At 37.9% G+C, this 144,179-nt stretch overlaps 3 protein-coding genes across 3 annotated transcripts; 2 read left to right on the top strand and 1 right to left on the bottom strand.

Annotated features, from left to right (window-relative positions):
• The first annotated feature begins 47,182 nt into the window (after window positions 1-47,182).
• LOC149840399 (ADP-ribosylation factor GTPase-activating protein AGD3-like) lies at window positions 47,183-76,864 on the top strand. Its single transcript, XM_090005062.1, has 21 exons — window positions 47,183-47,593; window positions 52,359-52,435; window positions 53,009-53,109; window positions 56,722-56,792; window positions 58,783-58,845; window positions 60,334-60,378; window positions 61,604-61,669; window positions 61,777-61,824; window positions 62,008-62,103; window positions 62,197-62,238; window positions 63,516-63,731; window positions 63,903-64,034; window positions 64,128-64,358; window positions 64,527-64,613; window positions 64,716-65,057; window positions 66,482-66,627; window positions 66,754-66,850; window positions 67,630-68,204; window positions 68,341-68,457; window positions 68,514-68,637; window positions 75,476-76,864. The coding sequence occupies exons 1-21, from the start codon at window positions 47,546-47,548 to the stop codon at window positions 76,712-76,714; spliced, it is 3,963 nt and encodes a 1,320-aa protein (XP_089861188.1). The 5' UTR covers window positions 47,183-47,545; the 3' UTR covers window positions 76,715-76,864.
• A 4,282-nt stretch (window positions 76,865-81,146) lies between these two features.
• Window positions 81,147-82,201, top strand: LOC149840398 (light-regulated protein, chloroplastic-like). Its single transcript, XM_090003147.1, has 3 exons — window positions 81,147-81,567; window positions 81,724-81,885; window positions 81,974-82,201. The coding sequence occupies exons 1-3, from the start codon at window positions 81,407-81,409 to the stop codon at window positions 82,050-82,052; spliced, it is 402 nt and encodes a 133-aa protein (XP_089859273.1). The 5' UTR covers window positions 81,147-81,406; the 3' UTR covers window positions 82,053-82,201.
• A 9,275-nt stretch (window positions 82,202-91,476) lies between these two features.
• Window positions 91,477-98,678, bottom strand: LOC149840397 (uncharacterized). The gene is made up of 2 exons (XM_090003146.1): window positions 95,031-98,678; window positions 91,477-91,703 (listed from the first exon to the last, which is right to left on the bottom strand). The coding sequence occupies exon 1, from the start codon at window positions 98,609-98,611 to the stop codon at window positions 95,450-95,452; it is 3,162 nt and encodes a 1,053-aa protein (XP_089859272.1). The 5' UTR covers window positions 98,612-98,678; the 3' UTR covers window positions 91,477-91,703; window positions 95,031-95,449.
• Between the last annotated feature and the right edge of the window lie 45,501 nt (window positions 98,679-144,179).

Below are 144,179 nucleotides of genomic sequence, written 5' to 3'. Positions count from 1 at the left end.
CTTTCAACTGTGGTTGGGCTGCATTGGGCCATAGACAGGCCGATAGTTTGTGGCAGCCCACACTGGGCATGATGATAGGGTAGCATACCTTATCAGTCACCGATTGTTGGTGAGGAGCTAGGATCATTTGATCCCAGATGTTGTGCCAACAAGGGTGCAGCGACAACTGCCCTTCGGCTTAACACAGCAGACCCAGTTTATCGTGTTCAGCCAACGTTTTGCCATCTGAACAGAGGCCATCAACAGAATTTCACAAACACACTTGCGTGTGCAACATACAATTCACATACTCATGCGCATATCATTTATGGATTCATAAACGCAAACTTGTGCGCATTGCTAGCCTTGGATTCACAATTTCACACACACACACACGCACACACACACACACACACACACACACACACACACACACACACACACACACACACACATATATATATATATATATATTTTTTGAATTCATAAGCATACTCTTGTATGCCTAGGTGCAGTCAGTATTTTTGTGTGGGTCATCCACTAACCCATAACCGCATGCATGTTCTCAAACTACAGATACCTAACAAAATTGTATACACAATAGATTGCATACATACCAGACTTGCAAAACTAATAGATGTCGTACATAACAGATTTTCATAACTAACAGATTTCATACATACCAGACTTTGCATACTCAACCTATATGGCGTTCACCTATTTATAAGCACATTCTCATGTGCAATGACTTTTATATAGTCATACCCTGGGACAACCTTGCCACTCCAATGCACTGTCATGTGTATGCACGGGTTTCCCAAACACACCCACCCTTGTGTGTCATACATGGTAAATTCCCACAAGCAAAAAATTAGGCATAATGTTGTCTAATTCTTTGTGGTTGGCACCAAATAAACTGAGTATATGCTAGTTGAAACAACCTTGTATACCTGTTTCATTTGAAATTTCTAGTATTCCACTGTCCTATAAATCGTGCAACTGCCTTATGCGCTTAAGTACATACTGGATATCAGTCACACATGTATATGAGAAAAATGACTTGCTGGAAAAAGTAAATTTTCCTGCAATATGTGGGCGATGTATTGCGAGTGATCAGGATTACGAAATTCATAAATCATTTTTTTTTATCTTCTATTGTGTGTGCAGATTTCGTGATCTACCCTATGCATTTAAATGGAGTGTCAACTATAGATCAACTTGACCATTGCTCTATATGCTAAAATAGAATTTGTGTCATGTGTGCAGGTTGAGTGATCAGGTCTATGCTCTATCCGATTACACAACACATACATACATCATTTCTATGCTGGGAATAATATTTGACAGTCTAAACATGTTGTGGGTGCAAATCCGGTCTGTTGATCTATACACTTAAATGCTTGGTCATATTATGCAGCCACTATGTAAATTCTAGAATAATCTTTTCAACGGTAAACATGGGGCAGATCGAGTGCTCAGATCTCTGCACTCATATACTTGATTCTGCCCGACCACATACAAATAAACGAGTTATGTGGTGGCATCCATGACCGACTTACATACATTTTTTTTTTATTTTGCATCTAATATCTTGATCTATGTTACACGTACCTTCCATGGCATCATGTGCAGAAAAAGAATATCGTGTTGGGACTATTCTAAACGATTGTATGCTCTTACATACAATCAAAAGGTGTTGCAGCATACTTGTGCTATAGGGCAACGAGCACATGCATATAGATATCATACACCTTACCTCGATATGCCTTGACAAAGACTGATATTGCTTTCCTCAATACTTCCTTTAATTTTGGTTAGAGTCTCTCGAAGTGTGAGAAAATTAATGGAGATTTTGGAGGGTCTTTGAGATGGGTTAGAGAAGAGAGAGAGAGAGAGAGAGAGAGAGAGAGAGCAAAATCGTGTTTCACGATTCTTACCAATGAGAGACCCCTTGTTATCATTGCAAAATTTTACTTTTGCAAATCAAACTGACCTTTGAAAAAGATTTTGAAAATAACTCGCCTCTGTTTTAAAATGCGAGATAATTTCGAAGAATGGGACTCTCCTGTCGCTACGAGGTTCAACCATTTCTGGCACCTTTACCAGGGATAATTGAACCAACGATCAATTCAGTGCATTGCTTTGCTTTGCTTTACTCAACTTGTCTAAATTGTGCTCTATTTTTAAATGCACAAAGAATCAGGCAAGTGCTATGAATTTCAGAAAATACAGACTTGAAAACATGATGTATGCTTCAAAACAACTGAAATACTTAGAGAATTCTTGAAAAAGATAACACTTTGAAAATCGTGAGCCATGTTTGAGAGAATATTTCTAAAGAAAAAGAAGATTGATTTATGAAGAAATCTTGAAGTTTTGAAGAGAATTGATTTCTAATAAAACTCAAAATGACTTAGAGAAAGTTGATTTCTCTAAATTTGAACTTTGAAAATGAGAATATAACTTGGAAAATCATGAATTGAGATTGAGAAATACTTAAAAGATCTTTGAAAAAACAAAGGGATTTTGAGAAAATCGATTTTGAGGATAATCAGGGCCAATTTGAGAAAATCGATTTTAGGATATAGAAAATACATCAAAAGGATGGGTGTGTGGCGCTGTGAAATATGTTCATGATGCAATCTAAACCTAGATGATGCATGAATGCAATCTGTCAAAGTTATTTCTTGAAGATTTTTTAGAAAATTCTTTGAAAAAAAGATTTTATGTGCCTTATAGAACTTCAATAAAATAAATTTGCCTCATATCCCTTACTATGGTCACAGATATGGATTAAATGTATTTTATTTTATTCTAAAAGGATAAAAATATTTATAAAGCTTTGAAATATGCAATGGTTTTTAAACATAGCCTAAGAGTGTAGGTTGATTGTGGCTTAAAAGAATATGGTAAATCTGAATTTCGTTCATATTCTGACTATGGCCATAAATACAAACTCGATCGAGTTTACCAACTCCCTAGAAGCTAGTGCACGTGCCATTAGTGTAGATCATGGTGGAATTGAAATATGTAAATGAATGACAAACATAATAGTTATATATCAAAGTTTAAACTATATGCAATGCAAACCCTAATTTTAAGCAGGAATTTAAATTCTTATTCTAAATTTATTTACAATTTACATCACTAATTGAATTTAAATAAAGGAAATTAAAAGAAAATACAACCTTGAACATCCCTGCAAAACCAAAAAGCTTGTTAGTAAAGACATGTTGGCTTTTCTAGATTTATCCAGTAATATCCGGAAATTACTGAATTTACCTAGATATAAGTCTTTTTCTATGTTTCAATGAGATAAATATAATAAAATCTAATATAAAATTGAATAAATAGTAACGATAAATAACTTTGAAATTCGGAATTTGGGAGAAATTGACAAAAATACCCCTGAAAACAATATTCTAACCTTAAAATCAGGGTTCTTTCAGAAAATATTTTAGTAAAACTATGGATTTAGGGTTTAAAAAGACTCAAATCAAAGCCAAATCGACTATGCAATGTCGTAGCATGATTATAAATATGAAAAAACCCTAAAAACATGAACTTTTATAAGGAAAATTAAAAATAACACAAAAAATATGATTTTAGCAGTGTTTTGGGATCATGCGGCACTCTGTTTTGCAATATAATCAATTCAAGCATCAAATGAATTCCAAAATTGATAAAAATTGACACCTTCACTTTTGATAACTCTAAAATTAAATTAGAATCATAAAAATTTAATTTTGATATTATTTTAATTCAAAATGTGCATAAAACCCCTAAAATATGTTGTTTTTGCCCATGGCACATACATGTCATAGTGTCAGACCTGAATCAGGGGTCAATTCACCATGAAAATTCATAAAATTTTACATAAAACTAATGGACAAAAAAAATCTCCTTTTTACAGATCGGAAAAATCATCTTCGGTTAGGGAGATATCATTCCGGCAAACTGTACTTGAATTTAACAAATATAAAATCTATCAAAATAGATACTTCAGGTTTTAAATACAGGAAAAATAACAAATAACATCATAAAATTCTAACATTTTGTCAGTGAATATAAGATAGGCAGATAAAGAGTTTTTTTTTTACAGATCATCAATCGAATGTCTAGTTAGGGAGATACGATCAACAGACATTGACTTAGGGTTTGAATAAAGCATAACGAACTCTCAGAAGTTGGTCCTACTTTCTAACAGAGGAAAAATAGCAGGCAGTGACAAAAAATTAAGAGAAAACTAAAGTAAATAATATATTCTAATACAAAACTACTTCAATTTATAGATTATGAATCGGATCTTGGATGACAAAAATATCACATATGCAACTTTTACCTGAATATCAATAGCGAATTTAGGTAACAAGAATCATGGTTCGAATTTATATTTTTTTGACAAGGTTTTCAAACTCAAAAACCTCTGATTTTTTTTACGGAAACTTACTGACAAATTCGTGGATCACCCATAAAAGAATCAGATTTTTTTACCAAAGATTTAAAGACGAATAAAAACATACAAAAATCTAATAAAACACTAAAAAACTGACTTAAACATGGAAACTAATAAAAAATGCATAAACAGCATAATGAAATTTATTTTATGTTGGAATATATAAAACAAACATTAATATAACAAGAAAATAAAAAAGATATAGGGAATCCATGGCTGAAATTGATTTTTCTTTTGAAAATATGGATTTAGCCCATTTAACGGGTAAATCTCATATTTCATTGGTTAAGAACGTAGAAAATGTACCTCTAAACGATTCTAATGGATTATAATCCTGGAAAACCTCCTCAAACTGAGTACGATCATCTTCTTAAGTGAATTTTGGGGTTCTTTGATGAAATCTATGGTTAAATCCATGAACACAAGGGGCGCCCATGGTGAAATCATGATAAAATCATAAAAAACAATTAATAAAACATGAAATAAGGTGTAGGATTGATAGCTTGAATGGCTGCAGCTGCAAAGAAGAAGGAGAGGGTGCTGGGAGGAGAGAGAAGCTCCAAGAAAACAATAGAGAGAGGAATGGGGGTCGACCCCCCTATGGACCTCTATTTATAAAATTTTCAAGTTCTAATTAGGAAGAATCCTAATTTTTTTAGAACTCTAAAAAGACAGGTCAAATGGGGAGGGCGATTTCTATGAAGGATTACCAAGATACCCCTAACCCTAACTAACCTAATTAACATCTAATTAAATCCTAATTAACCTAGAAGATATCCAATTATGGCGCCACCTAGTGTGGGCCCACATTGGGTTTTAAAATTCTAATTTTAAAACTTTAAAAACCACTAGTTAAAACTAAAATAAAAAATAGATTTTTGAAATTGATTTTGACTCTACTAAAACTATAATCTAACTAGGACACTCAATAACCCTAGTCTAACCCTAACTTCTGCAAATGTGGCGCCACCCCGAGTGGGCCCCACTTGAATTTTCAAAAACGATTTTAAAACTTGAAAATGAGAGGTTTTTAAAAAGAGATTCAAAGATAAACTTGGAATTGAAAGTTTTGAAAATGGCACAGAGTTCAGATTAGGTCAGAACTCTTCCAGATATGGCACCAACTGAGTGGGCCCTACATCGAAGTTTTGAAAATTTTGAAATAAAGACTAAAAATGGCTTTGAAAATGGGTTAAAATCGACAGATGGAATTCAAAGGTTTTGAAAATAGAGTTCTGAGCGAATTAAAACTCTAGACCAGAGTCCTGAACCAATTAGGACTCTGAGATTTTAGATTTCTGAAAGCTAAATGATGAAGTTTTAGAAATATTTTATCAGAACTGGTAAAATAAGTCAGAAAATACAGTCAGGGTTAGAGTCCTAATTCAATCAGAACTCTGAAACAGAGTCCTGAATCAACTGAAACTCTGCAAAATGACCTAATTCTTTTGAAAAACAAGTTAAAAACGTGAAGATGGAGGTAAAATAAGATTCAAAATAGATTTCTGATCAGATTAGGGCTCTTAGACAGAGTCCTAATCAGACTGAAACTCTGGATTTTGAGTCTTTTCTAAAAAACAGCTGAAAGATTTTGCAAAACCAGTGAAAATAGCAACAAACAGTAAAATCAAGATAGAGTTCTAATCCAACTGGGACTCTGGGAGCAGAGTCCTAATTTGCCTAGGTCTCACAGAATTCTGGATTTTCTGGGAAAACATATAAGAGGATTTTGGAAAATATGTGAAAATGAGGTAAATATTGAAGTCACGTTAGAGTCCTGGTTCAATCAGGACTCTGAGAAAGAGTCATGATTCGATTAGAACTTTGAGAATTTTAGTTTTTTGCAAAGCAAATGATGAGATTTTTAAAAGGAACTTTTGAAAACCAGTGAAAATGAAGTGAGAAAATGAACTTAGGATATTGTCCTAATTTGATCAGGACTCTGGGATAGAGTCCTGATTCGATCAGGACTCTAAAATAGAATCCCAGAATTTTGGAACCCTGTGATAGAAGTGTAATAATTTTAAATTTTGGAAAGATAAATGAAGAGATTTTTGAAAAGATTCTCTCAAAATTGAAATCAGGGTCAGAGTCCTGATCCAAATGGACTCTTCGAACAGAGTCCTGGTTCAACTAAAACTCTCACTTTTTTACTCCTTTTCGAAAGATTTGGTTAAAAACAAGTAGAATAGCGATGAAAGATGGAGTTCTAATCAGACTGAAACTCTGAAAAAAAGGGTTCTAATCCGGCTAGAACTCTGGAAAAAGAGTCCTGATCGGACTGGGATTCTGAGATTTTGGCCAAAACTGACAAGAATAAGCAAGGGATATGACTACATCTGATTTCTAATCAAAATGAAGTTTTGAAAAGAGTTTACAAAGATGAAAAGACAGAGTCCTGATCCAACTAGGACTTTGTAATTTTTGAGAAATTTTATAAATGAAAGAATTCAGAAGTGACACCACCTAAATGGGTCTCATCTAAGAATTTAAATTGATTGAAGTTGGGTTTAAAATAAATCCAGATTATTTTTCTGAAGAAAATGTCTTTAAATTAAGAAATGCAAAGCTCTGGCGGTTGGCAAATGGCAAAATGTCGATTAAAAACTTTGGTATTTGAACTTACTTTTAAAAGTTGAGTTTTAAAATTGAATTTGGATTAAAAGATCTTAAAAACAGGAGTACTGGATCTCGATAATTAGATGCAATGACATGCAATGCCATAAAATGCAATGAGATGATATGTCAAATGCATGCAATGATATGCAATGACATATGAAATATAAACACTGGATGAGGTTAAAAAATTGGAGTGTTTATAGATGCCCCACTTTGCTACTAAGTCGGTTGAAAGCCGAGCTTAGTGGCAAAGAAAAACACACTGAATTTGAACTATAAAAATGCCTCAACTAGAAGAATCTGACTGGGTATGAAAAAAACTTAGCTTCAATGGCGATGATAGATATGACATGGAAAATGAAGAAGAAGATTCACCTCATTGAAATGAGGCTCAGGCTTAGCCCTTAACCTAAATTGGATGAAAAATACCTCATAGAAGAACGAGGTTCAGGCTTGACCCTAAATCTGAAAGGGACGATACCTCATAGAAAAACAAGGTTCAGGCTTAACCCTTAACCTGAAAGGGGCGATACTTTGTGGAAAAATGAGGCTCAGACTTAACCCTTAACCTGGAAGGGGAAGATACCTCATGAAAAAATGAGGCTTAAACTTAACCCTTAACCTGAAAGGGACGATACCTCATGGAAAAATGAGGCTCATGTTTAACCCTTAACCTGAAAGGGACGATACCTCATGGAAAATGAGGCTCAGGCTTAACCCTTAACCTGAAAGGGGACGATACCTTATGGAAAAATGAGGTTCAGGCTTAACCCTTAACCTGGATGGGACGAAAAATACCTCATGGAAGAATGAGGTTCAGGCTTGACCCTTAACCTAAAAGGGACGATACCTCGTGGAAAAATGAGGTTCAAGCTTAACCCTTAACTTGAAAGGGGCGATACCTCATGGAAAAATGAGGCTCAGGCTTAACCCTTAACCTGAAAAGAGATGATACCTCATGGAAGAATAAGGCTCAGGCTTAACCCTTAACCTGAAAGGGGACGATACCTCATAGAAAATTGAGGCTCAAGCTTAACCCTTAACCTGAAAGGGAACAATAAACGAAATCCTCAAATGAAGAAATCATGATGGGACCTTCAAATTTTGCACAATAAATCTGAGAGAGGTTTGCAAAAGAAAGAAAGGGGGTTCCCTAAAGCTTGAAAAGGGATTGATCTTGGGCATCTCATTGTTGAGACTGAATGGCTTTTAAGACAGATAACTTTTCGCAAAAACAATTTAGGTTTAACCCTTACCCTAAACGGGAACTGTCTATGGTGGGACAATGGGGTACACAGGATAGTGTGCGAATCTGAGAGCCCAAGAGCTCAGATCAAAACAAGAAGAGACGGATCTCGAACAACTTCCGTCATCCGATCCTGAAAAGGGATAGAAACAACGCCATGATATATCAAAACAGACACAAGCTCTCATTTTATATTAGGATAACTTGAAAAGATTGTCAATACGATAAAATTTGTAGTTTATTCAAGATAGTTGAAAATAAGCATATTTGTTTAAAAGATATTCCCTCTTCTACCTAGAGTATTACCTCCAACTGGTATAACTTCGTAGAATCTAGAATCAAAGTCAAATAATTGTTGTTGAGTTTCTTCAAGGAAGCTACCCATTTCCTTGATATGAAAAGAAAGAAATTTATTCTCAATATCATAAAAACAATTAATGAAAATATATTGATAAAAGAATTTCACATAAATAAAGATGATTCATGATAGTTTTGGCAGTTTGATATCTGGGTTTTACCCATGATGATCTTTTTGCACTCTTTTGAGACATGGAGGATGAGTTTTCCTTGGGGTTTGGCAAGAATTTCATCACATCAGCCTTCAACTTAACCGTGTTCTAATTTTCCCTGGAAGGACACATCACAAACTCTTTCAACTCGGAGATGTGTCACATCTTCTTTAGTCCCAAGAATTATATTAAGGATGTTGTCTCTTTTAATTAAAGTAGCTTGATAATATTTTGTGCTCTTTGAGACATAAAAAGTGAGTTTCTTGGGATTGAGCAAGGATCTCATCACATCAGTCTTCAACTTAGCTGTATTCTGATTTTCTTAGGAATCACACGCCGCATGCTCCTTCAACATGGAGATATTTTGCATCCTTTTTTATTCTCAGGAAGTGAATTGATAAAATGGTCTCTTTGGTTGAAAATCTCTTTATCATAACAGTGATTAAATATCTTTTAGGGATTGTCGAGAGGTTCATCGCATCCGCCTTCAACTTGACGATGATTTGAACTTTTTCTGGAAGGATCTGACACAAACTTTTTCATCTTGGAGATGTTTCGAATCTTCTTTGTCCCCGGGGTCTAACTCGTCCATCAACCTTCAACTTGAAAATGATTAAGGGATCCCTTTTGCAGATAGTTGATTATAGCTTGATTGATTTAAAGAGATGTTGAGATTGAGTGAATTCTTTTTATATCGCCTAGGATAATTTCACTGCCTTATTACCAAAAGAATGATCTTTAAAAATGTGTCATAACTATGATCAATACCGATTCACTTATGGCTTTTCAACATCGTTGAATTTTTCATTTGCCGGTCATATCAATGATTTTTCTTCATCCTTTTGGTTGATCAACAAAAAAAAACTTGAATTTTCTTCTTTCTTTGTAAGAGCTTTCTCCTTTTGGAAGGAATACTCAAGGTAATATAAGGTAAACTTTTATGCAATAAAGATTTTGAGATCAACAACTGTCTTTCATGAAAAATTGGCAAAACATTCTTAGAATCCTTGGTGAAAGAAATCGCTTAAGGTTTAAAAGACACATCCTTGGGTAAATTGAGTCCTGAAAAAACTTAGTTAAAAGATCGACTCAAAAGTTGGGTTTTGTTTTGACTTACCAGGTCGAAAGCAGGATTTTTGTTTTGACTTACCAGCTCGAAAGGAGGATTTTTGTTTTAACTTACCAGCTCAAAAGCAGGATTTTTGTTTGACCGACCAACTCGAAAGCAGGTATTTGTTGACCGACCAGCTCGAAAGCAGGTATTTGTTGACCGACCAGCTCAAAAGCAGGTATTTGTTGACCGACCAGTTCGAAAGCATGATTTGTTGACCGACCAGCTCGAAAGCAGGATTTGTTTGACCTGCCAGCTCGAAAGCAGGATTTGTTGACCGACCAGCTCGGAAGCAGGATTTGTTTGACCGACCAGCTTGAAAGCAAGATTTTGGTTGACCGACCAGCTTGAAAGCAGGATTTGTTGACCGACCAGCTCGAAAGCAGGATTTGTTGACCGACCAACTCGAAAGCAGGATTTGTTTGACCGACCAGCTCGAAAGCAGGATTTTGGTTGACCGACCAGCTCGAAAGCAGGATTTGTTGAAAGATTGAATTTGATGGTTGAAAATGATTGATATTGATGAAGTTGTGACCCGAAGGCTGGAAAATGACTGATATTGGTAGGATTGTAACCCGAAGGCTTAAAAATGATTAGTTGACCCAGAGGTCTGTTTATAGAAATTTGACATTAAGTATGAGATTGAACTATTATAGAGAATTGTGTTACTTCTATGAATGGTCTCAGGATTTATCCCTTATCCTGAATGGGAAGTGAATTAAAGATTGAGGAGAATTGACAAAAAGAGGAGTAGAAATTGATAGAAGATTGAAAGAAATGGAGAAAATTGAGGAAAGATTGATGAAAGTTCTGAATTTCAATAGACCATCATAACTAATTGTATGTGGTCTGATTTTTAGGATTAACCCCTTATGCTGAACAAGGAATCTCAAGTTTATCCCTTAACCTAAAGGGGAAATCTCAGGTTTATCCCTTAACCTGAAGGGAAAATCTTAGTTTATCCCTTAACCTGAAGGGAAAACTGAATTTGATGCAAATGGATGTGAATGCATGCAAATGCAAATGAATGCAAAATGATGTAAATGGTTGCACTTGCGTGCAAAGTAAGAGATTTGTTTGATCCTGCCTACATACAGGATGTTTTGAAGACAATTTTCAAAATAATTTTTCAGTGTAATAGGGAAAAGAAATTTTGGATAAAAGAAGATAATTGGTGTTTGAAGAACGCTCTCTGAAGGTGACAAAGCAACTAACTTTTGATTGATTCAGGATGGACTCTAAAGAGGGTCATTCCTCATGAAAGGACATTTTGTGAAGGAGAACAAAAGGTGGCATCAAGCTTATGAAGAAAATTGATAATTTTATTGATTGCATTGAAGGAAAAATGACAAATCAAGGAAAGATAAACATGATTACATCATCCTTCTAAAATAAAAGCAAGATGAGAAATGGGAAAATGCTAGCATTGTCAGCTTTTTGAATGATTGTGGAAAAAAAAGCTTAGTCAAGATCATTGGTCCTCCTTTTCATCTTCAATGAGGAGATTCTTATCAATACAGTATTGAACGATATTCTTGAAGACAAAACAATGCTCGATATCATGCCCCATTGTCTGATGAAACTTGCAGAACTGGTCTTTAAACCTTCCCATGGTCACAGGAGGATTTGTCATCTTAGGAAGTTTAAACATGTCCTTGGTTATCATATACTCAAGAACTTGCTCAAGTGGTTGTTCTAAGGGAGTAAACTCGCGGTCATATCCCCAACTGTCAAGCTTTGGTCTCCCTTAGGGTTTTAATTCTAATTGGATGCTCACAAGAGGATTGTCATTTTGCTTGTTGATTCTGTCCTTTTGACCTGTGTGGTCATCTCTGTCGAGATTTAGGTTCCCTAATCCGCCAATGTGGTTCTTTCTGCCACCCCTTTTGCTTTTGCCATTGTTGTTGCCGGTGGTATTCACAGAGAAGGTGACGCATGACTTCTTCTTGGTATCAGAGTTGCTCTTTAAGAGTGTGAGGCTCTCATATACTCCATTTTCTATCCCCATTTTGAGTCATTCAGCACATTCTATCAATTTGATAAAAGATCGTGTCGGGGAAGTAAAGATCAAGCCTCTCAAAGGTTGGAGAAATTATTCAGGATGACCGACAATGCATGCCCTTCCGATATCAGATCCTTTATTTGATTGCAAGTGGATCACCATCTGTGGATAAAGTCTCTGGCCTTTTCAATGTCCTGCTTCGGATTGTAGAGGTGATTCGGAGTTGGTAGCACCTCTGTGTTGAACAAAAACTGCTCAATAAAAAGATTAACCACCTTGTCGAGTTCCTTCAACTCAATGGGATTGATGTGCTTTGAATACCATTTTGCAGCAATGCCCTCCAGACTGCGAGGAAAACATCTAAACAAAGCGTGATTGTCTGTCTTGAATCTATTACATTCCACGAAGAACATGACCATGTGAGCCTTGGGATTGCCAGTCCCATCAAATTTGAAAAATTTGCGAGGGTGATCCTCTAGGTTGTCATCCCCTTCCAAACCATCGTAGAAAACTCACTCGTGAAGACCTTCTTTCCTTTATCATAAGCTTGCAGATCTTTGACTATTTTGAGCACGTCTTTGAGTTGTGACTGGTCGGGGTCGTTAACAGACTGATACTTGGAATTAATGGTTGACCCCTGCCCTTGAGTCATCTTCTGAAAAGCTGGCTGAGTATCACACTCTTCATCGGTGTCACCCTCTCACTCGGCTTCATCGTAAGTATCTTCATGTTGAATGCGCTTCTTGGATATTTTCACCTACTTCTTGACTGTTCGGCCCTTAGCCTTTTTCTTGTTTTTTCCTGAACTGGCTCCTGTTTGTTTAGTCATCATCTTACTCGTCATTTTCTGAAACAATGAGTATATTTGTGGATCAACATCATCATGGGCATGTTGGTTTTGGTTCCTAGCAAATCGCGGAGAATTCATCTATTGCTCGTTGCTACTGCTAGGGTAGTGAGGCGACGTTGTTTTCTTCCTGGATCTGGTCTGAATTACTCCACAACACCAAAATTCTTTATACAATAAAGGGATGATCAAAGTAATTGAAAAAATTCTTGAAGGCAATGACTTGGAGACAATGGATGAAGAATTTGAAATTAGGTTGACAATTTGAAAAAAATATCCCATCACCAGGGTTTGGAATTGCAATGACTGCGTTGTTATTTCGTGAGAGGAAACAAACAACCAGGGTATGCCTTATTACTTAGGCAAGATCGTCAACCATGAAAGAAAATGCCATTTTTGAAGGAAATAGATACCTCTTGGCAACAACAATCTGCAAAAAGGCTTGGAAAGAGAGCAAAAGGAAAGGTGGATAGACAATTTCCACTACAATGATCAAGGAATGTATGAAGAGAATAAGGTGAAGAATTTTGCAAATAGACAAAAGGATTGAAAATCCAGGGAAAATAGGAGAAAAATATATGATTTTTTTTTGAAAAATTACAGGCAGGATCAAAATAAGACTGGAAATTTGAGATCTAGGGGAAAGGTAAGAAAAGGGAAATCATCTGGACTTTTTGAGGAAAAATATGAGATTTTTGAAAATTATCCAGGGTTTTAAAAAATAAGAAGAGGATTCATGAAAACTGATGAAAATAGAGGATTTTGAAAATCGTTCGGTATTTTTGAAAAAAAATAGGGAAAATATGAGAAAATAATGAAAATAAAATAAAGTACATTCAATCACATCCTGCATAAACAAGTATGCACACACAACATCCCCTAAATGCTGACTCTAGATGCACAATTTTTGAAATAGTTGTAGGACCCTAATCCTGACTCTAAGGCTCAGATCATCTTTGTCCAATCATGTTATGCCTATACTCAAGCCAAGGCTTGATGTACGTGGCATAAAAGAATTTCTCTGGTTTTAGGCTTGTGTTTTCCAACATCCTTGAGCGTTTGTCGATATACTTTGAACTATGGCCCTTGGTATGTGGCAGAGGGTTTAACCCAAATAGGTGGTCCAGTTGTGAGGCTTTCTCCTGAACTATGGTTCTAAAAGAAAGCCCAGCAACATGAAGGCCGGGTAAAGATAGGTGGGGTTGTTTTTTAAAATATGATCACATGCAAGAAAATGAAAGGCTCTAATGACCTAAAGAAGTAGAATTTTGAAAACTTTAAGAAGCAAACATTGTTTTCAATTAGACCCTAGATTGAGGAGAATTGTATTTGACCTAAGTCTAAGTGAGCATGAATAATGCCTCCTCAATCAGTCTTACCAAACCATGCCTAAGTCTACATGATATCCATGTCAACTGGGTTTGAGTCTAGGCTCCTAGGTTCACATGATATCATGAAATAAAAGTTGACAGTAGTAGAACACGATTTTGATAACTTGAACAAAGCAGAGCATTAGATTGATCAGGCAAAGACAGGTCCCATCACGGTAGCCAAACCTGTTATCACTGCAAAATTTTACTTTTGCAAGTCAAACTGACATTTGAAAAAGATTTTGAAAATAACTCGCCTCTATTTTAAAATGCGGGATAATTCAGAATAATGGGACTCGCCTATCAGTACGAGGTTCAACCGTTCCTGACACCTTTACCAGGGGTAATTGAACCAAGGATCAATCCAGTGCTTTGCTTTGCTCAACTTGTCTAAATCGTGTTCTATTTCCTAAATGCACAAAAAATCAGGCATGTGCTATGAATTTCAGAAAATGCAGACTTGAAAACATGATGTATGCTTCAGAACAAGTGGAATACTTAAAGAATTCTTGGAAAAGATAACACTTTGAAAATCGTGAGCCATGTTTGAGAGAATATTTTTGAAGAAAAAGAAGATTGATTTCTGAAGAAATTTTGAAGTTTTGAAGAGAATTGATTTCTGATAAAACTCAAAATGACTTAGAGAAAGTTGATTTCTCTAAATTTGAACTTTGAAATTGAGAATATAACTTGGAAAATCATGAATTGGGATTGAGAAATACTTAAAAGATCTTTGAAAAACCAAAGGGGTTTTGAGAAAATTGATTTTGAGGATAATTAGGGCCAATTTGAGAAAATCGATTTTAGGAGATAGAATTTAGAAAATACATCAAAAGGATGGGCGTGTGGCCCTGTGAAATATGTTCATGGTGAAATCTAAACCTAGATGATGCATGAATGCAATTTGTCAAAGATATTTCCTGAAGACTTCTGAGAAAATGTTTGAAAAAGAAATTTTATGTGCCTTATAGAACTTCAATGAAATAAATTTGCCTCATATCCCTGACTATGGCCACAGATATGGATTAAATATATTTCATTTTATTCTAAAAGGATAAAAATATTTATAAAGCTTTGAAATATGCAATGATTTTTAAAGATAGCCTAAGAGTGTAGGTTGATTGTGGCTTACAAGAATATGGCAAATCTGGATTTCGTTCGTATTCTGACTATGGCCATAAATACAAACTCAATCGAGTTTAGCAACTCCCTAGAAGCTAGTGCACATGCCATTCGTGTAGACCATGGTGGAATTGAAATATATGCATGAATGATAAACATAACAGTTATATATCAAAGTTTAAACTATATGCAATGCAAACCCTAGATCTAAGTAGAAATTTAAATTCTTATTTCAAATTTATTTACAATTTACATCACTAATTGAATTTAAATAAATAAAATTAAAAGAAAATACAGCCTTGAACATCCCTGCAAAACTAGAAAGCTTGTTAGTGAAGATATGTTGGCTTTTCTAGATTTATCCAATAATATCCGGAAATTACTGGATTTACCTAGATATAAGCCTTTTTCTATATTTTTCTGAGATAAAGATAATAAAATATGATATAAAATTGAAGAAATAATAAAGATAAATAACTTTGAAATTCGGAATTTAGGGAAAATTGACAAAAATACCCCTGAAAACAAGAGTATGGCCTTAAAATCAGGTTTTTTTAAGAAAATATTTTGGTAAAACTTTGGATTTAGGGTTTAAAAAGACCCAAATCAAAGCCAAATCGACTATGCAATGTCCTATCATGATTCTAAATATGAAAAAACCCTAAACACATGAACTTTTATGAAGAAAATTAAAAATAACACAAAAAAATGATTTTAGCAGTGTTTCGGGATCCTACGGGCACCCTGTTTTGCAATATAATCAATTCAAGCATCAAATGAATTCTAAAATTGATAAAAATTGCCACCTTCACTTTTGATAACTCTAAAATTAAATTAAAATCATAAAAATTCAATTTTGACATTATTTCAATTTGAAATTTGCATAAAACCCCTAAAATGTGCTATTTTTGCCTGTGGGCACGTACCTGTCACAGTGTTGGACCCAAATCAGGGGCCAATTTATATTGAAAATTCATAAACATTTACAGAGAACTAATAGACAAGAAAACAAAGATTCTCCTTTTTACAGATCATAAAAATCATCTTTGGTTAGGGAGATATCATTTCGGCAATCTATACTTGAATTTAACAAATATAAAATCTATTAAAATAGAAACTTCCGGTTTCAAATACAAGAAAATTAACAAATTACATCAGACAATTCTAAAATTTTGGCAGTGAATATAAGATAGGGAGATAAAGAGTTTTTTTTTTACATATCATCAATAAGATGTCTAGTTAGGGAGATACGATCAACGAAAGTTGACTTAGGGTTTGAATAAAGCATAACGAACTCTGAGAAGTTGGTCCTACTTTCTGACAGAGGAAAAATAGCAGACAATGACAAAAAATATGAGAAAATTACAGTAAATAATATATTCTAATACAAAGTCACTTCAATTTACGGATCATGAATCAAATCTTGGATGACAAAAATATCACATCTGCAACTTATACCTGAATATCAATAGCGATTTTAGGTAACAGGAATCACGATTCGAATTTGTATTTTTTGGACAGGGTTCCCAAACTAAAAAACCTCTGACTTTTTTTACAGGGACTTATTGACAAATTTGTGGATCACTCATAAAAAAATCAGAATTTTTACCGAAGATTTAAAGATGAATCAAAACATACAAAAATCTAATAAAACACTAAAAAAACTGACTTAAACATGGAAACTAATAAAAAATGCATAAACAGCATAATGAAATTTAATTTTATGCTGGAATATATAAAACAAACATTAATATAACAAGAAAATAAAAAAAAATACAGGGAATCCATGGCTGAAATTGATTTTCCCTTTGAAAATATGGATTTAGCCCATTTAACGGGTAAATCTCATATTTCATTGGTTAAAAATGTACAAAATGTAACTCTAAGCGATTCTAACGGATTAGAATTCTGAAAAACCTCCTCAAGCTGAGTTAGAAAATCTTATTGAGTCGATTTTGGGGTTCTTTGATGAAATCCATGGTTAAATTCATGAACAAAAGGGGCACCCATGGTGAAATCATGATAAAATCATAAAAACAATTAATAAAACATGAAATAATGTGTAGGATTGATACCTTGGATGGCTACAACTGCAAGGAGGAAGGAGAGGGTGCTAGGAGGAGAGAGAATCTACAAGAAAACAATAGAGAGAGGAATGGGGGTCGACCCCCCTATGGACCTCTATAAAATTTTCAAGTTCTAATTAGGAAGAATCCTAATTTTTTTAGAACTCTTAAAGGACAAGTCAAATGGGGGGGGGGGAGAGAGATTTCTATGAAGGATTACCAAGATACCCCTAACCCTAACTAACCTAATTAACATCTAATCAAATCCAAATTAACCTAGAAGACATCCAATTATGGCGCCACCTAGTGTGGGCCCACAATGGGTTTTAAAATTCTAATTTTAAAACTTTAAAAACCACTAGTTAAAACTAAAATAAAAATTAGATTTTGACTCTTCTAAAACTCTAATCTAACTAGGACACTGACTAACTCTAGTTTAACCCTGACTTCTGCAAATGTGGCGCTACCCCGACTGGCCCCACTTGAATTTTCAAAAACGATTTTAAAACTTGAAAATGAGAGGTTTTTCAAAATAGATTCACAGATAAACTTGGAATTGAAAGTTTTGAAAATAGCACAGAGTTCTGATTAGGTCAGAAATCCTCCAAATATGGCACCAACTGAGTGGGCCCTACATCGAAGTTTTGAAAAAATTGAAATAAAGACTGAAAATGGCTTTGAAAAGTGGTTAAAATCGACAGATGGAATTCAAAGGTTTTGAAAATAGAGTTCTGAGCGAACTGAAACTCTGGATCAGAGTCCTGAACCAATTAGGACTCTGAGATTTTAGATTTTTGAAAGCCAAATGATGAAGTTTTAGAAAGATTTGACCAGAACTGGTAAAATAAGTCAGAAAATACAGTCAGGGTTAGAGTCCTAATTCAATCAGAACTCTGAAACAGAGTCCTGAATCAACTGAAACTCTGCAAAATGACCTAATTCTTTTGAAAAACAAGTTAAAAACGTGAAGATGGAGGTAAAATAAGATTCAAAATAGATTTCTGATCAGATTAGGGCTCTTAGACAGAGTCCTGATCAGACTGAAACTCTGGATTTTGAGTCTTTTCTAAAAAACAGCTGAAAGATTTTGCAAAACCAGTGAAAATAGCAACAAACAGTAAAATCAAGATAGAGTTCTAATCCAACTGGGACTCTGGGAGCAGAGTCCTAATTTGCCTAGGTCTCACAGAATTCTGGATTTTCTGGGAAAACATATAAGAGGATTTTGGAAAATATGTGAAAATGAGGTAAATATTGAAGTCAGGTTAGAGTCCTGGTTCAATCAGGACTCTAAGGAAGAGTTCTAATTCGATTAGAACTTTGAGAATTTTAGTTTTTTGCAAAGCAAATGATGAGATTTTTAAAAAGAACTTTTGAAAACCAGTGAAAATGAAGTGAGAAAATGAACTCATGATAGAGTCCTAATTTGATCAAGACTTTGGGATAGAGTCTTGATTCGATCAGGACTCTGGAATAGAATCCCAGAATTTTGGAACCCTGTGATAAAAGTGTAATAATTTTAAAATTTGGAAAGATAAATGAAGAGATTTTTGGAAAGATTCTCTCAAAATTGAAATCAGGGTGAGAGTCCTGATCCAATTGGGACTCTTTGAACAGAGTCCTGGTTCAACTAAAACTCTCAGTTTTTGACTCCTTTTCGAAAGATTTGGTTAAAAACAAGTAGAATAGCGATAAAAGATAGAGTTCTAATCTGACTGAAACTCTGAAAAAAATGGTTCTAATCCGGCTAGAACTCTGGAAAAAGAGTTTTGATCAGACTAGGATTCTGAGATTTTGGCCAAAAATGACAAGAATGGGCAAGGGATATGACTACATCTGGTTTATAATCAAAATGGAGTTTTGAAAAAGGTTTAAAAAGATGAAAAGACAGAATTCTGATCCAACTAGGACTTTGTTATTTTTGAGAAATTTTATAAATGAAAGAATCCAAAAGTGACACCACCTAAATGGGTCTCATCTGAGAATTGAAATCGATTGAAGTTGAGTTTAAAATGAATCTAGATTATTTTTCTGAAGGAAATGTCTTTGAAATAATAAATGCAAAGCCCTGGGGTTGACAAATGGCAAAATGTCGATTCAAAACCCAGGTATTTGAAATTGCTTTTGAAAGATGAGTTTTAAAATCGAATCTGGATTAAAAGATCTTGAAAACAGAAGTATTGGATCTCGATAATGAGATGCGATGACATGCAATACCATGAAATGCAATAAGATGATATGCCAAATGCATGCAATGATATGCAATGACATATGAAATATAAACACTGGATGAGGTTGAAAATTTGGGGTGTCTACCCCTCCCCCCCCCCCCCCCCCCCTATTTTATCTCTTTTGGTTAGGTAAATTTCAAAAGGATTTGAAATCTAAAACCATGCATCTTTCCAACACATTTTCTTTATTTGGATAACTTTTAATCCAATGTACCATTTTTACCCTTCTTCCTTCCCGCACATTTGTTTTCTTTCAAACTATTTTCTTTCTTTTTGTTGTGCCCTTCCTATACTTGTGGTGTAAGCCTTTCAAAAGGAAAAACCGTGGGAGAGATTTTTGCTAACTCCCAATTCTTTGTGTTTCCCTCCAACCATGTGGTCATCCCTCAATTTAGGGAGGATGGGAGAAAAAACAACATTTTAACTTCCTAGAAAAAGCATGTGGTAACTTCTCATGCTACCACTTTTTTTTTTGGAGTAGGTAAAACATATGGGTTTGGTTTTAACATTTTTTTTTTGTAAAAGGTATTACAACACAAAATATAAAAATCTGTGTGCAATGGGAGGTTTTGAACCAAGGTCTATCCCCAAAGAGGCAACGAACCTCTACATTATGTTCTGTTTCGTTGTAAATTGTGTATCTTTTAATTCATTTATACGCGTCTAAGCTTCTATGCATTTTTGTAAAAAAAGGAAAACACGTTTTTCTCAAAACGTGCATGTGAGCATGGTAGGATTCGAACCTGCATCAAATCTCCAAGAGGTAACGAGCCTCTCCACCACGCCATAATCCATTTTGTTGCTCATTTTGTCTGGTTTAATTTAGATAACTCTTGTTCAGGTTTTTCCCTTAACGGCTTCACCTTTTCCAAGTGGATTCTCTTGACTTTTCTTACACACCTACAAAAATGCGTTAATGGTTCTTTGGATCTATTGGGATCCAATTGCAATCAGGTTGGGTTTCAGATCCCCCTGGAATCTGAATCCAATCGCCAAATCTGAATCAAATTACTAGATCTATGTAATCTAGTTTGGATCCAGTATCAATTCATCAATTCATTCCAAAGACCTTATATTATCACATTCCTTTTGCAAACATTTTTACCTTTATTGATCTGGAAAATTATCAAAAATTCTGGATTTTACAGATTTCATTTGAGTTCATTTTAAACTTTAATGGACATGGTTTAGTTCCATTAACTAGTCCAATAAGGTCATACAATTTTAGGCTGAAAAAATTTTATGATTTCCATAACAAATAATTATCGGTCGTTAATTTGGTAGTCAAAAAATGATGAAGCCTGGATTGAAAATTTGGTTGAGGCAAAACCATATTGAGATTACCTGAGACTTCAAATTGGCTTCCAAGCTGTCGAGTATTGTTGGTGGATGACAATGAGCTTACCATTGGTAATAAAATTGTTATGGCTTTGATACCATAAAACAAACCACACTCACAAGATAATATGAACTGCGCTCACACGATAAACCAAACAAGCTCACACATGCAAAAATGATTTTAATGTGGTTCAGTAAATACCTACATCCACGATGGTCCCTCTATTAAAAAACATTGAATAGGGACTCGCCTCTTATTGCCTTTATATAGATTACAATGAGAGCCCAATACGTTTGAAGGATCTAGAGTATCCTTGGAATTAGGAGTACTCATCTTTGTTGGAGTCCTTCCCTCTCTATCATGATACTCTGGATTAGGCTGACTCTAGCAATGGTTGGTTTGAGGACTCTTCTCATAACCGGTTTCTCCTTTCTCTCACATTCCTCATTAGACTCTTCTGGAGTCATTTCTTTCAGTTGGACATTAACAAGAGAGTCCATTTGGAAAGAAGGTGGGATGATCGATCCTTCCATAGTCGTATCTCTAACAGTCATTAAAAAAATGTGATTGCTAGTGAAGACAAAGATATCGACTTCTAATTCAATCTAACAAAGCCAAGAATCAAGGAAGGCAATATTTTTTTGTGCTTAAGGGGAGAAAGAAATGGGCTTCAAATTATTGATAGGTAAACTTCCAACTTGAGAGAAGAAACAATATATGCTAACACCAAGCTCAAAGCACACTTTTATATGGAATAAACTTTTTTTTCGGAGAGAGGGGACAATGGAAAACCACCTCACTCACTTGTGAGCTCATATATTGGTGCAAAAACTCCAAGTCCTCCTTGCCCACCACTTAGCATACGTAGCTTTGGCCTCATGGCAAAGGCGTGAGTGGTGCGCAGGCACCACCCATTGATTTTAAACTTTGTGACATTCGTTTAGCTTGGTGATGTTCACAAGTTGCCCCTACCAGATGTCTGGAGCAATCGTGGACTGTTGATTGAGATTATAAGGTCATGAAATTTTTTATCTTTCTACTCTTGTTGAAAGTACTTGGGGATGTTTGATATCCATGTTGTAGATACGAGGAAGCTTCTCAAACTTGAGAACCAAGGATCTTTGACTGGAAATCCCTAAAAAAATACTGAAACAATAGAGAATTACGTGGTTCGGCTTGCTCCAACCTACATCCACGAGAAAGGCAACTTTTTCTTTTTCATCCATTATCACATGAAGGTTTCCATTTATATACAATACAGGATAATCTCGACTGAGTATTATTGCCATTATCCATACCATCATCAAAATCTTCAGTATGGATGCATACAGATTGTTTGGCATGATTTCTGGGATCATAAGATCCATAATTCAAGGAGATTTGTTGACTATTATCATTTTTATCCTTATCATCTTCACGATGATCTGGTCCCGACTGAAGAGGTTGGATATTACGCCCCCACAAATTAGGCGGTGGGGGCCATAAGCCTAATTTGACTCAAAATGGAGCAAAGAGTTGCTTAGTAAGAGGCTTAGTCAAAACATTTGCCACTTGGAGAGAAGGAATAAATTTAGTGACAAGTTATTGTTGGGCGACTTTTTCACGGACGAAATGATAATTGATCTCTATGTGTTTTGTCTGATGGTGGAAAACATGGTTGATAGTCATGTGTAAAGCAAACAAATTGTCGCAGAACAGAATGGGAGCATGCTTCATGTAAAGGCTGAGATCCTTGAGAAGAAATCCAATCCAAGTAAGTTCAGCGATAATGGAAGCCATGGCTCGATACTCGGCTTCAAAATTGGAGCAGGCAACGGTGGGTTGCTTCTTGGAGCTCCAAGAAATGCAATTGCTCCCAAGATAAATACAATAGCTAGAAGTGGATCATCAGGTCATTTGACAACCACCTCAATCTGCATCCAAAAATCCATATAGATCCAAGGACGATTTGGAAAGCAGCTGAAGCCCAAAATGAATGGTGCCTTTGAGATAGCGCAGAATGCGTTTCACCAACTGAAAATGATATGTGGTAGGCGTATGCATGTATTGGCAAACATAATTGACACTGTAAGATAGGTCTGGCCTGGTGAAGGTAAGGAACTGGAGGCTTCCAACAATACTTTGATAAAAATGAACATCTTCAAAAGGAGTGTCAGTAGCTGGAGGTTGTGGGTGCCCCACCATAGGTGTAGAAATTGGCTTGCAATCTGACATTTTTGCCCTGGCAAGTATGGCATAAGAATATCTTGATTGGTCCAAGAAAAGACCCTCAGCAAATCTGAAAACTTGTATGCCCAAAAAATGATGCAATTCACCTAAGTCTTTCATGAGAAATTCGTGACTTATACAGTCAATAACCTTGCTGAGGAAAGAAGAATTACTGCCAGTAATGACAATATCATCAACATATAATAAAAGAAAGATGCGGCCATGGTCATTTTGACAAATAAAGAGCGAGGAATCAGCTGCACTACAATAAAAACCCATATTGAAGAGGGTTGAACTAAATTTGTCGAACCAGGCTCTTGAAGATTGTCGTAGACCATAGAGAGCCTTTTTTAACTTACAAATTGTGTTGGGTTGAGAATGATCCGTAAAGCTCAGAGGTTGTTTTTTAAAGATTGGTTCATCAAGAGACCCATGAAGAAAAGCATTTTTGATATCCAATTGTCGGATTGGCCAGTTGTGAGCTAAGGCAATGGAAAGGATGACTCAAATAGTGGTAGGCTTAATGACAGGGGAAAAGGTTTCTAAGAAATCAATTCCAGGGAGTTGAGTGAAACCTCTGGCAACAAGTTTGGCCTTAAGGCGGTCAAGGGTTCCATCTGTCTTACGTTTAGTCTTGAAAACCCATTTACAACCTACTATATTCATGTTAGGTTCTTTCTCAACTAACGTCCAAGTGTTAGTTGAGGTCAAGGCTTGCATTTCTTCAAGCATGGCTTGATGCCATCTAGGGTCTTTTAGGGCCTCTTTATAAGACTTGGGTTCTTGAGAAACGGCAAGTTCGGCTAGAAAATACTTAGGATTGGGCTTAAAAATTCTATCTTTTGACTGTATGGTCATAGAATGAAAATTAAGGGGAGCAGGCTGGTCGGTATTAGGAGGAGTGGGTTGAATATCAATGGTAGTAGTTTCATGGTCTCTTGAGATAGAATCAATCTCATTGAAGGAGCCATCATGAATAAATTCATCAACAGGAGCTGAAACATCCAAATATTGAGGTGTGGAGGCAGCTTGGCAATCATAGGAAGCTGTTTGGGGAGTGTTAGTGTGATGTCCCAAAATCTGAGTACCATTAGAATCTGAAAACCAAGGCTCCAAATTCATGAGTTGAGTCTTAGATCCGCAGCTGTTAAAAGGGAAACAATATTCCTCAAATAAAACATGTTGACACATGTAAATCCATCCAGTGGGAACATGGAGGCACTGATAGCCTTTGTAGTGCTCGCTATACCCAAGAAATATGCATGGCAGAGATCTTGGCTCAAGCTTATGAGCAGTGTAGTCTTGTTGGTGAGGAAAACATCTGCTCCCAAAAGTTCGTAAGTAATTATAGTTTGGTCGTTTCCCGAAAAGCTTTTTGTAGGGCGAAATCATGCTGAGAACGCGTGTTGGAACACGGTTCAAAATCCAAACAGCAGTAGAGAAGCTTTCAACCCAGTATTTTAAAGGAACATTAGCCCCAATCATCATAGACAAAGCAAGTTCAACTATAGATCTGTGGCGTCGCTCTACTCGCCCATTTTGTTCAGGAGTTTTTGGGCAAGAGAAACTATGATGTATCCCATTTGTTTTAAGATATTGTTCAAAGGCTTTGCTAGTAAATTCACCTCCATCGTCTAATTGAAATTTTTTTATATTGTTCTCAAATCGATTTTTCACAAGTTGATGAAAATGTTGGAAACAAGTGAAAAAAATCAGATTTCGTCTTTAAAGGAAAAATCCATATATACTGACTGCAATCATTGACAATGAGAGCATAATAGCGATAACCTTAGAAAGAAGCCTCCGGGGCAGGTCCCCACAAATCACGGTGCAACTTTTCAAACGAGCTATTACAAATAGAATCAGAAGGAGAGAAAGGAAGGTGAGTAGACTTTGCCATAGCACAAGCAAAGCAAAGAGTATTTTTGCAGGAATTATTGGTTCTAGATCTAATAAAAATCAAATTATTTTTACTAAGAAAATCCACTGTATCCATGCTGATGTGTCCCAGACGCTGGTGTCAGGTATCTCGATTTACCACCTATTTCTGACTTGAGAAATGAGCTTGTTGGAGGACCGGTTCCAGCACATAGAGATCTTTCTGCCTACGCCCTGTCGTCATCATAGATTTTTTTCTCATGTCCTTTATCACAAACCGATTCTCATAAAATTCAAAAAATAAGTCAGAATCAGAAGTTAATTGGCTAACGGATAGAAGATTTTTCATCTCGGGGACCACAAGAACATTGCGAAGTTTAAGATTTTTGTTTCCAACATTAGTATCAAGACTTCCAACATGAGTAATTTTTAGCCTCTTACCATCTCCAACCATAATTTTTTGGGGTCCATTATAAGGAGTAAGTCTAGTTAACATACCTGAATCGGCAGTAATATGGAATGTTGCCCCAGTATCAGGAAACCAGGTTGAATCCGGATTATCAGAGATTGAAAGTGCCACCAAAGCTTGAGGAGCGTCATTTGCCTGGTAAGTGTGATTAAAACGATAAAAGCACTTCAATCTCGTGTGATTCGGCTTGAAACATATTTGACAAAGAGCTCCTTTCTCCTTGCCATAATTTTTGTTGTTTTGACGAGCGTTGGAAGTCCCGACATTATTGTTGGTTTGGTTTTGTTGGCCAGGGGACTGATTCTGACTGACCTGAGTAAAGCCACGCCCCTTGGATGAAAATTGTTGATTTTGAGGTCCCTTCACTTGTTGTTGTAACATCGACCTTGTTGTTGAGTAGAAAATGCCACGGTTGGATTGACGGACTCAGGTGACTGTAGATTTTTTAAGGTTTCTTGACTCTGAAGGAGTGCCACCACTTGCTTGTAAGAGGGAATGGGAGGTTTCATCATGGATGCGACAAATGCCTCATACGAAGATCCAAGACCATTAAGGAGAGAAAAAACCATATTCTTGTCATTGAAGGGTTTGCCTATAGCTGCTAACTCATTGAATACACCTTTGAAGCTAGCGATGTATTCAGAGAGAGACTGAGTGCCTTTCTTGATAGACTGAAGCTTATGTAAAAGGAAGCACTCTCATTCTCGAGAGTCAAGGGTGAACGCCTCTTCAAGAGTGGTCCAAACTTGCGTTGCAGTTTGAAGGCCAACTACGAACCCAAGAACTTCCTCTGAAAGGGTCCCAGGGATCCAAGCGCGTAGAAGACAATCTGATTTTTTTCAAGTCTCATAATCAAGATTGAAACTCTGAACTCCAGCAGTATCAGTAATATGTTGGGATGAAATAGGAGTGGTACCACCACAACAAAGCAGTGGATTAGCGATGACCACATTCTGTCACTAATCCGTCTCTAATCGGCTTAGCGACGGATTAGCGACGACGAGGCGACAGTATGCTTACGTCGCAAATTTTTCGACGCTAACTGGCGACAGAATAAATTCATCGCTCGGTCCGTCGCTACTTGCGACGGAATAACGAGTGATGTATTCCGTCGCCAATCTGTCAGTACTAAACAGCGACCTCGACTTGGCGACAGATTTACATCCGTCGCTAAGCCGTAGCTAGATTTATATGCATAGCGACGATTGTTTCCGTCGCTAGGTTTATATCCATAGCGACGGATGTTTCCGTCGCAAACACGAAAAAAAATTAAAAATTTTATTTGAAAATTAAATACCGAGAACGATACAATTTATATTTCCTATACAATTTATATTTCCTGTAAATAAAAAACAAACTACACAAAAATTTTCATATAAAAGGAATCTACAAACAATTAATCGTTCCACCTTAAAATTAACAAGTTTAATTATTTACAATTCAACAATTACAATTAGGAAACAAAAAAATTAGAACTTCTTCAACATAGTTCTCTAATCATCGCCAAGATTTTGTGTGTCTTCTTGTTCATTGCCTTTATCTGTCCCTTCAGCTCCGCTACGCTGATTATCGCTAGCAGCCTACACAAGAAAAGAACAGTCAGTATTGATAAACAAAATATAATGAAATAAATTACACACTACATGTGATTCTATCACATGCTCATATGTGTTCTAAGGCAATAAAAAAAATTTATATGTGATTATAGCATGCTCATATGTGCTCTAAGGCAGGCAAAAAACTCTATATGTAATTCTATCATGAATTATATGTGTTTTAAGGCATTAAAAATTTTTTATATGCCATTATATCATGCTCAGATGAGTTCTAAGGCAGCTAGAAAAACTCTATATGTGATTCTACCATTCTCATATCTGCTTTAAGGCAGGCAAAAAGCTATATATGTGATTCAATCATGCTTGTATGTGTGCTAAGGTAGTCAAAAAATTGAATATGTGATTATAGCATGATCATATGTGTTCTAAGGAAGACAGAAAAACTATATATGTGATTCTATCATGCTCATATGTGCTCTAAGGCAAGCAAAGCAAAAAACTTTATATGTGATTCTATCATGAATGATATATGTTCTAAGGCAGTAAAAAAACTCTATATGTGATTTTGGCATGCTCATATGTGTTTTAAAGTAGTCAAAAAACTGAATGTGTGATTATAACATGCTCATATGTGTTCTCGGGCAGTCAAAAAAATGAATATGTGATTATAGCATGCTCATATGTATTCTAAGGCAGTCAAAAAAACTTTATATGTGATTCTATCATGTGCTCATATGTGTTCTAAGGCAGGCAAAAAACTTTATATGTGATTATAGCATGCTTATATGTGCTCTAAGGCAGGCAAAAAACTCTATATGTGATTCTATCATGAATTATATGTGTTTTAAGGCATTAAAAAAAATTTATATGCCATTATATCATGCTCAGATGAGTTCTAAGGCAGCTAGAAAAACTCTATATGTGATTCTACCATGCTCATATGTGCTTTAAGGCAGGCAAAAAACTATATATGTGATTCGATCATGCTCGTATGTGTGCTAAGGCAGTCAAAAAATTGAATATGTGATTATAGCATGCTCATATGTGTTCTAAGGCAGACATAAAAACTCTATATGTGATTCTATCATGCTCATATGTGCTCTAAGGCAGGCAAAGCAAAAAACTTTATATGTGATTCTATCATGAACGATATATGTTCTAAGGCAGTAAAAAACTTTATATGTGATTTTGGCATGCTCATATGTGTTTTAAAGTAGTCAAAAAACTGAATATGTGATTATAACATGCCCATATGTGTTCTCAAGCAGTAAAAAAAATGAATATGTGATTATAGCATGCTCATATGTGTTTTAAGGCAGTCAAAAAAACTTTATATGTGATTCTATCATGCTCATATGTGCTCTAAGGCAGGCAAAAAACTTTATATGTGATTATAGCATGCTCATATGTGCTCTAAGGTAGGCAAAAAATTCTATATGTGATTCTATCATGCTCATATGTGCTCTAAGGCATGTAAAAAGTTATATATGTGATTCGATTATGCTCATATGTGTTCTAAGGCAGACAAAAAACTGAATATGTGATTATACCTGAGAGGGACCTGAAATCGAAGATCCCCTGTTCAGAACAAGATTGTTGATCTCATTTCGGAGAAAGGGGGCGACGGTGTCATGGAAGTAGTTATTCAGTGATTCCGTAACGATCTGGCGTACATCATCACCGGAAAGAATAGTCTGCTGCTTGGAGCTTATGTCGGCGCAAGAAGTCGGTGAGCCGTAACTGGAAGAAGCAATAACTGGTGAAGTGTTCATATTACTCCAAAACCCGAACACGCGACCTTTTTTGGGTTCACCTGCTGCAGTCACCCATGCTGTAGGATCAAATGATAGATGTTGAATAGCGTCATCGCCATATCGCTCTACCATCTGTTTCTCATATGCCTCCTACAAAATAATGTTTAAAGTATGCATTAATAATTAATGATAACATTATGATAACTTGCATATAAATTGCAATGATTATTAATAGAATAAATACATACCGTTGTCGTTCTCGCCTTCTCTGATACGAAAACTCTCGTGGTCTTCCGTTTATGTGTTTCAACAAACACGTCTTTATATGGTACAATGCCTCCTTTTTCTGCTTCCTGCGAAGTTAAAGGACAAAAGATTTAGTTCACAAGTTTGCAACAATACTTATAAAATTAATATTATATATTGATGAGTTACCATTTTCTTCAGGTGGCTCCCAAATGTCTTAGATCCACCTGCGTGTAAATGAGCTTCGGGCATTTTCGCTCGATTTTGTGCAGCCTTCGCAGAGCGATTTCAAAATGCATCTCTCACCCACTTATCTTATATTTCATCTCAATAATCTCTCCTAATAGTAATAGGGCCATGGCCCTTCCACTGTAGTGGATCATCTATTACGCCAGATGTTTTTTTTTGCTGCAGTCTTCATAGTGTACAGCATGTCTGCAAATCGATTGGCAATCACCTTCTGCAACACCTTTCTTGCATCATTTTCTTCTACCGTAGTTGTGAAGCAATTCGAAACCTACAAATATTTTCAGAAAGTTAGTAGACATTACTTAAAAAAATTAAATATGAAACACATTAACTATGAGGAACAATTGTATACTGTGAATGAGGACCACAATCTGTCTAACACCTCCTTTGGGTACTCTTTTCATTGAGCAATCAGTCCTGGTAGATGTTGAAGAAGTGAATTCCTAATCTCCCATACTACTTCTTGTGGCTCAAACCTCATGCTGCATATGAATTGTTACACAGTAAAAATCAATATAAAATATTTATAAGATATTTGAAAACGAAATACTTACGACCGATTATCGATATACACTATTCGAATGAGTCTTCTTGTGCCAGACTGAGAAGACCCTGCTTCCTGTGTTGGCTCCTGACTTGTGTGATCAACTGGTGTAGGTGAGTCGTGTATAGGCGAAACATCATCTGTAAAAAAATACGTTATAAGTTCTCAGAATGCGCATTTGAACTAATCAAGCATCCAATTAGTTAATCAATATACCTATCACAAGAGCCCATGAAGATGAAGGTTGGGTCTGGCTACTACTGGATGAGCGACCACTATAACCTCCAAGAACCATATTCTAACAAATAACATATGTCATACAATATAATCAAATAATTCACATCAAGTATTACAATACATTCAAGTCATTCGCATCAAGTATTACAATAATTCAAATCATTAATATCAGGTACTGCAATGCATTCAAGTCATTCACATCAAGCATTGCAATGCATTCAAATCATTCGCATCAAGTATTACAATGCATTCAAATAATTCAAATGATTCACATCAAGTATTGCAATAATTCAAATCATTCATTGTATAAATTACAATACATTCAAATAATTTAAATCATTCACATCAAGTATTGCAATGCATTCGAATCATTCGTATCAAGTATTACAATACATTCAAATAATTCAAATCATTCACATCAAGTATTGCAATGCATTCGAATCATTCGTATCAAGTATTACAATACATTCAAATAATTCAAATCATTCACATCAAGTATTACAATGCATTCAAATAATTCGTATCAAGTATTACAATACATTCAAATAAAATTTTTAATCATTCACATCAAGTGTTGCAATACAACTCATGCATTCGCATCAAGTATTACAATACATTCAAATAATTCAAATCATTCACATCAAGTATTGCAATGCATTCGAATCATTCGCATCAAGTATTACAATACATTCAAATAAAAATTTTAATCATTCACACCAAGTATTGCAATACAACTCATTCATTCGCATCAAGTATTACAATACATTCAAATCATTCACATCAAGTACTGTAATGCATTTAAATAGAGGTTTGCAGTACAAGATTTTGCTCACTAGCTTGAGAATTCTTCCTCGTCACCAGTTTGACTTTCTTCTTCTTCTTCATTGTTTGCCCATCCACTTGGTACATCATTTGGATCACATTCCTCTGTGAATGTTTTATCGGCCAATGGAGATATGACATGCATATCATGCACAACATCGTGATCATAAGCAAAGTCATAGACATCATCTGATTGATAGTAATCGTTGTCTTCAGCTAACTCGTCTTCTTGTAACTGATCATACTCGGGGTATAGTTTAGACTTCACCTTGCAAACTGTCCACCATTCATTTCTATCTGACTTTTTTATACTCGGATATGAAGTATAATAAACTTGTTGAGCTAGCGAGGCTAATATGAATGGTTCATATGTTCCAAACCTGGATTTATGATTCACCTCCACAATGCCTGAAGCTTTGTCGAGTCTTGTTACAGTTGGATCAAACCAATGACACTTGAATAAAGTTACCCTGTTATTTATGCCTAAGTAAGTCAACTCCATTATTTCCTCTATAACACCGTAGTAATCATGTTCATTTTCACCATAGCTGCTACACTTGACACACACACCACTATTTATCGTTGATTTGTTTATATCGTAATCTTTTGTATGGAATCGATAATCATTTACGATGTACTCGTTGTAGCATTGCACAACTTTGGTCGGACCATTTTCTAAATCACATATTTCTTGATCTTTAACATCACCATGGCGGACCTACACACAAACATAAACAATGATTGTGATCACGATCAATTAAGTAACTTAGTGTTGTTTATAAGTACAAAATTTATGTTAGCTTCTTTACCAACTGTTTCAACCACTCCACAAACTTAGTTTCACGTTCTTTTTGTACTTCTGCATCAGTGAGATGTGAAATTCTCTTTGCAACTCCAGATCAAATCGTCTGCAAACCACAAATACTTATATTACTGAGCCATGTATCCACATATAGAACATAAAAGGATTTATAATTGTGTTGCATCTACATATACTTACTCGATGTATGGGTCGATCGCTGAGCAATTAAAAAGAATATAGATGTGTGTTGCGTCTTGCTCTTGCTCTCGATCTGTCAATAGCCTTGATCGACAACTACCAAATGCATGCCCAAGTGGTTAAAATATCAACAGTTTGTCAGCTACAGTTACTTGTTCTTCATCATCGTTACGGGGCAGACATGTGTAACATGTTGAAATATGAGGTTCAAAGTACATAGATGAGAAATTTGAAATCTCTTCTAAAGTATACGCCTCACAAATAGAGTCTTCTACTCTTGCTTTATTACGAATCTTTTTTTTAGGTCGAACATGCATATGACAAGAATATACATTTCAAATTTTAAATATCTGTCATTAAAGAGACAAATATAAAAAAACATATACCTTTCAAATGGGTACATCCATCGATATTGCACAGGGCCACCAACCCTTAGTTCGTATGGCAGATGTATGATCAAATGTTCCATAACATCGAAAAATGTTGGCGGAAATATCTTTTCTAGCAGACAAACAGTGGTAATGACAGAGTCCTCGAGATTCTTTACATCTGATACTACGACCTCTGATGCGCACAATGTTTTGAAAAATCCGCTCAACTCAGACAATACCCCCCATATAGGTTTGTCTAACATATCATGAAATGCTAGGGGTATCAATCGTTGCATAAAGATATGACAATCATGGCTCTTCAACCCATATAACTGTTCATCGTCAATCTTCACAGTCCGAGCAATGTTAGAGACATATCCATCTGGAAATCTCAGTTGTCTCAACCATTGACATATATGTTTTATTTGATCAGGTCTAAGCATGTACTTTGCCTTTGGTTTCAGTACTTCGCCATTATGCTCTTTGAGTTTCAATTCTGGTCTTTTACATATTAATTTTAAATCTATACGGGCCTTCAGATTATCCTTCATTTTTCCTTTAACATTCATTACTATATTGAACACATTATCAAACACATTTTTCTCCATATGCATCACATCCAAATTATGTCGTATCAATAGGGTCGACCAATACGGTAGTTCTCAAAAAATAGATTTCTTCGTCCAATTGTGATCCTTCCCAAATCCACGAAAGGGTGTAGGACATCGGGCATCTGTTAATACATCTGGAAAATATCGCAATCTTCTTAGAATCTCTATGCCAGACAATCTTGAGGATGAACCTTCTGTTTCAGTTGTGCCCGCTTTAAACGCATTCTTTTATCGTCGGAATGGATGGTCGCTGGGTAGAAATCAACGATGACACTCAAACCAGCAAGGCTTCCTTCCATGTCTCAATCTAAAAGCTTTGGAATCCTCCATGCAGTACAGACAAGCCAACCTCTCATGTGTGCTCCAACCAGATAGCATACCATATGCAGGGAAGTCACTGATTGTCCATAGAACATCGGCCTTCATGTTGAAATTTTGTTTTTTGTGGGCATCATACGTGGTAACACCGTCATCCCACAATACTTTTAGTTCATCAATCAATGGCCTTAGATATACATCAAGATTTTGGCCAGGTGAGGTCGGACCAGGGATCAACAGAGACAAGAAAAGATTTGGATGTTTCATACACAAGCTTGGTGGAAGGTTGTATGGAGTTACAAATACTGGCCAGCATGAGTATGGAGTTGATCTACCCCCAAATGGATTAAATCCATCTATACATAGACCTAGTCTAAGATTTCGCACTTCTATTGCGAAGTTCTGATGAGTACGATCAAAATGCTTCCAAGCTTCAGCGTCAACAGGATGCGTGATCTTGTTTTCATCGTGTCGAACTTTATTTGCATGCCATCTCATGTGTTTAGTTGTCCTTGAAGACATATACAATCGCTGCAATCTAGGAGTGATAGGAAAGTAGCGGAGCGACTTGTATAAAACTTCCTTTGATCTCGTGCTACCATTGCCTCTTGTCTTTGGCTTGAACCGAGGATGCCCACATGACGGGCATGATATGTTGTTTTCTTGCTCCTTGAAATACAACATGCAGTGATTTGGACAAGCATCAATCTTTTTGTAACCCATACCTAGAGTGTTGACCATAACTTTCGCACGATAGAAATTTTTTGGCAATTTCTCATCTTTGGGCAACATACTCTTCACAATCATGCACAAACGGTCAAAACATGATTGACTCAATTTATACTCGGACTTCAAATTCATTAGTTGAAGAACTGCAGACAAAATAGTGTGACTCTCACAACCGTTCCAAAGTGGCTCATCAGCATCTCTAAGTAAATCATAAAATCTACTAGCTGCATCGTTTGGTGATTCTTCATCTACGGCAGTTCTTACATCACTAGAACTCATAGCAGAACCCAGTTCTGTTCCTGCGGCATCAAATATCAAATCCGTATATGGATTATTGTTAGGGGTGGAAATTTCTGACACGACCCGCCAACCCGCCTCTTAGGCGGGTTCGGGTTGGGCTTAAGCCAACCTGTTTAATAAACGGGTCTACCCGCGTAACCCGTTTATTAAACAAGTCGGGTTCGGGTTGGGGGTATGCCAACCCGCCAACCCGCCAACCCGACTGACCCGTTTAATAAACGGGTTAGGCGGGTGGGTCAACCCGCCCCCGCCAACCCATCTGCCAACCCGCCAACCCGACCCGCCAACCTGACTACCTGCCAACCCGACCCGCCAACCTGACCTGTGAACCTGAAAACTCGTTTACCCGACCCAACCCATTTATTAAATGGGTTGGCGGGTCGTGTCAGGTTACCCGTTTATTAAACGGGTCGGGTTCGTGTTTGCCACAGCTGACCCGTTTAATAAATGGGTCGGGTTCGGGTTGAGGTATGTCGACCCGCCAACCCGACCCGATTGTCACCCCTAATTATCGTGCACCACATTCACCCGTGCATCAAAATCGTTTCTAAATTCTTCTCCATGAAACGTCTAATTCTGATAATCACTCACAAAACCCTTCATGTATAGGTGATATCTAACGCTATGAGGTTCTACAAATCGATTATTCTTACAAATCTTGCAGGGACACCTAATCTGACCTCTGGGATCCACTGTACTGAGACTTGCCGTTGCAAATTCAATAAAACTGTCAATACCATCCATATATTCATGCGATAACTCATTGTCCACTATCCTACGGTACATCCATTCATGGTTTGTAGTTATTTTTTTATGAAGTTACGAATAATAGCCTAACGAATTAAAAGAGAACAATCAGAATGCTACGATGAAGAACATATCAAATTTATCATGCAATATATGATGTCATACAATAACAAGAATTTTGATGCATGCATTGATAACTTAATATTTTCATGTGCAAACTATTAATGACACGATACAATCATTTGAAACATGCTTTCATTATACAATTTCACATGGAAGTTATAATCAAATTGAAAGTTACATGCAAGCATGGATACAATTACATCAAACATTGCAATACATTGTAATCATTCATATCAAACAAATGACAAACATGTACCTGTAGCAAACACACTTCAATATCTCACTAACTACTACCATGCCTAGCATGGACTTCGTACTCCAAAAATAAGAACACTTCAATATTCATATATTAAAATCATGCTCAGCATGATCTCCGAACTCCAACAAAGCAACCCTAAATATTAACAACTAAGTGAGTGTGTGAACAATAAAGCGTTATATCTAATAAATTAATAACATGTGATACACTTGCATCACTTACTCACCACCGGTATTTACCCGATTTGCATTGTTTTTGTCCCTTACTTATCACAAGTGGTTGAACACGAGCTGGTTCCGTTGAAAAATCTGCACACAAAAAAATGTTGTTTTAAAATCAAGTCACCACGAAAAAAAACTGAAGCAAATAAAAACATCTTGCATATGGCTTGAGAAGCCTAGTACTTAATGACCTACCGAAACCGTAGGGGGTCGACCCCCTGTAGGAACACAGGGGGTTGACCCTCTGCCGGAACATAGGGGGTTAACCCCCTGCCAGAATAGCAGGGGGTCTACCCCCTGCCGGAAACCCCAGGGGGTCGACCCTCTGCCGGGGTCGACTCTCTGCCATACACGGCAGGTGGTTGAACCCCTGTCGTACATGGCAGAGGGTCGACCCACTGCCGGAAACGACAGGGGGTCAACCCTCTGCCGGGGTCGACCCCCTACTGGACACAGCAAGGGGTCAACCCCCTGCCAAAACCGCAAGGGGTCAACCCCCTGCCAAAACCGCAAGGGGTCGACCCTCTGCCAGGGTCGAGTGCCTGCCGGGGTCGACCCCCTGCCGGACATGACAAGGGGTTGACCCCCGGCCGGACACGGCAGGGGGTCGACCCCCTGCCGGGGTCGAGCGCCTGGCGGAGTCGACCCCCTGTCAGAAAACGCAGGGGGTCGACCCCCAATCCATTTAACAGTGGGGCCCGGAAATACCTGCGCTTCCTCCGGGCGGCGACGACGGAAGGTTGACGAAGATCGACTTCCGGCGAACGGTGGGGACCGGCAGAGAGGTCGACAGAATGGATAGGGCGACCAAAGGAAGAGGGCGGCAGGAGGGAGAGGGCGGCGGGCGGGAGCGGGAGCAGCGAAAGAAGAAAGGAAAAAGAGGGCTGGGATTAGGATATGCGATATTTAGCGACGGCTTAGCGACAGATTAATTCCATCGCTAAGTCATCGTAATTCAAAACACGAAAAAGGCGACAGAATATATTTCGTCGCCCAGGCCGTCGCTAAATAGCGACAGAATATAATCTGTCGTCATTCCGTGGCTAAATGTCGTATTTATTACGACAAAATATTCTCTCGCACAATCTGTCGCTACTTAGCGACAAATTTTGCGAGAAAATATAATCTGACGCTATTTTCATAAAATTCTTCAATTATAGCGACAAATGCATTTCTCTCGTTAATCCGTCGCTAAGTAGCGACGAAATAATGTCACCGTTAATCAACTATTTTTTTGTAGTGTACCATCTATGAAGCCCCTGTAAATCTTGGCTCTCAATAAGGCCAAGAATCTGGGTCTTTCAGAGCAGCTAATTAGAGTGGCCAAGTTTGATGGAGACAAAATTTGCAATGTTTAACGTTGCTGGATATGGGTACCAGACGTAGATGAAGACGCCATGAAGTATAGCTCTGATACCATAAAAAAAAATACTGAAACAATGAAGAATTACGTGGTTTGGCTTGCTCCAGCCTGCATCCACGAGAAAGGCAACTTTTTCTTTTTCATCCATTATCACACGAAGGTTTACATTTATATGCGGTACAGGATAATCCCGACTGAGTATTATTGTCATTATCCATGCTATCATCACAATCTTCAGTATGGATGCATACAGACTGTTCGGCATGATTTCTAGGATCATAAGATCCACAATTCAAGGAGATTTGCTGACCGTTTTCATTTTTATCCTTTATCATCTTCACGACGATCTGGCCTCGACTGAAGAGGTTGGATATTAACCCCAGGTCAAGCCAAAGAAGTGTGAATAAAGAGAGGCATTTCATATATCTCAGATCATCGAAAGTAATTATATGAGAAACCGTAGGTATGGCAGGCACAATGACCAGAGACATGACAGGTTGAGCCAGTGCTACCAGGTCTTTGTGCCGGGAGCGGTTTCTTCGGGTTATAAATCCAAAAAAAAAAATTATATGAGAAATCTCATTTGAGAACCTCGGGTCTGAGCCCTTTGCCTGCTCCACTTCAGCACCTCCTCATGCCACATAAGGCCCTTGGATCTGATATTCAAGGCTCTCAAAAGCACCTCAGAGTTTGATGAACTTGGTCTTTAACATACTATTGCGAGGGCCAAGATTGTGAAGCTTGTTGTATTGAAGACACCAACATGAGTCGATAGGCCAATTGGCAATAATATCACTTTGTTAGATGGTCATGCTTTTATTCTACAGTTTTGTATTTGATATTGATGAAGGTATGAAACTGTTTAGATACATAACTCAAACTGACCACATAAATGTCTTCAGCATGGATTAATTGTTTGCTAAGGATTACACTTTAGATTATGTTATTTTGATAAAAAATATATTTTTTTGAATCGTAAAGCTTTGGTATATTGTGGGTTGTTGAACAAACATTAGTCTTTGTAGATCATATTCATTAAACCTGCTTTTGAAAAAAAACTAAATAAATAAATCAAATGATTTCTACTTAAATCGCTTCTTATCTTCACTGCCAAATAGGGGTGTCAATGTGCCGGGTTTGATATGGACCCAACCAGTACCAAACCCTATACGGTCAGTGTTTGTTGATAAAAAAAGAAGGTCCAATTAAAATCCGGGTTTAACCCAAAGGGTTCCATTAGTCTATGGAGATGGGTACGGTTTGTGAAATTTCATACCAGACCTTGGTTTGACCCGATTTTGATTAAGATCTGTGATTTTTCAACGCAAAAGAGATTAAAAAATATTATTTTTGAGAGTACAAACCTGGTCTGGTTCATATAATCCCTATAAGACTCAAGTATAGTTTTTCTTATGGAAGACCCGATTAGAGCCGAGTTCAAACCCGATCCCCCACTCAAAGTATGATCTGGATCGGGACCCACCTGAGTCTGACATGTTGACACTCCTGTGTCTTGACATATATTTACCATTCTGACATTTTGAAAGGTCACACTCGAGAGCGGATTGTATACACCCTCCTGGGTTCAAGTGAAACCCAAGAGGCGAGTTAGTGGCTGTGGTTGATGGTCGACATTGCATGCTCGTCACACGATCACCCTTCAAAATCAAAGCAGGTCCAGGCCTCTGAGCCCAATGGTGGTCCATGTGGTTGCAAGTGGGAGCATCCCAAGTCACATGTCACATGCATACGTGGGTTGATTTCCCAAGACACAACCATATTCAACTAGCTCCAAGAAGATGCAGCCATTGAAGAGTCCTAACAAAAAGATTGTTGAGTGACTCTATAACTTGTCCCTTTCCACTGAAGCCAAGACTGTTTTTTCTGTGGTCATATCAGCCAGATGTGAGCGGGTCAACCATTAGAGAGCTAATAGGCTTTTGTTTGAGTCTGGATGTTGCCTTTTTTTTTTTTTTATAACCAGAAAAAACCGCACCCAATACAAAGACCTGGTCTTGCTGGCTCAGTCTGCCATACTTATGGTCATCGCGATGTCAGCGTAAAACTTCGATGCTAGGACCCCTGCCCCAAGGGCCTATGCAAAGGGAAGACACACATGAGAATCGAACACTGATTGCCCGTCAAACAGTCAAGGCCCCACCCTACTACGCCAACCAACCTGGGGTAGTGTGGATGTTGCCTACTCAAGTGGATTGTTATAAACACTTGTTGGATCTTAATGTAAGTCAAAAGATAATTACTTCCTTCAATGATTTCATTACATCATGGGTAAATAATTATAAGAGTTAGAAACGTCTCTACCTTATCCTCACTTGGTGCTAAGTTCAAACCTACCATCAAAATTTTTTGGGTTAATTTCTAATCTTCTCTTGTTGTAGCTGCAAACTTATAGTTGACCCGTAATGACCTTGACAATTGTGCTTAACTAATACATAGGAATGCAAATGGTTGGGATCCAGAACAGCTATATACACGAGGGAGTCTGGATTTGGATCTTACCCATTTGCATCCCTACTCATATAGCGTACAACGTAAGATTCAAGTGTTCGGTCTGCAAGAAATAGGTTTAGAGATTAAGTATTAATGTCTCAACAATGAGCCAAGCTTTCACACTTTGAGCTAATTGGCTTGTCCTACCGGTCTTAGCTAAGATCCATTGATGTCAACTCTTTCTGGAGGCCAAGGTTTATGGATTGAAAAAGCTCGCTAGCAATGAATAATCCTATTGATTAAGACCTAAGTCATACATACTCAAAACATTAACGAAACCATGTTATATAGACGCCCTACTTCTACAACGTGCAAAGACACGATTGTTATTTTGGGGGGGGGGAAGAAGTATTGGGTACTCTTGGCAGTACCATACTATCTAGCAATGAATAATCCTATTGATTAAGACCTAAGTCATACATACTGAAAACATTAACGAAACCATGTTATATAGACGCCCTACTTCTACAACGTGCAAAGACACGATTGTTATTTTTTTTTTTTTGGGGGGGGGGGGGGGGGAGAAGTATTGGGTACTCTTGGCAGTACCATACTATCTACCAAAGAAATAGGTGCAAGTTTTGTTTTTTCAACCTATGACTCTATATGTGTTTAGCATGGTCCGATTTATTTTCAGCTGAAGAAGACATGGACACAGGCTCCACTGCAGCACTTGTCCACCCAGCATGGTCAGATTCATTTTCAGCTGAAGACTATGCAGCAACCAGTGTCCATGCTGGCTGGACAAGTGCCTAACCTGACACTGAAATCCCCAATAAGATTGTTTGGTCTCTCTCTCTCTCTCTCTCTATATATATATATATATATATATATATAGAAGTGGGCAGGTTCTTGAACATGATGGCCGTCCATCGAGCTCATATATGGCCAACGTCAAAACAAGTTTTTCTGACAAAAGAGAAATAGTGGCGACTAAAGGTCAATAACAGTGACAAAAATCACTGCTAAAGATCATATTTTTACATCAAAAAAGCATGATCCAAGGCTTGATCCTTTAGCGGTGGTTCAAAATGCCACTAAAAAGTGTTTAATTAATATCGGGTGTGTCCCTGCCAATGTATTAACAATGCTTCAAAGCGTCGCTAAAGGTCCTAGTTTGCTCAAAAGCATCGCTAAAACCCTGTTTTTTCATTTTTATGAGTTTTTTTTAGTGTTTTGTGCACTGACCATCCATCATGTGTGAGTTTTGTTTAGGCTGCTGTGGCTCAAGTAGCTACTGGTCTCTCTCTCTCTCTCTCTCTCTCTCTCTCTCTCTATATATATATATATATATATATATATGTATATATATGTATATATATATATATGTATATATATATACTTGGATCATGATTTTTGTATAGAAAAATGGTATTTAGAGCATCAAAAATTGATAAAAATTGTACACTGTTGATTTTAAAAAACTTTTCAAAACCTATCCATGCATGGGAATCAAATGCTCCAAGAACTGATTCCTATAAAAAAACAAGCATAGTATGGTTAAAATTTTGAAAAAAAAATAGTAAAAATCCAATAAAATTTGTTGTGAATAGGTTTGACATGTTTTAGTGGATAGGTTTTCATTCCTCTCTTTCTCTCTCTCTTTATATATATATATATATATATATTAGGCACGCATAAATGCACGTGGCACACTTGTTCCCACCCTAATTTGGATCTCTGGCTCAGCCTATGGTGGCAACCCACACACAGATCGAGTCTTGTTATATTGAATAAAAACACACCTTAAATTACATTGCTATGAGAGGGTGGTGTGTGTTCTCTCCCATCGACGCATTGAATGCCACAATATGTGTTTGGGGTCTAAATGAGCGCCATGTATGTAAGCACATGGGGCTCGTATTCCCATGTATGCCGGCATCACTTAGCATTGGAGTTTGATGCGGTTGCAAAGACTTAAGTACCTTTTCTTGCTATTCTTGCCATGAAACGATGGTTCAAAAAAATAACAAAAATGTCCTTCATTCAAAAAAAGAGAAACAATGGTTCAAAAAAAAGATGAAAATGTCCTTCATCTAGAAAGTCGAGAATGATGTTGACTCTTCAAAGTCTAAACAGCGAAACGAACCTGAAGCGCTCTCTCTTTCTTTTCTATTTGAACTTTTCGTCGTCATCTTCTTCTTCTTCCTTCTCCTTGAAACATTGTAAAACTCTCTCTCTCTCTAGGGAAGAAATTAAGGGAGGCAAAGAATCGATGATCCGATGGTGATCGTCGTCCTCTTTCTGCTAGCAGTGGTCGCAATGCTGCCCTTGTTCAACAGGCAACCGACTGCAGCAGCCCCTCCTCCGCCTTTGAGGGACACCTACAACAAAATCTTTTGCCAGTACACTTACAACAGAGTCTTTCAAAGTACAATCTGCCTACCCCCTACGTTGACAATACTTCCGATCAGAGCTATGCCTTCCAGACCACCCCGATGTTGCTCAACACAGACATTGAGAATGACACGTTCCTCTCCGACTTCCCCATCACGGACCTCAAGACTGTCATCGGGATGGCTGGCGACTACAGCCTGATCACGACGAAGATCATGCTCAAGGGGGCGGTGTTCACCATCGCGATTCATGAAAATTGCGTAGCGCAAAAAAAATGGCAAATCGCAAAATCGAGTAGCGATTTATGAAAATCGCGTAGCGAAAAAATAAATAAATGTCAAATTGCTATGCTTTTGTAAATCACTATATCGAGTAGCAATTTATGAAAATTGTGTAACGAAAAAATAGCAAATAGCTAAATCGAGTAGCGATTTATGAAAATCACATAGCGAAAAAAAAATAGAAAATCGCTAAATCGAGTAGCGGTTTACGAAAATCGGGTAGCAAAAAAAAATTGCGAGAAAGGGTATTACAAAAATCTCAAGCAAGAAATAATTGAAGGAAACATAAAAGAAACATATGAGCGTCACGATCAAACAAAACACTTTATTGATCTTTTTTGACAGTTACAAGAGGAAAAGAAAAGAAAGAATGTATACGAGGGCCCAAAATTTTTTTGCACAAAGACAATGTAGTGCAAAAACTTTGAATCAGACTCCATAACTCATCAAGTTGAACCATGCTACAGTCAGTGCGCAGATCAGTCGGTGCTTGATGGAGCAATGTAGGATCGTCTGCTGAATGTGCACAGAGGCAGAAAGAGAAGGGAGAGAGAGAGGGTTGATGTTCATGGCCTTCTTTAGGTGGGATTCCTTTCTCGGATAATTCTGCAGTGCAGGAACTGAGTCTTAAATAACCATCTTCAGGGTACTTAAGTCTTTACAACCACTCCTTTTTTAGAATCATCATTTTTATGGCACCCATAGTGGAAAGGATACTTAAGTCTTTGCAACCGCACCAGACTCCGATGCTAACAAATACTGAGAAACATGGGGATACGGGCTGCACATGCTTACATATGTGGCACTCATTGAGACTCCCGAACACGAGATGTAGCTAACGACCATCTTCAGGAGGGGGGGGGCATATAACGTGCTTCGCCGTTGAATTTAGAATCAATCCAGTTGGATTTTTTGTAGTGACGAGTAGGAGTGGCAATTGGGTCGGGTTGGCGGGTCAGCATACCTCAACCCGAACCCGACCCGTTTAATAAACGGGTAACCCGACACGACCCGCCAACCCATTTAATAAATGGGTTGGGTCGGGTAAACGGGTTTTCAGGTTGGCGGGTTGACGGATCGGGTTGGCAGGTAGGCAGGTTGGCGGGTCGGGTTGGCGGGTTGACCCACCCGCCTAACCCGTTTATTAAACGGGTCAGCCGGGTTGGCGGGTTGGCATACCCCCAACCCGAACCCGACCTGTTTAATAAACGGGTTACGCGGGTCGACCCGTTTATTAAATGGGTTGGCTTAAGCCCAACCCGAACCCGCCTAAGAGGCGGGTTGGCAAATTGCCACCCCTAGTGACGAGTGTGCATCTAATGACAGTTAACGTAATAACCATTAGATTAATGCATGAGGTTCAATGATAAGTTAACTACCATCTCATAAATATCATTTGATATTTACAAGCAACTTCAGGTTCATGGAGGTCAAACGAATGAATACATAAGCAACATTCACTCACACCAATGTCATGATGGATAAAAGTGACGACCGCCGAGTATGGACAACGACCTTCTTGGAGAAACTCTACCAACTTAATGCAAAGTTTCCAATCAAATGAAAAATCATTTAATAATCAACCGGGGCTCTACTTGTCTAGTAGGACCAGCTAGTGCACGTCACCTTGTGTTGAGACTTTGAGGTTCAAAACCCAATGGTTTAGTTGTATAATTGGCAAGGCTCGGCTTAAACCAAGCTTGCCTTTTAAAAAAATAAAATAAAAAAACCCACTTTATTCATTTTTGAGCTCATTGGTGTAAAAGCCCAGGTTACCCTTTGTCAAGTAAGAAGAGTACCAACTTTGATCCTCATGACTAAAGACCTGCACTTTTTAGGGTACTTTTAAAATGTGAATCTCATTTGAACAAAGCTTTGCAAAAATGAGTTGGTACAAAAACTCAAATAATTTAAAACATGAATCACATCTGTTTGACGTTCACGGGATCTCATGAAATTTTGATGCATATGAGTTGCCCTCTACCAGTTGAGTGTAACACTCATTCATTTATATAACAAAATAGTGCTGCAACAAAACCTTGCATGACAAGGCCCAAACCAGCCTGGCTTGACCTTTGTCACATAATTAGGACTCGGCTTGTTACTCATCAAGCTGAATTTGGGTCAGATCAGGCTGATGACCATGACTCATTGAAAACGCGATTTGTTCGTTCACATTCTTAGAGTTTCAATGAACTGCTTATACACTTGCACTGCTTACAAATCTGTCAGGGCTTACGCCCGCCCCCACATTTATCAAGCTTCAAGAGCTGCTACGGCAGCTCAAACCTGACACGTCTCAGGTTAGGGACCCGACTAACCATCGAGTACTCAGACCTGGCGTTCTCCCTTACTTTTTTTTTCTTTTTTTTTTCAGATTATTGGTATTTAATGATAGAGGTCGTTTTTTTATGCGGAGCATGCAGCCCCTGGCTGATGACCATCCATCTCAGATGGACATCACACCCATCTCAAGAAATGCCAAGATGAAAGGCAGCGACGCTGCATATAATAAGGTTATGCCAAAAAAACATCTCATATATACATCAGTATAATGTTAGATCTAATCAAATCAAGCCAGCTAGGGGCATTTATCATTTAGTTTTTCCAACTCATTAACTTGTAAAGAATAGGGATGGGCATCGGGCTAGCCCAGACCGGCCAGGCTGGTTTAGAGCTCGGCCCACTAGGCTTTAAGTGCGGCCCAGCCCGAAGATAGCCCGGTCTGTTTACTAACAAGCCGGGTTTTGGCCTGGTTCATAACAGGCTCTCAGGTTTGAAGAGCAGCCCATGGCCCGGCCCATTGGCCCAATGAGCCAATGTGAAGCTGGCCAATAAACTCATTTGTAGATAGTAATAATTAACAAGTTCTCAACTTACAATGTACCCAACTAATTGTTTTTTTAGTTTTCATAAAAATTAATGCATCTAATTAAATAAACAGTTACCAAGTTACTATGTAATAGTTATTTTTAAAAAAATTATATTAATAAATAACTCTGACCCATCAAACCGGCCCACGTATATAACGGGCTAGGTTTTGGCCCGGGCCTAAAATCTTGGCCCCAAGCGCATGGCAGGCTGGGTCGGCCGCTGGGCCCGTTGCCTATGTAAAGAAAGACTGAATATTACATTATACTTATTTATTATTAAGTTGTGCAAAGTGGGGCTTTCATCTCCATCATTACACAGCTAGTGTCAGCTCTATTTATTCAATTTTCATCAGGATTTTAGCTGAAAAGAATGCATTTACGTGTTTTTTTTTTGAAAGAAGGTAACAAATATGTTAGATGGACCGGATCTTGGCATCAGTAGGGTCACAGTCTATCGGGTTCCCAATGTGGTTGGGTTCGGGACTTCAGCTTAGCCAGCAGGTTCTGGCCCGAACATCTGAGTAAACCCTTATTTCTTCTTAACAATTTTTTGGATCAGGACCCCACTGGTATCACCTATGCAGGCATGCATCATGACATCCAACTAAGTCCAACCCGATCCAAACCAGGTCAGGAAAATTATGAACTTGCCTGCATCGGGGTCAGACCCACCCAACTGACAGTCCTAAGCATGGCTTCCAAAGGTCTGAATAAAGTGTTACTTTATAAAAGAAGCCATGTATAAAGAACTAAAGAAATAGCCACAATGGCCTTTACCCTTAGTGTGCGAAAGCACATGTGATTCCAAATGTGTAGAAAGGGAATGTGATTTTTATCTTATTTTATTTATTTATTTTGGCTAGGTTAAGGCAAAAACTAGGTTCTGAGCAATGTTGTTAAATGCGATGAGGCAAAGCGAGGCGTTGAGCCTGCCCTTCACCTCTGAGGCGTATGCCTCACCTCTCACAACATAAGACTCAATTTCATAGCGACCCTCACTACCTGAGGCGTACTTTTATAGCCTATGACTTTTTGTTCAGTTGTGACTTGCAGAGCTTGCAACGTTCCATTACATAGTGACTTGCACAACGTTGCTGTTCAGATTTTTTTTTTTAATATTTACTTTAAGCGCATCACACCAACGCCTCAGTACCTTGAGCGTGTGCCTCGCCTCTGAGGCAGAGGCAACACTAGTTCCGAGTTTTACAGCCTTCCTGCCTAAGCCAGGTCCTGTTGCAGCCAAGCCAAATCTGAACCAAGTAGGATTCACTCCAAACCCATCTGGACCTAATTCTCCTCCGACCTATCCATAGGAGCATAAAATATTAGGGATGAAAACAAATGGTACTGTTGAACTGGACGTCAAACCAGACCCAATTATAATTTCTTATCCAACCCTGAACCGGATCCAGATAAACCCGACCATGTTCATCCCGCACACAACCCTGATTCGGATAACACTATCCGGACCCCACAGTATCTGTCGGATCAGATTCTAAGTTCTGACCCATTTGCTAATTCGTGGTATTTGGTAGCGTGTCTCTGATGACACGACAGGACACGTATACATGAGCACGATACGTACGGACAATCCTTTATTAGTTTGCTATTTTTAACATTTTAAATGTTTTGTTTTAATAATAAATACAGTCTTACCATTAAAATATCAAAAAATTAATTTTGCATTGATTAAAAAATAAAAATTTTCACGTCCTTGTGTTCTATTTAAAAAAACTTTCAGAGTCGAACCGCGTCATGCGTTTTCGCGTCCACGTGTTTTTGTGACGTAGCATCATATGTATAAGCGCGAATACAAGGACCGCACGTGCCACCTAGGACCGATCGTGCGCGTTGCTTCAGGCGGGAGCAACCGCAAGTGCCATCGACGGTCGAAAAAGGCGTAATTTGCCTGTACGGTTAGAGAGAGAGAGAGAGAGAGAGGGAGATTTCCGCGGGCTCCACGGGAAGCGGGGGCGAATGATTTGGGTTGCCCCACCCTGCCCTTTAGCTGTGGGCCCCACTTGGCCTCGTGGGGCGGGCCCGCCAAAGGGGGACCCACTTCCCCCTGAAAAAAGAGCTTTGGGAGTAGGGGCATCTCATGGTGTGGGTCCCACAGGTCAGATGACCCGTCAAGAGGAAAAAAAAAAAAGAAATATCCCTGGGAGAGAGCGTTTCCGTTGGTTAATGAAATGACGCAATTGGACACCCTTTTGTTTTTTCCTTCCTCCACTCGGTGACTCGATCAACGCGCCTCTATCTCTCTCTCTCTCCGCTTCTTCTGAAGAGAAGGTAGAACTTAGAACCCCTAATTAATCGGGCCGAAACCTCGCCGCTCCGTTCTCTTTTCCGGCGATCTAGCGTTCCGCGGGTCGGAAATCGCAGCTCTCTCTCTCCTCTTCTCTCCCCCCGCTCGACTCCATCGCCGGATGAACTGCCGGAGTTTCCGTTTGATCGGAATCTGGACCGGAGGAGCGTTTCTGCAGCTCGGCCCGGAACTTTAGGGTTTTTGAGGGAGCCTTTGCTTCGGCTGGATTCCGGATGCGCGCCGATGGTTAGGATAGGGAGAAAGGAGGGAGGGATCGAGGAGGCGGTGTGATGCCGGTGAGGATTCGCTGCGGAGAGGAGGGAAGATCGGGTCGCCATGTCGCATTTCGCGAGGCTCGACGATTCTCCAATGTTTCGGAACCAGGTAGGGTTCGATCGTTCTGGTTTTTTGCGTGGTTATGTTGCTCGAGTGAGTTAGCGGTGGTTTTGTGGCGGATTTGGCTGTTTGAGTTTTGTTTGAAATGGTGAAAATGTCTGTTTTTTCTTGGAAGTTTTGCTTCCTTTGATCGGATGAGTGGATCGTTCGTTGCTTTTGAGGAAGAAAGTTGGAGTTTTTAGATTTACGAGGCTTTTCAAATGCGGTTTTGTTCACTGCGAGCGATACTATTATGATCATTCGTTTGATCGTTTGTAGTGTTTCGCGGTTAAGTTCTGGGAATAGAGAGTGTGTTGAGTTATATTTATTCGGTATAATTTGGTTTGCGTTTCAACCGGGTCTTCATTTTATTGAAGGTAGGATTAATTGATATTATATATGGCGAGAAGTTAACGGGCGGAGATGCTAACCGTTTATTTTGGCAATAAATGGAGGTTAATGCTTGTATGGATGGTGTGCTTTTCTTTCCTTATTTATCTTTTTTATTAAATGAACTTGGTGGTAGAACTTGATTGCAATCACCTCTTCTCATGCAAAAATATTAGGATTTTTTTTTTGTAAGAAACTTGTGATAGGTATGAATCATTCTCTGATGCGGAAGAGATGTCCTTAAGCTGTCCTTTCTGCGGAGGTTTACGTTACCTTCTTGAACGTGTTTTTCTGCATGTGTTTGTTCTACCACAGTACAGTTGATGTTATTACTGCTATAAATTTATATCACTACTACTGTATTTTTTTTTTTGACAGAGAAAAATAAATTCATTGATAAAGCAATTAGGCTCAGAACACGATGATGGGAGTAATGAGATATCACACCCATAACGCAAAAATGTAAAAAACAGAGAGACAGACCCATATCACTATTACTGTATGTTGCAATGTTATTGCTAATTATCCTCTTTCCTGTTTTTGTTATATTATTAGTGCTATTATTTTTTCCTTGGAATGTGTTGGAAACATTGTGGTTGTACAAACCTTGTTTCGCAGCGCCCAAATGTCGTTGCCTCATCTAAATATTAATGCTTTTTGGTATAATGATGGGTGTGATGCTTTTAATCTTTTGTGGTAAGTCCCATGCTTGTTCCAGCTTTTGCCAGGTTATGTGGCCGTTTAGTGGTAATGCTTTTTCAAGCTAGCAGTGTTGTCATGATCTATGGGTGCAGGGTGAACGAAATTGACAGTTGGAGAGGAATTTGAAAATATGATAAGCTGGGTATATAGAAATGCAGGCATGCTTGCATTATATTAGTCTGGGTCTTCATGATTCTGGCAATGCATGAGCTGACAACCTTTGGTTCATGCTGCATGCCTGGTAATCATGGTCCTAACTGGATGTCTTGAGAAACGATCCTGCAGATGGCAGCCACATGAGAGGAGATGCCATTACTCTTAGAATGACTACATTTGACCATTGAAGAAGCCACTTCATGCTAGGATTGTTCAATATGAGCTTTAACTGTGCTTAACTATTGGTTGAGCATAATGGAATAAATTCCTTTAATGGAATAAAAAAAATGTTAAGAATTTTATACTTATGAAGGAACATCAACAAAGATAGCTATTTTACCGTTAGTGTGATTTATGAAGAAGAAATGCATTTCAGTTAGGTGTATACTGAGATTGTTGTACGCATGAATGAAGTGATAAAGTAATGGATGATATGCAAATGAAGTTCTAACAATATATTAATTAGAGTCATAGGAAATTGGGAGGTCATTCTGGCGTTAACATGTTTAAAATTTTATAAAGTAGCTTGAATCAGTTGAGAATTGTCATACCAATCAAGCAAGGTTAAAATCTAAACTGTTTGTGCAAGTTTTTCTCTTATAAAGGCTAATATCTTTGGCAAAAGACATGCTATGATGGACATCTATGGTTACAAGGAGATTTTCATGTGCACAACAAGTACAAGCCATCAACAGCAGATGACTGGCTTCGTGGTTCATGTAATGAGCTTGTTGGGATTCTTCAAAACTGTGATGGCAGTACTGTCTATTGAGATAAGAGCACAAGAGAGAGCAAGAAGGAGAGAAACTCAAGGGAGGAAAACTTCATTACTAAGCCAAAAAGGAAGAATACATCTTAAAGGGTGGACCCTTCTTGTGGTTTCACTACAAGACAAAAATTGTTGACCCATAACCACTAACTCCTAAAGTACAAAAATACCCTCAAAAAATAATCTATGTACACAAGCAAAGAGGGTAGCACAAAAATAGTAATACATATGCTACAATTACAAACCATATTACACTTTTCTCAACATTCCCCCTCAGACTTGAGATGATGCTAATGGAATCATCTCAAGTTTGGAAAGAAAGGGTTGAAAGTGCGAAGGATCTAAACTCTTGGTAAATACATCTGCTACTTGCTCCTTTGAGCTCACATGCTCTAACAAAATGATTCTATCTTCATATACCATCCTTATAAAGTGATGCAATTTCAATGTGTTTTGTCCTCTCGTGAAATTCATGATTTTTAGCAATATGTATGGCACTCATATTGTCGCAATACAAGGCAACTGCGAATTTCTGCAGTGACTTGTGCCATGGCTCTGTATTCAACCTCAGCAGTGGACACAGCAACTTGTTGCTTTTTGCTCTTCCAAGAAATTAAAGAGCTAATAAACACACAAAAAGCTAGTAATGGAGAGACGATCCTTGGTAGGTCCTCCGAAATTTGAGTAACAGTATGCTCTAATATCTATGAAGGATGAAGCCGAAAAGAACATCCCAGAGTGCATAGTGGCTTGCACATACTGCCACGATGTTGAGGGATAAAGGAATCATAGGACACAAAACAAGTGGGAGGAACAAACACTCTGGAGCTTCTATGTACCTGAGGAGGCGGACCCACAATGTTCAAGTCAAAAGTATAAAGAACAAAAAACCGACTCACATGTATATCAAGAATGCAACCCTATTACAATAAAAACAATAAGTTGCAGCTGAAAATAAGAAATCAGCAATTGATATGCTTTGAAAGACCAAAAGCACTAAACTGCCCAAGAATGCCACCAATATCAACAAAAAAAAAGAGCTCTAATCTTCACAAAATACCCCGGCCAAGATCACAGAAATTGCATAAACTCAGAGATTCAACACTACTGCAGTCAAAAGAACAAGATTCAGAATCCTGACGACCCAACTGAGAGTCTCGATAGATTTAGACTGTAGGAAACTGTGTTACTGCTTCAAGTAAGCTACAAAGAATGATGAAAACTCACCCAAATCAATGAAACTTGAGGCAAACACACACCAAACAGTCTCCTAATCCAAAAAAAAAACCTAATGCAACCAATTTGGGGCAAAAAACCCATCAGTAGACGCACTCATCATGATTTTCATGAATCTGGTCACAGTATACCGTGATTTTCAGAAAATCAAAGGAAAATCACCCAAAATTCCAAATCTCACCTTATTTTTGAGGTACTTGATTTTTTCAACCTTTAAAATCAAACTCTAGTGAATTCCCTCTTTAATCAGCCAAAAAGCCTCAAGTTGTGCTGGCGTCAGCAAGAAAGCACACAATTCAAGGTGAGTCTGCATAGCACCAAAATGAACCTTCTTCTTCCCTTCAATCACACCCTTAACCAACAATGTATTGCCCTCAATATGGCTCTCATACCATATTGAGACAAGAGCACAAGAGAGAGCAAGAAAGAGGGAAACTCAAGGGAGAAAAACTTCATTACTAAGCCAAAAAAGGAAGAATACATCTTAAGGGGTCGACCCCTCTTGTGGTTTCACTACAAGACAAAAATTGTTGACCCCATAACTACTAACTCCTACTAAAGTATAAAAATACCCTCAATAAATAATATATGTACACAAGCAAAGAGGGTAGCAAAAAAATAGTAATAAATATGCTACAAATCATATTACACTTTTCTCAATACTGTCGACATTTGGGAAGTTTCTCCCCTTGCATATAATGTGTTGACTTGGTTGCTAATGTGTGGGAGCTGGCATTTGGTCTCCTTTGTTTTTGCTTGTGAGAGCTTGCTTTGTGTTAGTGGTTCTATATCATCCTCAGAAGCTGCTTTCAAAGCTTGTTTCTCACATCATAAATGAAAAAAAAAACAAGAAGAATTTTTGTAGATTTATATGACATGTCTTTATAAATGAAGATTTTTGTTAGCTAATCTTAGATGTAATCAATAGCATGCCAATTTCGTCTCTTTTTTATTTTGTATTCTAAGAATATTTTACTTAATTAATCCTAGTTCTTTTTTCTTCTTGCTTTATATGGACCTTAAAACCCCTTGCTTCTCACTTTCCCTTTGCATGTGTTCCTCAAGTCTACTTACCTCTAAGGATAAAAAAAAAAGGAAAGATAGAATTAGATGGCTAGGAGAGTTTTCTCATTGATATTGATTGGAACAAGTTATCCTGACAACATTGCTGTTCAGAATGTGTGGACTTTTTAAAGGAAAAATGATGGTTCTGAAAGCCCAAATATGAAATTCTGAGATTCTGTAATGCATTCATCATTTTGTCCTATAATGCTTTCAACTAGCTGAAACCAAAATTTGGAGTATCATTTCTCAAGGTAATAAAGATCTCTTTAGCTGAGAAGTTTTCAAAATTGTGTTCTAATTCATGTATTTCTTTAACATGCCTTGCATTTAGATCTAAATGTTGGAACCTGATTGATATTTACAAATTTTAATCATGACAATGCCTTGATGGGTCTGTTCCCCTATGCTGATCTCTTCATATGTATTTTTGTCTTATACCTTCACTAATTTGCACAGATTCAGCTACTGGAAGAAAGTGCAGAGTCTTTGAGAGAAAGAAGTATGAAGTTCTACAAAGGATGTCGTAAATATGCGTATGTGCTCTTGATTTCCTGTAATCCTCTGTTTTCTTTTGTTTCATTATGATTTGTGGTTTAGAAGTAGTTGTCTCGGAACCTGTGGCATTTGTATGTTATGATGGTGTACATTATATACAACACATGTATAATTATATACTTACACACCATAGTCACAAATATCGGTTTTGACTATATCTCAGCTAGGCTATTTCTTGTGATATTATAGGTTTGGTGATAAATCTCGAAAAAGAATAAAAAATACATAAAAATAAGAAAAATAAGAAAAATAAGAAAGAAAATATCATGTTTAGATAATAAAATACATATATAATGAAAGAAATAAGTAAAAAATGCAAAATAAAGAACAAAAACACATTTAAGATATAGAAAATAAATAAAAACAGTAACAATAATTGATAATACCGCGATATTATCATGAGAATATCGCGATATTCTTGTGAGCGATAATATCACAATATTTTGAAAATATCGCTGTTATCTGTGACTATGATACACACACATTATTTACATAGATTCTTCTTACATACTGCCATAAATTTTTGTGATTGTTTTTGTTGTTGATCACAGTGAAGGGCTTGGTGAAGCATATGATGGGGACATTGCTTTTGCAAGCTCTCTTGAAACATTTGGAGGAGGCCACAATGATCCCATTAGTGTTGCTTTCGGAGGTTTTCTTCTTTCATGTTAATTTGTTCTACATTGTTTCACATCTTATGAAGTACAATGACAATTGTCTTATATGCATGATATAAATTCTTTTCATTTTATGGTATCAAGTTATTGATTGCACTTCATTGAAAAAAAGTAATTGGATGTCACATTAGTTTCTAGAAAATTATTGCATCTTGGCTGATAATTTGTTATGTTGCGTCCTGTCTACTGTAAAATAGGTTATCTTATCTTGCATTGAGTTTTACTTGCCCAGCTTGGTCCAGCTTTGGCTGGGTTTTCTGTCACAAAATAAATTTGCCTCTAATGGTGCATAATTGTGTCACCTTTATTTCCACTGCTCTCTATGCTTTTTAACAACACGTTTATAATTCTCATCAGAATGGAGACTCCACGGTTTTGAAGTGAAAGAGAGAGTTTGTTTATGTTGTTGAAATTATAGCATGTTATCGAGTTGTTTTTATATTAACATCAATATCATTGCATACATATGAATCATGGTATGAAGGATAGGATCTATTCAATGTCCCTGAATGATAAATCGTAGATCGAACTACCGAATTGGAAAAATGCAATTTGGTGCAGAGAGAGAGAGGTTAGCATGCACCGCCATCATCGCCATCGCCGGAGGGTCGATCTCTGTCACCGGCTCACCGCAGGTGAGTAGAGGTAGAAGTGAGGAGAGATCAAGAGAGTGAGAGGTATCTGCATGCACCCCCCCCAGCCCCCCACCCCCATCGCCACCGCCGTCCGAGGGTTGATCTTTGGGAGAGATCGAGAGTTAAAGTGAGAGTTATTTGCATGCACCTCCACTATTGCTGGAGGGTCGATGTCTATCGACGACTCACCACAGATGAGCAGAGGAGAGAGAGAGAGAGAGAGAGAGAGAGAGAGAGAGAGAGAGAGAGAGAGAGAGAGAGAGAGAGAGAGAGAGAGAGAGAGAGAGAGAGATTAGGGTTCGAACATTATGGCCCATTCCCCCTTTTCTCGATGTTTAACTTTTTTTTAAGCTGAAAAGATCAAAAATGACCCTAAGAAGTAAGGGTGCAAACAGGTCGGATTCAGTCCGGATCCTGCCAGTTTCGAATCCAAATCCAAAATACAAATAATAGATTTGAATCCGGATCCGAATCTGAATTAGATCTTTAGAGGTTAGATTGTATCTAGATCCAAAATAGTTGCGGTAATATTGGATCCAGAAAAAAGTAGAAGAAAACAAGCTAGTGGTCTATACCATGGTTGCCAGTTGAGGAAGCGGGAAGCGATACGGGAAGCGGGAGCGGGAAGCGAGGTACTTTCAAAATTTTAGGAAGCGGGAAGCGTGGGACCACTTAGGAGCGAATCGGGAATAGTCTCGGAAGCGACCTAGGAAGCGAGGGGGAAGCGAAAAAATAAAATAAAATAAAAAAACAAAAAAAAATTGAAAAATTGGGGGAATCGCGTTTCCCATTAAAGGGAAGCGCGTTTCCCATTAAAGGGAAGCACGCTTCCCATTAAAGGGAAGTGTGCTTCCCATAAAAGGGAAGCGCGCTTCCCATTTAAAAAGGGTGCTTCCCTGTGCGTTTCAGAAGCACGATGTACCACGCTTCCGAAGCGCGCTTCCCCACTTACCTAGGCGCTTCCGGTAACTTTGGTCTATACTATTGAGTCCAACAAAGACATTACAATAGAAAGATAAAAACAAGTTAGTGGACAAAGGTTATACGTATATATATTTTGTCGACTATTAAGAGATTTTCACACTTGTGAACTTAAATCATCCAAGAACATTTCTTAGATTTTCGTTTGTAGGGCAAAATGTGTACTCATGGAGATTTTCACAAAGGTATCCATGCCATTATCCTCAAGATTTCTACCCAAAGAGAATTTGAAAAGGCACGTAAAATTGAAATATGGCAGTATATGACCATCTTGGTTTTGGTGGGTCACTAGGTAGTGCGAATGTATAGTTTTCTCTTCTCTTCCAAATGATCTGAACGAAATGGAGTGCCTCGTTTCCCGCTTCCTAAAATTTTAGAAGCGCCTCACTTCCCGCATCGCTTCTTGCTCCCTCTTCCTCGACTGACAACTTTGCTTAAGATACACAATAAATGCAGTTTAAGTGCACTCATTTCAATTTCTTTTTTGAAAACATATAAGACTCCTTCGGGCTAGTTCATATTCATCCCTAAAGACCTTAAGAGTGATTTATGGAGATTTTTTGCAAAAAAAAATGGAAGATAATAATGATGATGATACTCATGATTAGCGCCATCTAATTCATTTTTTTTTGAATTTTGAAAAAAATTGGTTATGTAAAATTTTTAAGTATTGAAAAAACACTTTATGATAATTTTTTTATGTAAACACATTATTATGAATCTCTTGTAGTTTGTTAGCTTGGATTTATTATTTAATATCTGTCACAGGGATTCGGCCAAACAGGTGCTGCACCCGCATCGACGCGATGCGGGTGCAACACCCAGTGCGGTCAACCCGACCCTGGGTGCGGTCAATGCATCCAAGGTCATTTTGGTCCATTTTTGGATTTTTTTTTAAGTTTTTGCTCTATGAAATGGGCTGCGGAATTTAAAAAAAGGAAAAACTTTGGGGGGGGGGGGCGCTGACCCCCGCCCGCTGACCGCGCAGCGGGATCTGCGCCGGGGGAACCCCCGGACCCCCCTTATATATACCGCACCCCCGCACCCAAGGTTTTTGAAAGTGCCGCACCCACACCCACACCCACACCCATGTGACATAGTTTAATATGCATATTATTTCATAGTTTGCATTTTTCTTGTGAGATATGCATGCCACTTATAACATATTATCTTGATTATTGGATGTTCGATGTTTTATGCATGCCATTCATAGCACATAATTGTTTTGATACATGATATTATAGTTTTATCTTATGCAATTCATCATTGTTTCTTGTGTTATGAACTTTTTAGATTTTTCCTATTTTTGGATTTTTAAAATTTTTTATTTAAAGCATATGATTTTTTACGATACGGTACAATACAATACGTATCTTATTTTGGGCCCAGCCGATATGGGTTACAATATGATTTTTATAACCTTGGGTGTTAGCAACAAATCTTATCAACGTCCCAACAAAAGACATTGACTCTAATGTGACAATGTTGTAGGTTCTTCTAAACCCTAAGCCAAGGTACACTTATCTCTGTTGCCATCTCTTAGTCAATAAGGTCTTGATCTATGAAAATTGGCAACATATGGCTTGTTACATGCATGCGACTGTAATACAACAATGGCCTATCAAATTATATTCAAGGGGTTGACATCAGGCATAGGATGGAGTGCCTCATTACTAGTGTTCTGTTGACTTACATCAGTGCATCTGTTTACTGTTGCATTGAAATTTATGACCGACATTCAAAGTCTAGTGTGTTTCTGCATACTGCATTATTGGTACTCATCTAATTAAACCTGATTGTGTGTTTTATATATGTGAAAATTTGTGTCTCTGTGTGATTTTAGTCTCTTGTCCTTTTATTTTCTCTTATCATTGCTATGCATTATTCTTTGGTTTGCTTAAACCAGATTTTGTTGTCATGATGATTATTGATAGTGCGTATTCTGAAAGGAATGGAATTCTTCCATTTTAGGCCCTGTGATGACCAAATTTACCATTGCATTGAGAGAAATTGGCACCTACAAAGAAGTTCTCCGTTCCCAGGTAAACAGTTGGATCTTCTGGGATGAAGTCTATCAAATATCGTTTTTCAAGTAGTTCTAAACTGAAATGTGCAAATTATCTTTTACTGTGGTAAACTGCTGACCTTTTCTGTTCAATTTCTTCTTTCTGTCAATGAGGCCTGATTGACTGTCAATATATTCATTTGACATCATGATTTTAATGGCAAGGGATGTTTGCATGGACAGATAATTGCGTTCACTTTTTCTGATAATGGGAACCTAAATTAGTTAGTCCTAATTTATGCTATGTTGTCTTAGTATTTTTTTCCCATTGTAATGTTTATGTTCTCTAATTTTGTTTGGCACTGGTTTTCAATCATAAATCTCCAAAGAACTTGACTACATGGGGATACAATCTGTTGAATTTTTGTTCCCTTTTTCAAGATATTTTGTACTGTGTACTGAAAAAACGCTTTATCAGTCTGTCTGCCTTTCCTTCATCTTTTGAGACTTTGAGAACTTGGTGGGTGAGATCATGTTGAGAACTTCTTGATTTAGTGTCTAATGTGTGGATGGGAGTCACATGTGATATTAAAGATATCACAGTAAAGGGATTAAATAACATGACCAGATTTGGGAAAAGGTCTCAAGGGAGACTTTACATTAAAAATCCCATTATTATGATCTTCTTGGAATCATGGATGGGCTGCTCACTATCAAAGTGAACAGAAAGTCCACCAGAGCAAGGCTATTTTCATGGTTAGTATTTAACTAAAAGCTATTTCACATGTTTAGAGAGGTGCAGATGTGAGATATGACGTGGACACAGAGTTACACTCTTGAATTCCTGAAAGATGGTAGATGGGTGGTGCATTCCTAAGACCTATATTCATCATCTTTCCCATTCATATCTTGCCCAATTATTGTTTAGATATAGACATGTTTCTATGTATGAATATGTATATACGTCCACTATTTTTGGGCAACAGTGTCATGGGTTTTTGGTGTAGCTGAGATATGTATGCTTAGATGGATGTGTGGAAATACAATAAAAGATAAGATTCGGAACGAGGAGATACGTAAGAAGGTAGGCGTTGCACCCATTGAAAATAAGATGAGAGAGAATTGTTTACGGTGGTTTGGACATATTCGGCGAAGGCCTAATGATTCTCCAGTTAGAAGGATGGAGAAATGGGAAAATATATTAGTTAAAAGAGGTCGGGGTAGGCCTAGGAAGACATGGATGGAGATGATAGGAAAGGATATGAATGCTTTGAACCTCACCGAGGACATGGCATTGAATAAAAATGATTGGAGGAGAAGGATTCATGTGGAAGACCCAGAATGATTTTCTTTTTTGGTTCATATCGCCGACCCCAATTGTTTTGGGATGAAGGCATAGTTGTTGTTGTTGTTGTAGTGTCATGGGTTTTTGGTGAAATCTGGCTGCTATGATGGCAGAAAATGATGGGCATGGTACTTCCCAGGCTGAGTGACAACCTCCTTGCCAAGCCCTAGCTGGTATATTTGCTTGAAAGAATTGCATGTTTTGGGTGTTGAAGGCTTAAATTAGGGTTTGGGAAACTCAAATTAGCACTTCTCCACATAATTTCAGCTTCTGGGTTTGGCTGGAAAAGGATGGTTACAGTGCCATCCAATCTATAACAGGATGAGTGGTTAGCAAGTTTTTTACTACTCCTTGGTTGTATGCTTTCAGAAAGGTTTTTTTTTGGTAGGCAAGCTGGGGTTACCCCCCACCAGTTATACAACCATACCATTGGGATTTGAACTTGCAACGTCCCAACACAAGGCGACGTGCATTAACTGCTCCTACTAGACAAGCGGAGCCCCCGTTGGTTATGCTTTCAAAAAGTTTTGAATATACTATACTGTATTACAGGAATACAGTCAGTGTGCCCTGTGCGTGCTTGGCCATTTGTGCATGTTTAAACATTTTTCTTAATGTTTCTTTATGGTAATTTTTGTTTCTTTGCATTTTCTGATGTGAACCTAACTTCTTGTTTTAACAGGTCGAGCATATGCTTAATGATAGGTTACTGCAATTTGTGAACATTGATTTGCAGGATGTCAAGGTAATTCAACCTGAAAGTTTTGAACAATTATGGTTCTCCAGGTTCCGTTCTTATATGGCATTAAATTACTCAGCATTACACCAAAAACTGTGTTGGTGCAGCTTTGGACAAGTATGAGACGGTATCATCTGTCGTGATTCTCTAGTGATGAATGATATGTGCATGACCACTGATCAGTCTGAACAGTAAGAACTTGCATATTGTATTTAAAATATGTCAAGACACCAAGTTGGATATTCAAAAGGAAATATATTTTGTTATGCATGTGTTTCACGTGCATAGCAGCATGAGCTGTAAATAGGGCCTGCTCATGATTTTGTTCAGGGCTTAAGGAAGTTTGTGACTGTCACTAGCACCCATAGCTTCATACAAGGCGTGAATGTTACTGCAGTTTTGGGAGTGCATGGTCTTGAAACGTTTGAATGACAATCTTACTATGGTTGTTTCTTAAAAGGTTTTGAGTTTCTGGCTCTTGTAGTACATTTAACCATTTACCTGCAATCTAAATCTGTGATGAAGTTGTGGAAGTACATAGGCCAAAGATGGTTTGTGCTTTATGATGAGTATGAGTTCTAGTGAGTTTTGATTTTGTTATTTTCTTTTGTATACCGCAACACAGAGCAGTGGATGTTGGGATTTCTCAGCTGAAAGAAAGCATGACTATGTATGATCGTTGTGTGTTGCTTTTGGGGGCTCTTGTTTGCTGTTGTAGGAGTTGTCTACTTTGTGTTTCTCTTCAACCCATAAATTGTGTCTATGATGTCCCTTTTAATGGTTTTTATCTCAATGCTGTTGTTCTAACTGGTAAACTGCATTCCTTTAATGCAGTTCATTTCCTTTTTTCTAAATTAAGCATTCCTAATTGAATACATGATCTACTTGCAATTGTTGTATTTCTCCTTTTTCTCATTAGGCATCCTTGAAGCATATGGCAAATTGTTTCTAGTTTCGTTTCTAGCGGATGTTCTTATGCAATGATGGTGTCTTTTGGATTTCAATCTTTATCTAGTTTTCCTATTTATTGTCTAGGTGCTTAGAGAACTGAAAACCCATTAGCGACCTTCTATATTTAGTCAGTTGATTATGTATGTCATTATGGTTTGCACATCAAGGTCCTATGCCTAGGTTCTGTGGGTGCTTTGACGACAGCCTAAGTTCACTTATTTTTTTATTATCACCTTTAACATATGGATTTCATATTGAAGGGGAGGCCTTTACGTATATTTAGCTGGTGCAGAGTGTGCATTTGGCACTGTTATTCTGTGTTGTTCATATATTCTGATAAAGTAATTACACATACCTGGAGTGCACCTCCAGCTGGACGCTACATGCATTGCTGTGTTCCTCTTTGTTTTGTCTCTCCTCCTCCTGTGCTTAATCATATGACATAGCTAAATGGTGAAGGTGGTTGTGATTCTAAAAAAATGAACGCGGTTAAGTGATTTTGCTGGTTATTAACATGTCATGCCTACATTTCTTTCATTGCAGGAAGCACGTAAGCGCTTTGATAAAGCAAGCCTCATTTATGACCAGGTGTGCATTGAAATTTTTTTATACATGTCAATATATGTCTGTTATGTCACGAAGACACACCGCGGGGGTCACCCGTGTGGCCAGCGGGGTGGTTGTGATAGTGCTGAGATGAAGTCGTGGGATCAAACCCCGCTGGCACCATGGTGTGTCTGTAGCTTTTAGAGGTGGGCCACGTAAGGCAGGGTGGTCATGGGGCCCCACCCGGGGTTTTCCTCACTTCGGCGAGGGTTCCTCGCCATCAAAGGAAAAAAAGTCACCAAGACACAGACAAAATGGTGTGAAATGGCTTCCCAGGTAGCCAATTGTATATGACTGTTATTATCATTCTTTGATTGTAGTGCTGTCCTGCTTTCAAACTCCTATTGTGGTAGCAGTGCCACCCCCTGTAGGAAGAAGGAAGGGGCAGCAAAAATGAGGAGTGTGAAGAAAGTTGCATGAACACTGACCTCCACCAATAGTTGTCTGTATCTGAATTCTGTTCTGGTAGCACTTTCATCACGAATGGTGCAGAAGCCTTATCCCACTTGCAAAAGGCACCCCTTTTCTTTGTTGCCATTGCTGCTTTCTGGTCCCCTTCTGTTATCCTTGAAAGTCAATGAGCAATGCTACAACCAAATGATCACATACAAGCCTTTCTCAGCTTTACCTCTCCAAAACTGAAATTGGCACTTCGCCCCATTTCTGTCCTACAAAATAAAAAGTGAAAGCTTCCTTTGCTTTTGTATTTAATTGGTATCTATGCAAATTGCCTATCATGATGGTGGTAATACCACCTTGAAGTTCCCATATTGCTGACCAGAAATGGCAAATAGTCCTCTGGTACATGTATATTTTAATTTTTAAAAAATCAGATTTTCCTAAACTTTTGATGATATTATAGTTCAAATTAATGTAATTTTGCATGTAGAATATATGGTTCAGGATGATATGAATCTTCATAAAGGATACGAGTATCCAATAGTTATCTGCAGTGAAACCATGATTGTAATGAGCATGTATTGTGCATTCCTTTTCGTGTCAACGATGCTCTATCCAGGCATGGCAAGACATAGTGGTATGTTTTTTACATGCATCAATGCAACATTGAAGGACATATTCTAGTAATCAGTATTTGATGTTATTCTAGATCTGATGATAGTTTTTGCAGCTGGTCAAGGGGTTATTGCAAAATCAAGTCATCTAGCACTTTGCATGATTGACCCCAATTTCCAATTTTATGCTACAGGTTCGAGAGAAGTTTTTGTCATTGAGGAAAAGCACCAAGACGGACATTGTTGCTGTTGCAGCGGAGGTATTATCCTGCATTAGCTTCAAAACATGTGCAGATCACCTTACATCTTTTTCTTTTGTTTCTTTTTTGAATATGTAATTTCTGATTTGGTCATAGACATATTCCAGGAGCTTCACAGTGCAAGAGCTTCTTTTGAACAAGCTCGCTTCAGTCTGGTATGTACATCTTGTGCAACTTCCTTTCCTGTTTTATCCTATAGAGACAAACATATGCATGCGTATACACATAGTTTGCACACATACACGCATTAGTTCTTACTGTTTATGAGTGACTGCAAAAATAAGTGTTGAAATTATTGCTGCTTGTGCTTCTTCCGAGTCAACATACATTCTTTACAGATAACTGCTTTATCAAATGTTGAGGCAAAGAAGAGGTTTGAGTTCTTGGAAGCTGTTAGTGGGACAATGGATGCTCATCTTCGCTATTTTAAGCAAGTATGCCACATATCGGGTTGCTACCCTTTTTTCTGTATATTTGATAGATTATTTTGAGCATTAAGCTCCTTATTGTTTCAAATTTCCTTGCAGGGTTATGAGTTGTTGCATCAAATGGAGCCCTATATCCATCAGGTATGCCTTTATGGATTATGTGATTACTAGCACCTTTTGTCCCTTTTCTGTTTCTTTGAAACCGATTGATAGCCTGGAAGTTTGATAGTTGACGTGAATTCTAGTTCAAACTTATCTAAGAATTTCTTCAACATCTGGAAGAACTGAAATCTACATTCTTAAATGTAAACTCTTTTGCTTCTTTCCCTCAGAAAAAAGAATGAATACAAACTCTTCTGTTTCTTCCAAATCCCCTTTGAAATAGTGCTTCATTTCTGCCCATTCTTTTCCTTCAACCATTAAGAGAAGGTCAAGCGACTTGTATGCATCTATTGTAAATACGTCTTTGGTTTTCTTTTCAAAGGTATCAAATAAATAAATGTAATGCACGAATTATCGATTTTTTTTGTGTAATTCTTAGATTTATGCATAGCTTTAGTTAATTTTATTAGTCAAAGGAAATTTTTGAGACATGCTTTTCTTCTGAAAGAAAATTTCAGTCTATGCATGTGAAGTTGAACAGATTTAACTTCATTCACAATTTCAGAATGAAGTATTTCTATAGACAGAATAACTAAATTAACTAACTGTTGGTACATGATTTCACCTTGCCCATTAGAGATCCATTATCATCATTGTCATCGTTCCTATTTCATCCATGGGAGTGACAAGTTAGATACCTAGAGTTAGCATCTTAGTGAACTTGAGTCAAGGAACTCTCCCACGTAAAAACACAAAATTCCATCTCTGAAAGGAAATTAAATTCCTCATATGAAAGACGTTCATGTAGGAAAACTGATTTTGAGACCTTGACAGTTCACATGTAACAAATTTTGGTGATTTGGTTTTATTCCTATGGAAATCTGTAGAATTTCAGCATCACAAACAAGCATAGAATGGGCTTCATGGAGTGGAAAATCATGGTCAATCAATATAGGATGGGTTACCAAGTCTAAGCAGGTGTTCAAGGTTTTGAAGGGTTTGAACTTTGAAGGATAAAGATTATCTAAATTTGTTAACAATGAGAGGAGTAAAATTCAGATGGTAAATACTAAGCAAAATTCCGTGAAACCTGGAAGATGATATAGCCCGGGAAGTGCAAAATCTAAAATTGCCTATCATTCATTTGACTAGATATTGGCAGGATAAGGAAATACAGGGTAAAAATATACAGTCATTTCTCTGTAATTTCTGTGGCATCAAAGTGCTTTAAATTTTTATGCCTTTGGGAATGTATTTTACTGGCTGCATATTTTTTATTTTGCCACTGATTTTTGTTCATTTGTTATCTTCTGAAGGTGTTGACTTATGCACAACAGTCAAGAGAAAGATCCAACTATGATCAGGCTGCTCTTGCAGAGAGGATGCAGGAATTCAAAAGGAATATAGATCGTGAAAATAGGTGGTCGTCTAATGGCTCTCATGGTTCTCCTACTGGTGATGGGATACAAACTATTGGCAGAAGTTCACATAAAATGATAGAGGCAGTTATGCAATCAGCTGCAAAGGGAAAGGTGGCTTCTGAAGCAGTACTTATTTGATTTCAGTCTTACTTCACTATCTTGTCAGAATTCATAGCTGTCATACATGCTACTTTTAGGCAGTGTTTCTGTTTGTAATTTCCTTTCAAAAGAGTCTTGGAAATAGTGTTGTTAATCCAATAGGTTTTTCATTTGGCAATTCAGGTTCAAACTATCCGGCAAGGGTATCTTTCAAAACGTTCCTCAAACTTGAGGGGTGATTGGAAGAGAAGATTCTTTGTTCTTGATAGCCGAGGAATGCTATATTATTATCGCAAGCAATATGGAAGGCCATCTGTGAGTCGTTTGCTTCAAAACATGAAAAGTGGGAGTTTATATTCCAAGCATTTGAATTTTACATTTCTTTTTAACAATCAATTGTCTGTTTAGGGAGGTGGAGGCCAAAATTCAATCCAGAGGGGTCATGGTTCCTCAGAGCAGGGTTCTGGGCTGTTGAGCCGATGGCTTTCTTCACATTACCATGGTGGGGTACATGATGAGAAGGCTGTTCCACACCATACTGTTAATCTGCTTACGTCCACAATTAAGGTTGATGCAGAGCAATCAGATCTTCGCTTTTGCTTTAGGATCATTTCTCCATCAAAGAACTACACATTGCAGGTACCAGTTTGTTCGATTATGATTTATTGTTTGGTGGGTGGGTTGCAGTGTGTTATTGATTTTCTCCATCAACCTCTTAAAAGCATTGGACCTCTTCATCTAGCTTCTAGAATTATAATTCTTACCATCCTGAATGCTTTTCATATGTTCATCTGTATGTTGATGCAGGCAGAGAGTGCACCGGATCAAATGGACTGGATTGAAAAGATAACTGGAGTGATCGCTTCATTGCTCAGTTTCCAGTCACCTGAGTTGGTAATTTTTCTCTAATGTTCTTATGCAGCAGAGTCCTTTTATCAACTGTAAAAATGTTTTTTTTCTTTTCTTTTTATGAGAAATTTTATGTTATTGTTTCAGGGACTTCCTTCTAGTCCTATGAGAGGTGGTCATGAACGCACTGCTAGTGAAAGTAGTTCTTTAGGAAGCTCTTCTGATGTTGATCAGGCAATAACTGAGGAGTGTACTTCAGAGAGAAACTTGATTACAGGAAATCATGAACGTTCTGTAAGAAGCATACAACAATACAGGTCCAGCATGAAACATGAAAAACCAATTGAGGTGCTAAGAAGAGTTGATGGCAATGACAAATGTGCAGATTGTGGGGCTCCAGAGCCAGATTGGGCTTCTTTGAACCTTGGCATTCTCCTTTGCATTGAATGCTCTGGTGTCCACCGTAATCTTGGTGTACATATATCAAAGGTATGTTCACAATTGTGTCCAAAGTTGGTTGTTTGAGGTATATATTTGTTACAAAGTCTATTTCCTTCAAATTAAGTTTCTTTCTCATCCTCATAAACATCTCAGGTAATTTTCTTTTTTTTTTGTGCCCCTATTATTGGTCCTCACTTTTTATGCTGCACCACTCACTGTGTTTAGGAACAGCTGAGGGAAAACATTAATATCTTAGGATATTATTTATTCATTATATATGTAAATCCATTTGTTGCATTGGTTCTTTACAAAGATCTGTTTCTTGTTTAACCAAACCATGTTTATTTGATTTGCATCCCTTAAAACTTTATTCGAAAATGGTTCCCATGCTGCTCTCAGAGATCATTTGTATGCCCACTCACTTTTTGGGGTTTGAAGATTCTTGCTTTATGATTGCTATGAGTTGCCTAAAAGCATCAAGGACTGGAGATGGTCATGGAACATGTTTAAACATGGAGATATGTGTTTGGTTGACTAAAAGTGGATTTTAGGAGTTTGAGTATTATGAGGATGAGCACAAATATGCATTATAAGGTTGGTATGGCTGCCGGAAACAAGGATTTAAAAAATGTAACAATTCAGAAGCTAAATCTAGGTTGAAAGGTTTGTCATACATGCGTTCACCCAATGATGGCTGGAGGTACAATAGGTTTCTTGGTTGGTTAAAGATTTCCTTTAATGTTATTTCCAAGACCTTGCACAAGGGGAAGAATTGAGATTTTCTAGTGTGAAACTCTTTTAGCTTGAAAAAGTTACATACTACTTGATTCCATTCTACTTTATCATCACTGTGCCCATGTTTTCCTCTTAGTTTCTGATGGGAAGGTTCATTCGGATTTAGTTTTTGCTCACCCGCTACCTTCCCTTTGTTAAGAAAAGTGATGTGGTGCTACTTCTGTTGGAAGGGACTAGCCTCCTTGTGGGACAAACAGGATAGATTGGTCACTTGGAATCATCATGTAGAATGCAAATGAATTTCTTACAGCTGTTATGACTGGCGTGTAATAGCAAGAATTTTTTCTGGTTTTCTAACTTTATGTGTTACTATCTCTTACTGGGATAATGCATCTTGTAAATCTCATTATTGGCCCCAAGCGGGGTTGGCGTAGTGAGGTGGGGGCCTTGGCTGCTAGATGGGCAGTCAAGGTTCGATTCCCATGGGCATCGCCCCTCTGCTCAAGCCAACGCGCAGCATAGGACTCGGGGGCAGGGGTCCTAGCCTCGGAGTTTTACTCTGCCGGCACCGTAGGTATGGCAGGCTGAGCCAGCTCGACCAGGTCTTCATGCTGGGTGCGGTTTCTTCGGGTTATAAATCCCAAAAAAATCTCATTATTGATTAGCTGCTTCTGTTGAATCCTTCTTACAGCTCATTTTTTATTGTTCATGATGTTTCTTACACATTGCATGTACAGGTTAGGTCCCTGACACTTGATGTGAAGGTATGGGAACCTTCTGTGATTAATTTATTCCAATCACTTGGTAATACATATGCAAACTCTATTTGGGAGGACCAGTTGCATTGTACAAGTGACTTGATTCCAGATGACACCCATATCAGGTATACACAGGAACTTCAAAAGTGGATTTGGTTGATCATTTTTAAACTATGAATTTCCTTTCTTGATTGGCATATTCTAATGTCAGCTTGGAATTCTATAAACTAATTTTATTACTTTTCTTTCAGTTCCAGTAAATCTGAGAAAAAACACCATTCTGTCCTTATGAGCAAACCTACTCCTGGTGATTCAATTTCTACAAAGGAGAAATACATTCATGCAAAGGTATCTACACTCATCTTCTATTCACAAGTTATTGAGTGAATCATCTGAATTTGAACATCTAGTTTTGGTGTGTGTTGACATCTAAATCTGCACGAGTGGGTACCTAGGATATGCACTTATGCAGGCAGTTCATCTACTGTTGTCCTGCTTGTTGTATAAGGTTCTCAAGGCAAAACATGATTTTTTTTGAGAAGCCTGAAGGCATAACAATATTAAACTTCAAATTGTGGGGATTACTAACAAAGCTGGCTTGATGTCTTGGCATTTAATTGTTGAGACTTCAATATGTAATTGTTTGGTTCAGGGATTGAAATGGTTGTTTTGTCTGTCCTTTACCTAATGAGAACTGTTATCTTATTGTTCCATTACTAAAATTGCTTTCATAATTAATTCATAACTAACCTTTAGCTGATAGTGGACCTAACTTAGAGATTGGAGTAACATAATAACATTCCAGAAACTTCAATGCACTGTGAAATCAGCAACTTCTGATTTGCTTCAACCATGTTTGAATGTGGCTACTAAGAATGTTATCCTAGATGTTCCTTACCCATTGAACGTGAACCATGCAGATGCCAATAGTACGACTTAGGAATTATTTTCTCCAAATGCTTCACATGGATAATAGATTTTTTAATGCTTTCTGTTGAGGTATTTGAGATCACTGTTTTCTCAAATATCTGTTTGGATTTTTTATTGAATTTTTATTTACATTTCACTTAGATAGCCTTCCTTTTGGGAAAAGCATACTTAATGACTGAGCATGTTAAAATTTGCAGTATGCAGAAAAGCTTTTTGTTCAAAATCAGAGCTCAAATCAGAATCTCCTATCCATAGCTCAACAGATGTGGGATGGTGTTCGTGCCAACAACAAGCAAGCTGTATATCGTCTCATTGTGGATTCAAACGCCAATGTAAATGCTGTACATGGACTGGCATCAATTAGTCCATCCCAGACTCTAGCAAAAGTTATGTTTCTGCATGAGCAACAAAACTCAGCATATGATCATGATACTACAAGCACTGAATTTGATGCAACTAACAAGACATTGGCAAGAGTGGAATCCCCTTCAAAGCAGACACCTCGGGCAACCTCATGCTGTCAGTCTGAGTGGGCATCATCCACAAGCAATTTGAGCTCCATGAGCACAAATGAGGACAACGGTGAGGTGGATGAAGATCTTGAAGTCTGCTCTCTTCTCCATTTGGCATGCCAGACTGCAGATATTGGCATGATAGAGCTTCTCCTCCAGTATGGTGCTAACATAAATGCTTCTGATTCCAAAGGCCAGACACCTATGCATCACAGCGTTCTGAGAGGCAATAATGTAGTTGCAAAGTTGCTGATTGCTAGGTATTCTATGAGTTTTTCCTTCTTTCCTTTTCTTTTCCTTGTCAAATTGGTCTTTATGTAGTTGCAAAGTTGCTGATTGCTAAATACTTCATTCACTGTACCCAGTTAACCTTAATTTTATCTTATCATGCTACAGAGGAGCCGATACATTGGCTGTTGATGGAGATGGGAAGACCCCTCTTGAATCTGGTACAGATGCAGGGACCATTAATGATGAAGAACTTTTCATTCTTTTATCAGATACAAACAGATAACCTGGAGGAGCTAAAAGGTGTGGATTTCTTCTGTATGATAAAGTTGCTATATCAGTTCATTCCCCAAGGAGGTAGGCTTCTTGCTCATTGCTCAAACAGCAGTTGCTTGTGGTTACTCATCAGGAGATGAGATGTTTTTGTGTGTTCTTCCACCATCTATCCATAGTAAGATACTCCTGGTAGGTTTGGCCACAGTGAAAGTCTTGAACCTGTTGTCATGGGGTACAGTGAATGAAGTATTTAACCATACCCCATTGGTTCAGTTGCTTTGGTTTGTATTTTTAGCCATCCACTGCTGCTTTGCATCATAGGCTTGCCTTGTGGGTTCTCCTGCATGTATTTTCTTTCACAAATGTTTGTATCACCAAGGCTTAGATCATTGTTGTGCATTTTTTGATTGGAAACTCGACTGTTGTCGAACTCATCCTCCATGGGAGGTGATAATGTCTTATTTATATCTTTTCTTAATGTGTAAATTTACAAAATTCCATGTTTGTAGTAGCTTTTGTATCAGAAAAATCAGCAAAAGGTTTGAGAAGTACATACAGAAAACTGGGTGGTAAGGGTAAACGGCAGATAAGCACATACATGGATATCAACATGTTCTGGTCCATCCTTGCAAGCAGTTTTGGGAAACAATGTGTTTATGCTTACTAGCAGCAGCAGCACTAACGGAATGAACTAGTAATATTGTTGAATTGCCGAATCAAGCAAGCTGCAATTCATGCATGGAATTGTTTTGTTTTTATCTTTTTTTTTTCCTTTTCTGTGATGGTTATGGTGATGGTGTGAGTGAGCTATGGTGGTACAAAGCACATCACTCTTGTCCTACTCCCCATACATGATCATGTGCCAAAATAGCTGGTAAAGAATAATACCGTGTTGAATTTTGACCTTTTTATGGTTGTCGATATATAGGTATGTTTTTAATGGGTGATCAAAGTTTGCTTCTTGCGCTGGCTAAGCATTGTTAATGATGGTAGCACAACTAAGCAGGTGCTGGCCCCAAGGGGGTTGGCGTATTGGGGTGGGGCCTTGGCCACTAGACGGGTGGTCAAGGTTCGATTCCCATGAGTGTCTCCTCTCTGCTCAAGCCGACGCCCAGCATAGACCCCAGGGGCGGGTGTCCTAGCCTCAAAGTTTTACACCGCCAGCACCACAATTGTAAGTATGGCAGGCTGAGCCAGCGCAACCAGGTCTATGTTCCAGGTGTGGTTTTTGGGGTTATAAATAAAAAAAAGTAAGCAGGTGCTTTTATCACCCTAACCCTTTGGAAATTGTGCTTAAAGGGGATTAGCATAATGGGGTGGGGCCTTGACTGCTAGATGGGTAGTCATGGGTGCCTCTCTTTTGCATAATCTGACGCTCAGCATAAGCCCTGATGGTGAGGGTCCTAGCTTTGGATTTTATGCAGTCAACACGATGACCGTGGTGGGTATGGCAAGCTGAGAGAGCACTAGGTGTAGTTTCTTCATGTTATAAGCCTTGGAGATTTACACCATTGGCATGATGACCGTAGGTATGTCCGGCTAAGCCAATGTGACCAGATCCCAGATCTTTGTTTTAGCTGCGGTTTCTTTGGGTTATAAATAAATAAAAATAAATAAAAAGGGTAAATAAATAAAAAGGGTAAATAAATAAAAAGGGTGTGTCTATTATGTTACCAAGCCACCGTAACATGAGCTCATGTTTTACATACAACTGATCTCCAAAAGCAAAAACTAACCTTTGGACGACGTTGGGCATGTTGACTTTGATATGTTAGAATTGTTTCCAACATGATTTTCTTGGGCAATTTTAAATCACTACCCACTCAGTCATCATTTGTGAGCCAATGATTTTTGGCTACGTTGAAAGTTGAATCTCATGGTATCTTGGAGATGACTATATACTTTGCTAAACACATTTATACGACTAGATTCACATTTGGTTGAGTTAAATATGACAAGCCCATAAATAAACTAGCATAATAGGAGGTTTTTGTCGAGTTGGAGTAGCTAATGATTTGGCGGAACATGCAAATTAAGTGTGTTTGGTCAAAAATTTGATTCAATTGCAAAGTTTAAAATGAAAATTGCAAAGTTTAAAATGAAATAAAACAATATGCATATGTATATTATTTGTATAAAACTCACCTTAATTGGAGAAGTTGACGTGAAGAATACTGTAATCTCATCATAATGCAGATTTTTTTTTATAGAAATTGCTGTAAGGGAAGAAGAAAAATATTGAGGGTTCTAGAAAAAAGGGGTTAGGGTTCTTTTCAGAAACAAATGAAAAAAATTAAAATGATAAAAAATGACTATAATTCACAAAGCATGCAAATGTAAAAAAATTTGCACAGCAAAAGTTTATGCAAATATTTGCAGATCGCCTTGAGGATCAATTACTTAAAAGTGATATGCACAATTCTATGCGAATTTCATATTATATATGCAAATTTAGTGAAATATTTATGAAGTTTCAACAAGTTTCAGTAAAAAGACTTCGTACTATATTTGCGAAGTTTCAACAAGTTTCGATTACATGAACTTTGCAGATTTGGTTATGCGAACTTCATACTATATATACGAATTTAGTGAAATATTTGTAAAATTTCAGTTACAGTGCGAACTTCATACTATATATGTGAAATTTTGACAGGTTTCAGTTATAGAAAGTTCACAGATTTAATTATGCAAACTTCATACTATATATGCAAATTTAGTGAACTATTTGCAAAGTTTTGACCGATTTCAGTTGTAGTAAGTTCGTAAGTTTAGTCATGCGAATATTGTGAGTTTCACAAAAAAAAAACCATGTGAATCTACTATTTAGTGAGAGTTTGTGATACCCTGAGAGTGTATCGATTAGGGCTGGTAAACGAACCGAACGAACCAAACAATGGTTGTTCGGGCTTAGCTCATTTACAACTACATAGTGTTTGGACTCAGCTCGTATGGCTCATGTGAGCCGAGCTCCGCTCGTATAGGCCCGAGCCAAATGAGAAGAGTCTGGGCTGGCTCGCCTAAATAAAAAAATAATTTTTTTGAAAAGGTTAATATAAAAAAATGAAAATCCCATCTTGTTACATGCAAGAAAGCCCAACCACTCAATTAAGCTAGCATGTTTTTTTCACAGCAATGGTGCAATGGATTTTACATAAGCTATCTAAATGCGCTTATATGAGCTGAGCCAAGATGAATGCCACTTGTTCGTGCTTGACTCGGCTATGTATAGCGACTGATCTCGTGTTCTGCTCACCATCCAAATGAACCGAACATGAACGAGTTTGGGACAAGCAGAACTCAGCTTAGTCACAAGTTGCTCGGTTCAGTTACCAGCCCTAGTATTGATATATTGCGCGTACTTCAGGAAGTTCGATCATGCGAATGGTAAAATTGTCCTAAAGATGTCGAACATTTGCAAATTTGGACATCCAGCAGATTTAAAAAATTATATGGCACTTCCAGAAATGTGTCATTTTTTTCGTACAGTATATATTCTCATTCCCTTTTACCTATCTCGCTAATCATCGATCTCTTAACAAATTACAAAAGCCACTGTTTTCGTTAAAGAAATAAAGTTTGGAATAGTGCAATTGACCCCCCTGTTTTCATAATTCATGTTTCAAAGATATGTTTGGTCGGGCCAGTAAACAAGCTGAGCTCGAGCTGTTCGGGCTCGGGTTATTAAGGGTGAACCTTTGCTTGAATTTGGCTTGGCTTGTGAGCTCATCACCAGCCAAGCTGATCATGAGCATGCTCATTTTCTAAAAAAAATGTTTTATGTTCTTTAAAATTTTTTAATTCATTTAATTTATTATATATATTATATATAATACAGTGTGTGTAGGAGTAGGTGACAGCTGCTAACTAATTTTCGAGCCAACTGCCAGCTAACTGTGTTTTTGAAAGGTTTTTTTTTTATGTTCTCCTTAAGTCTGATCATATAGATGTGATGTGTTGTACATGCTTGATTTTATGATAATCTACTTTTGGATCATTCTATTTTCATACACAAGTAAGCTTTTATAAAGTTTAAAAATCAATGATATAAGATTTTCATAAATATTCAAGCCTTAAAATCATAAATTTTATCGAAAATACATTATCCAAGTGTCGCTCCCTACTCAATTGACCATGTTGAATGCATATGTATGACCAAATTTAAGAAAAACATAAAAAAAACTCCTTCAAAAACTTGGATAACTAGAAAAGTAATTAGCAGCTACCACTTTATATAATTCTACTTGAGCTTGCCAAACTTCACCTATTCATATTCAACTTGAATTCCTAAAAGGCTAGAACGAGTTGGCAGCCCAAGTCGAGCTGAGCCAGATAGAGAGCTCTTAGTCTTGTTTGCATCCCTATTTAGTGTGAAAAGATCAGGCGCAATATGATTGCACAAATATTTGGGCACTAAGCACCTGATCACCCTCCATCTTGGGGACAGGGCTTAATGCACAAATATTTGTGCAATTATATTGCCGATCCCGACTCCTATTTAGTAGGGGTGGCAAAACCTGACATGACCCGCCAACCCGCCTCTTAGGCGGGTTCAGGTTTGAAAAAAATGAACCCGTTTAATAAACGGGTCGACCCGCCTAACCCATTTATTAAACGGGTCGGGTTCGTGTTAGGGGTATGCCAACCCGCCTGACCCGTTTAATAAACAGGTTAGGCGGGTGGGTCAACCCGCCAACCCGTCTGCCAACCCGCCAACTCGACCCATCAACCCCCCAACCCGACCCGCAAACCTGAGAACCCGTTTACCCGACCCAACCCATTTATTAAATGGGTTGGCGGGTCGTGTCGGGTTACCTGTTTATTAAACGGGCCGGGTTCGTGTTTGCCACAGCCGACCCGTTTAATAAACGGGTCGGGTTCGGGTTGAGGTACCCACCAACCCGACACGATTGCCACCCCTACTATTTAGTACGATCATCATTGCCGTTTTTGTTTAATGAAATAGTGACTAGAGTGCTCTCATTGTTGATGTGTTTAACAAGAGGCGTAAAACAAAAAAATAAGATAATAAGATGACACAAATTGTCTTATGAAAAATACATTTTATACTTAGGCTTAAAACAAAAAAAAAGATAATAAGATGACACAAATTGTCTTATTGAAAATATATATCATTTTATACTTAGAAAAAATATTATGTATGCCCGTGTTTGCAGTCGAAATGATGGGTTTCTCTGCAATCAAACAAGGACTAAGATTGACTTGTTTGCTGTTGTGTCCATATAAAAAAACATGATATTGCTGGTTCTACTAAAGCAATGCCGGATATTAGTAGAGGAAATTAAGCTTTATAACATGATATTACTGGCTCATGTATGCACTAGAGGATACCAAATGAGGCCCCTTTTATACCTCGGACCCAAGTGAAACCAGACTCAGACTTGAGATGCTAGTACTGAATCCAGATCTGGGTTCAATCGAACCCACCATGAGAGAAACCATACCCAGATCCTATAAAGATTACATGAACCAGACTCGGATCATACCCGATAAATTTATATTTTTTATCTTTTTTATATTGAAAATTTGTGTATCTTAGTTGAAACTTGGGTCAGGCCCAGGTCTGGTATGAAAGTTTACAAACCATACCCCGCTCCATATATTAGGTCTGACCCAGATTCTATTAGAACCTTCATATTTATCACCAAACCCTAACCCTATAGGGTTTGGTACATGTGGGGGTCCGGGTCAAATCCGACCCATTGATACGCCTACTTGCAGTACATTCAAACAAAGCAAGCGGTTAAATATATGATAAAGGCAGTTTCCTCTAAATTCGTCCTGCGTAAAGAAAAAGAAAAAGAAATTGTTTGAACAAAGGTGGCTAGGGAAATTGGAGTTTTCTTTAGTTTCCAACGGCCGAAATCCTCACCAACAAGCTATCCAACGTTACACAGAGAGTGAGAGGGAGACAAGGGGGTTGCCTCACATCTCCTCTTCCCTTCCAGCATCCCTTCTCGGCGACCTAGCATTTTGGGTCATTGAGGTATAGTTGGTAAATGCTTGTGGAGAGAGAGAGAGAGAGAGAGAGCATGCAGCAAAAGGCAACGGCGAAACATCGCGATCGGGAAGATGCGTAGGGTGGTGTGCCTGTCGTGATGGATTGGTGGGACGCTTCTCTCTCTCTCTCTCTCTCTCTCTATATATATATATATATATATATATATATATATATATATATATACCTGTGAGCCAGCATCCGACAGGGCTTCTCTCCGTACCGTTTCACTGAGGAGAGATGCGAGCGGGAAAAGCAGGAATCAGAGGAGCTCTCTTCTCGCGGCAAATCGCTGCTGCCCTACTTGCTCTCTCTCTCTCTCTCTCTCTCTCTCTCTCTCTCTCTCTCTCTCTCTCTCTCTGTCTCTGTGTGTGTGTGCGTGTGTGAAGGGAGGACGGGAGGTGGAAAGATTATGGGTTTCCGGCTGATACAGTGCACCTACAAAAGAAACGCCCTTCCCCACTTCCGCTCTCGCCCTTCTCTGGTGGTTGGCAAGTGATGTAGCTCGCTGAAACGACGCGGCCTTCATGACCATCTCCTCCCACCTTCTCCAAATAGCGGGGGGAAGAAATATATGGCTTCTCTTCCGCTTCACTCCGTGAGATTTCACGTTCCGATGGGTTTTCTGGCGATGAAAGGCCGCCTCTCCTGAAAAAACGGCAACTTTTCCGGTGACTCCGACGGATTCTTCCGCCGGTGATTGAAAGAATCGGCCACGCGGGTGGTTTCTAGTTCGCCATTTCGGTTTTCTCTGCATAATGGAAGAAGAAATCGGGGGCGAGTTTCGATTTTTGTATCTCGTGCTAGGGTTTTGTGCGACCCTGTTTGGGTGGTAGCTAAAAGCGGGGATTTTGCTGAGAAAAATCACGTTTTTTTTCCTTACTTTCGGATTGCCAGACTGGGGTTTCTGATTTCCTATGCGGATTGCTCTCTATGGCCTACAGATAATCATCTTCCATCCGCGGTTTCCTTCTGCTAACTTGTTGGTAGGATCTGAAAATGAACTGATTTGAAAAGAAGATGAGCGGCAACAGAGTTCTTTTGGCAATTCTGGGGCTTGCTGTGTGTTCCCTCTTTCTGGATTTGAGATTCAGAGAGACCTTGAGCCCTTCTGCAGTGGGATTGATGGAAATTGGCAGCAAAAACCGGCGTTTCCTGGCTGGTAGAGTCGAGGACCTTGTTGCAGAGTCCCCGGCCCCTTCTAGCGTCTCTACCGGTGGAAACCGTCCGAGAAGATTGGTTCTGGGTGTGGTGTTTGGTGTCCTTACTGGTTTTGTCGCCGCGCTTTCTGTCACCGGATTGATAAGGGTCTCTGTTCTGTACATGAGCAGAACCCCTATCCTGAAGGGCCCTGTGAATTTCTGCTCAAAGATTACCCCAAAGATGCTTGCTTTCCTCCGCGAAGAAGCTGCATTAAGTGACTCCCAATTGCTGGGAACCAGTCTAAATGGGAAGTGCTACAAGGTCGTCCTCGAGAATGGATTTACCGTTGCCATCAAGAGAATCGAACTGGTGAACCGAGCAGAAACACCGAGCAAGTCTGCTAAGAGAAGGATTCATAGGAATTTGGAAGTTCTGGGCTGTTTGAAGCATAGAAACTTGATGAGCTTGCATGCGTATGTCAGCCAATTCGATCGGTACTTGCTGGTTTACAATTACATCCCGAATGGAAGCCTTGAGGATGCAATGAAGAAGGTCAGGGCGAAGCAGCTTGGTCTCAATTGGGAGATCCGTCACAGAATCACAGTTGGGGTTATCAGGGGACTTCAGTTTCTTCACTTTGGTTGCAGCCCCCGGGTTCTTCACTATGATTTGAAGCCGGCAAATGTGCTGCTGGATGATGACTTTGAGCCGAGGTTGGCAGATTATGGGCTGGTTGGTCTAATGCATGAGACTGGTAGAGCTGCTGCGTATGTTGCACCAGAGTGTCTCCAGAGCTGCAGGTATACTGAGAAGAGTGATGTGTTCAGCTTTGGGGTGATCTTGGCAGTGTTGCTTACGGGACGAGACCCTGTGGATCCCTTCTTGGGCGAAGAAGGCAGTGGTAGTATGGGAAGGTGGCTGAGACATTTGCAGCAGGCCGGTGAAGCACGTGAAGGGTTGGATAAGGACATTGTTGGGGATGAGGGAGATGAAGAAGAGATGCTGATGGCTGTGAGGATCGCGATAGTTTGTCTATCTGACATGCCTGCTGACCGCCCTTCGAGTGATGAGCTCGTTCCAATGCTCACCAAACTGCACTCTTTTTGAAGGTATTCTCTTGCTCAACCTTTTTATGGCTTCGAGATTTTGAATTACAGTGTATGAATTGTGATAATTGCCTTTGGCCGCTTGTTTTGGGGGGCCCAAACTGTCAATGTGAAGTTCTGTTATATAGCAAAAATGCAGGCTAGATCTTTTTCATCTTACTCTGGTTTTTCATATGAAGATTATGTCGATTCCTATTTGCTCTGTTTTATATACTACAAATATATGCTTATATAGCATAATTGAGTAAAATTTTTACATTCTGAAACAAATATCTATCAAGGAACTTTAAGACAGCATCATTCAGACAAGTGATGCGAGGAGTTGGGGGAGACGTTTAGTTTGTCATTAATGAATAAAGTTTAGATTAAGTCCATTTTCATGACTGATACTAGCATGAACGACCGCCTAGTATCCAACACCAAAGTGACCAACTAGTGCCACTAGGGCCAAGCCACCGATTGATCAATTTCTATTTTAGAGAGAGCTGGATGGTTAGGTCGCACTATCATAACTGAGGGGTGTTGTGTTTGAATCACATGGGGGTTATCCCCCAGCTTGCCTATCAAACAAAGTGGGAATCTTTTGGTGATCAACTTATGCTGAAGCATGCAGTGGCTCTGACTTGAATTTTAAAATGTCGGTAGAATTATCTGTTTTCTTCAATTTATACCTGCCAAGATACTAGAAGATGACCTGCTTTTTTAAAAAATATTGCTATAATATCGTGATATTTTTGTTCCTGGCAATATTTTGAAAATATAGGCTAGCTTGAAATAGCCTATATTAAAGCGATATTTTCAAAATATCGCCGATATAGGTGACACTGATTTGCAGGCATCACGTTGCCTATGTGCTTTGTGTGTCCAAATTTTTTCATTATCGAATAGTCATGAAAATGGAACTTTGCCTGTTGTAATATGATCTTTCAAGACCACCCTCCAACCTGTTGATATTGTAAGTTTGTAACCATTGGTAAGACTACAAAAACTGACCATAGCAATCACCATTCTGCATCCCCATAAGACCTCACTCCTAGCCCTAGTGGTACAAGAACTGAGCTGAATCATCGACAGATCAGGCCTTCTCCTTGGCTCATCAGGCTTTAATGGGCCTGACCCAATGCCCGCTCCTGGTAGTATGGAATGCATGTCGATATGACGACCTAATTGAATATGAAAGTAGATATGGATTGGCGTAGATGCCCTAGCTAGCCTATGAGCTATGACCAAATCATATCCATATCATATGGATGTAGATGTGGATTGACTCAGACCTGTAAACAACCTGTTTTCAGCCATAGTAACTGGAGAGAGAGAGTGAGAGAGAGAGAGAGAGAGAGAGAGAGAGAGAGAGAGAGAGAGAGAGAGAGAGAGAGAGAGTTTGCTCTTTGAGTTTAAACAAAGTTGGTAAGTCCGGAATGTAAAACAGGATGCCATTGTGGTCTGCCATGGTTGCCATCAAATTTAGCTACACACACACAGTTGATGTTTGCCCTTTGGGTTTAGACTTTAAACAAAGTTGCCATGTTGGTAGTTCAGAGGAATGTAAAAAGAGGATGCCATTGTGGTCTGCCATGGTTGCCATCAAAGGTAGCTTTTGTAGCTTTACAGAGTGTAAAGATGCTGGCCCCCGTGAAGGCCTTTTGAGGCATTTTTCAGACTGTAGAAAAGCAAATATAGAAAAGTAAGCTCTGTCATATGCACGTATTGCAGAAGAACCAAAACCGTTAAAAAATGAGATAGCCCATTCTACTGTGCTGGTTCCATAACTAGCACTTTGTGCTGGACAATCACATACTTGATACTTCATTGGGGTTTGTAAGCCCATGCCGCTGTGCGGGTTCCATCGTTCGCACTTTGTGCTGGACAATTCACATACTGCTTATCATCTTCATCCCATCCTTGGATTATATCAGCATCATCCAGTTTTTTTTTTTCTCTAGATAGAAAAACTGCCACTGAGGTCTTTTTTTTTTGGATAATCCAAGGAACCCCGCACCTTGGCTGGCCTCCGGTTGGTAAAACCCTTAAGGTCTCCCCTGCCCACCGGGGAGTACACCCAGCTTCGACCTTACGGCAAGGGATGCCACCCATGGGTTTCAAACTTGTGACGTCCCGTCAAGGTGACATTCACAAGTCACCCTGGGGAGCCCTTGTGGGCAACTGCCACTGAGTTCTTTGGTGTAAAACTCTAGGTCTCTCTTGCCCACTAAGGAGTACACTCGGCTTAGGCCTTGCGGCAAGTGATGCAAACCCATGGGTTTCAAACTCGTGACATCCTATGAACTTGGTAAAGTTGGCAAGTCACCGTACCAGATAAGCGAAGCCCTCATGGGCAAGATGTCCTCTTTAGTTTTTTTATATCCAAAGTCTCTAAGAGCTCTTATTGGCACAAATCACATGTTTTTCCAATATCTATCATGGATTATCCTCCTTTTTCAAGATAATCCATGATCATATCTTCAATAAAAAAGAATTCCTTCCCCACCCCCTCTCCTTTTTTTGATGGTCATCAGACAGATTCTTTGCATAAAGAGCAATGCATGCTCATCGTCCTATAGGCTCGGAATAAATTGGACTTCCTCTTCTGAGAAATGATGTAGAAAATCAAATTGGTTAATCAAATTTACAATCTTTGTAGTTTATACGAAACCCATTGGCAATATGGAAAATCCAAAAAAGAAAACCAATTATTGGCTGGGCCTATTAGCCAGACACACATATCTGCAGAATCATACTGAACGGGTCTAATTATGCTCGTGGGCACTAATTAATTCAAACAATGATCTACCCTGATTCAAGGCCACTAATTGGTACTGAAAGTTCTTGCATATGATAAGAAGCCAGCTGACTGTATCTAGGGGTATCAACGAGTCGGATCTAGTTTGGACCCAGGTGAGTTTGAACCAAGATCTGACTTTGAGGTATGGTACCAGGTCCGTCATAAACCATACCCATCCTTGAAAGGATTACATGAACCAAACATTGTCCATACCTGGTAAAATAATAATGTTGTCCTTTTTATATTGAAAAATCATGGGTTTTAATTGGAACTCAAGTTGGACCCAGGTCTGGAATGAAATTTCACAAACCATACCCAGCTCTATATATTAATTGGACCCTTTGGATCTAACCCAATTTCTAATCGAACCTCCTTCATTATCACCGATGTGAGCCGATATGTACCACTCATTTTAGATTCTTAGACACATTGCTCTCAGATAGTGGCATCTGTTGTCTGGAGCAACGTTGTCAGTATCCGAATCAGACCTGTATCGTTTGGCCAACGATTCAGGTGAATCCTCCGATACAGATTCTCAAGTAAATCGTTCTGAATCGGTCAAAAAAAAAGTATTACATGTCAATCAGAACGTGACAAGTGTTAAAACCATTAAATTAATATTAAAAATTAATTTTATGTTATTTTTATATTTATTAAAAATTAGCCGATTCAGGTCAGTATCGTATCACTTTTCGGGCGACCAAAAAATAGTTCTCAGGTTCTTAAATGACAATCAATCTCATGCTGTTGGTACCATGCCTGGAGACATCTATATTAATTGGAACCTTTGGTAATTGTGAAACCCTATCCAGTCTAAGCGCACAAAATTAGGTGCAGGTCTTATTGACACGATAAAAGTATCATGTCATTAAATGAGAAAGAAATGTGTTAGAGAGACATTGAACTGGTCCATGTATTAATCGGACCTTCGGATCCAGACCTGGTTCTTAATTGGTTCTTCTTATTTGTCACTATACTCGGACCCTATAGGGTTTGGTCCGGGTAAACCCGACCCGTTGACACCCCTACCAAAGAGCCTTGAGTGGGCCCCAACTGTGCCATGGTTGTTCAACTCATTTCTACTTCTACCTTCACAGCTATAACTCACTTGGATTGACTAGGTTCTCTACTCAGTCCATGTGCACCCAGGGGACTATCAGCATATCTTTGATCATGTTATGTATGGACATAATATCATCTGAGAGTCCCTAAACAGTTTTATGGTAAAGTCCATGTTTCCCATGGTTTGGAAAGTCTTTCTCATCATTGTCTAAATTACATATAGGCACCCAATATATGGCAAATTTATGTTTCGCTGCCTCATATTTCAAGTTTTAAGATGGGCAGACAACCTTTTAAACATTTGCACTTTTTTTATTCACTTAAGTCCAACCAACTTTGGGTAAATGACAATTTGACCCTTTTTTTGTAAATGACTTTGGGGTGAATAAGTAATTTCAGAGAGAAAGAGTAACTCAGGCAGTCATTTGACCAATTTCTTGAAAGGTTAAGCATCTATCTTGAATATTTAAAACCCGAGGCAGCTAATCATAAATTCTCCATATGGTGGGTGCCTATATGTAAATTGCCATAAAATATATATTCACGATATCCTTAGCCTTTCCCTCTGATGGAGAAGACTCAATTTTCCAACCAAAGCAAAAATGAATTCCTGGCTAAATTGAGAAGGGTATTTCTCAAACACAATAGTTATCAATATTGGGTCCCTCGTGACCACACCTTATCCAGACAAAAAAATCTCTGGACACGTGGCCTGACGTGAATGTCATCATTATCCAAGTCACCAATTAGATCCAAGATCATGGATTTATATCTCCTGCAAACTAATGCCAGTAGCATCAAGGACCTCTGATCTCTTGATCTCACAGCAAAGCCAAAACTGCGATCAAAATGCAGGCAGTTCTAGGCCTTTCAACACCCATATCGATCACAAGAACCAAAAACCCTGTGCCACGGACGATCGCCAAGCCAAGGAAGAACATCATCCTCCCCCGTCCATGGGTCGCCGCAGCCGCTGAACCTTCTACAGTTGACTACAGCTCCACAACTTCGTAAGCTGTCTGTATTTCCTGTTTCTTTATTTTGGTGCAGTAAGCAAGCACCATATTCGATCCAACAGCTCTCGAACCCCAACACAGCCTTACTTTCTGATGTTCCTCTTGCAAATACGATGCCTTCAAGAATTTACATCTTTTGTTTTTGTGCAGTGTCTTTCCAGCAGAAGCATGTGATGTGGTAGGAGGAGAAGCCTGTGCAGCTTACATGTATCCAGAAGTGAAGCCCACAGCAGAAACAGACAGTATCAGACAATGCCAAAACATCACTGAGGAAGCTGACAGAGAATACCTTGAGTACAACGAGCCCAAGACGTAAGCTGTTGTAGCTGTCATCTTTCCTGTGCTTATTCAAAACTATAGTGCTGGTAAACCTTTACTCACAAGTGTTTACATGCTTCAGGGTGTTTCCAGGTGAGGCTTGCGATGATCTCGGGGGAGAATTCTGTGAAGCAGAATACCAGATGGGAGTTCATAAATGAAAACACTGTCCAAGTAATCACTTTCTTCATGGCTTTCCCTGTAAGGTTATTTGCCATGGCAACAAGATAGTAGTATGTAGAAAATCACAGGGAGAGATGGTAGTTGTACTATTTCCTCTCAATAGAACTACAATATTAGCTTTGGTACTTGAACTACTCTTCTCAAAATAAAAGTGAGCAGTTTGGCATAAATCAGAAACCCACATCTACAAACAAAGCCTATTGTAAACCACAAAAGCGCCTCAGGCAGGATATCAGAAAAGAAATTCTGTGCTGAGCCAGTTAAGCATAAGCTCACACACTTTGGAAAACTCGACAAGAAACAAAACAGCAGATCTATTTCACTCAGATTCTTGCATGAATTAGAGCAAACCTATGTCACCTGGGTACAGGTGCGGGTACAGGTACGACATGACAATTCCAAAAAATGCGAGTACGGGAACGCGGCTATATATATATATATCTGAAATATATGTTATAAATTTAAAATATAAACTTAGAAACTGAAAATATAATTATAAATTATAAATTGAATACAAACTTGTATTTACGGAGGATAAAATGGTGTGTCCAGGTGTCAATGTGTGTCGACATGGGTACGGAGGGCAAAATAGAGTGTCCGTGTTGTTAAAATGTGTCTCCTAAAATCATTATTGTAAATATAAATATATATATTTATATACATAGAGATACATTTACATATAATATATTATATGTACATATCTCTCTCTCTATATAAATATATATATTTATATATTCTTACCCGAAAAGGGTATTCTTGTAATTTTCTGTTTTGCGCATATTCCATTTGGAATATGTTATAATTTTCTTATTTATTTTTTTGTTATTCTTTTTTACTTTTTTCTTTTTATTTTTTGTTATTATTTAATGTGCATTGGGGGTCCCCCAATAGAGTCGTTGGGGGCTCCCAACGACTCCTTTGGGAGCCCCCCCTTTGCACCTTTTGACACTTGTATAAATAGGGGTGTTCCCCCCTTGTAATTCCTAAGCTTGAGAGTCTCAAGCATTTGTTCATTTTATGAAATACATGCATTATTGCATGTTTATTATTTTTACGCTTTTTGCGTATTTTGTTCAAGTGTTGTGAGGGTGTCTTCGTACACTTCTTTTATAAAGTATTTGTGCTTGTATGCGTATTGTCTCTTCATAGACAATTTCACATGGTATCAGAGCGAGGTTGGTGATAGAAGATTGTGGGATCCTCTTCTTTTCAAGTACCTCGAAAAGCGTGCCTTCGGACCTTTGGAGGTTGAAGTGGTGGATCTTGCTTCTTAAATATTTTAGAAGAATCTTGCGCAAGCTAACATTTGGGATATTGTGTTGGTACGCCATTTTACTCTTTCTCTCTACTTCATAATGGGCAAAAAAGAGTCTCACTTTACTCTTGGCTTCAAATTAAATGGGTCCAACTATCATATTTGGGCCGGAAACATGGAGGCTCACATAAAAGGGAAGGGGCTATGGGGTTATGTGCAAAGCACAATTCCGGAACCGGAACCCAAGATAACCGTGGTAAACGGAAGTGAGATCAAGATTCTTGAAGGAGAAGAAAGGGTTAGAGCTCTTGAAGAGTATTCTAAGAAGCATGATGAGTGGGAAATGAAAGAATTCAAGATTCTTTCTTGGTTCTTCTCATCCATTGAAACCAAGATTAATGCCAACAATATTAAATTCAAAAAGGTATCGGAAGCTTGGCATTATCTTGAAAAAATGTATACATCGAGGGGCCTATCTCATAAGTATTATCTTCAAAAGAAGGCTCTCTCTCTTACTCAAGGTGAAATGACTATTAGGGAATATTTTGCCGATCTTTCCTCCGTTTGGGATGAGCTTGTCATACTTGAACCAAAATGGAGTGGAGAAGCAATTGAACTCCGTCACAAGCAACTTGAAGAAGATCGGTTCTTCAACTTTTTGAATGGGCTAAGGCCCGAATTTGAGCAAATAAGGTCCTCTATTCTATCCTCTTTTTCTCCTCTCTCTCTTGAAGATGTACTCACCAAATTAAGTGGTGAGGAGACTCGTATGAGTTTATGTAAACAAGGATCAAGTGTTCTTATGGTTCCTTGTAATCATGAAGAAAGTAATGAGGTCAATGCCGTATCAAGACCCGAGAACAATGTAAGAACATATCGTCCCCCTCATTTTAAACCACAAAATCAAGGTGAAAATGGTGGGCCAAGAGGAAAAAGGGACTATAGCAAAATTATTTGTCATTTTTGTAAAGAACCCGGACATATCAAACTCATACGTCCCAAATGGAAAAAGCTTCTCACAATGGCTACCACCGGTGTTCCACAAAAGGAGGAGGCATCATCAAGTGAGTCACTCTCTTTAAATCAAATAGTGGAAGCCCTTCAACCCCTACTCAAGGGAGCTACCTTCGGTGCCGCCGTGTCTACCTCATCTCTTCCAGGTAAAGTCTCTTGGCTTTTGGACTCCGGTGCATCTTTTCATATGTCCCCAAACATGTTTTCACTTTCCGATTTCTCAAAAAATGTTTCTCCCTCTTTTGTTTCCACTGCGGATGGAACATCTCTTGAAATTAAAGGTATAGGTAATTCCGAATCTCAAGATTTTTTTATTCCAAAAATTAGATTTATACTTAAACTAAACTTAAATCTTCTCTCTGTTTCTCAACTCTCGGACCATGGCTGCGATATTAAGTTCTCTTGTGATAAATGTTTAATACAGGATCGCCGGTTCGGGAAATTGATTGGGGAAGGCTTTAGAAAAGGAGACTTATACTATATGGAATCTCTTCGAGTTCCAAAATCTTTTTGTAATGTGGCCCAAAACAAAGATATAAATGTATGACACAAAAGACTTGGTCATCCTAATATCACCAAGTTGTCTTATTTGCATTTTGCAAAAGACCTATGTAAAAGTTTATTTTCTTGTAATGAGTGTATTCTCGAAAAAATGCAAAGTTTACCTTTTGAGCAAAGAACCATGTTCTCTTCTAAAAATTTCGAAATTGTTTATTCGGATGTTTGGGGACCCGCACCTGTGACTTCAAAATGAGGCTTTTCTTATTATGTCATTTTTGTGGATGATTTTTCCAGATATTCATGGATTTATTTTCTTAAGTTCAAACATGAAGTTTTTTCGTGTTTTAAAACCTTTCATTCAATGATCAAGAATCAATTCAACAGTAATATAAATGTATTTAGGAGTGATTCTAGAGGGGAATATCTCTCCAATCAATTTAAAGTATATATTGAGGATCATTGAATTATCCATCAAAGGTCTTGTCCTAAAACCCCTCAACAGAATGGGTTGGCCGAAAGAAAACATAGGCACATCATTGAGACCACTAGGATCCTTCTTATTTCCCAAAACATTCCTAAATTTTTTTAGGCAGAAGCAGCTCTTGCTTCTGTTTATCTGATAAATCGTCTGCCATCTAGGATATTGGGAAAAATATCCCCTTTTGAGATTTTATATAAACTTGAACCGGATTATAATAGGTTACGAGTCTTTGAGTGTAAGTGTTTTATACTTACGGATAAGAATGACAAACTATCTCCCAAAGCTATCCCTTGCACCTTTCTTGGATATTCCGAAACTCAAAAAGGGTTTCGTTGTTATGATCTTCGAGATGATAAGTTATATGTCTCTAGAAATGTAACTTTTTTGGAAAATGAAAGTGGATTTGAAAAAAATGTTTCTCAACAAGAAAATTTTGATTATTCCTTCTTATTTGATCTATTGTCTAGAAATGATGATATATCTAATGATGATAATGTATCATCAAATCACGATGAGGAAAATGATGGTGACGTTGGTGAACATAACTCACTCAATGAACAAGAAAGTAGACTTTCAAGTGATCCTATAACCTACTCTCGTAGAAACCAAGACACCTTTAGAAGTGCTATTGACCAGTATAGTGAGCTTGTTCCTACTATCAACCACCGGAGATCTGAAAGGAGTAGAAGACCTCCAACTCGTTTTGTTTCTTTTGATTCTTTCTCACCCCGATATAGGGCTTGCCTTAGTGCCATTCACTCTTATTTTGAACCAAGAAATTTTGAAGAAGCCAAAAAATATATAGAATGGCAAGAAGCTATGCAAAATGAACTTAATGCCCTTAAAAGGGTTGAAACTTGAGATTTCCAAACTCTACCCATAGGAAAGAAAACTATAGGTTGTCGATGGGTTTTTAAGGTTAAAACTAAAAGCGATGGATCCTTGGAAAGATATAAAGCTCGTTTAGTTGCTAAAGGGTATGGGCAAGAGTATGAAATTGATTATGAGGAAACTTTTGCCCATGTAGCCCGAATGGTTACAGTTAGATGTCTTATTACTATTGCATCTATTAAAAATTGAAACATTTTTCAAATGGCTGTGAAAAATGCTTTTTTAAATGGTGATCTTAACGAAGAAGTATATATGGATGCTCCACCAGGCATGAAGATTCCTAAAGATAAAGTTATTCGTCTTCGTAAGGCCCTCTATGGTTTGAAACAGGCCCCCAAGGCCTGGTATGACAAGTTTACCAGTGTAATGTTGGAAAATAGTTTTTTCTCATGTTATACTGACACTGCTCTATTTACCAGAAGATCTAATGCAGGAATTGTGATTCTATTACTCTATGTTGATGACATGTTAATTACAGGAGATGATGTTCAAGGAGTCAAGGGTATTAAGTCTGTCTTGACTTCAAAATTTGAGATGTCAGACTTGGGTTTTCTGACATATTTTCTTGGAATTGAGGTTGCCTATTCGCAATGTGGTTATTTTTTATCTCAGTCTAAGCTTGCTTGTAAAATTATTGACAGATCAGGAATTTGTGATGACAAAGTATGTGAAACTCCTGAAGTCGTGGGATCAAAAATGAAGATTGACGACGGTGTTCCCCTAACCGATCCTACTCCTTACAGGCAGCTGGTAGGCTCTCTACTGTACCTTAGCATTACTCGACCCGACTTGTCGCATGCTATTCACATCGTCAGTCAGTTCCAGCACGCTCCTACAACCGTTCATATGAGTGTTGTCCTTCGCATCATCAGATATTTGAAGGGAACAATGAACAAGGGAGTATTTCTAATTTCTTCCTCTGAATTAAAATTGCTTGCTTATACTGACTCAGATTGGGGAGGTGAACCTAGTAATCGTCACTCCACCACTGGTTTTTGTATTTTCTTAGGAGAATCTTTGATCTCATGGCGATGTAAAAAGCAACAGAAGGTCTCTTTGTCATCCACTGAAGCCGAATATAGAGTCATGACATCTACCACCATGGAAATTGTATGGATTTGACGTCTTTTGGAAGATATGGGAGTGGTTGTCAAAGAACCAACAAAGTTATGCTGTGACAATAAAAGTGCAATCGATATTGCCAAGAACCACACCTTTCACAAGCGAACAAAGCATATAGAGATGGATTGTCATTATGTTAGAGAAGAATACTTGAAGAAGGTCATTGATCTACCATATGTGACGTCTGAGTATCAACTTGCCGACTTCTTCACAAAAGCTCTATGTTCGCCCAGATTTCATTTCCTTCTTGACAAACTTGCGGTTATCACACCGTAAGTTTGAGGGGGGGTGTTAAAATGTGTCTCCTAAAATCATTATTGTAAATATAAATATATATATTTATATACATAGAGATACATTTACATATAATATATTATATGTACATATATCTCTATATATATAAATATATATATTTATATATTCTTACCCGAAAAGGGTATTCTTGTAATTTCCTGTTTTGCGCATATTCCATTTGGAATATGTTGTAATTTTCTTATTTATTTTTTTGTTATTCTTTTTTACTTTTTCTTTTTATTTTTTGTTATTATTTAATGTGTATTGGGGGTCCCCCAATAGAGTCGTTGGGGCCCTCCAACGGTCACAAATGTGACCGTTGGGAGCTCCCAACGACTCCTTTGGGAGCCCCCCCTTTGCACCTTTTGGCACTTGTATAAATAGGGATGTTCCCCCTTGTAATTCCTAAGCTTGAGAGTCTCAAGCATTTGCTCCTTTTATGAAATACATGCATTATTGCATGTTTGTTATTTTTACGCTTTTTGCGTATTTTGTTCAAGTGTTGTGAGGGTATCTTCGTACACTTCTTTTATAAAGTATTTGTGCTTGTATGCGTATTGTCTCTTCATAGACAATTTCACACGTGTGACATAGGAGCAAACCCAAGTAAGCATGTCTTAGATGAAAGACCGCCTTCATGGGTCATCCAACAGCATCTGAGGGAAACTGCAGAAAATATCTTCAAGCTAACAAATTTTCCAGTATGTCGGAGACACCAATAAGGAAGCAACATGTGCATGGACCTTTCAGCCAGAAACAATGTGAATCAGTCCATTGATCCAAGCATGACAAAGTTCAAGAGCTGCTGCAGTTCATTGAGTTCTTGGACTTGGTTGTGTTCCCCGTGAAGACCAAACAGGCTGCAAGCATGAAATCAGAACTACAAATACTAGCAGAAACTTCATAGTTTGTAACAGAAACTATTAGGGGGTGTTCGATTAGCGGACAATGCTGGACAAGGACACCATGTTCTGTCCATTCCTGTCTTGACCCTGTTCAGGACAGTTACATGGTGTCATTGTCTAACATTTGCATTGACCACGTTGGAACACCACTGTCCATGTGTCCCGCATTTGATTCATCATCATAGACAACTTGAACAAAATTGTTTAAAATTTTTATATTTTGATAAAAAAAAGAAACTCATATTTTAAGCATAAAAAATTAGATTTAGCATGCATTCAATCAATAAATTGCAAAAAATAGGAATTAAAATATAAAACCCTTAAAATCTAAACATACCTAAAAAAATTGAATTTAGCATCATTCACTCAATAAATTGCAAAACCATGGATTAAAATAAAAAAAACCTAAAATCTAAGCATACCCCAAAAAATGAATTTAACATAATTCACCCAATAAATTGCAAAAATAAAGAATAAAAAACCCTAAAAATAAAATCTAAGCATACCAAAAAACACGGATTTACCATCATCCACTCAATACGTTGAAAAAATAGGGTTTAAAATACAAAGACCTCTAAAATCCAAGGATACCAAAAACAAAGGATTTAGCATCATTCACTCAATAAATTGCAAAAATATGGATTAAAATAAAAAAACCCTAAAATCTATACATATCTGGAAAAAAACAGATTTTGCATGAATACACTCAATCAATTGCAAAAATAGGAATTAAAATTATAAAAAAAAACCTTAAAATCTAAGCATACCCAAACAAAAGTTCAAATTTAGTATCATTCACTCAATAAATTGCAAAAATAGCGATTAAAATGCAAAACCCCTAAAATCTAAGCATACCCGAACAGAAAAACATCAGATTTTGCATGCATTCACTCAATCAATTGCAAAAACAAAGGTTAAAATGCAAAACCCCGTAAAATCTAAGCATATGTGAAAAAAATCGTATTTAGCAAACCTTAACCCGAGAGAGAAAGAGAGAGAAAAGGAGAAAGAATCTACAAGAGAGAGAGAGTACCTCTCATGATAGGAGCATAGGACGCCGGAGAGAAGTGGGGGAGGAAGCAGTCATGGTGGTGGGGCGTGGGAAGAGGCATCGGGGTATACACCCCGAAGCTTTTTTCTTTTTGTCCACTTTTGTCTGCCCCACTTTGTTTCAATTGGTAGGGGCGGAACAAAGCCGGACGACAAATCAGCGTCTGCGGGACGCACCATCTGCACTGTCTGCACACCCAATGTTTGCATGGGCATGCGACCATGCATGGGGCCCGAAACGGCAGGCATCCTGCAAATGAGTGTTACGCCTATTCAAACGCCCCCTTAAGTATCAACCATACACCCCTGAACAAGTTGATAATCCACAATAAGTCGTCAAGGATAGTGAAGCCTACATCCTACAAAGAAATACTCTCTAGGGGTGTCAATGGGTCAGGTTTGACCCAGACCGACCCGTACCAAACCCTATAGGGTCAGGGTTTGGTGATAAATAAGAAGGCCCGATTAGAATCGGGATCGGACCCGAAGGGTCCAATTAATATATGGAGCCGGTTATGGTTTTGTGAAATTTCATATCAGACTGGGCCCGACCTGAGTTCCGATTAAGATCCACAATTTCTCAACGTAAAAATGCTAAAAAATATTATTTTACTAGGTATGGTCCAGGTCTGGTTCATGTAATCCTTATATGATCCAGGTATAATTTCTCTTATGGTGGGTCCAATTAGACCCGGTATCATCATCTCAAGTCAGGTTTGAGTCTGGTTTCACATGTGTCTGAACCAAACCCGACCCATTGACATGCCTAATACTCTCAAGGAAAATGACTGGTGTATACCAGATCATAATTCATGATGTTATCTATGAAAATCTAAGACCCCAAAATGGTGTGTTTCCACATTTGAAGGTCCGACTTTTTTTACAAAAAAATGTTAATTCTCAAAATACTGCTGACTTTGTAAGCAGGGAAGAAGTACATTGCTAACTTGGTTTCTGGTTATTGTGCTTACCCCTATCAATCAGCACTTCACTACTCCAAACAGATAACACAGACAAACTCAGCACCACAAGCATAAATGTAATTGACAGAAGAATCACCTACTAGTAATGCATAACCCACAGCTTAACTAGTTGGATCATTTCTTTTTGAGTTTTTTCTTCAATTTGAATGAAACCTCAAAAATAGAACTTCATTGAGGAAAAAAAGAGAAAATAGAATGAGAGCAAAAAGGGGAATAAGGCAAGATGACTAGCCCAAGGAGAACAACTACAGTAAGTAAAAGTAACTAAGCTAGGCCATGCAAATGTAATTTGGCTTACCTGAGCATAGTGCCCAAGCAAACATGAAATCTAGTGTATACACCTTATCATACCAATATTAGCATGAAAATATGATATTTATGAGATTTTTCCATTTCCTAACAAGTCAACCACTTTATGATTCTTCACGCTGCTTCTCCCAACTATTATGTGTGGACTAGCATGCTACTTAATAGTTGGCCTTCATGTACTTCATCCCACATTCACATTCCAATCAACTGGCCTATAGAACATAAGAGTGCAAGATGCATGTGTCTGGCCATTCTTTCAAAATTGTATAGCCTTACTATACTGAACCATTTTTATGGTTATATTCCTGTATAAGGATGAACTGAAACTAATAGAAGTGAACAATAAATTCTATTCTCACCCATGATGGTCTTTTGTCCTACAGATGGCATTGATCTGCCGCTAGTATCTCCTGTTTCCAAGAAACATTAATTTCAGCAAGCATCTGTTTTCGTCCATTTAACCAATAATTGTGAGAAAACTTTGTCTATCTTAGTTTGTGTATGACTGAATATAAAAGGAAGATTAGTGTATGGTAACTGGGCAAAGTAATGAAAGAAAAAAAAATCAGAACTGAAATATCAAGAAAGTATAGAGATAAAACAGTAAAGATTCACCTTTCATTCAGTATTGAGCAATACCAGTCATTCCTGGTGGTAAGATACAACCTTAGTAGCTGGATGCTTCGCTTTGGGATACAATTCCAACCCCCAAAGATTGATCCTGCCATTCGGCTCAACTAAATTGCAGCTCAGTCCTAATGAGAGAAGTTTGCTCCAATAATACAACTATTGTGACAACAAATAAGCACACTTTATGTTCTGAGCTGCAAAAGATAGCACACCGAAAGAAGTCAATATCAGGCTTGTTTATATATACATGAAATAAAAGCAACTACAATGACAGCCAGCATAAAAACTTAGTCACACCCTATGAATATGAACCAATATGAGAATTTCGTTGGGGCGTTCCCTACTGAGCGACGCGCTGTACTCTATAGGCCCGGAGGCGATGATAAATGGGCAAAGGTTGCTAGGTCGTCGCCCAGAAGCGACGCGTCACACCGGCGCCCGGGTGTAGTGTCAAATAGGCAAGGGTTCCCTCACTTTGTTGGACGGGTGGGGGTAAAGAAGATAGTTCAAGACCATAAAATTAGGTTAGCCACTTGGAACATAGGGTATTTAACCGATAAGTTGGTAGAGTTACTAGATGTTATGTGTAGGAGAAAGATTAATATTTTATGTCTACAAGAGACCAAATGGGTATGTGAGAAAGCAAAAGTGATAGAACCTTGGGGATATAAGATTTAGTATACAAGAATAAATAGGAATAAGAATGGAGTAGGGATTGTTATTAGTCGTGAGTTTATAGATAATGTAGTTGAGGTCCGTAGGAAGGGTGATAGGATTTTACTTATTAAATTAGTATTAGGTACGGATATTATTAATATTATTAGTGTTTATGCACCTTAAGTAGGTTTAGATGATTCCATTAAGCGTCATTTTTGGAAAGATTTAGATGGAGTAGTACAAGGGATATCCTATGGAGAAAAGCTTTTCATCGGCGGTGACCTTAATGGACATGTAGGCATTAGTAGGGATGGATTTGAGAGTAACAATGGAGGCTATGGTATAGGAGAAAGAAACGAAAGTGGAGAAAGGATTTTAGATTTTTGTTTGTCCTATGATATGATCTTAGCAAACACTTGGTTTAAGAAGATGGAGTCTCACCTAGTAACATTTAAAAGTGGGGTTAATACGAGTCAGATAAATTTTTTCCTACTTAGAAAGAGAGATAGGGGTTGTTGCATCGATTGTAAGGTTATACCGGGAGAAAGTGTAACTACACAACATAGAGTCTTAATTTTAGATCTTAGAATTATAAAAGGCTGCAAAAGGGATAGACATAGGATAGATCCTAGAATTAAATGGTGGGCACTGAAAGGAGCTAAACAAGGAATGTTTATAGAGCAAGTAGTTAAGGAAGTTGATTGGTGTCTTGGGAAGGATTCAGAATCAATATGGAATAAGATAGCGGGTGGCATGAGAAAAGTGGCTAAGGAGGTATTGGGTGAGTCTAAAAGCGGTGCATCGCTAGGTAAGGATATATCATGGTGGAACGAGGATGTCAAATTAGCTATAAAGGTTAAAAAAGAGTGTTATAGAAATCTAAATAAGAGTAGTGATAATGAGAATTTGGAGAAGTATATGATAGCCAAGAAGGAAGCTAAAAAAGTAGTTCGAAACGCGAGGGATAAGGTATATAAGGAGATTTATGACAAGTTGGATACCAAAGAGGGCGAGAAGGATATTTATAGGCTTGCAAAGATGAGAGATAGGAAATCGAGGGATCTGAGTATGGTTAGATGTATCAAAGATGAAACGCAAAGGGTTTTAGTCAAAGATGAGGAGATTAAGGAGAGATGAAAAGATTATTTTGATAATCTATTTAATGAAAGTCATGCTCAGGATCTTGGAGACTTCTCCATTCCTTTTCATGAGATGAATCGTGACTTCATGTGCAAGATTCAAAAGAAAGAAATTGCAGAGACTTTGAAGAAAATGAAATCAAGAAGGGTAGTTGGCCCAGATGGTATACCTATCGAGGCTTGGAAATGCTTGGGTGAGAAAGGTTTAGAATGGTTGACAAATCCTTTTAACAAGATTTGACGGACAAATAAGATGCCTAATGAGTGGAGGAAGAGTACTTTGGTGCCTCTATATAAGAATAAGGATGATATACAAGATTGCACAAACTATCGTGGTATAAAACTCATGAGTCATACTATGAAACTTTGGGAGAGGGTGATTGAGTATAGGTTGAAGAAGGTTGTCATGATATCAGAGAATCAATTTGGTTTTATGCCTGGAAGATCAACTATGGAAGCTATACATCTTAGACAACTTATTGAGAGATATAGAGAGAGGAACAAAGATTTGCATATGGTTTTTATTGATTTGGAGAAGGCATACGATAGAGTATCTAGGGATGTTCTCTGGTGGACAATGATGAAGAAAGGTGTTTCTCTCAAGTACATTAGTATAATTAAAGATATGTACAAAGGAGTAGTAACCAATGTCCGCACTTGTGGAGGGGTGACAACCAATTTTCCTATAACGGTTGGGTTACATCAAGGATCTGCATTAAGCCCTTTCCTATTTGCTATAGTGATGGATGAGCTTACGAGATCAATTCAAAAAAATGTGTCGTGGTGTATGTTGTTTGCTGATGATATTGTTTTGATTGATGAGTCTAGAGCTGGGGTTAATGCTAAGTTAGAATTATGGAGACAGACATTGGAAGCAAGAGGTTTTAAGTTTAGTAAGAGTAAGACAAAATATATGGAATGTCGGTTTAGTAAGCAACGAAGTAGTAATGGGAGTGTAGTGAAGCTTGGTGAGCAAGAAATACCGGTGGATGACTGTTTCAAATATTTGGGATCTATCATTCAAAAGTATGGAGAAATTGATGGAGATGTAAATCATAGGATAAAGGTTGGGTGGATGAAATGGAAAAGTGCAACTGGAGTGTTATGCGATCGTAGAATGCCTTTGCGGTTGAAGGAAAAGTTTTATAGGGCGACAATTAGGCCCACTTTACTATATGGTATGGAATGTTGGGCTGCCAAGAGACATCATATTAAAAAAATGAGTGTAGTTAAGATGTGTATGCTTAGATGGATGTATGAAAATACAATAAAAGATAAGATTCAAAACGAAGAGATACGTAAGAAGGTAGGCGTTGCATCCATTGAAAATAAGATGAGAGAGATTCGTTTACGGTGGTTTGGAACTTTGGACATATTCGGCGAAGGCCTAATGATGCTCCAGTTAGAAGGATGGAGAAATGAGAAAATATATTAGTTAAAAGAGGTCGGGGTAGGCCTAAGAAGACTTGGATGGAGATGATAAGAAAGGATATGAATGCTTTGAACCTCACCGAGGACATGGCATTGGATAGAAATGATTGGAGGAGAAGGATTCATGTGGAAGACCCAGAATGATTTTCTTTTTTGGTTCATATCGCCGACCCCAATTGTTTTGGGATGAAGGCGTAGTTGTTGTTGTTGTTTGTTGTTGAAGAAGCAACTACAATAAATAGCATGTAATGATGTAATCCATATCAACTTCACAATAAAGTGAAAAAAATTTACCTGTTTGATAGACCTAAACAGATCACCAGATTGACAAAAACAATAACCCCTGGATCAGGAATCAGCAGAGCACATATACAGTGGATGTGAATGGTGTCAGGTCTCAAATTTCCACATGTAGATCCAACAAGCAGTCTGATTCCCAAACAATTCAACATGGCCAGCAATGGCAAGGAAGCCTCAAAATTATATTCTCTATTGTCCACGCAGCTAGGCTGACACACGAAGGAAGAATGGCCATAATGATGTAAAAGAGCAAGTTGAAAAATACCACAAAGCTCTTGTTTTCATGGTGTACTCTCTGATGCTCGAAAAAAACTGCACCAGTTAGAAAGTACAGACTTCCTAACACATTGTGTCACTGTGGCTGGGTATCAAAGTCTATCCCAACCTCCACCCAGGCAGGTAAATGACCTGAGCTAAGAGTTACTCCCACAAGAAGCTTCCTCTGATATTTGTTTTGCTAGATTCTCAGCCTCGTTGACATTGCCTATTTTATGGTGCCCATCAACCATTGTGCTCAAAGTAGCTGCATCAGGTGTAAATCCATTTTCTACCATGTGCTGTAAAAGCCGAGTCGCTTCATCCATATCACCTGCTTTGCAAAAGCCCTCAATCAAGGTTCTATATGTAGACATCTCAGGTTTGATTTCATATTTTACGATTTCATCGAATAACCTAAGAGCTTTGGAAACTTCTCCTATGCTGCAAAGAACACCAATGAATTGATCATACATAGCCTTGTTCAGTGTGATGTCATTGGATAAGATCTCGTCATAGAGCTTCAAGGCCTTAGATGAGTTTGCTTCTAGGCAAAGAGCACGAATAAGAACAGAACAAACTGCTTCATCAACTTTACGACCCTTAAGCAACATCTCATCAAACAAATGAAAAGCTTGTACCATGCTTCCAACTCTGACATATCCATCTATCAGAGATGTATAAACAACAGCATCAGGCACTAATTTCCTCTCCTGCATTTCTTCAAACAGGCGACAAGCTTCCTGCATGTTGCTTGCCTTACAGTAGCCATTGATCAGAGTTCCATAAGTCACCTCATCAGGCAGAACCTGCTTAGCTACCATCTCTTCTAGCAATTGCCCAGCCACCTGAAGCTTCTCGAGCTTGCAGTAACCACCTATCAGTGCATTGAAGGAACGAGTTATCATTGGGAAACCTTTGTGGGACATTGCCTCAATCAATTCAAGGGCCTTCTCCATGTTCCCTTCCGAGCAGCAGCCATGAACAAGAGCATTGTATGCGAACTGGTCCAATTCAATGCCTTCCGATAGAATCACATCATAAAGCCTCAATGCTTCTGCTAGATTTCCTGATCTGTAGTAACCTTCAAACATTATTGTATAAGTCCAACTATCTGGTTTTACACCTTTTTCTGTAATGATTTTTAGCATCTCTTTAGCCCTCAAAATGTCACCGGATTTCAGGAGGCCATCAATGAGGGCATTATATGTGACAATATTGGGCTTGATTCCTTTAGCGCACATCTCATCATGCAGTTGGAGGGCTCTCTCCATATTACCCTGCCTACAAAACCCCGATATCAAACCAGTGTAAGTGAAAACATCAGGAGCGAGGTTCTTCTCATCCAGTTCAGCAAAGACCTTCATGGCCTCTTCCGTCTTCCCAGCCTTTGCAAGGCCATGAATCAATACACTGTAGATCTGCACTCCAGGAATGACGCCTCTCACAAACATAGAATGGAAAATAGAAAATGCTTTTGTCATGTTCTCTGCTTTGCAGTGGCCACCTATAAGGGTCGTATAGATGACTTCATTTGGAGCTAAACCCCGAGCTATCATGTCCTCAAATATTTCATCTGCCTTATCCATTTGCCCAGCCTTACAGTAGCCATGAACAAGAGGCCCATAGGTATACACACTGGGTGTCAATCCTCTTTTCATCATTTCCTTCAAGTAAGTAGCTGCAGCTTCCATTTTTCCTGCTTTGCACAAGCCATTTATAAGAGCATTGTAACAAAACGCATCAGGAAGAACACCTCTGCTGGGCATCCTATTGAATATTTGCTGCGCCTCTTCAATTTTACCTTCCTTGCAATATCCAGCGATCAGTGTCGTGTAGATAACAGGATTTGGTCGCACTCGCGCTCCCTCCATTGTCTCCAAAACCCCACTAGCTAGTTTTGATTGCCCAATTCTGCATAGCCCATTGATTATCACACTGTAAGTAACCACATTCGGAGGTATACCCAACTTCTTCATTTCATCAAACACCTCAAGTGCCTTAGAAGAATTCTTCGTACCACAATGTCCCTCAATAAGTGAGTTATAAGTTGAAGTGTCTGGCTTGTATCCCTTTTCGATCATCTCGCTCAAGAGTTCATGGGCTTCCTTCATCCTCCCAATCTTACAAATACTATTAATGACGATATTATATGTGACGGCACTCATTTGCGTTCCAGACTCCCCCATCTCTCGCCAAATCTTGAGTGCCTCTTCGACGTCCCCTTCTTTCACCAATCCATTGATCAAGGACGTGTAAACTACAGAATCCGGCTTCAGACCCATGCTGCGCATCTCATTTAGGTACGATTTCGCCTCCTTTGATCTCCTTCCTTTACACAACCAATTCACAAGTATGCCATACGTGTACCCATCAGCAACCAAACCCTTCTCCCCCATCTTCTTCTTCATCTCTACAGCTTCATCAATGGCGTCCGCTTGACACAAGCCACCGATCAACGAATTGTAAGACACCGCGTTCGGCTCGCACCCCTCCTTCGTCCCCATCTCTTCGAAAATCCTCTTGGCGTCACCAATCTTCCCAATCTTACAGAAAGCATTGATCAGAATGGTGAACGTGTACACATCAGGATTCACTCCCGCGCCGAGGATATCGTCGTAAACCTTCCAGAAGATGTCCATCCTATTGGCCCTAAGAACTGATCCTAAAAGAGAATTGCAGAAACGCCGGCCAGGAGTAAAACCTCCTCTTCTGCACTCGAGCAAAGCCCTAGCTGCATCATCCACCCTACCCGAACCCACGTACAGATCCATCAGGATCTCGAATGCCGCACCGTTGGAACCGAATTTCCCGTTCTCGCTCGCGACGGAGGCCAGGATCGCGGCAGAGCTGGCCGGCTCGTGCGCGCGGACCATCCGTTCGGCGACGGCTCTGGCCAGCCCAAACATGGAAGAATTGCACAGGAAAACAAGAAGAAAAGAGAAGGAAACCAGGGTTTGCGGGGAACGCATCCTCTTCTCGGACCAATTGAAGAAGTCGAGGAGGCGCCGGGGATCGGATACCTGGTTGCGGAGGAGGACGTCCTCGACGACATCCGGACGAAGATGCGATCGGAGATCGGAGGAGGAGCTGAGGAGGGATTGCCAATTGCCGTGGCGGAGGAGGCCGCAGATGTTCCCCGCCAATTTCTCGCCGTTGTTGCGATCGGACGCTGCTTCTTTCCCTGCGACGACGTCGCCACCTCCGAGGAGCGCGCCGGAAGCGGATCGGATGCAAAATCCTAGGGTTTTATTGGCGCGGGAGAGAAGATTAGGGTTTCTGAAGAGGGAGAGGGAAGCTCTCGCTCTGGGATTCCTCATCTACACCAGAGAGAGAGAGAGAGAGAGAGAGAGAGAGAGGATGGAGCCTTCTTTCTGACGAAACGGGTCGGGTACAATCAATTCCATGATCTTATATCCAATTTGAGGAAAAACAAAAAAAAATGGATTTTTTTTCATGAAAGACGGAAAAACCACCCGGAACTAAGGAGAGCAGATCAGCCTGATCAGGTGATCTGCCAAATCTCTTTATGGAAAATGATTTGACATCCTCACCGTCCACAAATTGCATAAAGACCGTAGGGGGGGGGGGGGTGTTCGTAGGATGAAGCAATAGACGGTGAAGACGTCAACTCACTTTTCTTAAAGCGATTTCACGGATCACCTGATTTGCTCTAGAGAGTAAGAGACCTGGCCGTAGGGTTGGGAAACAACATGGCAAGCTTGGTTCAGCTCAGCCTGTATAAACTCGTTTTACATATTATATATTATATATTTTATACATATTATATTTATTTTATACATACATTATATGTATTTCATATACATATATTTTTTCTATTATCAAGCTTAAAAAACAACTAAAATAAATTTTTAAAAACACGCCGGTTTGTGATTGGCTCGCCAAGCTTGGTTTGCAACGAGCTCGGGCTCAGCTCGGTTACCAGTCCTCCCTGATCATGCTGGACTTATGCCTGCCAAGTGCTAAACCTACCATCGTTTTTTCGACAGTGAAAAACGGTAGTGCATCCTCGCCAGGGAGTCGCCTTGCTTTAGTTTACTGTGCAAAGGCTGATGCTTGTGGGATTTGAACGTGGACCACCCCTCTCGTGGCCTAGAACCCATCCCACTACTCCAAACCTCTTTGGAGCAATTAGATTTTGGTGTTTACATAAAAAGGTTTTGCAAGGATTCGTGTACAACTGATCATAGCAGTTGTGCGTGTGTGTGTGTGTGTGTGTGGGGGGGGGGGGGGGGGGTCTGGTTTCAGGGAGCTGCTTATAGGCATTTGCCACGTGTCCAACCCTTTGCAACTGGGAAACTTGGAGAAAATGGGGGCAATGTTTCTTCATTTTGCCCTTCCAAATTGAGAAAAAACCATTACAAAATCAATCTGCAACAAGGATTTTCTCATGTGTCTAAGCATTTGCAACTGGAAACGTGGGGGTGAAGAGGAGGAAGCTGGTGGTGGGTTGATGCACAGCTCCTCAAACGCTTCTCCCTCATCGCCTATGCTAAGAAACAGAAGTCTCGCTTCATGTTACCGAGATCGATGAGGATAAGACACCATGTTCTGCGAGAGGAGATATGTGAACTCCTAGAATGCATCTTTGATTGGCCCATCATCATTAGGATCGTGACAATTTTTCATGAAAAAAATAGGAGCTGGAAGGGGTAAAACATAGGAGCAGACACTTTTTCTTATATAGGATTGGTATTTAATGAATTGAATGGTTCCAACAGGAAGAAAAGAGGGGAATGAAATCACAAGGATCCCGGCCTCAAAAGAAAGGAGGATATGTGTGATCATGCAAAATTTTCTCTCTTTTGCTTTTCCTCTTCCTTCTCTTTCCTTTCTAGACTCTTTTTTCCTTTTTGAAGGAGAATAAAAGAAAGAAAGAAGAGAGAAGAAAAAGAAAGAAAGAAGAGATGAACTCTTTTGCAAGGTCTCACTTGATCTTTATTTAAAAAAGATTTTAAAAATTTACTCACCTTCATTTTTAAAAATTTGCAGAAAAAATGAAGAGACGGGATTCGCTCGATGGTACGAGGTTCAACCGTTCCTGAAGCCTTTACCAGGGGTAATTGAACCAATGATCGAATAAATGTCTTTTGCTTTGCCTAAATATTGTCTAAGTAATTATTTTAGAATCCTAAATGCACAAAGAATCATGCTTGCGTAATGAAAAATGCAAAGATGTATGCTTTTGAGAAGAATAATTCATAATTTTTTGGATTTTTCAAGTGATTTTGAAATGAGTTTGAAAATATTTCGAAGAAATGGTTTTTACAAAGTTGAAATCGATTTGGAAAAGTTAAACTTTGAATTTAAGCTTAAGACTTGAAATGGTTTTGAGGGACAAGACTTTGAAGTTCTAAGTCTTGGAATAATCAGAGATTGGAAAATGGGTTAGGATTTGAATTGAAGGAGAAAGACTGGGTTTAGAGTCTCAGAACTGATAAATTGAGAGAAAATATTGATTTTGAAATTTTAGACTTGGAGTCTAAATGAAATCTGGAAAAAATCGACTTTTAATTTTGAAATAGAGATTAGATCTTTGAATTTTGATGTTTGAACTCAGACTTTGGATTTTTGGAAATTGAATTGAAAATTCAATTTGAAACTTTGGATTGGTTTCAAAATTGAATTCTGATTTAGAAATGGGAAATGGATTTGGGAATTGGATTTGGAGTTGAAAATCAAGATGAGATGTAAAAAATGGAATTGAATTCTGGAATTGGAAATGGAATTTGAAATGAGAATTGGATTTGAAGAATCATGATGGATTTTGAAAATCGAATTGATTTTGAGAAATTGAGATGGATTTAAAGATGAAATTGGATTTGAAAATGGATTTTGGTTTTTGAGATTGAATTCAAAATCTGGAATTTGAAATGAATTTTGAATTTGATATTGAATTTATGATCTGAAATTGGAATTGAACTTGAAATAGAAAAAGGATTTAGAAATTGAAATTTTCATTAGAAATAGAATTTGGATTTGAATTTGGAATTTCAAAGTTGAATTAAACTTTGAAATTGGATCTGGAATATTGAATTGATTTTGGAATTGAATCTTGAATTTAAAAATGAATTTGGAATTCCAAAGTTGAATTGAACTTTAAAATTTAATTTGGTTTTGGAAATTGAATTTTGAATTTGAAAATGAATTTGAAATCCAAAGTTGAAATGAACTTTGAAATTGGAATATTGAAGTTTGAATCTTGAAATAAGATAGAATTAAGAATAAAAAGATAAGTTTGAATTTATAAATAAGAATTGAAGATTGATTTGAGAAATGGGGAAAACATTTGGAATTTTATCTCAAAAACACTTAGATTTTTCAAGATAACTTGAAATAATTTAGAAAATAAATGCAATTCTATCCTAAATGATAAATGATTTGAAAGGGATTTTGAAAATTGGATTTGAAAAGCATATTTCATCCTTTAGGAGAATTGAAATAAGATTAATATTATAATACATTCATGACTATGGTCGCAGATGTATTATAATATAATCTGTATTTAAATTCAGATAAAGGATAAAATAAATTTTTGGTGGCTTTATAGGATTTGAAATGAAATTAACCTTCAATATATTCTGACTATGGCCATGAATATATTTTAAGTCAATTTGCATGTCAAATTCTGATAAAGGAAGAAAATTTCAGAGAAAATATGATGACTTTCAAAAGAGACCCAAGTGTTGATTAAATGTTATCCCATAAAAAATAAAAATCCTAAGTATTGTTCACATTTTGACTATGACCATAAATGTGAATCGTTTACTTAGAATTAATTACCTTTTATTAGAATGGTGCATGTTCCATTCGTGTTTCACCATTGTGGATTTTTTAAAATAAAAGAAAAATAATATGAAACAGATAGTTCATGAGAAATTTATATGCTCATATATTCCATTCTAATACTGAAGAGTAGAGAATTCTCATTATCATCTAGCTATTACAAGTTTTAACTTGAATTGAAATTCAAATTCCTAAACTAAGAAGAAAAAAGCAATTTCTACCTCATTCCTGCAAAATTCAAGTTAGCACAAGATGAAAGATATATATAGAAGGCAGTTTACAAAACATCATATTGAACCTAAAATGCAACTAATGAAATGCTTAGGTATGTACTTTATGCTAATGGAGATGCCATGTAAATGACAAAATATACATTGGAATGATGTATTGAGTGAATATTAAAATATATATGCAATACCCTAAAATAATGGTAAAAAAAATAGATGTTAAAATGGTGATATCCTAAGTTAATGGTGAGAATAGATATTAAGTGCATATGTCAAATCCTAAACTAACAATGAAATGAATTATGAGATATCTATATAATGCACTATCTTAATGAAGAGACACATGTTGTAATGCATGTGGTAGAATGCTCATGATGTTGTAATGAATGTTGTGCTATCATGAGGGAGGTGGGAATGTCACAGGTGAGTTATGCGAAAGGGGTTAACAACAAGTATGTCGTATGGGATAGTGCAGGTGAAAATGTGGATTGGCATGCTGTAAAGGGTACAACAGGGTGCCAATAGTGGTATGAATGGGTTTTGTAATGAGTATAAGTGAAGTATAACAACAGTGACTGGTGTGCATACACAGGGCTATGCAGTAGCAAAAAGGGAACGTGATGCTAATGGTCATCGTGTAGTGTTGGTGCTGTGATGTAAGTGCTGAAATGTGGGGCAGTGGTATGTGAATAGTGCATTTAGCAGGTGGGGGAATTGAGGTGAATATCATAGCAGCAAGTGATGGGTGATGTGGTGATGTAGAGAATTACAGCAACAGGTAGTGAAGGTTGTGCTACAGGAAAGAAGGTGTAGCAGGGGATGGTGAGAATGGTGTGAAAATAATGGTGTGAGAGTGTGGCCAACAGGTGCATAGATAAAGGTTGGTGCCGTTGTGGTTGCAGCAGGTGAGGGAGGTACTTAAAAGATATTTTGATCTTTCTGTGTCATATCAAGAAGCAAATTTTTGGTAAACAGGTCCAATGCACATTGCAGCACCAAGGAGCTTATAACCAGCAAAGTCAAATCATTTCCTTCTATATAAGCTTTTATGTTCAGAGCAACAAAGCAAATTGACATTGCACCAGCTAGAATGAAAATGATCTCTTGCAAAAACTCGACAGGGATAACCAACAAAATGCAAGTTGGTAAAGAGATGAAGAGGGAGTAGCAGTGAACATTAGATGAAGTGGAAATGCTACTAGTGGAATGTAGGTGTGGCATAAGGTGTAAATGCAGTGGCAGGTGCAACATTGTGTTGTGTACAATGGAGGTGTAATGTGAGTGAAGGTTTGTGAGGGCAGCGTAGATGGATGGGCTGGTAGTGGGATGGTGAGATGCAGCAGAGAGTGTGTGCACATAATGTGTATGTACACTGTGGGAGTTGCAGGTGTTGTGTAGACATGTCGGGGATGTGGCAGTAGTGTAAGTATTATGAAAATGAAAGAAAAAAAAAGTTATGCAGAAGGTGCAACTCACGGCAACTGCAGAAATAACAATCACTATCAATTTAATTTGCCACTCTCAGATCTACATGCTTTTAGCAATTTGTTCTAAAATTGTATTGACATTTTATAGTCATCTGTATGTCTCTCTGACTGTCTTCAACTTTACCTGAGGCCTTGGTTGGTCACACCAAAAGATAATAACCACATATGTAGGAAATTTAACAGAGGTTCATTGTTTCTTTGCTTAGGCTGTAGAATAATGAGGGGATCCATCAGAAACTGATTATATGATTCCACCTTTTTTGAAATTTCATTGTCAGAGCCACTTTTTGGGAATGCTCCCAACATTTTATAAAGGCAAAATGTCTTAAACTTTCAGATATGGTAAATCCACAACCCTCTTCATTCTCCCAATCTGATTTCTACTTGCATTTTACTGCTGACTGAATTAATTTCTCAACACTAATGAAGAGGCGTGATTAAGGCTTTGATTCCCCTGATTCCAGGTAACGTGAACTCCAACAAAATATACTCTCAATGAACTCGGCAACATATACTTTGCTACTACACTCAGGAACCAGACAACTATTTAGATAGGCCAAATCTAATCACAGTTTATACTGCAGCAATACAAAACACGATCTGCTTCCAAAATGGTTTCCAAAATGGGAAAAAAAAGGAAAAAGTTTTACAGTAGTTGAAATGTAAATTGCCCTCAGGATAAATCTGATATGTTTTTATCACAGATCAGATTAACTATGCATGCTGGTTTTCACAACAAACTCGATGGACTATCAGAGCAGATCACATTGGCCATTCATATTTACTCTCATGGCAAATCCAATTTGCTATTAAGGCAGATCAGATTTGCTTTCACGATATGCCTGGATCTCATTTTATAACAAGGTAAAAGACCCCTTTACAGTAATAGTTAGCAAATATTTACAGTAGATAAGGTTTTGTAGCAAGTTGTAACAAAGCTTGGTAGCAAGTGAAACAAGAGTTTGCAGTAAACGAAATAGAAATTTACAATGAATCAAGTATGAACATCGATCCTTCAAATTCAATGTATTAAACTAACTAACAGATCAACCTCAAGTATCAGATTCTTGCAGTTCATAGCAGTGGACTGATTTCTGCTGCTCAGGCACACAGGGAATTGATTTTTGCTTGGTACCTAGCAAATCCAGTCGGCTAGATCATGGTTTGGGGGAGGACAAATCAACAAAGAGTTCACCTCCACAGGGAATCCAAATCATATGTTGGGTGTTACTCCAACTCTGATCTGGATTTTGAAGCAGATGACAGGATGGAGGATCGGTAGGATAATGGGATATAATGTGAACAAATACAACCATAGATGGGTATAATATGCTGTGAGGGGCTGGGCTTAAGAGACGAACCAAGGGAATGAGCTCTCTTCTTTGATCAGTCAAAGCGAATGTGCCAACAATCTTTCCCAAAAACAACCAGAAGCAAGAAATGAAATTTTGCAGGTTCAAAACATGAAACCAGTAATATCAATGAAATTCGATGAGTAATAACGTAAAGGGATTTGTGTATATAATCATCTAATACAACATAAAATGACCATTCCATGGAATAATCACAAGAATCGTAAGTAATCGCAATAAATAAAGGAAGGTAATAATGCAAGGTATGCAGACGAAAGGGAAAATGGGATATGACGATGAAATGTTAAATGCAGGAAATACATGATGATGATCCAATGGATCAGATGATCGAAAATAGAAGAAGCAGCATATAACGAAGCTCAAATGCTATTAAAATGAACTAGGTATTATGAATAAAAAGAGAATGAGATGCAATTGGGCACTATTAAAGCAAGAAAACAATTATGAAATAGATAATCAGACTAAAATTAGGGAAAACATAGAAACAAAAGGGAATGTTGGAATGCAAACATTATGTTAATGTTGCACAGGGGTGGATTGAAGTTGCTATAAGCAACTTAACACCACCCAAAGTGCTTTTAATGGGGGTAGTAAACAAGAAAATGAAGAAAACTACAGAAAGATGAGGGGAAGTAGAGACTCACTGTGGTTCTGCAAGGCTGAAGCGAGAGAGGGTTGTAGCCCTGCTGCAAAGATTGGCTTCCTTCAACTGAAAGAGAAGAGAACGAGAGGGAGGAGATCGGTTTGCATAAGAGGGATCAGAGGGAGATCAGAGTGTGGGATCAAAGAGCCATCGATAGCTTGATAGCAATGGGATGGGTAAGTCGAGGATGGATGCTCTTCCTCTCCCCCTGCGGTCTCTCTTTATAACAAGAGACTGTTAGGATTTTTACAAATTAGGTCCCCTTTACTTCTGAAAAATCTTCAAAATAGTGGTTCCTTTTAAGAGATTTTCTCAAAGGTGTTTTTTAACCATGAAAGTATTTTCAAAGGGAGGGTTTTAAGCTATATTTCTCTGAATTTCTTTTTGAATTGACTTCGACGATCATGATTATCCCTTATCCTGAATGGAAATTGAATCAAATGTTGATGAGAATTGAGAAAATTATGGGAAATGATTCAGGTTTATCCCTTAACCTGAAAGGGAAATACCGCGGAGAAGGATGTTCAGGTTTATCCCTTAACTTGAAGGGGGATTGAATAAAAATTGACAAAATTGATAAAAAGTTGATGAAGAATCAATAAAATTGATAAAAATTGACAAAGAATAAAAATTGATAAAAAGTTGATGAAGAATCAATAAAATTGATAAAAATTGACAAAGAATAAAAATTGATAAAAAGTAAAAATTGACAAAAAATAAAAATTGATAAAGAATAAAAATTGATAAAAATTGACGAAAGCCTGGTGGAAAATTGATAAAATATGGTGGCAATTGAGTGTCTGATCCTGCCTGCACATGTTGAAGGAAAGATGAATATATATAAAAATGAAATGCCCCAGTATTATAGAGAAAAATGTTAGAATGACAGAAGATCATTGTTATTGAAAAATGTTTTTTGAAGAATACAAAGGCTAGAATGAGCACTTCAAGTATAAAATTTCTTTAGATGCAGAGCATTGATAGGATCTGGCAGTTCCACCCCATCTGCATTGATCAAACGATATGAATTGTGTGGTAATGCTTCCTTAACCATATAGGGATCTTCCCAATTGGGTAACCACTTGCCCCGTGGGTGATGTTTGAGACGAGCTGTTGATCTGAGTACCAGGTCATTAACTCAGAATCTCCTCTTAATGACAAACTTGACATAATGTCAAGCTATCCTTTATCGATAAGCTTGAACATGCTCTGCTGCCTTGAGTCTTCTTTCATCCAGTAGATCAAGTTGTACCAATCTCTGCTGCTGATACTGACCAAGCGACAATTCTATAAATGAAGCAAATTTGAGAGCTCACTTTTGAATGTGGAGAGGCAAAACCACCTCAGTTCCATAAACTAGCTCGAAAGGAGTGGCATTGGTTGGAGTCCGAATGGTGGTTCGATATGCCCAAAGTGCATCGTGCATCTTCTCGTGCCCGAGTTCCAAACTCAGGTTTTCTCTTTTTTTTTCGTTTGAAGTTCCAGGTTCTGACTCAAACTTCCTTTTGGATCAAATGCTCATGTTGGACCAAATGCTCATGTTGAACCAATCGTTTCTTTGAGAATTAGAGTTCTAAACTCGGGTTTTTCTTTTTTTTGCTTAAAGTTTTGGGTTTCGACTCAAACTTCCTTTTGGATCCAATGCTCATGTTAGACCAATCGTTTCTTTGAGAATTCGAGTTCTAAACTCGAGTTTTTCCTTTTTTTTCATTTGAAGTGTCGGGTTCCGACTCAGACTTCCTTTTGGATCCAATGCTTGTGTTGGACTAATCATTTCTTTGAGAATTCAAGTTCTAAACTCAGGTTTTCCTTTTTTTCGTTTAAAGTTTCGGGTTCTGACTTGGACTTCCTTTTGGATCCAATGCTCGTGTTGGACCAATCGTTTCTTTGAGAATTCAAGTTCTAAACTTGTGTTTTTTTTTTATCATTTCGTTTGAAGTTTCGGGTTTTGACTCAGACTTCCTTTTGGATCCAATGCTCGTGTTGGACCAATCGTTTCTTTGAGAATTCAAGTTCTAAACTCAGGTTTTTCTTTTTTCGTTTGAAGTTCCAGGTTCCGACTCAAACTTTCTTTTGTATTCAATGCTCGTGTTGAACCAATCATTTCTTTGAAAATTCGAGTTCTAAACTCGAGTTTTCCCTTTTATCTTTTTGTTTGAAGTTTCGGGTTTCGACTCAGACTTCCTTTTGGATCCAATGCTCATGTTGGACCAATCGTTTCTTTGAGAATTCGAGTTCTAAACTCGGGTTTTTTCTTTTTATTTTTTCATTTGAAGTTTCGAGTTCCGATTCAGACTTCCTTTTTTAATCCAATGCTCATGTTGGACCAATCATTTCTTTGAAAATTCGAGTTTCGAACTTGGGTTTTTCTTTCAAATCTCTTTTGTTGGAGTTTCGAGTTTCAACTTGGACTGTCCCTTTAGATCCAATGCTCGAGTTGGACTATTTTTTTTTTGAAGATCCAGGTTCCGACTCGGGTTTTCCCCTCTCAGGTTAAGGGATAAACCTGAACCTCATCCTTCGAGGTATTTCTTTCCCATTCAGGATAAGGGATAATCTTGAAACCATTCATTGAAGTAACACAGTTCTCTATAATGGTTCAATCTCGTGATCAATAGCAAAATTTTTACCAACAGACCTCCAGGTCGACCAATCATTTTCAAACCTTCGGGTTTCATTTTACCAATGTCAAATCATTTTCCAACCTTCAGGTTACAATTTTATCAAAAATCAATCATTTTCTCTAGCGAAGGACCCTTTTTCTAGAGAGAACTCGAGGGAGCTCGTTCCTTTTGCATGCAATTATTGTTATTGTTCGCAAGAACCCTTTTTCCAAGGAGAGTTTGAAGGGACTTGTTTCTTCGCGAATTGTTTGCAAAACAATAATCTAATTTTTACACAAAAGAACCCTTTTTCTAGGGAGAGCTTCAACGGAAGTTCGTTTCTTTTTGTGGCTCCCAATTTCTCATTTTGGCCTCCCTTTCATAGAGGATCCTCTTTCAGGGAGAGTGTTATGGACTCACTTCTCTATGATACTTTTGTCAATCTTCATTTTTGGCCACCTTTTCATAAGAAAAGACTAGAGATAGAGAGTTTTGACGAAAACTTAATTTCTCTTCGAAAGTTTCATTTTGCAAACACCTCCTCATTAGGGAAGAGAGGAGTATTTCCTATTTTCCATTCAGGTAAGGGTCAAGCCTGAGTCTCTCTTTCAGAGAAAAGAGAGGAGAATTTTGTCATGGATGTGTCGATTTGATGTCAAGCAATTACTTTCACTAAGGATTTTAAGAATATTTTGTCAATCTGCTATCAAAAACAATTGTTGAACTCAAAATTTTATTGCATAAAATCTTACCTCAAGCTACCTTCAATATTTTCTTTAAAAGAGGACAACTTTTACAAGAAAAGAACAAAATTTAAGCTTCTTCTGTTTGTTAACCAAGAGGATGAAGAAAAATCTTTGATATGACCGACAAAGAAAAATTCAATGATGTTGAAAAGCCATAAGTGAACCGATATTGATCAAAACTATGACATATTTTTAAATATCATTCTTTCGGCCATAAGGCAGTGAAAATATCCTGGGCAATAAAAGAATCAACTCAATCTTCCCAATCATGCAAAATATAATTAAATATCTGCAAAAGGGATCTCTCAGTCATCGTCAAGTTGAAAACTAGTGGATGAGTTAGACCCCCGGGGCCAAAAAAGACTCGGATCATCTCCAAGTTTAAGGAGTTTGTGAAGTATCCTTCCAGGGAAAGTTTAGATCACCGCCAAGTTGAAGGCGAATGCGATGAACCTCCTGACAAACCCTAAAAGATATTTGATTGCTGCTATCCTAAGAGACCATATCATCAGACAAAGAATGATCGAAACATCTCCAAGTTGAAAGCGTTTGTGACATACCCTTCCAAAAAGAAAATCAGAACATCTCCAAAATGAAGGATGATGTGAAAAACCTTTCACCGAAACCCAAGAAAGCTCAATGTCTCAAAAAGAGTGTCAAAAAGATCATCATGGGTAAACCCCAGATATCAAACTGCCAAAAGTGCCAAGAATCATCCTTTTCTATATGAAATTCTTCTATCAATATCTTTTCATTCAATTGATTTTATGAAACTAAGAATATTTTCTCTCTTTTCATATCAAGAAAATTGATATCTTCCTTGAAGAAACTCAACAACAATAAATTTGAATTTGATTCTTGATTCTACGGAGTTAGCCCGATTGGAGGTAATACTCTAGGTAGAGAAAATGAAATATCTTTCGCATATATGTGCACAATTCAATCATTTTGAATCAACTACAATTTTTGCATCTTATTGGCAATATTTTCTAGTTATCCCAATATGAAGCAAGAACTTGATATCTATTTTGACATATCCTGCCGTTGTCCCTCATTAGGACTGGAAAATCCTTCCCTTTTGTTTTGATCTAAGCGCCTGGGTTCTCAGATTCGCACACTTTCCTGTGTTCTCCATTGTCCCGCCATAGACAGTTCTCGCTCAGAATAAGGGTTAAACCTGAATTTTCTGCAAAAGGTCATTTTTTTTAAAAATTGATTTAGTCCCAACAATGAGACGCCCAAAATCATCCCTTTTCAAGCTTTAGAGAACCCCCTTTCTTCCTTTTGCAAAGCCCTCTCGGATTTGTTATGCAAAATTCAGAGGTCCCATCATAGTCTTCTCTCTCGAGGATTATGTATTTTTATCCATTCAAGCTAAGGATTAAACCTATGCCTCGCTCCTCGATGTATCACTCGCTCAGGATAAGGGTTAAACCTGAATTTTCTATAAAAGGTCATCTGTTTTAAAAGTTGATTTAGTCTCAGCAATGAGACGCCCAAGATCATCCATTTTCAAGCTTTAGGGAACCCCCTTTTCTTCCTTTTGCAAACCCCTCTCGGATCTGTTGTGCAAACTCCGAAGGTCCCATCATGGTTTCTTCATTTAAGGATTTCGTATGGTCGTCCCTTTCAGGTTAAGGGTTAAGCCTGAACCTCGCTCCTCGAGGTATCTTCCCGCTCAGGATAAGGGTTAAACCTGAACTATTTCTGCAAAAGGTCATCTGTTTTAAAAGCTGATTTAGTCTCAGCAATGAGACGCCCAAGATCATCCCTTTTCAAGCTTTAAAGAACCCCCTTTCTTCTTTTTGCAAACCCCTCTTGGATTTTTTGTCCAAACTCTAAAGGTTCCATCATGGTTTCTTCGTTCGAAGATTCTGTATGGTTGTCCCTTTCAGGTTAAGGGTTAAGCCCGAACCTCATTTTTCCATGAGGTATCATCCCTTTCAGGTTAAGGGTTAAGCCTGAACCTCGTTCCTCGAGGTATCGTCTCTTTCAGGTTAAGGGTTAAGCCTGAACCACATTTTTTCACGAGATATCGTCTCTTTCAGGTTAAAGGTTAAGCCTAAACCTCATTTTTTCATGAGGTATCGTCCCTTTTAGGTTAAGAGTTAAGCCTGAACCTCATTTTTCTATGAGGTATCATCTGTTCAGGTTAGGGTTAAACCTGAGCCTCGTTCCGACGAGGTTCCTCATTTCGATGAGGTATTTCCCTCAGTCCCATCATGGTTTTCCCCGTCGTGGAATCCATGCCCTTCATATCCATCTAGGAAAGGATTGTACTTAAGCTTTATCTCATGAGGCATTTTTCTAAAAAATGTCCCATCAAGGTCTTCAAGTATTCCTTCCACATTCAGGTAAGGGTAAAATCTGATAATTCATCTTGAGATATCTTCGTCCCATCCAGGTTAAGGGCTAAACCTGAATCATTCCAAAAGGCTTATTGTGTCTCAGCCATGAGACCTGATCAAAATTCCTATTCTCATCATTTTGGGATCTTCATCCAAAGTCCCATCACGATTTCCTCATCTTCTGTTATCCAATTATCTCATTTTTCAAAGATTTCATCTTTTCAAAGTCATTCAAGATGAAGTGTTAAGCCTGAGAACAATGCTTTTCAAAATAATTCTTTCACACCCAGTTCAGATTTTCTGACTAGACATTTTTTCAAAATTTGGAGTATTTTCTTTGCCACTAATCTCGGCTTTCAACCGGCTTAGTAGCAAAGAGGGGCATCTGTGAACACCCCAAATTTTTCAAAAATTATAAAAAAATTCTTTTTTGCCCTTGGTCCACATTTTCTGAATAATTGAGTCAGTTTTGATCAAAAATCTATTTATTTCTTGGATTCACTGGAATCCAAATCTATTTTCTATATCTAACCCAATTTCAGATTCAGATCTGACATAAAAAATTCAATTATGAGCCATGTTATCCAATTTTCAAATCAAAATTATAAAAATACAAAAATAGTTCTCTGAATGGCTCAGACATTTTATCCGGTGTCCATTTGGATCCACTATTCTTTATTTCTCGATTCGACATCCAAAACTCGAGCATTTTATCAAAACTCTGGATCCAGACCCGTTTTCTGAAAAATTTCTGAAGTCTAACCCTATATTATCAGAAAACCCCTCTTTTGTAAAAATTTTAGGTTTTTACAAAAATATTTCAAAAACCATTTGTTTTCCCCATAGTTTTAGAAAGTTTTCTTTCAAAAACATAAAAAAATAGAAAAACACAAAGAAAAGAACAAAAAAATAGGAAAAGAAAAGGAAATTCAAAGACGTATAGCTTAAAACCCTCCTTTTGAAAATATTTTCATGGTTAAAACCCACCTTTGAGAAAATATCTTAAAAGGAACCACTATTTTGAAGATTTTTTAGAAGTAAAGGGGACCTAATTTGTAAAAATCCTAACGATCTCTCGTTATAAAGAGAGACTGCAGGGGGAGAGGAAGAGCATCCATCCTCGACTTACCCATCCCATTGCTATCAAGCTATCGATGGCTCTCTGATCCCGCACTCTGATCTCCCTCTGATCCCTCTTATGCAAACCGATCTCCTCCCTCTCGTTCTCTTCTCTTTCAGTTGAAGGAAGCCAATCTTTGCAGCAGGGCTACAACCCTCTCTCGCTTCAGCCTTGCAAAACCACGGTGAGTCTCTACCTCCCCTCATCTTTCTGTAGTTTTCTTCATTTTCTTGTTTACTACCCCAATTAAAATCACTTTGGGTGGTGTTAAGTTGCTTATAGCAACTTCAATCCACCCCTGTGCAACATTAACAAAATGTTTGCATTCCAACATTCCCTTTTGTTTCTATGTTTTTCCTAATTTTAGTCTGATTATCTATTTCATATTTGTTTTCTTGCTTTAATAGTGCCCAATTGCATCTCGTTCTCTTTTTGTTCATAATACCTAGTTCATTTTAATAGCATTTGAGCATCATTATATGCTTCTTCTTCTATTTTCGATCATCTGATCCATTGGATCATCATCATGTATTTCCTGCATTTAATATTTCATCGTCATATCCCATTTTCCCTTTCATCTGCATACCTTGCATTATTACCTTCCTTTATTTATTGCGATTACTTACGATTCTTGTGATTATTCCATGGAATGGTCATTTTCTATTGTATCAGATGATTATATACACAAATCCCATTACGTTATTACTCATTGAATTTCATTGATATTACTGGTTTCATGTTTTGAACCTGCAAAGATTCATTTCCTGCTTCCGGTTGTTTTTGGGAAAGATTGTTGGCACATTCGCTTCGACTGATCAAAGAAGAGAGCTCATTCCCTTGGTTCGTCTCTTAAGCCCAGCCCCTCACAACATATTATACCCATCTATGGTTGTATTTGTTCACGTTATATCCCATTATCCCACCAATCCTCCATCCCCTCATCTACTTCAAAATCTAGATCAGAGTTGAAGTAACACCCAACATATGATTTGGATTCCCTGTGGTGGTGAACTCTGTGTTGACTTGTCCTCCCCCAAACCATGATCTAGCCGACTGGATTTGCTAGGTACCAAGCAAAAAGTGATTCATTGTGTGCCTGAGCAACATAAATCAGTCCACTGCTATGAACTGCGAGAATCTGATACTTGAGATTGATTTGTTAGTTAGTTTAATACATTGAATTTGAAGGATCGATGTTCATACTTGATTCATTGTAAATTTCTATTTCGTTTACTGCAAACTCTTATTTCACTTGCTACCAAGCTTTGTTACAACATGCTACAAAACCTTATCTGCTATAAATATTTGCTAACTATTACTGTAAAGGATTTTTTTACCTTGTTATAAAATGAGATTCAGGCATATCGTGAAAGCAAATCTGATCTGCCTTAACAACAGATCAGATTTGTCGTGAGAGTAAATGTGAATGGCCAATGTGATCTGCTCTGATAGTCCATCGAGTTTGTTGTGAAAACCAGCGTGCATAGTTGATCTGATCTGTGATAAAAACATATCAAATTTATCCTGAGGGCAATTTACAATTCAACAACTGTAAAACTTATTTCTTTTTTTCTTTTTTTTTCCCATTTTGGAAACCATTTTGGAAGTAGATCGTGTTTTGTATTGTTGCAGTATAAACTGTGATTAGATTTGGTCTATCTAAATAGTTGTCTAGTTTCTGAGTGTAGTAGCAAAGTATATGTTGTCGAGTTCATTGAGAGTATATTTTGTTGGAGTTCACGTTACCTGGAATCAAGAGAATAAAATCCTTAATCAATGTATTTGGGTTTCTCTTGAAGATCCCCTTTGGGGCCAGTTAGGAGGTTTTTGTCATTGTTCCTGAGGAATTTTTCTTTCTATTCCTTGTTTTGATCTGCCTTCGGGCCACTACCACTGTTATTTTTGTTCCCCTTACTGCCACTACCATGATTATTGCCGGAGGTATCAGCTAAGTGAGTGAAATGCACCTTTTTCTTCTGGTGTTAGACATTCTTGACCAGAGTAACGCCCTCGTAGAGGCCATTCTCTATTCCCGTCTCGAGCCATTCGACCCGCTCAATCAGCTTGATAAAAGATTTTGCTGGAGAGGTGGAGATGAGACTCCTCAGGGTTGAGAAAAATTGTTGAGGATTATCTGAAGCGCATGCTCTTCTGGAATGGGGACTTTCATCTTATTACAGGTGCTTCTCCACCTATAGATGAATTCTCCAGCTTTTTCATTTTCATTTTGCTTCAAATTCTACAGATGATTGAGAGTGGGTAGGGCTTCAACGTTGAACATGAAGCATTTAATAAACAAGTTTACTACTTTATCGAACTCTCGTAGTTCGATAGGATTGATGTGGTTTGCATACCATCTTGTCATTGTACCTTACAGACTGCACGAGAAACAGATGAATAAGGCTCTATTGTCTTTTCTGAAATGGTTGTATTCTGCATAGAATGTGGCTAGATGAGCCTTGGGATTGCCAATTCTGTCAAATTTGATGAATTTGCGAGGAAGATTCTCCAAATTATCCTCCCCTTCGAGGTCATCATAGAAATCCTTACCGGTATAGGTTTGCTTGCCTTTACTTTTGGCCTGTATATCTTTTACTATGCGAGTTACTTCTCTCAGTTGTTCGCGTATCGAATCTTCTCATGGGATCCTATACCTGGGCCTGTTCACTGATTCTGGCTCTTCCGCTATTTTCACAGATTGTCGCAGAGGGTTCGGGATGAACATGGGTTGCTCTTCTTCTGATTCTTCTTCCACTGACTATGTGCCTCGAAAGTACTATCTTGCTGAATCCTCTTTCGACTGATTCTGACCTGCTTTTTCACAGTTCTTTTCTTAAGCTTGTTCCTAGGAGATGTTTTCTTCAAACTGGCCTCGACTTGCTCTGACACCATCTTGGCCATCATTTTCTGGAACAAACCATAAATGACGGGATCAACATCATCTCCCTTGTCCTGGATATGTCCCCTGGATGACCTGGGAGAATCCATTTCTTCTATTTCACTGTCACTGTGTTGAGGTGAAACGATTTGCTTCCCGCTCCTTGTCTAAACCATGTTTACAATGTCAATGTTTTCTGCAGGATAAGGGAATAGTTAGAACGTGGAAGAAGTTTTTAAGACAAAAGTTTTGAGAAAAAGGAAGAATGGAGGACTTGGTAGACAATTTAAAAGATTATCCCATTACCAGGGATTGGGTCGTCACAAGGCTTATGACAATTGCGTTATCATTTTCATGATAACTGAAAAATGTGCCTTGTTACCTAGGTGAGGTCGTCAACCATGATAAGAGATATTGAAGAAGAATAAGAGAGATATTTGAAAAAAATGTCCCATTACTCAGGATGAGGTCACCATAAGAGTTGTGACCATTACGTTTGTTTATTATAAAAAGAATGAAATTTGGCCCAAAACTTTTCAGTAAAACAAAAAGTAAACTTTATTGACGATGGATTTAAAGACAAAGAGATGGTGGACAGAGAATTTGCCACCACTCGTGATATTCAGAAGATACATTGGGTCCTGAAAATACAGAAAGAGGAATGGAAGAATTTTAAGTGTATTTGGTTGCATGGTATGCCCCAGACCACTGATCTGACTGTAAATTGAATTCTGACATGTTACACATTGAGAAACGAGCATTGACATGAATTTGCCGCTGCGAAAACTGTCTGAGACACCTTTCTGGCTGATAATCGACACAAAAGAAGGGGCCAAGCAATCTGTAGTGCTTGATACGTGCATAAGTGTAGCAAGAAACTGATTTTTGTTGGTTGAAGTAATCCCAAACGATCTCCTCCTGATGCAGACTCTCGATCAAGGCTCGATACTAAATGGTGGACTTCAGCTTCTTGCTATTGAATCTGAAGGAACTGGCCTTCGATGGCACATATCGCAGAAACCACGACTGCAGGGCATAGATACATCCTTCTACCAAGATGGTCTCTCCAAGAGCGAAGCGAGACAAGCCCCGGTAGAGAAAAGCTAAGGCATCCATAGAAACTGAAAGATGACGAGTTGTAAACACCCTAAATTTTCATTCACCTCTCCAACATTTCCACCAAGCATCAGCATCTAGCCTCTGAAATCGCCGGAGGGCAAAATGGTCATTTTCTGAGCCCGGACCTTGCAAAAGTCTAAATTTCATCTGGAACTCTCAAAATTTCTCTATTTTTAGCTCAGATGTTCAAAATTTTATTCCTGACAGGAGACAGGCATCTCCAAGTCTTGGTTCAAGATTCCATTTCATAAGACATGTCATTGCATAGCATTGCACGAGCATCTCATATCACTCCACTGCACAGCATATCATTTCGTGGTCCAGAACTCTCGATTTCAAAAATTTCAATCCAGATTTGAATTTCAACTCTTTTCAAAATTGATTTCAAAACCCTGGGTCTTCAAAATTATCAATTCTTCCCATTTTACCCCCAGGGCTCTGAATTTTAAAATATTTCCTCAGGAAAACAATTTGGATAGTTTTCAATATGGATTTCAGCCACTTCACCTCAGATTTTGCCCTTTTGTCAGCTATTTCAACTATCATTCTTTTACAAAATCGCCCTACAGGGGCCAACTCTTTCCAAAAATTTCCGTTTTACCAATTAGTCCAGATTTTATGAAAATTCCAAAAAGAGGTTGTTGTCTTGTCCTTATTTCAATAAAGAAGCAATGTGGGGCCCACATTAAGGTGGTGTCACATAGGCTTTTCTTTTGAAAATTCTGAATTTTGAAAAACCCAAAAATATAGGAGCCTTGTCCCCTGGATTGGTGCCACTTGTCTTTTTCTCTCTCCTCCCATTTACCTGCCAAGTGTCAGCGTGGGGTTCACCTAGAGGTGGCACCACATGTCATTTTCTCTCTCCTTCCATCCTCCGACACGTGTCAGTATGGGGGCCATCTTAAGATGCCGCCACATGTCATTAGACATCCTCTTCATTTTATGCCACGTGTCAGTGCCCACCATCTTCACCCTGTGCCATGTGTCATTCCAAGGTCACCATGAGATGCCACGTGTCATGTGTTGTCCTGTTCACAAAAAGTAGAGCTTGTCTCTCCTGAGGTGGCACCATTTGAATTATGTCTCCTGCAAGTGACACATGTCACTCTCTCCTTTCCTCAGGAAAAGTAGATGACACATGTCACCCTCTGCTCTTCTCAGAAAAGCAAGTGACACGTGTCATTCTCTGCTCTTCTTAGAAAAAGCAAATGACACATGTCATTCTCTGCTCTTCTCAGAAAAAGCAAATGACACATGTCATTCTCTGCTCTTCTTAGAAAAAGCAAATGACACATGTCATTTTCTGCCTCCTTCAGAAAAAGCAACAATTCAAATATTCAAACTCCAGGCTGAGGTGGCGCAAATCCTGAAGTCTCCTCCCTAAATTCATTTTTTGAGATAGTGCCACGTGTCCCTTTCCCTCCTTTTCCTCCCTCTTGCCACATGTCATTGTAGGAGCCACCCTGAGATGGCGCCACATGTCAGTCTCTCCTTTCCTCTAGAAAAAGCAGAAATTTAAATTTCAAACTCTCTCTGAGGTGGCACCATCTGAATCCTCTACCTTTCCTTCTGACACATGTCAATGAAGATGCTCTGAGATGGCGCCACATGTCAGACTCTCCTTTCATCAGAAAAAGTAGAATTCAAACCCCTCTGAGGTGGCATCTTCTGCTTCCTCTGCTCCTACCTTCTGACACATGGCAGTGTGGAGCCACCCTGAGGTAGCGCCACATGGAAATCTCTCCTTCTTCCAGGAAAACCAAGCTTTGAATTTCAAACTCCAAGAGGACATCCTCTGAGGTGGCGCCATTTGGGAGACTCCTGCAGAGAAAATCAAGCAAGCTTTTTGAAAAATTCCAAATTCCCCTGCTGAGGTGTCTCACTCACAAAATTCTTATTTTTATTTTCTAAAAAAATCAAAATGGCATACTCTGAGATGGCGCCACATGGAAGGTCCAGATTCACTGTGTTTGAATTTTGAAAATCTCCAAAATTTCTACAAATACCCTAGCCCATGCCCAGCTTAGGGAGAGCCCTGTTTGAGAATTGAACTTCAGAATTCCATTTTCTTTCTTGGTTTCCTCTGGGTTCACGCCCCTCTGGAGCCCATTGTCAAGGTAGTCGTTCATTTCGGGAGTTCCAAAACCGCAGGAGAACACAAGGTAAGCCCCTATTCCAATTAATTTCACCATGATTTGATTCGTGTTGTCGTTTGAAGAAAGAGCTCATCCGAGGGATGGATCGAGCTATTCTCATAAAATGACATATATAAAAATATTCAATTATGCTTCCTTGATGATTTTTAGCATTCATGCATTTAGATAAATTTAATTTGCATTTTATTTCGTTAATTTAGCATGTTTCATAGGTTAATTAGGTTTAATTAGGTATTTATTTCAATTCTGCTCAATTTCAGTAGCTCTCTGTTTTTGTCATTCAGTCCACACGTCATTTTATGCATTTATTTTTCATAAAAAAATTCTAAAAAAATCATGAAATGCGCCCTTAGGTGTCCCTAGAAATGTGCCAAAAATTCGGAAGGATTTAAATTCTTTTACTGTGGTAAACTTTCAAAAAGGTGAGTCGGGTGTTTAGCCGGGATGCGTTTTAAAATGTCTTTTCCAACTTGTAAAATCGAGATATCCCACATAAGAGATCCGATTTTTGATCCAAAAAATGTTCTGAACTCGGGAATATGTCTAGTTGTTAACCTGATTTTCTCAGATTTTTCTGATTTTTTTTATATCTGACAAAAATCCGAGAGTGCGGGACACGTGTCAGAGCCTGATTTGGGCCTCTGAGACTTTGGATCGACTTAGGTCGACGAATTCTCTTTGGGTATTGATCCAAATCCAAATCTGTAAAAAGTGAATGTTATTTCCGGGATGTACTCTATTTGCATCTGAAATCCTGTGATTTTTAGACAGTTGTGATATCTGCTTCAGATTTTTCTTGTCAGTCACCTGTTTGGTCACATTTGTCTGTTCTGTCGATTTAGGAATGAAACGTTATATTTTTATCCATGTTTATGTTGATCAAATGCCAAAGTCATGAACATGAAAGTTGTCTCTGTAGGTGTTGTGAGTATCTTTGTTAAATATAAGAAATTTCCATGGTTGTTTTCTATTTTTTTAGGATTTTATATTAGATTAGGTTGATTTTTACCTCCGTCAGAACCAAATCCCTGTTACCGAACTCACCACGGCTCAAATCCCGAGGCTATAAAAACAAAAAATGTTCCATTTCGGGTCTTTTAGCAGTCTGCAAAATATCATAAGTTTTCATGGTGTAAATCTTGCATTATCATATTAAGCATTGCATTTGGTTCGAGTCTGTAGGCAAAATTCACCCCTTTTAGGACTTTCTTTAAGTTTTAGCATTTAAATCATATCATTTCGTAAATTTTAGCATTTTAGGCTGTTTATCAGAGTATGTAGATGCTTCATACTGAATTTAGTGTAATTTGGAATTCATTTGAGGTTTTTTTTAGCCATATCATCAAAACAAGGCCCCGCGGGACCCAGTTTTAAGCGAAAAACAAGCGAAATTCGTTATTTTGGATAAATTGCAAAATGTCAAATTCTGATTTTACAGTCCTAATGTGTTTAACAGCATGTCATAATGTCTCATACTGCATTTCATCATCATTTGATTCAATTTGAATTTCAAAATCTCAATTTTACCAAGTTTTCCTTCAAAAAACCCTGATTTTAAAGGTATAACTTTAATATTAGGGGTATTTTGGTCATTTTGACCACCATTCCGAATTTCAAACTATTTTATACTGAATTTCTTGCATTTTCATCATTTCAAATATCAAGGAAGCATGATAATAGGGTTTATATCCAATTAAATCCAATAATTCCATAATATTATTGGAAAATCTTGGAAAAACCCACATATTTGAGCTAACCTTATTTCAAGTTTGGCAGAGATATTCAAAAGAAGGAGCTGAAGTCTGCAATTTCCATTTATTTCATTTACTTAGTGATGTAATAATGTAAATCTTGGAATAAGATTTTAATTTCCTGCTTAGACTAGGATGCATATCATATAGTTTGAATTTATGCAATATCCTGTTTATGTGATTCATGCACATTATTTCAAAAGCACTATGGATGTACACAAATGGCACGTGCACCAACTCTTAGAGAGTTGATGAACTCGGTGGAATCCATATTTACGGCCCTAGTTGGAATATGGACGAGACCCATATCCATCATCTTTCTACTAATCACATTGAGCCTACACTCTTAGGCTATTTTAAAATGCACATCATATTTCTAATATTTTCAAAGTATTGTGCATTAAATCAATTAAACTCTGAACATATTCATGGCCACAGTCAGGATATGTGAAGGATTTATTTTGACTTAATACACATTTTCCAACAAATTTCTTAGAAAGTCTTTCAAAGTGCATTCATTCACTCATATCACTTGCATCATGAAATCATTGCTTTTCCCATGATTTTCTCAAGAAAATTTCATTCTCAAGAAATCGATTTCTCAAGAAACTCTGAGAATTTTTCAAAATCGGTTTTCCCAAGTCAAGTTTTTCCACAGTTTTCCATGGAAAAAGTTATTTTCTCAAGATTTTCAAAAGAAGTCTCTCACCTTTCTCAAAGATCAAAATCGATTTCCAAGTATTTCAAGGGTAAGATTCCCAGGATTTCAATTTCCCAAATTCAGTTTTTCTTCTCCAAAGAATTTTCCAATAAATTTCAATCATTTTCCAAAGAAAGCTTTCAAAACTTGAAACTTTTCCTGACAAGCATTTTTCCTTCAAACGTTTACCTTTTTCTCAAGAATTCTTTCCATTTTCTCAGGATTTCCATCATTCTCCTAAGAAAATTCTCAAAGTCCAAGTTTTCCTGAGAAGTGTTTCCCTTTTCAAATGTTCACCTTTTTCTCAAGAATCACTTCTATTTTCTTAGGATTTTCATTCATTCATGATTTTCCCACATCTTTATGAACTTTCTCGTGATTTCAAAACCTCTTTCACATAAGTTTTCCTGAGAAATTGATTTCCAGTTTTTTCCTGAGAAATGTTTTTTTTAACTCCAAATGTTTTCTGAGCATACATCATGTTTTACAACTTACATTTTCCAAAATCTCATAGCACATGCCTGAATTCTCTGTGCATATAGGATAGAACACGATTTTGATGATTTAACTAAGTCAAGCATAGTTTTGGTCCTTGGTTCGATTACCCCTGTTAAAGGCGGCAGGAACAGTCGAATCTTGTACCGACAGGTCGAGCCCCATCCCATGAATTTTCCTGCAATTTTCAAAACGGAGGCGAGTATTTCAAAAACAATTTCCAAAATCCGGTCAAGTTTGAATCGCGAAAGCATTCTCCCTTTCTCTTCCGTAAGGAAGGGAAGACGGGAAAAATTTTGCGGCGATAACACGAGTCTGTTTACTGCCCCATCTTCGTAGGAGGTGGACAACTCTGATATCGACAAAGTTCTGACCGTCTTGAAAAAAAGCTAGTCCCACTGTGCATAGGACCATGGCATGCTGAATTCTGTCTTTAGCTGCTTGGGACAAAGTGTCAACATCCTCGTAAGCCCCATACTTGCGATAGTGCCCAAATAGGTCAATAAACTAATTTCCATTGATTTCAGTGAGAGGCCAAGATCTAATCCCTGTTGCTATGGCTAAAGCTTCTCGAACATCTACCCCTTTGATGTTGATTAGAAACTGCTGCTCGACAGGATCTTCTGGCTAACCAGCCGATTCTGGTAATCCTATGATGTCATTGAATTCGTCCATCAGTAGAGTCATCTCTCCCTATGAAAACCAAAATGTGCAGGTACATGGATTCCACCTTTCTGCCATAGCCTGAATCAGATTCCCGTTGATGTTCTGCTTGCCTACTATCGATGCCATCTCCAATCCACAGCCATCCAAGTGGTCTGGGAACATACGCGAGAAGGTGGCAAATAAAGAATAATACCACCGAGGGAAGAAATAATGAGTCTGGATGACCTGGCCATATGGGGATTCTTCCCTTATCTGATAGAAGACATGATCCTTGGGAAAGATAGCATCGAGGAAATTGGATGCCATTGGAATAATATTGAGGAAAAAGAAGAAATGAAGAGGATTAGATAGAATGCAAAACTTATGGATAGACTCTTGAAGAAAAAAGAATAGATACATAGCTGGAATTTTTAACCATTTCATTTAAAATTCTTCCTCTTTTACATCTTATTGGCAAAAGAGGTATTCTGTAGCCGCATATCTGCAATCTGTGGTTTCCCCTTGGACTTTTTCGATGTGGGCTTTCGATGTTGTAGGCCCAATCACTCCTTCTGCCTCTAATGGCCATAAATATTTCCTTGCGGCTATAGAATATCTCACCAAGTGGGTTAAAGTTATTACTCTGCGTACAGTAGAAGGCTGTCATGTGGTTGCCTTTATTCACAAAAATATTCTTTGTCGCTTTGGTGTACCACATGACATCGTCTCAAATAACGACAGTCATTTTAAGAATGAGCGGATGACTACCTTCTGTTCGAAATTCAAGATTCATCACCATTTTTCAGCCCCCTATTATCCTCAAGGGAATGGTTAGGCAGAGGCCACCAACAAGATTTTGATCCACATTCTGGAAAGAACTGTGGAAACGGGCCGTGATTGGTACGAGAAGATGCATGATGTACTTTGGGCGTACCGAACCACCATTCAGACTCCAACCAATGTCACTCCTTCAGAACTCATTTATGGGACCGAGGTAGTATTACCTCTCCATGTTCGTAAACACCCCAAATTTTCTCATTTATTTTCAAATACGCTCCTCGTGCAGTGCTAACCCTGTTAGGTCAATGTAGGAGTCAAACCTCGAGTCAATTTCAGAAAATCACCACTTTACCCATTTTCACTAGGAAAATTACTATTTTACCCTTAGGTCATCTCGTACCCCAGTCAGTCAGAGTCAACCAAGCTCATTGGTCAGTTCAGAACAGTTAGAATATCAGTCATTTCAAGCTCATCTAAGCTCATAATGAACAAACCATTTTCATTTCTGACCATTCTTACCAAAATGGGATCAGTTCTTCAGAAATGAGCTCATTTCTCACTCAAATCCAAGTCAATTGTCTCTGAGTCAGTCATTCTCACTCAATCCTATTCCCTTGAGTCTAGCTTGAGCTCACCAGGAGTTCAAGTGCTCTAGTTTTAGTTCAAAATCTTTTCCAGGTGTCCAGAAGCCCATTTTAGCCTGTTTCAGCTCTTTCAGCTGAAATTGAGCTGAGTTCGGTCGATTGAGCTAGTGTTCGAGCTTCAATTTTAGTTCATGTCAGTATTACAAATATTTGTTCTAGCTCAAACCCAGCTCAGATTCGTAATTTACTTCACTCTTGTGACCATTCTGTATCATTTCTCTAAAAATGGCAGTTTTCTTGATAATTCAGTCGAGGAGTTCAATCGAGTCAGTGTCTTGTCAGTTCACTTGAATTCTGAAACTCTAAAACCCAGCTCAATCTAGTTCATTTCAGTTCAATCTAGCTTAAACCCTAATTTTCAGTGTCACTCTGGCCCGGTAGAACCCAAAAGCCATTTCTTGAATCATTTTGCAAATTTTATCAATTTTATCAATTTTAACACTTTTTAAACTAGTATAAATGCCAATCAGAGTCTAAAATCCAAATTTCTTCATTCAGAGTTAGCATTTCGCATAGCATTTCATATCATTTCTCAGCATTTCATCACATTTCATTTCATTTTCGAAGTCCAGAACTCCAGTTTTATAAATTTCAATCCAGATTGAGTTTTAAAAGTTTTCATAAATCAATTTCAAACCCTGGGTTTCCAAAATTGATATTTTTACCCCTGAGAGTCTAAATTTGGAAATATTTTCTCAAGAAAAATAATCTAGACTTATTTCCAACTCAAATTTTCAAATTCTACGTTGGATTTGCTTCACAACGGGGTATTGAACTTCAAAATCCAAGTTTGTTTCAAAAACTGCCAAAAATAGATCATTTCATCCAGAAATTTTCTAAAAAGACCATTCTACCCCTATGATTATCAAAATGAATTTTAAATTTGGAAAGAGAGTCCACTCTGAGATGGCTCCTTCATTCTCATTTAAAAAAAAAGATTTTATCTTCTCCTTTTCTTTTTTATTTCTTTCATTTTTTTATTGTTTTTTTTTTATGAGAGGAGGTAGGACCCACAAGGAGTCAACCAGCTCCCTCTCCCTTCCTCTTTCTTTCCTTTTTCCTTCCCTCTTTTCCTTCCTTCTTCTTCTTTCTTTCCTATTCTTTTTCCTTTTCTTCCCTTTCTTCTTCTTCTTTCTTTTCTTTTTCTTTTTCTTCTTTCTTCTTCTTCCTTTCCTTCTCCCTCCACTCACGTGGACTTCCTCCAGCCCACTCCTTCTCTTCCTTTCCCTCTTCTCTCTTCCCCCTTTCTTTTTTTTTTCTTCCTCTTTCCTTTCTTCTTTTTCTTTTCTTTCCTTCTTCCTTTCCCTCCTCTCTTTCCTTCCCTTTTCCTTGGTCCAGCCACCATAAGAACCTTCACTTTCTATTCTCCAAGCCCATTGACGTATTACACAGCCCTCTCCTTCTCTCCCCCTCTCACCAAAGCCATCTCCCATTGAAAACTTAGGAAAATTTTTATTTTTTCCTAAGTTTTCAACCCAAAGGATCACACGACTTCTCACATTGATGTCTCTTCACCTCCTCAACACAGCAGCCCCTTTCAGCACCTCCCTTTGATCTCTCTCAGCCCATTCACTAAGCTTCAGTCCTTCAACCGTAACAGCCACAGCTGCAACCATCATAGCCACCACATCAAGGTGACAACCGGTCCATCACCTCCAGCTCCATCAAGGAGCATCACCTTCAACGCAGCTTCAGCCGGATCCTCCTCCACGCCTGGTAGCAACATCCCTTCATTAACTACTCCAACTTCATCTCTCTCCTCCAGCAAAAGCACGACATCCAGCGTTGCTGCCATCACCTCTCAGCCCCCAAAAGCTCCCTCCTCTTCGTTGGTGCCATAACCACCACAGCCCCAGACACTCCAAGAGCTCCAATACTCTATAGCAGTCGTCTTCAGCACTTCCAACACTATCTTCAAGACCTTTCCCATCAACCACTGGCAGCCACATCAACCGTAGCTACCACCTTCAGTTTATCCTAGCAAAACCAAGGTAAAGTCTCTACCTTTAATCTTGATTTTACTAAGATCAAGGAGGATCAAGATGCAGTGGATTTCTTTTGTGAGATGTTCTCATGAATACAACTTGGAATCAATTCAAAATTGGGTTTGCATGATAAAAAAGAAAATCTCATTGGTGAATCTATAAAAACGTGAAACGTGGATTACTCATGTTAGGGCTACATAGAGGAAGGGATCCATCCAACGAATGAATCAGATCCCCCTCGATTCAATGGCCAATAAAAAAGAAGAATATGGATTATACCTCCCTACTGATTTCTTGTTATATTTTCATATTTCATGCTTAAACATCACATTTAGGTTAGTTTTATTCATATGATATGATTTTATTTAGATCTTTGATTAGGGATCATAGGTTTCAACTTATGTGTGTAGATCAATCGTTATTTCATGCATATTTTTTTCTTATATAAATCCCCAAAAATTTATGATGGTTAGTTTTACTTATTTGTGATTCTCTGTAAAAATTTAGTATGATTCGATTTCTGCAACTTCCACTAATAAATTGAATCACAAATCGGGATTCTACTCCCCAGAAATTACAATTTCTGTTTTTACCAGACTTGAGGACCCGAAATCACCCTTGTGAGAGATCTGAATCTCCCTCTAAAAATTGCAGTAGATTCATGGTGGAATCTACTAATTGTCTGAAGATTTTGGAATCTTTATAAGTAGATTTGACATCTGTTAAAAATCAATTTTCCCAGACCTCTGAGAAAACCTTGATTTTTCCTTGTCAGGGTATAGACCGACCCTAATGTGTTGTGTCCGTTCAATCCATGAGTTTTCTGTCAAACTTTCAACACAAAAGTTGTTTCTAACCTATTCTTTTGTCATTTTTTAAAATTTGGGAATTTTTGAGATTGTCCAAATATTTTTCTCAGATTTATCTTTTCTGTCTGACAGATTCTCATATCCAAAAATTCCAGAGATCTAGGTCTCTGATAACAGTGTGCTCATTTCCAAACCGTAACCCGAATCCCAATTATATAAAAAGATGAAATTTGACTATATTTTTTAGGAACATTTTCCCATAATTTCAGCCATTTTCCCATATGTCTGCTATTTTTCCCATGTTTTCTCCCAAAACCAATCTCTCTGCCCCAAATCCTAGAGTCGCCGGATTTCGATCCAACTTGCCAGACTGTCTAGCTCCGACCATAGGTCAAAACCAAAATGTATAAAAGGAATTTTTTTTCCTAACTGTCCTCTGTTACCCCATAAAATTTGGGAAAGTTTTATAGAAGTTTAGTATCCAAAATCCAATTTAGAATTAGTATTTCAGGCAAAAATCACAAAATTTACGGTTTTTATTTAAATTTCCATATTTAAAAGTACCCCAAAAATATATTTTCGGATTCTATTCTGTTTCTAGGGTTAGTCTAGGTGTCCATGCAAAATTTGGCTCAATTCCAAGTTCATTTGATTTACATGTTAGTTTATTTTTAAATTCAAAGGTGAAAATCAAGCGAAAATCGAGTTAAATTTGATATTTTGTGATATTTTCGCCATTTTAGGGCTTTATTTATATAAATAAGAATGGAATGTCATAATAGAGTTAATTTTAATCTCATTTGTATTTCGATTTCTCTTTTTTGCAAAATTTATTTCAGAAAACCCTGGTTTCAAGGCCATAGTCTTGTTATCAGGGGCATTTTGGTCATTTTAACCTAAATTTCGAAATTCCAAACTTCATTTTTCCAAATTTTTATGCATATCATCATATTTCATCATATTATGTTTGATTTATTTCATTTGATTTTCAAATTTCCAAAATTTACAAAAATTCTTTCAGAAAACCCTGATTTCAAGGTTATCAGGGATATTTTGGTCATTTCGACCCCTATTTCGAATTTCCAAGTTTATTTTCAAAGTTTATTCATTATTTATCATGTTTATATCAAAGGGGGTATGAATTTGGGTTTATATCTGAATAATATTCGATAATTTCCAATATTTTCGGATAAATTCAGAAAAACCTACATTTTTGTGCTAACATTGTTTTCTAGTTTTGCAGAAAAATTCAAGAAGAAGACTTAGTTATTTTCTTTTATTAAATTTGATGTAATATCAAGATGTAATATTTGGAATAAGAGTTATTTTTCTGCATAGAATAGGAATGCATTGCATATAGTTTAATTCATGCAAATTTTTAATATCTGATGTATGATGCATATGTACATTTTCCAAAATCACTATGGTTGGCATGAATGGTACATGCACAAACTCTTATAGAGTTTATAAACTTGATGGGATTCATATTTATGGCCATAGTCAGAATACGATGAAAATCAAGATTTATGATCTTCGTATTAGCCACATTCAACCTGCACTCTTAGGCTAACTTAAAAAATGCATTGCATTTCTCAAAAACTCAAAAGGATTTCTCAATTCCTCAATGAAATTATCTTTTAAATTCATTCATATCATTTAAATTGTATTATTTTCAAATTCATTCTCCAATTTCAATTTCAGATAAATCGATTTTCTCAAAAATTCCCAAGTCTTTCTCAGGATTTAATTTTCTCAGAACTCTGAATTTTCAAATGAGATTCAAGGTATTTCCCAAGTCCAGATCATGATTTTCTAAAATTTCCACATTCTCAATTTCATTTTTAAATCCCAAAATCGATTTTCTTAGAGTTTCCATTTTCCATTTCAAAAGTCATTTTCCAATGCAATTTCTGATTTTCAATGAAGTTCAATGATTTTCCTATGAATTCCATTTTCAAACACTTTTCCAATCATTTTTCAAGTATATTTCAATTTTCCAAAGCAAACATCATATTTTCTCAAACTTTCATCTTTTTAAAATTTCATAGCACATGTCTGATTCTTTGTGCATTCTAGGAAAATAAGAGCATGATTTAGATAATTTAACTTAGTCAAAGCGCACAATTGATCCTTGGTTCCATTACCTCTAGTAAAGGCATCAGAAACGGTTGAACCTCGTACCCACGGGCGGATCCCATTCCACAGAAGTTTCCCACAAATTTTCAAAATGGAGGCGAGTAATTTTGAAAACCAATTTTTAAAACTTTGGTCGAGTTTGACTCGCAGAATCGTTTCTCTCACTCTCATAGAGGGAGAGGGAGAAAATTTTGTGATGATAACAGGTTTGGCGACCGTGATGGGACCTGTCTTCGCCTAATCAATCGTGTGCTTTGACTTAGCTCAAATTGTCAAAATCGTGTTTTACAAAATGTCAGCTTTATTTTCTGATATCATGTGAACCTAGGAGCCTAGACTTGAACCCAGCTGACATGGATTGCATGTAGACTAGGCATGATTTGGTAGGACCATATTGAGGAGGATTATTCATGCTCACTTAGACTTAGGTCTGAAATACATCACTCCTCAATCTAGGATTTGTATAAAAACAATGTTTGCTTCTTCAAATATTTCAAAATTCTATCTCTTTAGGACTTAGAGCCCTCTGTTTGTCTGCATGTGATCATGTTTTTAAAAACCACCCTACCTATGTTTACCTGGTCTTCACGTTGTTGGGATCTCTTCCAAAACCATAGTTCGGGACAGAGCCTCACAACTGGGCCACTTATTTGGGCTAACGCCCCCTGCCACGTACCAAGGGCCATAGTCCAACGTATATCGGCAGGTGCTCAAGGATGTTGGGAAAACACAAGCCTAGAACTGGAGATGGATTTTTATGCCACGTACATCGAGCCTCGACTCGAGTATATCAGCATAGCATGATTGGACACAACTGATCTCAGCCTAGAGTCAGGATTAGGATCCTAAAGCTTTTTCAAAATTGATGCATTTAGAGTCAGTTTCTTAGGGAATGTTGTATGTGCATAATAGTTTGTGATTGAATGTATGATATTCATTTCCATCTTATTTTCCCATATTTTTTCAATTTTTCTAAATTACTGAACAATTTTCCAAAATACTTCATTTTCCCATTTATGAAACATTTCTTTGTAAACCCTGGACGATTTTTCCAAATTATCCACTTTTCCTTCAAAACTTCAGGTGATTTTCCATTCTTCCGTTCCTCTGGACTTCGGAGTTTCAACATTTCACTTTATCCTGCCTGCAATTTTCAAAATTCTTGTATTTTTTCTAAGTCTAATTCCAATCTTCCTATCTTTCAGTCCAATGGCATCCGGTCAGCTCGATTCTGTTTTTTCTGAGGGTCACATCTCCTACGAGGTGCGACAAAGTCTTCCCGAGCATCGAACTCTCAGCACCGGACCCTTCTTCCCCCGGTGGTACTACATCTAGTTTAAGAACTTCTCTCGTATGTTTCTGGACCACTTGAACGATTGTGGGTTGGAAATGGCATCCGCAGTGGAAAAGTTGACAGTTAACGGCAATCTGATCCATGCACTGGCAGAGCGGTGGAATCCGTGCACTTGCACATTCTGGTTCCCATGGGGCGAGATGACCCTGTTGATGGATGAGTTTTCAGAGATCATGGGTATGTCCGAGCCAGCCGGTCAGTTTGGAGATCCATTAGAGCAACAATTTTTTATTAATGTCAAGGGTCTGGACCCCAAAGATGTTGTAGCTCACATGACAGGACGTAAATCTTGGCGACTGATTGAAAAAAATGGGAATGAATATGTGAGCCTGATCGAGATCTACCGACAGTATGGGGCATTTGCAGAAGCCAATTCATTATCCAGGACAGCTCGAGAGAGAATTCAGCATACGATGGTTCTATGCACTGTGGGACTCACTTTCTTTCCAGATAGACAAAATTATGTGGATGTCAGAATAGTATAACTTCTGAGAAGATGGAGAAGTCGACAGACCAGCCGTCTCTTGATAGCCATGGCCGCACTTGCTTTTATATACAGAGGATTAACTCACTTTACGCTTGGAGAGTCTATTCTAGTCGAAGGATGTACTTATGCGCTTCAGTCCTGGTTCATTCAGCGTGTGCCGACTAGAGCTAGTTCGTTCAAATACAACTGCCAGGAGCTCCTTCCAGTTGCGCGATATCGATTTTTGATTAATCATCTGCAAGAAGAAGAAGTGGTGTGGGTCTATTTTGATCGAGAGCTTTCACCTCCCAGATACACCTATGCATACGGCAAGAGATTCAAGCTACTTGGTCCGTTCTTATGCGCTTACTATCATCCAGAGCAGTGTGTCCGACAGTTTTCTTAGAGACAGAAGTGTAGAGATGCGGCTGCTATCAGGAGTTGTGCCAGAGTTCGACCTTACATCAGCACAGTGGTCCGGAACATACCATTCTGCCAGATATGGCTGGGATTCTTTTGTTACTCTTCCACTTTTTTTAGGTCCTCGTGTCTCTGCTGATTATAAAGAGTGGTGGCAAACTGTCTGTTTGCCCCTTTTTTCTCAAGTTTATTATTAATGCAATCATGTTTTCCCTTCAATGAATAAAAATCTTTCAAATTCTTCATTCTTGGTTTGACGACCTTGCCTAGGTAACAAGGTATACTTTTTAGTTGTCTATTTTTTTTTGCAAAGGAATAACAACGCAATTGTCGTAATCCCAACGACGACTCAATCCCTAGTAATGGGATATTCTTTCAATTTTCTACCAAATTTCTCAGCAAATATTTTCTTTCAATCAAAAGCCTAACCATCAACTTTGCTCTGCAGAGAGCGTTTGTGATATTTAATGGTTCAAGCGAGGTCAGGAAAGAAAACTGCACCAATCGAGGGTTTCATATATTCAACGGCCTCAGAAGAAGAGATGGACTCTCCACGATCAGGCAGAAATCAAGGGCAGCAGGTCGAGGATGACATTGATCCTCAAATATATGCCATATTCAAAAAGATGATGAGCAAGATGCTGGCAGAGCAAGCTAAAGCCAGTACAGAGCAGACCCAGGTCAAGCAGAAGGCTAAGGGTCATACAGTCAAGAAGCAAGTGAAAATATCTAAAAAGCATATCCAGCATGAAGATACATCTGATGAAGATGAATCAGTGGGAGACAAATGACGAATTTGAGACTCAACAGGCATTTCACAAATCTACTCAGGGGCAAGGGTCGTTCCACAAGTTCAAAGATCAGTCCGTTAATGACTCTGACCAATCACAGTTCAGAGATATGGTCAGGATAGTTCGAGATCTGCAGGCCCGCGACAAGGGCAAGAAAGTCTTCACTAGCAAAGACTTTTATGATGGTTTAGACGGGGATGCTAATCTCAAGAATCTCCCCAGAAAGTTTATCAAATTTGATGGTTCTGGTGACCCCAAGGTACATCTGGCTATGTTCTTTGCTGAATGTGCCAAATTTAAGCGAGAAAATCAGGCTCTTTTTCTTTGTTTCCCTCGCAGTCTGGAGGGAACCGCATCTAAGTGGTATTCAGAACATGTGAATTTGATTGAGCTAAATAATTTTGACAAAGTGGTAAATATGTTCATTAAGCAATTCTTGTTCAATTCTGAGGCGCTACCAACCCTTAATTATCTCTATAATCTGAAGCAAAAAGAGGATGAAAAGGCTAGATACTTCATTCACAAATGGAGATCCACTTGCAATCAAATGAAGGATCCGATATCGGAAGGGCATGCATTGTCGGCCATTCTGAATAATTTCTCCCAACCTTTGAGAGACCTGATCTCTACTTCCCCAGCGCAATCTTTCATCGAATTAATAGAACGAGCCGAATGACTCAAAATGAGGATAGAAAATGGTGTATATGAGAGCCTCACATTCTCAAAAAATAGCTCAAACGCCAAAGGAAAGATATGAGTCACTTGCGCAACCAACACCATAGGCCAAGGTAATAGCAACGGCATGAAAAGCAAAAGGGGGAATGCCCTCAAACATGATGACAAGTCTTCTAGCTCCCTGCAGAAACCAAGCACTCGAGAGAAGATAAAGCGTGATGGTTGGGGTTATGACCGTAAATTCACTTCTTTAGATCAGCCACTTGAGGAAGTTCTTGAATACCTGCTCGAAAAAAAATTGATCAAACTTCCAAGGGTTGTTGATCCTCCAGTTGCCCTAGGGAAATAGAAAGACCATTTCTGCAAGTTTCACCAAGCAATGGGGCATGATACTGAGCGTTGCTTCGTCCTCAAGAACATTATTCAAGACTGCATCAACAAAAAGCTTCTTGTGGTAGGTAAAAAGGATGCTAGTCAGTCGTCTTGATCGAGCTTTTTCTCAATCACTCAAAAAAGCTGACAGTGCCAGCATCTTCCCATTTCCCATCTTGCTTTTATTATTTTGAAGGGATAATGTAAATCCTGTTTACCTTTCATTGGTTTGTCACTTTTTCTTCAATGCATCAATAAAACTATCAATTTTCTTAATGAGCTTGATGCCACCTTTTATCCTTCTTTTCTGCAAAATGTCCTTTCATGAGGAATGACCCTCTTCAGAGTCTCTTCTGAATCAACCAAAAGTGAGTTACTTTGTTACTTTCCAAGAGCATTCTTCGATTATCAATTATCTTCCTTTTGTCCAAAATGTGTTTCTCCTATTATACTAGGGCATTATTTTGAAAATTGTCTTCAAAACGTCCTGTATGCAGGCAAAATCACACAAATCTCTCATTTTGCACACATGTGCACCCATTTACATCATTTCGCATTCATTCGCATACATTTGCATTCATTTGCATTTGCATGCATTCATTTGCATTAAATTCATTTCCCCTTCAGGTTAAGGGATAAAACTGAGTTTCCCATTCAGGATAAGGGATAATCTTGAGACCTCGACAAAGTCGTCCAAAAGTCATCACGAAGATGAAGATTGAAAATCTCCCATCGTAACCAACAAACACTTTTCAAAACATCAATCTTTTTCAAATTTGACCTACGAGTCAAGTCTTTTATCAAAACCATTTTTTGCCAATCTTGTCAAAATCAACCCTCGGGTTAAGCCTTTTTTAAACCCAGTTTAGCACCTGGTCCTTCCAAACCCAGTTTTGCACCTGGTCCTTCCAAACCCAGCTTAGCACTGGTCCTTCTAAACCCAGTTTAGCACCTGGTCCTTCCAAACCCAGCTTAGCACTGGTTCTTCTAAACCCAGTTTAACACCTGGTCCTTCCAAAACCCGATTTAGCATCAATCCTTCCCAAAAACCAAACTTCGAATTGGTCATTCCAAAACCCGGTTTAGCATTGGTCCTTCCCAAAAAACCAATCTTTGAATTGGTCCTTCTGAAACCCGGTTTAGCATCGGTTCTTCCCAAAAAACCAATCTTCGAATTGGTCCTTCCGAAACCCGGTTTAGCATCGGTCCTTCCCAAAAAACCAATCTTCGAATTGGTCCTTCAGAAACCCGGTTTAGCATTGGTCCTATACAAAAAACCAATCTTTGAATTGGTCCTTCCGAAACCCAGTTTAGCATTGGTCCTCCCCAAAAAACCAATCTTCGAATTGGTTCTTCTAAAACCCGGTTTAGCATCAGTCCTCCTCAAAAAACCAATCTTCAAATTGGTCCTTCCAAAACCCGATTTAGCATCGGTTTTTCCCAAAAACCAATCTTTGAATTGGTCCTTCCAAATCCAGTTTAGCACTGATCCTTCCCAAATCCAATCTTTAAATTGGTCCTTTTACAAAATCTAACCTCACATTGGTTATTTTACCAGTTCTTGTATGTGTATTGGTCATTCTTTCGAATTCAATCTTTATATTAATTCAAATTCCCAATTTTGACCTCCAGGTTGCCCGATTTTTAATTTCCAATTTCTAAATTTCAATTTACAAATTTCCAATCTTCAATTTCCAATTTCGACCTTTTTGGTCACTCAATACCAATTTCAATCATTTTCTCTTGCGAGAGACCCTTTTTATAGGGAGAGTTTGAGGGAGCTCGTTCTTTTCTCATGCTATCCTTTGTTCACTTAGCCCCTTTTTAGGGAGAGTTTGAAGGGACTCACGTCTTTGTGAACCGTTTGCAAAACAAATTTTCAATTTCATACAAGGAACCCTTAGTTCAGGGAGAGCTTCGATGGAAGCTCACTTTCCTTGTAACCCCAATTCTATACTAGGCCATTTCATCATGAAGGACCCTCTTTTCAGGGAGAGTATGATGAACTCGCTCTTCATGACCAATTCATCAACCTCACCATTACTGACCCCCTTTCCATAAGAGAAGCCTAATGTTAGGAAGTTTTGACGAAAGCTTAATTTCTCTTCGAAAGTTCGTTTTGCAAATGCCTCCTCTTCAGGGAAGAAAGGATTAATTTCTATTTCCCATTTCTAAATCTTCTCCTTTGGGAAAAGGAGGAGAAAATTTTTGTCATGAATGCGTTGAGTCGTGCTTCAAATGCTCATTTTCATGAAGGATTTCAAGAATATTTTGCCAATTTATCATTAAATACTTGTTGATTTCAAAATCTTTATTGCACAAAACTTTACCTCAGAATACCTTCAGTATTACTCCCAAAAGGACAAAGCTTTCGCGAAGAAGGATTCAAAATTCAAAATCTTTTTATTGTTCAACCAAAAGGATGAAGAATAAATCCTTGATATGGCCAACAAAGAAAATTCAATGTTGTTGCAGAGCCATAAGTGATTGATATTGATCGCAGTCAATGACACATTTTTAAAAGATCATTCTTGGAAAATAAAGCAGTCGAAATATCCTGGGTGATACAGAAAAATCCATTCAATTTCCATATCTCCTCAATCATTTAAGCTGCAATTAAATATCTGCAAAAGGGATCTCTCAATTGTCGTCAAGATGAAGACGAATTATGCGAGTTAGACCCCCGGGGCCAAAGAAGATTTGGATCATCTCCAAGATGAAAGAGTTTGTGACAGATCCTTTCAGGAAAAGTTCAGATCACCGTCAAGATGAAGGCGACTGCGATGAACCTCCCGACAAACCCTAAAGAATATTTAATTTCCGCTATCATCAAGATATTTTCAACCAATGAGCCAATACTATCAAGATAATCCCCTGAGGCAAAGAAGGATCAGAACATCTCTGAGATGAAGGAGTTTGTGACGTACCCTTCCGAAAAAAAAGAGAGAGAAAAGTCATAACATCTCCAAAATGAAGGATGTTGTAATCCCCAAAAAACCCAAGAGAGCTCTTCATGAAAAAAGAATCCCAAGATATCAGACTGCTAGATTTGCTAAGAATCCTCTTTAAATCTTGTGAAATTCTATTATCAATATTCTTTCACCAATTGCTTTCACAATATCAAGAATACTCTCTTTTCTGTTCATATCAAGGAAATTGATAGCTTCCTTGAAAGAAAGTCAATTGCAAGCAGTTTGAATCTAAATATTGATTCTACGAAGTTAAGCCCAATTGAAGGTAATACTTCAGGTAGAAAAGAGAGAATATTTTCAAAACAATGTGCATCACTTTTAATTATTTTGAATCAACAATAATTTTCAACATTTTGACAATATTTTTTAGTTGCCCTAGTATGAAGCGAGAGCTTGAGGTTCATCTTTGGCGTATCCTGACACCATTTGTTATCCCTTTTAGGACTTGATAACGAGAGATTTCAAGATTCCTTCCCTTCTTTGGTATAATTTGAGCACCTAGGCTCTCAGATTCGCACACTTCCTTGTGTCCCTACTGTCCCACCATAGACAGTTCAATTTCAGCTTGAGGTTAAGCCACCAATCATTTTCTCACAAAAGGTTATTAATTTCAAAAGTTATTTAGTCTGAGCAATGAGGCGCCCAAAACCAAACCCCTTTTCAAGCTTTAGGGACCCCAATTTCATCTTTTTGCAAAATCCCTATTGGATTCATTGTGCGGAAATCCGAAGGTTCCATCATGGGTTCTTCTTTCAAAAATCCCATCATTTTCATTTCCCGATCAGGTTAAGAGATTAAACTTGAGCCTCATTTTGATGAGGTATTTCATTGCCCAATCAGGTTAAGGGTATAAACCTGAGCCTCATTTGATGAGGTATTTCTTTTCCGTCTCATCCAAGTTAAGGGCAAAACCTGAATTTTACTTCTTTGAAGTAAATTTTTCTTCTTTATTCTTCATTTCATATCTATCATTTTCATCTGGGCTAATCTCTTCATATTTAGTTAGATTCTTCTAACTGGGGCATTTTTATAGCCAAAATTTGGTGTGTTTTTCTTTGCCACTAACCTCATCCTCAAGTCGGTTTAGTAGCAAAGAGGGCATCTGTAAACACCCCAAATTTTCTCATTTATTTTTAAATACGGTCCTCGTGCAGTGCCAACCCTGTTAGGTCAGTGTAGGAGTCAAACCCTGAGTCAATTTCAGAAAATCACCACTTTACTCATTTTCACTAGGAAAATTACCATTTTAACCTTAGGTCATCCCGAACCCCAGTCGGTCGGAGTCAACCAAGCTCATTGGTCAGTTCAGGACAGTTAGAATATCAATCATTTCAAGCTCATCTGAGCTCACAATGAACAAACCATTTTCATTTTTGACTATTTCTGCCAAAATGGGATTAGTTCTTCAGAAATGAGCTCATTTCTCACTCAAATCCAAGCCAATTATCTTTGAGTCAGTCATTCCCACTCAATCCTATTCTTCTGAGTCTAGCTTGAGCTCACCAGGAGTTCAAGTGCTCCAGTTTCAGTTCAAAATCATTTCCAGGTGTCCAGGAGCCCATTTTAGCCCATTTCAGCTCTTTCAGCTGAAATTGAGCTGAGTTTCGTCGATTGAGCTAGTGTTCGAGCTTCAATTTTAGTTCATATCAGTATTACTGATTTTTGTTCTAGCTCAAACCCAGCTCAGATTCGTAATTCATTCCACTCTAGTGACCATTCTGTATCATTTCTCTAAAAATGACAGCTTTTCTTGATAATTCAGTTGAGGAGTTCAGTTGAGTCAGTGTCTTGTCAGTTCACTTGAATTCTGAAACTCTAAAACCCAGATCAATCCAGTTCATTTCAGTTCAATCCAGCTCAAACCCTAATTTTCAGTGTCACTTTGGCCCTGTAGAACCCAAAAGCCATTTCTTGAATCATTTTTGCAAATTTTATCAATTTTAACACTTTTTGAGCTGGTATAAATGCCAATCATGGTCTAAAATCCAAATTTCTTCATTCAGGGTTAGCATTTCACATAGCATTTCATATCATTTCTCAGCATTTCATAACATTTCATCATATTTTATTTCATTTTCGAAGTCCAGAACTCCAGTTTTATAAATTTCAATCTAGATTGAGTTTTAAAAGTTTTCATCAATCAATTTCAAACCCTGGGTTTCCAAAATTGACATTTTTACCTCTGAGAGTCTAAATTTGGAAATATTTTCTCAAGAAAAACAATTTGGATTTATTTCAAACTTAAATTTTCAAATTCTACGTTGGATTTGCTTTGCAACGGGGTATTGAACTTCAAAATCCGACCTCGTTTCAAAAACTACCAAAAATAGCTTGTTTCGTTCGGAAATTTTCTAAAAAGACCATTCTACCCCTATGATTATCAAAATGAATTTCAATTTTGGAAAGAGAGCCCACTCTGAGATGTCTCATTCATTCTCATTTAAAAAAAAAAAAAGAATTTATCTTCTCCTTTTCTTTTTTATTTCTTTCATTTTTTTATTAATTTTTTTGTTTTTATTTTTATTTTATTTTATGAGAGGAGGTGGGACCCACAAGGGGGTCGACCAGCCCCCTCTCCCTTCCTCTTTCTTTCCTTTTTCCTTCTCCCTTTTCCTTCCTTCTTCTTCTTCTTTCTTTCCTTTTCTTTTTCCTTTTCTTCCCTTTCCTTTTCTTTTTTCTTTTCTTTTTCTTTTTCTTCTTTCTTCTTCTTTTTTCCCTTCTCCCTCCACTCACGTGGACTTCCTTCAGCCCTCTCCTTCTCTTCCTTTCCCTCTTCTCTCTTCCCCCTTTCTTTCCTTTTTCCCTTTTTCTTCTTCTTTCCTTTCTTCTCTTTCTTTTCTTTCCTTCTTCTTTTCCCTCCTTTCTTTCCTTCCCTTTTCCTTGGTCCAGCCACCATAAGACCCTTCACTTTCTAGTCTCCAAGCCCATTAACGTATTACACATCCCTCTCCTTCTCTCTCCCTCTCACCAAAGTCATCTCCCATTGAAAACTTAGGAAATTTTTTATTTTTTTCTAAGTTTTCAACCCAAAGGATCACACGACTTCTCACATTGATGTCTCTTCACCTCCTCAACACAGCAGCCTCTTTGAGCACCTCCCTTTGATCTCTCTCAGCCCATTCACTAAGCTTCAGTCCTTCAATCGTAACAGCCACAGCTACAACCATCATAGCCACCACGTCAAGGTGACAACCGGTCCATCACCTCCAGCTCCATCAACGAGCATCACCTTCAACGCAGCTTCAGTCGGATCCTCCTCCACGCCTGGTAGCAACATCCCTTCATCAACTACTCCAACTTCATCTCTCTCCTCCAGCAAAAGCATGGTAGCCATCGTTGCTACCATCACCTCTCAGCCCCCAAAAGCTCCATCCTCTTCGTTGGTGCCATAGCCACCACAGCCCCAGACACTCCAAGAGCTCCAACACTCTGTAGCAGTCGTCTTCAGCACTTCCAACACTATCTTCAAGACCTTTCCCATCAACCACTGGCAGCCACATTAACCGTAGCGACCACCTTCAGTTTATCCTAGCAAAACTAAGGTAAAGTCTCTACCTTTAATCTTGATTTTACTAAGTTCAAGGAGGATCAAGATGCAGTGGATTTCTTTTGTGAGATGTTCTCATGAATACAACTTGGAATCAATTCAAAATTGGGTTTGCATGATAAAAAAGAAAATCTCATTGGTGAATCTATAAAAACGTGAAACGTGGATTACTCATGTTAGGGCTACATGGAGGAAGGGATCCATCCAACGAATGAATCAGATCCCCCTCGATTCAATGGCCAATAAAAAAGAAGAATATGGATTATACTTCCCTACTAATTTCTTGTTATATTTTCATATTTCATGCTTAAACATCACATTTAGGTTAGTTTTATTCATATGATATGATTTTATTTAGATCTTTGATTAGGGATCATAGGTTTTAACTTATGTGTGTAGATCAATCGTTATTTCATGCATATTTTTTTCTTATATAAATCCCCAAAAATTTATGATGGTTAGTTTTACTTATTTGTGATTCTCTGTAAAAATTTAGTATGATTCGATTTCTGCAACTTCCACTAATAAATTGAATCCCAAATCAGGATTTTACTCCCCAGAATATCCAATTTCGGTTTTTAGCAGACTTGAGGACCCGAAATCACCCCTGTGAGAGATTCGAATCTCCCTCTAAAAATTGCAGTATATTCATGGTGGAATCTACTAATTGTCTGAAGATTTTGGGATCTTTATAAGTAGATTTGACCTCTGTTAAAATCAATTTTCCCAAACCTCTCGGAAAATCTTGATTTTTCCTTGTCAGGGTATAGACCGACCCTAATGTGTTGTGTCTGTTCAATCCATGAGTTGTATGTCAAAACTTTCAACACAAAAGTTGTTCCTAACCTATTCCTTTGTCATTTTTTAAAATTTGGGAATTTTTAGGATTGTCCAAATATTTTTCTCAGATTTATCTTTTCTATCTGATAGATTCTCATATCCAAAAATTCCAGAGATCTAGATCTCTGATAACAATGTGCTCATTTCCAAACCGTAACTCGAATCCTAATTCTGTAAAAAGATGAAATTTGACTATGTTTGTCAGGGACATTTTCCCATAATTTCAGCCATTTTCCCATATGTCTGCTATTTTTCGTATGTTTTCTCCCAAAACCTATCTCTCTGCCCCAAATCCTAGAGTCGCCGGATTCCGATCCAACTTGCCAGACTGTCTAGCTCCGACCATAGGTCAAAACCAAAATGTATACAAGGAAAATTTGTTTGCCGAACTGTCTTCTGTTACCCCATAAAATTTGGGAAAGTTTTATAGAAGTTTAGTATCCAAAATCCAATTTAGAATTAGTATTTCAGGCAAAAATCACAAAATTTAGGGTTTTTATTTAAATTTCCACATTTAAAAGTACCCAAAAAATATATTTTCGGATTCTATTTTGTTCCTAGGGTTAGTCTAGGTGTCCGTGCAAAATTTGGCTCAATTCCAAGTTCATTTGATTTACATGTTAGTTTATTTTTAAATTCAAAGGTGAAAATCAGGCGAAAATCAAGTTAAAATTGATATTTTATGATATTTTTGCCATTTTAGGGATTTATTTATATAAATAAGAATGAAATGTCATATTAGAGTTAATTTTAATCTCATTTGTAATTCGATTTCTCATTTTTGCAAAATTTATTTCAGAAAACCCTGGTTTCAAGGCCATAGTCTTGTTATCAAGGGCATTTTAGTTATTTTAACCTAAATTTCGAAATTCCAAACTTCAATTTTCTAAATTTTTATGCATATCATCATATTTCATCATATTATGTTTGATTTATTTCATTTGATTTTCAAATTTCCAAAATTTATAAAAATTCTTTCAGAAAACCATGATTTCAAGGTCATCAGGGGTATTTTGGTCATTTTGACCCATATTTGGAATTTTCAAGTTTATTTTCAAATTTTATTCATTATTTCTCATGTTTATATCAAAGGGGGTATGAATTTGGGTTTATATCTGAATAATATTTGTTAATTTCCAATATTTTCGGATAAATTCAGAAAAACCTACATTTCTGTGCTAACATTGTTTTCTAGTTTTGCAGAAAAATTCAAGAAAAAGACTTAGTTATTTTATTTTATTCAATTTGATGTAATATCAAGATATAATATTTGGAATAAGAGTTATTTTTCTGCATAGAATAGGAATGCATTGCATATAGTTTAATTCATGCAAATTTTTAATATCTGATGTATGATGCATATGTACATTTTCCAAAATCACTATGGTTGACATGAATGGTACATGCACAAGCTCTTATAGAGTTTATAAACTTGATGGGATTCATATTTATGGCCATAGTCAGAATACGAAGAAAACCAAGATTTATGATCTTCGTATTAGCCACATTCAACCTGCACTCTTAGGCTAACTTCAAAAATGCATTGCATTTCTCAAAAACTCAAAAAAAAATCTCAATTCCTCAATGAAATTCTCTTTCGAATTCATTCATATCATTTAAATTGTATTATTTTCAAATTCATTCTCCAATTTCAATTTCAGATAAATCGATTTTCTCAAAAATTCCCAAGTCTTTCTCAGGATTTAATTTTCTCAGAACTCTGAATTTTCAAATGAGATTCAAGGTATTTCCCAAGTCCAAATCATGATTTTCTAAGATTTTCACATTCTCAATTTCATTTTTAAATCCCAAAATCGATTTTCTCAAAGTTTCCATTTTCCATTTCAAAAGTCATTTTCCAATGCAATTTCTGATTTCCAATGAAGTTCAATGATTTTCCTAGGAATTTCATTTTCAAGCACTTTTCCAATCATTTTTCAAGTATATTTCAATTTTCCAAGGCAAACATCATATTTTCTCAAACTTTCATATTTTTAAAATTCCATAGCACAACCTGATTCTTTGTGTATTCTAGGAAAATTAGAGCATGATTTAGATAATTTAACTTTGTCAAAGCGCACAATTGATCCTTGGTTCGATTACCCCTGGTAAAGGCGCCAGAAACGGTTGAACCTCGTACCGACAGGAGGATCCCATTCCATAAAAGTTTTTCACAATTTTTCAAAACGGAGGCGAGTAATTTTCAAAACCAAATTTCAAAACTTTGGTCGAGTTTGTCTCACAGAATCGTTTCTCTCACTCTCGTAGAGGGAGAGGGAAAAAATTTTGCGATGATAACAACGTTCAAAAGTCCGTATTCAAATTTGTTTTGCTCATAGAACTCTCACTCGATCAGTATCAGTTGGAGAGGTTGGTATAGTTTGATCTACTGGACGAAAGAAGGCTCAAGGCAGCAGAGCATGCTCAAGCTTATCGTTAAAGGATAGCTCAACATTATGCCAAGTCCATCATTGAGAGGAAATTTCGAGTTTATGATCTGGTACTTAGATCGACAACTCATCTCAAGCATCAATCGCATGACAAATGGTCGCTCAATTGGAAAGGTTCTTATGTGATTAAGGAAGCGTTGTCCCGCAATTCATATCGTTTGATCAATGTAGATGGGGTGGAATTGCCAGACCCTATCAATGCTCTGTATCTGAAGAAATTTTATACTTAAAGTGCTCATTCTAGCCTTTGTATTCTTCAAATAGCCTTTTTTAATAACAATGATCTTCTTCATTCTAATATTCTTCTCCATAATAATGTGGCATTTTATTTTTATATAAATTTGTCTTCCCTTCAACATGTGCAGGCAGGATCAGGCAAGCTCTTTTTCCTCAATTTTTATCATTTTTTATTAAATTTTTATCAATTTTTATTGTTTTTTCATCAATTTTATTATTTTTTATCAATTTTTATTCAATTCCTCTTCAGGTTAAGGGATAAACCTGAGCTTCCCTTTTAGGTTAAGAGATAAACATGAATCTCCTTCTAACGAGGTCTTTATTCATTCCCCATTCAGGATAAGGGATAATCCTGAAATCTTTTATCATCTTTCAAGCATCATCAATTTTTCACCAATTTTTCACCAATTTTACCAATTTTCACAAGACTTTCATCAATCTTTATCAATTTTTATTCATCATTTTTTATCAATTTTTGTTGATTTTTTAGCAATTTTTATTTATTCTTCATCAACTTTTTATCATTTTTTGTCAATTTTTATTCATTCCCCCTTCAGGTTAAAGGATAAACCTAAACCGAGTTCTCCGAGGTATTTCTCTTTCAGGTTAAGGGACAAACCTGAATCATTTTCCATAATTTTCTTAATTCCCATCAATTTCTATTCAACTTCCTCTTCAGGATAAGGGATAATCCTGAAACCATCATAAACAATTCAAATCTTAGACCATCTTGGGTCAAGAATTTTGAATGAATATCTCATCTTCTTCATGATCGTCAGAGTCAATTCATAATCTTTTGTCGATCCCTCCAAAATCCGACTTCCAAGTTGAAAGTATCTTCTTCTTTTTTCCATCTGAATTCTGACTCAGGTTTTTGTTTTTTCTTGTATCTTTTCTTTTAAAAGATTCGAGTTTCGACTCGGGTCTTCTTTTTATCTTCTATTTTTAAAGCTTCGAGTTTCGACTCGGACTTCCTTTTGGATCCAATGCCCGTATTGGACCAATCATTGCTTTCGAGATTCGAGTTTCAAAACTCGAGTTTTCCTTGTATATTTTCTTTTAAAGATCTGAGTTCCGACTTGGGTCTCCTTTTTATCTTCTATTTTTGAAGCTCTGAGTTCGAACTCAGACTTCCTTTTGGATCCAATGCTCGTATTGGACCAATCGTTGCTTTGAAAATTTGAGTTCCAAAACTAGATTTTCCTTGTATCTTTTCTTTTAAAGATTCGAGTTTTGACTCAGATCTCCTTTTTATCTTCTATTTTTGAAGCTTCGAGTTTCGACTCGGACTTCCTTTTGGATCCAATGCCCG

This window comes from Nuphar pumila, chromosome 4 (assembly GCF_984573655.1).
Source record: "Nuphar pumila chromosome 4, dmNupPumi1.hap1.1, whole genome shotgun sequence".
NCBI classification, from domain to species: domain Eukaryota; kingdom Viridiplantae; phylum Streptophyta; class Magnoliopsida; order Nymphaeales; family Nymphaeaceae; genus Nuphar; species Nuphar pumila.
Note: the sequence above shows the minus strand (reverse complement) of the source record. Positions and strands in the feature narration are given on the sequence as shown.

What these genes read in the sequence shown, in the direction of transcription:
- LOC149840399 (XM_090005062.1), top strand. Translation starts at nt 47,546, where the DNA reads ATGTCGCATTTCGCGAGGCTCGACGATTCTCCAATGTTTCGGAACCAG. An exon ending in AAGAAGTTCTCCGTTCCCAG is followed by an intron (nt 56,793 to 58,782) that starts GTAAACAGTTGG and finishes TTGTTTTAACAG; the next exon opens with GTCGAGCATATGCTTAATGA. An exon ending in AGCAATATGGAAGGCCATCT is followed by an intron (nt 64,035 to 64,127) that starts GTGAGTCGTTTG and finishes TTGTCTGTTTAG; the next exon opens with GGAGGTGGAGGCCAAAATTC.
- LOC149840398 (XM_090003147.1), top strand. Translation starts at nt 81,407, where the DNA reads ATGCAGGCAGTTCTAGGCCTTTCAACACCCATATCGATCACAAGAACC. An exon ending in GACTACAGCTCCACAACTTC is followed by an intron (nt 81,568 to 81,723) that starts GTAAGCTGTCTG and finishes GTTTTTGTGCAG; the next exon opens with TGTCTTTCCAGCAGAAGCAT. An exon ending in GAGTACAACGAGCCCAAGAC is followed by an intron (nt 81,886 to 81,973) that starts GTAAGCTGTTGT and finishes TACATGCTTCAG; the next exon opens with GGTGTTTCCAGGTGAGGCTT.
- LOC149840397 (XM_090003146.1), bottom strand. Translation starts at nt 98,611, where the DNA reads ATGAGGAATCCCAGAGCGAGAGCTTCCCTCTCCCTCTTCAGAAACCCT.